This window comes from Poecilia mexicana, unplaced genomic scaffold, assembly GCF_051168715.1.
Source record: "Poecilia mexicana isolate PSO_F unplaced genomic scaffold, ASM5116871v1 scaffold_14, whole genome shotgun sequence".
Taxonomy (NCBI): domain Eukaryota; kingdom Metazoa; phylum Chordata; class Actinopteri; order Cyprinodontiformes; family Poeciliidae; genus Poecilia; species Poecilia mexicana.
In genome coordinates this window covers 22,410,551-22,554,729 of record NW_028263383.1, presented here as the reverse complement: position 1 = coordinate 22,554,729, position 144,179 = coordinate 22,410,551, and the positions used below count along the sequence as shown (strand labels likewise).

At 39.6% G+C, this 144,179-nt stretch overlaps 3 protein-coding genes and 1 pseudogene across 3 annotated transcripts in view; 2 read left to right on the top strand and 2 right to left on the bottom strand.

Annotated features, from left to right (window-relative positions):
• Window positions 1–54,775: 54,775 nt before the first annotated feature.
• LOC106909850 (hexokinase-2-like) lies at window positions 54,776–106,763 on the top strand. The gene is made up of 11 exons (XM_088012353.1): window positions 54,776–54,928; window positions 68,823–68,912; window positions 95,939–96,101; window positions 97,005–97,153; window positions 97,773–97,892; window positions 97,995–98,090; window positions 98,239–98,338; window positions 99,146–99,329; window positions 104,127–104,282; window positions 104,382–104,615; window positions 106,359–106,763. Exons 2-11 carry the CDS (start codon window positions 68,823–68,825, stop codon window positions 106,549–106,551), a joined length of 1,485 nt encoding a protein of 494 aa, XP_087868479.1. The 5' UTR covers window positions 54,776–54,928; the 3' UTR covers window positions 106,552–106,763.
• LOC148155549 (uncharacterized) lies at window positions 77,293–84,279 on the top strand (annotated as a pseudogene).
• Window positions 106,764–116,540: 9,777 nt separating the features above from the next.
• Window positions 116,541–117,749, bottom strand: LOC148155548 (uncharacterized). Its single transcript, XM_088012495.1, has one exon. It carries the CDS (start codon window positions 117,611–117,613, stop codon window positions 116,606–116,608), a length of 1,008 nt encoding a protein of 335 aa, XP_087868621.1. The 5' UTR covers window positions 117,614–117,749; the 3' UTR covers window positions 116,541–116,605.
• Window positions 117,750–139,778: 22,029 nt separating this feature from the next.
• The window catches only part of LOC148155547 (uncharacterized), a 10,927-nt gene continuing 6,526 nt past the window's right edge, over window positions 139,779–144,179 (bottom strand). Inside the window, exon 6 of the mRNA XM_088012352.1 lies at window positions 139,779–139,871. Coding sequence (XP_087868478.1) covers window positions 139,779–139,871 — 93 coding nt within the window. The remainder of the gene's footprint in view (window positions 139,872–144,179) is intronic.

The following is a 144,179-nucleotide window of genomic DNA, read 5'->3' as shown; positions in this document are numbered from 1 at the left end:
CAAAAACGCTTTATCTCAGCGAACGAAGTCAAAAATGGACTATTTGTGAATTTGCAGCTTTACATTCAATTTTCAGCCTTGTTATTTGTTGGACAGCTCCGAAATGCTGAGCAGCACTATAGCTGGCTGTATTAAATCTGAATTTGGTCTAATGCTTAAGTTACAAGCCAGAAGCCAAAAACGCTTTATCTCAGCGAAAGAAGTCAAAAATAGACTATTTGTGAATTTGCAGCTTAACATTCAATTTTCAGCCTTGTTAGTTTTTGGACAGCTCCGAAATGCTGAGGAGCACTAGATCTGGCTGTATTAAATTGGAATTTGGTCTAATGCTTAAGTTACAAGTGATCAGCAAGCCAGAAGCCAAAAACGCTTTATCTCAGCGAACGAAGTCAAAAATGGACTATTTGTGAATTTGCAGCTTTACATTCAATTTTCAGCCTTGTTAGTTGTTGGACAGCTCCGAAATGCTGAGCAGCACTAGATCTGGCTGTATTAAATTGGAATTTGGTCTAATGCTTAAGTTACAAGTGATCAGCAAGCCAGAAGCCAAAAACGCTTTATCTCAGCGAAAGAAGTCAAAAATGGACTATCTGTGAATTTGCAGCTTTACATTCAATTTTCAGCCTTGTTATTTGTTGGACAGCTCCGAAATGCTGAGCAGCACTATAGCTGGCTGTATTAAATCGGAATTTGGTCTAATGCTTAAGTTACAAGCCAGAAGACAAAAACGCTTTATCTCAGCGAAAGAAGTCAAAAATGGACTATTTGTGAATTTGCAGCTTAACATTCAATTTTCAGCCTTGTTAGTTTTTGGACAGCTCCGAAATGCTGAGGAGCACTAGATCTGGCTGTATTAAATTGGAATTTGGTCTAATGCTTAAGTTACAAGTGATCAGCAAGCCAGAAGCCAAAAACGCTTTATCTCAGCGAAAGAAGTAAAAAATGGACTATTTGTGAATTTGCAGCTTAACATTCAATTTTCAGCCTTGTTAGTTTTTGGACAGCTCCGAAATGCTGAGCAGCACTAGATCTGGCTGTATGAGACTGAAATTATGTGATTTGCTAATGTTCGAAATGATCAGCAAGCCAGAAGCCAAAAACGCTTTATCTCAGCGAAAGAAGTCAAAAATGGACTATTTGTGAATTTGCGGCTTAACATTCAATTCGCAGCCTTGGTAGTTGTTGGACAGCTCCGAAATGCTGAGGAGCACTAGATCTGGCTGTATTAAATTGGAATTTGGTCTAATGCTTTAGTTAGAAGTGATCAGCAAGCCAGAAGCCAAAAACGCTTTATCTCAGCGAAAGAAGTCAAAAATGGACTATCTGTGAATTTGCAGCTTTACATTCAATTTTCAGCCTTGTTATTTGTTGGACAGCTCCGAAATGCTGAGGAGCACTAGATCTGGCTGTATTAAATTGGAATTTGGTCTAATGCTTAAGTTACAAGTGATCAGCAAGCCAGAAGCCAAAAACGCTTTATCTCAGCGAAAGAAGTCAAAAATGTACTATCTGTGAATTTGCAGCTTTACATTCAATTTTCAGCCTTGTTATTTGTTGGACAGCTCCGAAATGCTGAGCAGCACTAGATCTGGCTGTATTAAATTGGAATTTGGTCTAATGCTTAAGTTACAAGTGATCAGCAAGCCAGAAGCCAAAAACGCTTTATCTCAGCGAAAGAAGTGAAAAATGGACTATCTGTGAATTTGCAGCTTTACATTCAATTTTCAGCCTTGTTATTTGTTGGACAGCTCCGAAATGCTGAGCAGCACTATAGCTGGCTGTATTAAATCGGAATTTGTTCTAATGCTTAAGTTACAAGCCAGAAGACAAAAACGCTTTATCTCAGCGAAAGAAGTCAAAAATGGACTATTTGTGAATTTGCAGCTTAACATTCAATTTTCAGCCTTGTTAGTTTTTGGACAGCTCCGAAATGCTGAGCAGAACTAGATCTGGCTGTATGAGACTGAAATTATGTGATTTGCTAATGTTCGAAATGATCAGCAAGCCAGAAGCCAAAAACGCTTTATCTCAGCGAAAGAAGTCAAACATTGACTATTTGTGAATTTGCAGCTTAACATTTAATTTTCAGCCTTGTTAGTTGTTGGACAGCTCCGAAATGCTGAGCAGCACTAGATCTGGCTGTATTAAATTGGAATTTGGTCTAATGCTTTAGTTAGAAGTGATCAGCAAGCCAGAAGCCAAAAACGGTTTATCTCAGCGAAAGAAGTCAAAAATGGACTATCTGTGAATTTGCAGCTTTACATTCAATTTTCAGCCTTGTTAATTGTTGGACAGCTCCGAAATGCTGAGCAGCACTATAGCTGGCTGTATTAAATCGGAATTTGGTCTAAAGCTTAAGTTACAAGCCAGAAGCCAAAAACGCTTTATCTCAGCGAAAGAAGTCAAAAATGGACTATCTGTGAATTTGCAGCTTTACATTCAATTTTCAGCCTTGTTAGTTGTTGGACAGCTCCGAAATGCTGAGGAGCACTAGATCTGGCTGTATTAAATTGGAATTTGGTCTAATGCTTAAGTTACAAGTGATCAGCAAGCCAGAAGCCAAAAACGCTTTATCTCAGCGAACGAAGTCAAAAATGGACTATTTGTGAATTTGCAGCTTTACATTCAATTTTCAGCCTTGTTATTTGTTGGACAGCTCCGAAATGCTGAGCAGCACTATAGCTGGCTGTATTAAATCTGAATTTGGTCTAATGCTTAAGTTACAAGCCAGAAGCCAAAAACGCTTTATCTCAGCGAAAGAAGTCAAAAATAGACTATTTGTGAATTTGCAGCTTAACATTAATTTTCAGCCTTGTTAGTTTTTGGACAGCTCCGAAATGCTGAGGAGCACTAGATCTGGCTGTATTAAATTGGAATTTGGTCTAATGCTTAAGTTACAAGTGATCAGCAAGCCAGAAGCCAAAAACGCTTTATCTCAGCGAACGAAGTCAAAAATGGACTATTTGTGAATTTGCAGCTTTACATTCAATTTTCAGCCTTGTTATTTGTTGGACAGCTCCGAAATGCTGAGCAGCACTATAGCTGGCTGTATTAAATCTGAATTTGGTCTAATGCTTAAGTTACAAGCCAGAAGCCAAAAACGCTTTATCTCAGCGAAAGAAGTCAAAAATAGACTATTTGTGAATTTGCAGCTTAACATTCAATTTTCAGCCTTGTTAGTTTTTGGACAGCTCCGAAATGCTGAGGAGCACTAGATCTGGCTGTATTAAATTGGAATTTGGTCTAATGCTTAAGTTACAAGTGATCAGCAAGCCAGAAGCCAAAAACGCTTTATCTCAGCGAACGAAGTCAAAAATGGACTATTTGTGAATTTGCAGCTTTACATTCAATTTTCAGCCTTGTTAGTTGTTGGACAGCTCCGAAATGCTGAGCAGCACTAGATCTGGCTGTATTAAATTGGAATTTGGTCTAATGCTTAAGTTACAAGTGATCAGCAAGCCAGAAGCCAAAAACGCTTTATCTCAGCGAAAGAAGTCAAAAATGGACTATCTGTGAATTTGCAGCTTTACATTCAATTTTCAGCCTTGTTATTTGTTGGACAGCTCCGAAATGCTGAGCAGCACTATAGCTGGCTGTATTAAATCGGAATTTGGTCTAATGCTTAAGTTACAAGCCAGAAGACAAAAACGCTTTATCTCAGCGAAAGAAGTCAAAAATGGACTATTTGTGAATTTGCAGCTTAACATTCAATTTTCAGCCTTGTTAGTTTTTGGACAGCTCCGAAATGCTGAGGAGCACTAGATCTGGCTGTATTAAATTGGAATTTGGTCTAATGCTTAAGTTACAAGTGATCAGCAAGCCAGAAGCCAAAAACGCTTTATCTCAGCGAAAGAAGTAAAAAATGGACTATTTGTGAATTTGCAGCTTAACATTCAATTTTCAGCCTTGTTAGTTTTTGGACAGCTCCGAAATGCTGAGCAGCACTAGATCTGGCTGTATGAGACTGAAATTATGTGATTTGCTAATGTTCGAAATGATCAGCAAGCCAGAAGCCAAAAACGCTTTATCTCAGCGAAAGAAGTCAAAAATGGACTATTTGTGAATTTGCGGCTTAACATTCAATTCGCAGCCTTGGTAGTTGTTGGACAGCTCCGAAATGCTGAGGAGCACTAGATCTGGCTGTATTAAATTGGAATTTGGTCTAATGCTTTAGTTAGAAGTGATCAGCAAGCCAGAAGCCAAAAACGCTTTATCTCAGCGAAAGAAGTCAAAAATGGACTATCTGTGAATTTGCAGCTTTACATTCAATTTTCAGCCTTGTTATTTGTTGGACAGCTCCGAAATGCTGAGGAGCACTAGATCTGGCTGTATTAAATTGGAATTTGGTCTAATGCTTAAGTTACAAGTGATCAGCAAGCCAGAAGCCAAAAACGCTTTATCTCAGCGAAAGAAGTCAAAAATGTACTATCTGTGAATTTGCAGCTTTACATTCAATTTTCAGCCTTGTTATTTGTTGGACAGCTCCGAAATGCTGAGCAGCACTAGATCTGGCTGTATTAAATTGGAATTTGGTCTAATGCTTAAGTTACAAGTGATCAGCAAGCCAGAAGCCAAAAACGCTTTATCTCAGCGAAAGAAGTGAAAAATGGACTATCTGTGAATTTGCAGCTTTACATTCAATTTTCAGCCTTGTTATTTGTTGGACAGCTCCGAAATGCTGAGCAGCACTATAGCTGGCTGTATTAAATCGGAATTTGTTCTAATGCTTAAGTTACAAGCCAGAAGACAAAAACGCTTTATCTCAGCGAAAGAAGTCAAAAATGGACTATTTGTGAATTTGCAGCTTAACATTCAATTTTCAGCCTTGTTAGTTTTTGGACAGCTCCGAAATGCTGAGCAGAACTAGATCTGGCTGTATGAGACTGAAATTATGTGATTTGCTAATGTTCGAAATGATCAGCAAGCCAGAAGCCAAAAACGCTTTATCTCAGCGAAAGAAGTCAAACATTGACTATTTGTGAATTTGCAGCTTAACATTTAATTTTCAGCCTTGTTAGTTGTTGGACAGCTCCGAAATGCTGAGCAGCACTAGATCTGGCTGTATTAAATTGGAATTTGGTCTAATGCTTTAGTTAGAAGTGATCAGCAAGCCAGAAGCCAAAAACGGTTTATCTCAGCGAAAGAAGTCAAAAATGGACTATCTGTGAATTTGCAGCTTTACATTCAATTTTCAGCCTTGTTAATTGTTGGACAGCTCCGAAATGCTGAGCAGCACTATAGCTGGCTGTATTAAATCGGAATTTGGTCTAAAGCTTAAGTTACAAGCCAGAAGCCAAAAACGCTTTATCTCAGCGAAAGAAGTCAAAAATGGACTATCTGTGAATTTGCAGCTTTACATTCAATTTTCAGCCTTGTTAGTTGTTGGACAGCTCCGAAATGCTGAGCAGCACTAGATTTGGCTGTATTAAATTGGAATTTGGTCTAATGCTTAAGTTACAAGTGATCAGCAAGCCAGAAGCCAAAAACGCTTTATCTCAGCGAACGAAGTCAAAAATGGACTATTTGTGAATTTGCAGCTTTACATTCAATTTTCAGCCTTGTTAGTTGTTGGACAGCTCCGAAATGCTGAGCAGCACTAGATCTGGCTGTATGAAATTGGAATTTGGTCTAATGCTTAAGTTACAAGTGATCAGCAAGCCAGAAGCCAAAAACGCTTTATCTCAGCGAAAGACGTCAAAAATGGACTATTTGTGAATTTGCAGCTTAACATTCAATTTTCAGCCTTGTTAGTTTTTGGACAGCTCCGAAATGCTGAGGAGCACTAGATCTGGCTGTATTAAATTGGAATTTGGTCTAATGCTTAAGTTACAAGTGATCAGCAAGCCAGAAGCCAAAAACGCTTTATCTCAGCGAAAGAAGTCAAAAATGGACTATTTGTGAATTTGCAGCTTAACATTCAATTTTCAGCCTTGTTAGTTTTTGGACAGCTCCGAAATGCTGAGCAGCACTAGATCTGGCTGTATGAGACTGAAATTATGTGATTTGCTAATGTTCGAAATGATCAGCAAGCCAGAAGCCAAAAACGCTTTATCTCAGCAAAAGAAGTCAAAAATGGACTATCTGTGAATTTGCAGCTTTACATTCAATTTTCAGCCTTGTTAGTTGTTGGACAGCTCCGAAATGCTGAGCAGCACTAGATCTGGCTGTATTAAATTGGAATTTGGTCTAATGCTTAAGTTACAAGTGATCAGCAAGCCAGAAGCCAAAAACGCTTTATCTCAGCGAAAGAAGTCAAAAATGGACTATTTGTGAATTTGCAGCTTAACATTCAATTTTCAGCCTTGTTAGTTGTTGGACAGCTCCGAAATGCTGAGGAGCACTAGATCTGGCTGTATTAAATTGGAATTTGGTCTAATGCTTAAGTTACAAGTGATCAGCAAGCCAGAAGCCAAAAAAGCTTTATCTCAGCGAAAGAAGTCAAAAATGGACTATCTGTGAATTTGCAGCTTTACATTCAATTTTCAGCCTTGTTAGTTGTTGGACAGCTCCGAAATGCTGAGCAGCACTATAGCTGGCTGTATTAAATCGGAATTTGGTCTAAAGCTTAAGTTACAAGCCAGAAGCCAAAAACGCTTTATCTCAGCGAAAGAAGTCAAAAATGGACTATCTGTGAATTTGCAGCTTTACATTCAATTTTCAGCCTTGTTAGTTGTTGGACAGCTCCGAAATGCTGAGCAGCACTAGATTTGGCTGTATTAAATTGGAATTTGGTCTAATGCTTAAGTTACAAGTGATCAGCAAGCCAGAAGCCAAAAACGCTTTATCTCAGCGAAAGAAGTCAAAAATGGACTATTTGTGAATTTGCAGATTAACATTCAATTTTCAGCCTTGTTAGTTTTTGGACAGCTCCGAAATGCTGAGCAGCACTAGATCTGGCTGTATGAGACTGAAATTAGGTGATTTGCTAATGTTCGAAATGATCAGCAAGCCAGAAGCCAAAAACGCTTTATCTCAGCGAAAGAAGTCAAAAATGGACTATTTGTGAATTTGCGGCTTAACATTCAATTCGCAGCCTTGGTAGTTGTTGGACAGCTCCGAAATGCTGAGGAGCACTAGATCTGGCTGTATTAAATTGGAATTTGGTCTAATGCTTTAGTTAGAAGTGATCAGCAAGCCAGAAGCCAAAAACGCTTTATCTCAGCGAAAGAAGTCAAAAATGGACTATCTGTGAATTTGCAGCTTTACATTCAATTTTCAGCCTTGTTATTTGTTGGACAGCTCCGAAATGCTGAGGAGCACTAGATCTGGCTGTATTAAATTGGAATTTGGTCTAATGCTTAAGTTACAAGTGATCAGCAAGCCAGAAGCCAAAAACGCTTTATCTCAGCGAAAGAAGTCAAAAATGTACTATCTGTGAATTTGCAGCTTTACATTCAATTTTCAGCCTTGTTATTTGTTGGACAGCTCCGAAATGCTGAGCAGCACTAGATCTGGCTGTATTAAATTGGAATTTGGTCTAATGCTTAAGTTACAAGTGATCAGCAAGCCAGAAGCCAAAAACGCTTTATCTCAGCGAAAGAAGTGAAAAATGGACTATCTGTGAATTTGCAGCTTTACATTCAATTTTCAGCCTTGTTATTTGTTGGACAGCTCCGAAATGCTGAGCAGCACTATAGCTGGCTGTATTAAATCGGAATTTGTTCTAATGCTTAAGTTACAAGCCAGAAGACAAAAACGCTTTATCTCAGCGAAAGAAGTCAAAAATGGACTATTTGTGAATTTGCAGCTTAACATTCAATTTTCAGCCTTGTTAGTTTTTGGACAGCTCCGAAATGCTGAGCAGAACTAGATCTGGCTGTATGAGACTGAAATTATGTGATTTGCTAATGTTCGAAATGATCAGCAAGCCAGAAGCCAAAAACGCTTTATCTCAGCGAAAGAAGTCAAACATTGACTATTTGTGAATTTGCAGCTTAACATTTAATTTTCAGCCTTGTTAGTTGTTGGACAGCTCCGAAATGCTGAGCAGCACTAGATCTGGCTGTATTAAATTGGAATTTGGTCTAATGCTTTAGTTAGAAGTGATCAGCAAGCCAGAAGCCAAAAACGGTTTATCTCAGCGAAAGAAGTCAAAAATGGACTATCTGTGAATTTGCAGCTTTACATTCAATTTTCAGCCTTGTTAGTTGTTGGACAGCTCCGAAATGCTGAGCAGCATTTCTCAGCGAAAGCTGGCTGTATTAAATCGGAATTTGGTCTAAAGCTTAAGTTACAAGCCAGAAGCCAAAAACGCTTTATCTCAGCGAAAGAAGTCAAAAATGGACTATCTGTGAATTTGCAGCTTTACATTCAATTTTCAGCCTTGTTAGTTGTTGGACAGCTCCGAAATGCTGAGCAGCACTAGATTTGGCTGTATTAAATTGGAATTTGGTCTAATGCTTAAGTTACAAGTGATCAGCAAGCCAGAAGCCAAAAACGCTTTATCTCAGCGAAAGAAGTCAAAAATGGACTATTTGTGAATTTGCAGATTAACATTCAATTTTCAGCCTTGTTAGTTTTTGGACAGCTCCGAAATGCTGAGCAGCACTAGATCTGGCTGTATGAGACTGAAATTAGGTGATTTGCTAATGTTCGAAATGATCAGCAAGCCAGAAGCCAAAAACGCTTTATCTCAGCGAAAGAAGTCAAAAATGGACTATTTGTGAATTTGCGGCTTAACATTCAATTCGCAGCCTTGGTAGTTGTTGGACAGCTCCGAAATGCTGAGGAGCACTAGATCTGGCTGTATTAAATTGGAATTTGGTCTAATGCTTTAGTTAGAAGTGATCAGCAAGCCAGAAGCCAAAAACGCTTTATCTCAGCGAAAGAAGTCAAAAATGGACTATCTGTGAATTTGCAGCTTTACATTCAATTTTCAGCCTTGTTATTTGTTGGACAGCTCCGAAATGCTGAGGAGCACTAGATCTGGCTGTATTAAATTGGAATTTGGTCTAATGCTTAAGTTACAAGTGATCAGCAAGCCAGAAGCCAAAAACGCTTTATCTCAGCGAAAGAAGTCAAAAATGTACTATCTGTGAATTTGCAGCTTTACATTCAATTTTCAGCCTTGTTATTTGTTGGACAGCTCCGAAATGCTGAGCAGCACTAGATCTGGCTGTATTAAATTGGAATTTGGTCTAATGCTTAAGTTACAAGTGATCAGCAAGCCAGAAGCCAAAAACGCTTTATCTCAGCGAAAGAAGTGAAAAATGGACTATCTGTGAATTTGCAGCTTTACATTCAATTTTCAGCCTTGTTATTTGTTGGACAGCTCCGAAATGCTGAGCAGCACTATAGCTGGCTGTATTAAATCGGAATTTGTTCTAATGCTTAAGTTACAAGCCAGAAGACAAAAACGCTTTATCTCAGCGAAAGAAGTCAAAAATGGACTATTTGTGAATTTGCAGCTTAACATTCAATTTTCAGCCTTGTTAGTTTTTGGACAGCTCCGAAATGCTGAGCAGAACTAGATCTGGCTGTATGAGACTGAAATTATGTGATTTGCTAATGTTCGAAATGATCAGCAAGCCAGAAGCCAAAAACGCTTTATCTCAGCGAAAGAAGTCAAACATTGACTATTTGTGAATTTGCAGCTTAACATTTAATTTTCAGCCTTGTTAGTTGTTGGACAGCTCCGAAATGCTGAGCAGCACTAGATCTGGCTGTATTAAATTGGAATTTGGTCTAATGCTTTAGTTAGAAGTGATCAGCAAGCCAGAAGCCAAAAACGGTTTATCTCAGCGAAAGAAGTCAAAAATGGACTATCTGTGAATTTGCAGCTTTACATTCAATTTTCAGCCTTGTTAATTGTTGGACAGCTCCGAAATGCTGAGCAGCACTATAGCTGGCTGTATTAAATCGGAATTTGGTCTAAAGCTTAAGTTACAAGCCAGAAGCCAAAAACGCTTTATCTCAGCGAAAGAAGTCAAAAATGGACTATCTGTGAATTTGCAGCTTTACATTCAATTTTCAGCCTTGTTAGTTGTTGGACAGCTCCGAAATGCTGAGCAGCACTAGATCTGGCTGTATGAAATTGGAATTTGGTCTAATGCTTAAGTTACAAGTGATCAGCAAGCCAGAAGCCAAAAACGCTTTATCTCAGCGAAAGACGTCAAAAATGGACTATTTGTGAATTTGCAGCTTAACATTCAATTTTCAGCCTTGTTAGTTTTTGGACAGCTCCGAAATGCTGAGGAGCACTAGATCTGGCTGTATTAAATTGGAATTTGGTCTAATGCTTAAGTTACAAGTGATCAGCAAGCCAGAAGCCAAAAACGCTTTATCTCAGCGAAAGAAGTCAAAAATGGACTATTTGTGAATTTGCAGCTTAACATTCAATTTTCAGCCTTGTTAGTTTTTGGACAGCTCCGAAATGCTGAGCAGCACTAGATCTGGCTGTATGAGACTGAAATTATGTGATTTGCTAATGTTCGAAATGATCAGCAAGCCAGAAGCCAAAAACGCTTTATCTCAGCGAAAGAAGTCAAAAATGGACTATCTGTGAATTTGCAGCTTTACATTCAATTTTCAGCCTTGTTAGTTGTTGGACAGCTCCGAAATGCTGAGCAGCACTAGATCTGGCTGTATTAAATTGGAATTTGGTCTAATGCTTAAGTTACAAGTGATCAGCAAGCCAGAAGCCAAAAACGCTTTATCTCAGCGAAAGAAGTCAAAAATGGACTATTTGTGAATTTGCAGCTTAACATTCAATTTTCAGCCTTGTTAGTTGTTGGACAGCTCCGAAATGCTGAGGAGCACTAGATCTGGCTGTATTAAATTGGAATTTGGTCTAATGCTTAAGTTACAAGTGATCAGCAAGCCAGAAGCCAAAAAAGCTTTATCTCAGCGAAAGAAGTCAAAAATGGACTATCTGTGAATTTGCAGCTTTACATTCAATTTTCAGCCTTGTTAGTTGTTGGACAGCTCCGAAATGCTGAGCAGCACTATAGCTGGCTGTATTAAATCGGAATTTGGTCTAAAGCTTAAGTTACAAGCCAGAAGCCAAAAACGCTTTATCTCAGCGAAAGAAGTCAAAAATGGACTATCTGTGAATTTGCAGCTTTACATTCAATTTTCAGCCTTGTTAGTTGTTGGACAGCTCCGAAATGCTGAGCAGCACTAGATTTGGCTGTATTAAATTGGAATTTGGTCTAATGCTTAAGTTACAAGTGATCAGCAAGCCAGAAGCCAAAAACGCTTTATCTCAGCGAAAGAAGTCAAAAATGGACTATTTGTGAATTTGCAGATTAACATTCAATTTTCAGCCTTGTTAGTTTTTGGACAGCTCCGAAATGCTGAGCAGCACTAGATCTGGCTGTATGAGACTGAAATTAGGTGATTTGCTAATGTTCGAAATGATCAGCAAGCCAGAAGCCAAAAACGCTTTATCTCAGCGAAAGAAGTCAAAAATGGACTATTTGTGAATTTGCGGCTTAACATTCAATTCTCAGCCTTGGTAGTTGTTGGACAGCTCCGAAATGCTGAGGAGCACTAGATCTGGCTGTATTAAATTGGAATTTGGTCTAATGCTTTAGTTAGAAGTGATCAGCAAGCCAGAAGCCAAAAACGCTTTATCTCAGCGAAAGAAGTCAAAAATGGACTATCTGTGAATTTGCAGCTTTACATTCAATTTTCAGCCTTGTTATTTGTTGGACAGCTCCGAAATGCTGAGGAGCACTAGATCTGGCTGTATTAAATTGGAATTTGGTCTAATGCTTAAGTTACAAGTGATCAGCAAGCCAGAAGCCAAAAACGCTTTATCTCAGCGAAAGAAGTCAAAAATGTACTATCTGTGAATTTGCAGCTTTACATTCAATTTTCAGCCTTGTTATTTGTTGGACAGCTCCGAAATGCTGAGCAGCACTATAGCTGGCTGTATTAAATCTGAATTTGGTCTAATGCTTAAGTTACAAGCCAGAAGCCAAAAACGCTTTATCTCAGCGAAAGAAGTCAAAAATAGACTATTTGTGAATTTGCAGCTTAACATTAAATTTTCAGCCTTGTTAGTTGTTGGACAGCTCCGAAATGCTGAGGGGCACTAGATCTGGCTGTATTAAATTGGAATTTGGTCTAATGCTTAAGTTACAAGTGATCAGCAAGCCAGAAGCCAAAAACGCTTTATCTCAGCGAACGAAGTCAAAAATGGACTATTTGTGAATTTGCAGCTTTACATTCAATTTTCAGCCTTGTTAGTTGTTGGACAGCTCCGAAATGCTGAGCAGCACTAGATCTGGCTGTATTAAATTGGAATTTGGTCTAATGCTTAAGTTACATGTGATCAGCAAAACGCTTTATCTCAGCGAAAGAAGTCAAAAATTGACTATCTGTGAATTTGCAGCTTTACATTCAATTTTCAGCCTTGTTATTTGTTGGACAGCTCCGAAATGCTGAGCAGCACTATAGCTGGCTGTATTATATCGGAATTTGGTCTAATGCTTAAGTTACAAGCCAGAAGCCAAAAACGCTTTATCTCAGCGAAAGAAGTCAAAAATGGACTATTTGTGAATTTGCAGCTTAACATTCAATTTTCAGCCTTGTTAGTTTTTGGACAGCTCCGAAATGCTGAGCAGCACTAGATCTGGCTGTATGAGACTGAAATTAGGTGATTTGCTAATGTTCGAAATGATCAGCAAGCCAGAAGCCAAAAACGCTTTATCTCAGCGAAAGAAGTCAAACATTGACTATTTTGTGAATTTGCAGCTTAACATTTAATTTTCAGCCTTGTTAGTTGTTGGACAGCTCCGAAATGCTGAGGAGCACTAGATCTGGCTGTATTAAATTGGAATTTGGTCTAATGCCTAAGTTACAAGTGATCAGTAAGCCAGAAACCAAAAACGCTTTATCTCAACGAAAGAAGACAAAAATGGACTATCTGTGAATTTTCAGCTTTACATTCAATTTTCAGCCTTGTTAGTTGTTGGACATCTCCGAAATGCTGAGCAGCACTATAGCTGGCTGTATTAAATTAGAATTTGGTCTAATGCTTAAGTTAGAAGTGATCAGCAAGCCATCAGCCAAAAACGCTTTATCTCAGCGAAAGAAGTCAAAAATGGACTATTTGTGAATTTGCAGATTTACATTCAATTTTCAGCCTTGTTAGTTGCTGGACAGCTCCGAAATGCTGAGGAGCACTAGATCTGGCTGTATTAAATTGGAATTTGGTCTAATGCTTAAGTTACAAGTGATCAGCAAGCCAGAAGCCAAAAACGCTTTATCTCAGCGAAAGAAGTCAAAAATGTACTATCTGTGAATTTGCAGCTTTACATTCAATTTTCAGCCTTGTTATTTGTTGGACAGCTCCGAAATACTGAGCAGCACTATAGCTGGCTGTATTAAATCTGAATTTGGTCTAATGCTTAAGTTACAAGCCAGAAGCCAAAAACGCTTTATCTCAGCGAAAGAAGTCAAAAATAGACTATTTGTGAATTTGCAGCTTAACATTAAATTTTCAGCCTTGTTAGTTGTTGGACAGCTCCGAAATGCTGAGGAGCACTAGATCTGGCTGTATTAAATTGGAATTTGGTCTAATGCTTAAGTTACAAGTGATCAGCAAGCCAGAAGCCAAAAACGCTTTATCTCAGCGAACGAAGTCAAAAATGGACTATTTGTGAATTTGCAGCTTTACATTCAATTTTCAGCCTTGTTAGTTGTTGGACAGCTCCGAAATGCTGAGCAGCACTAGATCTGACTGTATTAAATTGGAATTTGGTCTAATGCTTAAGTTACAAGTGATCAGCAAGCCAGAAGCCAAAAACGCTTTATCTCAGCGAAAGAAGTCAAAAATGGACTATCTGTGAATTTGCAGCTTTACATTCAATTTTCAGCCTTGTTATTTGTTGGACAGCTCCGAAATGCTGAGCAGCACTATAGCTGGCTGTATTAAATCGGAATTTGGTCTAATGCTTAAGTTACAAGCCAGAAGACAAAAACGCTTTATCTCAGCGAAAGAAGTCAAAAATGGACTATTTGTGAATTTGCAGCTTAACATTCAATTTTCAGCCTTGTTAGTTTTTGGACAGCTCCGAAATGCTGAGGAGCACTAGATCTGGCTGTATTAAATTGGAATTTGGTCTAATGCTTAAGTTACAAGTGATCAGCAAGCCAGAAGCCAAAAACGCTTTATCTCAGCGAAAGAAGTAAAAAATGGACTATTTGTGAATTTGCAGCTTAACATTCAATTTTCAGCCTTGTTAGTTTTTGGACAGCTCCGAAATGCTGAGCAGCACTAGATCTGGCTGTATGAGACTGAAATTATGTGATTTGCTAATGTTCGAAATGATCAGCAAGCCAGAAGCCAAAAACGCTTTATCTCAGCGAAAGAAGTCAAAAATAGACTATTTGTGAATTTGCAGCTTAACATTAAATTTTCAGCCTTGTTAGTTGTTGGACAGCTCCGAAATGCTGAGGAGCACTAGATCTGGCTGTATTAAATTGGAATTTGGTCTAATGCTTTAGTTAGAAGTGATCAGCAAGCCAGAAGCCAAAAACGCTTTATCTCAGCGAAAGAAGTCAAAAATGGACTATCTGTGAATTTGCAGCTTTACATTCAATTTTCAGCCTTGTTATTTGTTGGACAGCTCCGAAATGCTGAGGAGCACTAGATCTGGCTGTATTAAATTGGAATTTGGTCTAATGCTTAAGTTACAAGTGATCAGCAAGCCAGAAGCCAAAAACGCTTTATCTCAGCGAAAGAAGTCAAAAATGTACTATCTGTGAATTTGCAGCTTTACATTCAATTTTCAGCCTTGTTATTTGTTGGACAGCTCCGAAATACTGAGCAGCACTATAGCTGGCTGTATTAAATCGGAATTTGGTCTAATGCTTAAGTTACAAGCCAGAAGCCAAAAACGCTTTATCTCAGCGAAAGAAGTCAAAAATAGACTATTTGTGAATTTGCAGCTTAACATTAAATTTTCAGCCTTGTTAGTTGTTGGACAGCTCCGAAATGCTGAGGAGCACTAGATCTGGCTGTATTAAATTGGAATTTGGTCTAATGCTTAAGTTACAAGTGATCAGCAAGCCAGAAGCCAAAAACGCTTTATCTCAGCGAACGAAGTCAAAAATGGACTATTTGTGAATTTGCAGCTTTACATTCAATTTTCAGCCTTGTTAGTTGTTGGACAGCTCCGAAATGCTGAGCAGCACTAGATCTGGCTGTATTAAATTGGAATTTGGTCTAATGCTTAAGTTACAAGTGATCAGCAAGCCAGAAGCCAAAAACGCTTTATCTCAGCGAAAGAAGTCAAAAATGGACTATCTGTGAATTTGCAGCTTTACATTCAATTTTCAGCCTTGTTATTTGTTGGACAGCTCCGAAATGCTGAGCAGCACTATAGCTGGCTGTATTAAATCGGAATTTGGTCTAATGCTTAAGTTACAAGCCAGAAGACAAAAACGCTTTATCTCAGCGAAAGAAGTCAAAAATGGACTATTTGTGAATTTGCAGCTTAACATTCAATTTTCAGCCTTGTTAGTTTTTGGACAGCTCCGAAATGCTGAGCAGCACTAGATCTGGCTGTATGAGACTGAAATTAGGTGATTTGCTAATGTTCGAAATGATCAGCAAGCCAGAAGCCAAAAACGCTTTATCTCAGCGAAAGAAGTCAAAAATGGACTATCTGTGAATTTGCAGCTTTACATTCAATTTTCAGCCTTGTTATTTGTTGGACAGCTCCGAAATGCTGAGGAGCACTAGATCTGGCTGTATTAAATTGGAATTTGGTCTAATGCTTAAGTTACAAGTGATCAGCAAGCCAGAAGCCAAAAACGCTTTATCTCAGCGAAAGAAGTCAAAAATGTACTATCTGTGAATTTGCAGCTTTACATTCAATTTTCAGCCTTGTTATTTGTTGGACAGCTCCGAATTGCTGAGCAGCACTATAGCTGGCTGTATTAAATCTGAATTTGGTCTAATGCTTAAGTTACAAGCCAGAAGCCAAAAACGCTTTATCTCAGCGAAAGAAGTCAAAAATAGACTATTTGTGAATTTGCAGCTTAACATTAAATTTTCAGCCTTGTTAGTTGTTGGACAGCTCCGAAATGCTGAGGGGCACTAGATCTGGCTGTATTAAATCGGAATTTGGTCTAAAGCTTAAGTTACAAGCCAGAAGCCAAAAACGCTTTATCTCAGCGAAAGAAGTCAAAAATGGACTATCTGTGAATTTGCAGCTTTACATTCAATTTTCAGCCTTGTTAGTTGTTGGACAGCTCCGAAATGCTGAGCAGCACTAGATTTGGCTGTATTAAATTGGAATTTGGTCTAATGCTTAAGTTACAAGTGATCAGCAAGCCAGAAGCCAAAAACGCTTTATCTCAGCGAAAGAAGTCAAAAATGGACGATTTGTGAATTTGCAGATTAACATTCAATTTTCAGCCTTGTTAGTTTTTGGACAGCTCCGAAATGCTGAGCAGCACTAGATCTGGCTGTATGAGACTGAAATTAGGTGATTTGCTAATGTTCGAAATGATCAGCAAGCCAGAAGCCAAAAACGCTTTATCTCAGCGAAAGAAGTCAAAAATGGACTATTTGTGAATTTGCGGCTTAACATTCAATTCTCAGCCTTGGTAGTTGTTGGACAGCTCCGAAATGCTGAGGAGCACTAGATCTGGCTGTATTAAATTGGAATTTGGTCTAATGCTTTAGTTAGAAGTGATCAGCAAGCCAGAAGCCAAAAACGCTTTATCTCAGCGAAAGAAGTCAAAAATGGACTATCTGTGAATTTGCAGCTTTACATTCAATTTTCAGCCTTGTTATTTGTTGGACAGCTCCGAAATGCTGAGGAGCACTAGATCTGGCTGTATTAAATTGGAATTTGGTCTAATGCTTAAGTTACAAGTGATCAGCAAGCCAGAAGCCAAAAACGCTTTATCTCAGCGAAAGAAGTCAAAAATGTACTATCTGTGAATTTGCAGCTTTACATTCAATTTTCAGCCTTGTTATTTGTTGGACAGCTCCGAAATGCTGAGCAGCACTATAGCTGGCTGTATTAAATCTGAATTTGGTCTAATGCTTAAGTTACAAGCCAGAAGCCAAAAACGCTTTATCTCAGCGAAAGAAGTCAAAAATAGACTATTTGTGAATTTGCAGCTTAACATTAAATTTTCAGCCTTGTTAGTTGTTGGACAGCTCCGAAATGCTGAGCAGCACTAGATCTGGCTGTATGAGACTGAAATTAGGTGATTTGCTAATGTTCGAAATGATCAGCAAGCCAGAAGCCAAAAACGCTTTATCTCAGCGAAAGAAGTCAAACATTGACTATTTTGTGAATTTGCAGCTTAACATTTAATTTTCAGCCTTGTTAGTTGTTGGACAGCTCCGAAATGCTGAGGAGCACTAGATCTGGCTGTATTAAATTGGAATTTGGTCTAATGCCTAAGTTACAAGTGATCAGTAAGCCAGAAACCAAAAACGATTTATCTCAACGAAAGAAGATAAAAATGGACTATCTGTGAATTTTCAGCTTTACATTCAATTTTCAGCCTTGTTAGTTGTTGGACATCTCCGAAATGCTGAGCAGCACTAGATCTGGCTGTATTAAATTAGAATTTGGTCTAATGCTTAAGTTAGAAGTGATCAGCAATCCATCAGCCAAAAACGCTTTATCTCAGCGAAAGAAGTCAAAAATGGACTATTTGTGAATTTGCAGATTTACATTCAATTGTCAGCCTTGTTAGTTGCTGGACAGCTCCGAAATGCTGAGGAGCACTAGATCTGGCTGTATTAAATTGGAATTTGGTCTAATGCTTAAGTTACAAGTGATCAGCAAGCCAGAAGCCAAAAACGCTTTATCTCAGCGAAAGAAGTCAAAAATGTACTATCTGTGAATTTGCAGCTTTACATTCAATTTTCAGCCTTGTTATTTGTTGGACAGCTCAGAAATACTGAGCAGCACTATAGCTGGTTGTATTAAATCTGAATTTGGTCTAATGCTTAAGTTACAAGCCAGAAGCCAAAAACGCTTTATCTCAGCGAAAGAAGTCAAAAATAGACTATTTGTGAATTTGCAGCTTAACATTAAATTTTCAGCCTTGTTAGTTGTTGGACAGCTCCGAAATGCTGAGGGGCACTAGATCTGGCTGTATTAAATTGGAATTTGGTCTAATGCTTAAGTTACAAGTGATCAGCAAGCCAGAAGCCAAAAACGCTTTATCTCAGCGAACGAAGTCAAAAATGGACTATTTGTGAATTTGCAGCTTTACATTCAATTTTCAGCCTTGTTAGTTGTTGGACAGCTCCGAAATGCTGAGCAGCACTAGATCTGGCTGTATTAAATTGGAATTTGGTCTAATGCTTAAGTTACATGTGATCAGCAAAACGCTTTATCTTAGCGAAAGAAGTCAAAAATTGACTATCTGTGAATTTGCAGCTTTACATTCAATTTTCAGCCTTGTTATTTGTTGGACAGCTCCGAAATGCTGAGCAGCACTATAGCTGGCTGTATTATATCGGAATTTGGTCTAATGCTTAAGTTACAAGCCAGAAGCCAAAACCGCTTTATCTCAGCGAAAGAAGTCAAAAATGGACTATTTGTGAATTTGCAGCTTAACATTCAATTTTCAGCCTTGTTAGTTTTTGGACATCTCCGAAATGCTGAGCAGCACTAGATCTGGCTGTATGAGACTGAAATTAGGTGATTTGTTAATGTTCGAAATGATCAGCAAGCCAGAAGCCAAAAACGCTTTATCTCAGCGAAAGAAGTCAAAAATGTACTATCTGTGAATTTGCAGCTTTACATTCAATTTTCAGCCTTGTTATTTGTTGGACAGCTCCGAATTGCTGAGCAGCACTATAGCTGGCTGTATTAAATCTGAATTTGGTCTAATGCTTAAGTTACAAGCCAGAAGCCAAAAACGCTTTATCTCAGCGAAAGAAGTCAAAAATAGACTATTTGTGAATTTGCAGCTTAACATTAAATTTTCAGCCTTGTTAGTTGTTGGACAGCTCCGAAATGCTGAGGGGCACTAGATCTGGCTGTATTAAATCGGAATTTGGTCTAAAGCTTAAGTTACAAGGCAGAAGCCAAAAACGCTTTATCTCAGCGAAAGAACTCAAAAATGGACTATCTGTGAATTTGCAGCTTTACATTCAATTTTCAGCCTTGTTAGTTGTTGGACAGCTCCGAAATGCTGAGCAGCACTAGATTTGGCTGTATTAAATTGGAATTTGGTCTAATGCTTAAGTTACAAGTGATCAGCAAGCCAGAAGCCAAAAACGCTTTATCTCAGCGAAAGAAGTCAAAAATGGACTATTTGTGAATTTGCAGATTAACATTCAATTTTCAGCCTTGTTAGTTTTTGGACAGCTCCGAAATGCTGAGCAGCACTAGATCTGGCTGTATGAGACTGAAATTAGGTGATTTGCTAATGTTCGAAATGATCAGCAAGCCAGAAGCCAAAAACGCTTTATCTCAGCGAAAGAAGTCAAAAATGGACTATTTGTGAATTTGCGGCTTAACATTCAATTCTCAGCCTTGGTAGTTGTTGGACAGCTCCGAAATGCTGAGGAGCACTAGATCTGGCTGTATTAAATTGGAATTTGGTCTAATGCTTTAGTTAGAAGTGATCAGCAAGCCAGAAGCCAAAAACGCTTTATCTCAGCGAAAGAAGTCAAAAATGGACTATCTGTGAATTTGCAGCTTTACATTCAATTTTCAGCCTTGTTATTTGTTGGACAGCTCCGAAATGCTGAGGAGCACTAGATCTGGCTGTATTAAATTGGAATTTGGTCTAATGCTTAAGTTACAAGTGATCAGCAAGCCAGAAGCCAAAAACGCTTTATCTCAGCGAAAGAAGTCAAAAATGGACTATCAGTGAATTTGCAGCTTTACATTCAATTTTCAGCCTTGTTAGCTGTTGGACAGCTCCGAAATGCTGAGCAGCACTATAGCTGGCTGTATTAAATCTGAATTTGGTCTAATGCTTAAGTTACAAGCCAGAAGCCAAAAACGCTTTATCTCAGCGAAAGAAGTCAAAAATGGACTATTTGTGAATTTGCAGCTTTACATTCAATTTTCAGCCTTGTTATTTGTTGGACATCTCCGAAATGCTGAGCAGCACTAGATCTGGCTGTATGAGACTGAAATTAGGTGATTTGTTAATGTTCGAAATGATCAGCAAGCCAGAAGCCAAAAACGCTTTATCTCAGCGAAAGAAGTCAAAAATGTACTATCTGTGAATTTGCAGCTTTACATTCAATTTTCAGCCTTGTTATTTGTTGGACAGCTCCGAATTGCTGAGCAGCACTATAGCTGGCTGTATTAAATCTGAATTTGGTCTAATGCTTAAGTTACAAGCCAGAAGCCAAAAACGCTTTATCTCAGCGAAAGAAGTCAAAAATAGACTATTTGTGAATTTGCAGCTTAACATTAAATTTTCAGCCTTGTTAGTTGTTGGACAGCTCCGAAATGCTGAGGGGCACTAGATCTGGCTGTATTAAATCGGAATTTGGTCTAAAGCTTAAGTTACAAGGCAGAAGCCAAAAACGCTTTATCTCAGCGAAAGAAGTCAAAAATGGACTATCTGTGAATTTGCAGCTTTACATTCAATTTTCAGCCTTGTTAGTTGTTGGACAGCTCCGAAATGCTGAGCAGCACTAGATTTGGCTGTATTAAATTGGAATTTGGTCTAATGCTTAAGTGACAAGTGATCAGCAAGCCAGAAGCCAAAAACGCTTTATCTCAGCGAAAGAAGTCAAAAATGGACTATTTGTGAATTTGCAGATTAACATTCAATTTTCAGCCTTGTTAGTTTTTGGACAGCTCCGAAATGCTGAGCAGCACTAGATCTGGCTGTATGAGACTGAAATTAGGTGATTTGCTAATGTTCGAAATGATCAGCAAGCCAGAAGCCAAAAACGCTTTATCTCAGCGAAAGAAGTCAAAAATGGACTATTTGTGAATTTGCGGCTTAACATTCAATTCTCAGCCTTGGTAGTTGTTGGACAGCTCCGAAATGCTGAGGAGCACTAGATCTGGCTGTATTAAATTGGAATTTGGTCTAATGCTTTAGTTAGAAGTGATCAGCAAGCCAGAAGCCAAAAACGCTTTATCTCAGCGAAAGAAGTCAAAAATGGACTATCTGTGAATTTGCAGCTTTACATTCAATTTTCAGCCTTGTTATTTGTTGGACAGCTCCGAAATGCTGAGGAGCACTAGATCTGGCTGTATTAAATTGGAATTTGGTCTAATGCTTAAGTTACAAGTGATCAGCAAGCCAGAAGCCAAAAACGCTTTATCTCAGCGAAAGAAGTCAAAAATGTACTATCTGTGAATTTGCAGCTTTACATTCAATTTTCAGCCTTGTTATTTGTTGGACAGCTCCGAAATGCTGAGCAGCACTATAGCTGGCTGTATTAAATCTGAATTTGGTCTAATGCTTAAGTTACAAGCCAGAAGCCAAAAACGCTTTATCTCAGCGAAAGAAGTCAAAAATAGACTATTTGTGAATTTGCAGCTTAACATTAAATTTTCAGCCTTGTTAGTTGTTGGACAGCTCCGAAATGCTGAGGGGCACTAGATCTGGCTGTATTAAATTGGAATTTGGTCTAATGCTTAAGTTACAAGTGATCAGCAAGCCAGAAGCCAAAAACGCTTTATCTCAGCGAAAGAAGTCAAAAATGGACTATTTGTGAATTTGCAGCTTAACATTCAATTTTCAGCCTTGTTAGTTTTTGGACAGCTCCGAAATGCTGAGCAGCACTAGATCTGGCTGTATGAGACTGAAATTAGGTGATTTGCTAATGTTCGAAATGATCAGCAAGCCAGAAGCCAAAAACGCTTTATCTCAGCGAAAGAAGTCAAAAATGGACTATTTGTGAATTTGCGGCTTAACATTCAATTCTCAGCCTTGGTAGTTGTTGGACAGCTCCGAAATGCTGAGGAGCACTACATCTGGCTGTATTAAATTGGAATTTGGTCTAATGCTTTAGTTAGAAGTGATCAGCAAGCCAGAAGCCAAAAACGCTTTATCTCAGCGAAAGAAGTCAAAAATGGACTATCTGTGAATTTGCAGCTTTACATTCAATTTTCAGCCTTGTTATTTGTTGGACAGCTCCGAAATGCTGAGGAGCACTAGATCTGGCTGTATTAAATTGGAATTTGGTCTAATGCTTAAGTTACAAGTGATCAGCAAGCCAGAAGCCAAAAACGCTTTATCTCAGCGAAAGAAGTCAAAAATGGACTATCTGTGAATTTGCAGCTTTACATTCAATTTTCAGCCTTGTTATTTGTTGGACAGCTCCGAATTGCTGAGCAGCACTATAGCTGGCTGTATTAAATCTGAATTTGGTCTAATGCTTAAGTTACAAGCCAGAAGCCAAAAACGCTTTATCTCAGCGAAAGAAGTCAAAAATAGACTATTTGTGAATTTGCAGCTTAACATTAAATTTTCAGCCTTGTTAGTTGTTGGACAGCTCCGAAATGCTGAGGGACACTAGATCTGGCTGTATTAAATTGGAATTTGGTCTAATGCTTAAGTTACAAGTGATCAGCAAGCCAGAAGCCAAAAACGCTTTATCTCAGCGAACGAAGTCAAAAATGGACTATTTGTGAATTTGCAGCTTTACATTCAATTTTCAGCCTTGTTAGTTGTTGGACAGCTCCGAAATGCTGAGCAGCACTAGATCTGGCTGTATTAAATTGGAATTTGGTCTAATGCTTAAGTTACATGTGATCAGCAAAACGCTTTATCTCAGCGAAAGAAGTCAAAAATGGACTATCTGTGAATTTGCAGCTTTACATTCAATTTTCAGCCTTGTTATTTGTTGGACAGCTCCGAAATGCTGAGCAGCACTATAGCTGGCTGTATTATATCGGAATTTGGTCTAATGCTTAAGTTACAAGCCAGAAGCCAAAAACGCTTTATCTCAGCGAAAGAAGTCAAAAATGGACTATTTGTGAATTTGCAGCTTAACATTCAATTTTCAGCCTTGTTAGTTTTTGGACAGCTCCGAAATGCTGAGCAGCACTAGATCTGGCTGTATGAGACTGAAATTAGGTGATTTGCTAATGTTCGAAATGATCAGCAAGCCAGAAGCCAAAAACGCTTTATCTCAGCGAAAGAAGTCAAACATTGACTATTTTGTGAATTTGCAGCTTAACATTTAATTTTCAGCCTTGTTAGTTGTTGGACAGCTCCGAAATGCTGAGGAGCACTAGATCTGGCTGTATTAAATTGGAATTTGGTCTAATGCCTAAGTTACAAGTGATCAGTAAGCCAGAAACCAAAAACGCTTTATCTCAACGAAAGAAGACAAAAATGGACTATCTGTGAATTTTCAGCTTTACATTCAATTTTCAGCCTTGTTAGTTGTTGGACATCTCCGAAATGCTGAGCAGCACTATAGCTGGCTGTATTAAATTAGAATTTGGTCTAATGCTTAAGTTAGAAGTGATCAGCAAGCCATCAGCCAAAAACGCTTTATCTCAGCGAAAGAAGTCAAAAATGGACTATTTGTGAATTTGCAGATTTACATTCAATTTTCAGCCTTGTTAGTTGCTGGACAGCTCCGAAATGCTGAGGAGCACTAGATCTGGCTGTATTAAATTGGAATTTGGTCTAATGCTTAAGTTACAAGTGATCAGCAAGCCAGAAGCCAAAAACGCTTTATCTCAGCGAAAGAAGTCAAAAATGTACTATCTGTGAATTTACAGCTTTACATTCAATTTTCAGCCTTGTTATTTGTTGGACAGCTCCGAAATACTGAGCAGCACTATAGCTGGCTGTATTAAATCGGAATTTGGTCTAATGCTTAAGTTACAAGCCAGAAGACAAAAACGCTTTATCTCAGCGAAAGAAGTCAAAAATGGACTATTTGTGAATTTGCAGCTTAACATTCAATTTTCAGCCTTGTTAGTTTTTGGACAGCTCCGAAATGCTGAGGAGCACTAGATCTGGCTGTATTAAATTGGAATTTGGTCTAATGCTTAAGTTACAAGTGATCAGCAAGCCAGAAGCCAAAAACGCTTTATCTCAGCGAAAGAAGTCAAAAATGGACTATTTGTGAATTTGCAGCTTAACATTCAATTTTCAGCCTTGTTAGTTTTTGGACAGCTCCGAAATGCTGAGCAGCACTAGATCTGGCTGTATGAGACTGAAATTATGTGATTTGATAATGTTCGAAATGATCAGCAAGCCAGAAGCCAAAAACGCTTTATCTCAGCGAAAGAAGTCAAAAATGGACTATTTGTGAATTTGCGGCTTAACATTCAATTCGCAGCCTTGGTAGTTGTTGGACAGCTCCGAAATGCTGAGGAGCACTAGATCTGGCTGTATTAAATTGGAATTTGGTCTAATGCTTTAGTTAGAAGTGATCAGCAAGCCAGAAGCCAAAAACGCTTTATCTCAGCGAAAGAAGTCAAAAATGGACTATCTGTGAATTTGCAGCTTTACATTCAATTTTCAGCCTTGTTATTTGTTGGACAGCTCCGAAATGCTGAGGAGCACTAGATCTGGCTGTATTGAATTGGAATTTGGTCTAATGCTTAAGTTACAAGTGATCAGCAAGCCAGAAGCCAAAAACGCTTTATCTCAGCGAAAGAAGTCAAAAATGTACTATCTGTGAATTTGCAGCTTTACATTCAATTTTCAGCCTTGTTATTTGTTGGACAGCTCCGAAATACTGAGCAGCACTATAGCTGGCTGTATTAAATCGGAATTTGGTCTAATGCTTAAGTTACAAGCCAGAAGCCAAAAACGCTTTATCTCAGCGAAAGAAGTCAAAAATAGACTATTTGTGAATTTGCAGCTTAACATTAAATTTTCAGCCTTGTTAGTTGTTGGACAGCTCCGAAATGCTGAGGAGCACTAGATCTGGCTGTATTAAATTGGAATTTGGTCTAATGCTTAAGTTACAAGTGATCAGCAAGCCAGAAGCCAAAAACGCTTTATCTCAGCGAACGAAGTCAAAAATGGACTATTTGTGAATTTGCAGCTTTACATTCAATTTTCAGCCTTGTTAGTTGTTGGACAGCTCCGAAATGCTGAGCAGCACTAGATCTGGTTGTATTAAATTGGAATTTGGTCTAATGCTTAAGTTACAAGTGATCAGCAAGCCAGAAGCCAAAAACGCTTTATCTCAGCGAAAGAAGTCAAAAATGGACTATCTGTGAATTTGCAGCTCTACATTCAATTTTCAGACTTGTTATTTGTTGGACAGCTCCGAAATGCTGAGCAGCACTAGATCTGGCTGTATGAGACTGAAATTAGGTGATTTGCTAATGTTCGAAATGATCAGCAAGCCAGAAGCCAAAAACGCTTTATCTCAGCGAAAGAAGTCAAACATTGACTATTTGTGAATTTGCAGCTTAACATATAATTTTCAGCCTTGTTAGTTGTTGGACAGCTCCGAAATGCTGAGGAGCACTAGATCTGGCTGTATTAAATTGGAATTTGGTCTAATGCCTAAGTTACAAGTGATCAGTAAGCCAGAAACCAAAAACGCTTTATCTCAACGAAAGAAGACAAAAATGGACTATCTGTGAATTTGCAGCTTTACATTCAATTTTCAGCCTTGTTAGTTGTTGGACATCTCCGAAATGCTGAGCAGCACTATAGCTGGCTGTATTAAATTGGAATTTGGTCTAATGCTTAAGTTACAAGTGATCAGCAAGCCATCAGCCAAAAACGCTTTTTCTCAGCGAAAGAAGTCAAAAATGGACTATTTGTGAATTTGCAGATTTACATTCAATTTTCAGCCTTGTTAGTTGCTGGACAGCTCCGAAATGCTGAGCAGCACTATAGCTAGCTGTATTAAATCGGAATTTGGTCTAATGCTTAAGTTACAAGCCAGAAGCCAAAAACGCTTTATCTCAGCGAAAGAAGTCAAAAATAGACTATTTGTGAATTTGCAGCTTAACATTAAATTTTCAGCCTTGTTAGTTGTTGGACAGCTCCGAAATGCTGAGGAGCACTAGATCTGGCTGTATTAAATTGGAATTTGGTCTAATGCTTAAGTTACAAGTGATCAGCAAGCCAGAAGCCAAAAACGCTTTATCTCAGCGAACGAAGTCAAAAATGGACTATTTGTGAATTTGCAGCTTTACATTCAATTTTCAGCCTTGTTAGTTGTTGGACAGCTCCGAAATGCTGAGCAGCACTAGATCTGGTTGTATTAAATTGGAATTTGGTCTAATGCTTAAGTTACAAGTGATCAGCAAGCCAGAAGCCAAAAACGCTTTATCTCAGCGAAAGAAGTCAAAAATGGACTATCTGTGAATTTGCAGCTCTACATTCAATTTTCAGACTTGTTATTTGTTGGACAGCTCCGAAATGCTGAGCAGCACTAGATCTGGCTGTATGAGACTGAAATTAGGTGATTTGCTAATGTTCGAAATGATCAGCAAGCCAGAAGCCAAAAACGCTTTATCTCAGCGAAAGAAGTCAAACATTGACTATTTGTGAATTTGCAGATTTACATTCAATTTTCAGCCTTGTTAGTTGTTGGACATCTCCGAAATGCTGAGCAGCACTATAGCTGGCTGTATTAAATTGGAATTTGGTCTAATGCTTAAGTTACAAGTGATCAGCAAGCCATCAGCCAAAAACGCTTTTTCTCAGCGAAAGAAGTCAAAAATGGACTATTTGTGAATTTGCAGATTTACATTCAATTTTCAGCCTTGTTAGTTGCTGGACAGCTCCGAAATGCTGAGCAGCACTATAGCTGGCTGTATTAAATCGGAATTTGGTCTAAAGCTTAAGTTACAAGGCAGAAGCCAAAAACGCTTTATCTCAGCGAAAGAAGTCAAAAATGGACTATCTGTGAATTTGCAGCTTTACATTCAATTTTCAGCCTTGTTAGTTGTTGGACAGCTCCGAAATGCTGAGCAGCACTATAGCTGGCTGTATTAAATCGGAATTTGGTCTAATGCTTAAGTTACAAGCCAGAAGCCAAAAACGCTTTATCTCAGCGAAAGAAGTCAAAAATGGACTATTTGTGAATTTGCAGCTTTACATTCAATTTTCAGCCTTGTTAGTAGTTGGACAGCTCCGAAATGCTGAGCAGCACTAGATCTGGCTGTATTAAATTGGAATTTTATCTAATGCTTAAGTTACAAGTGATCAGCAAGCCAGAAGCCAAAAACGCTTTATCTCAGCGAAAGAAGTCAAAAATGTACTATCTGTGAATTTGCAGCTTTACATTCAATTTTCAGCCTTGTTATTTGTTGGACAGCTCCGAAATACTGAGCAGCACTATAGCTGGCTGTATTAAATCGGAATTTGGTCTAATGCTTAAGTTACAAGCCAGAAGCCAAAAACGCTTTATCTCAGCGAAAGAAGTCAAAAATAGACTATTTGTGAATTTGCAGCTTAACATTAAATTTTCAGCCTTGTTAGTTGTTGGACAGCTCCGAAATGCTGAGGAGCACTAGATCTGGCTGTATTAAATTGGAATTTGGTCTAATGCTTAAGTTACAAGTGATCAGCAAGCCAGAAGCCAAAAACGCTTTATCTCAGCGAACGAAGTCAAAAATGGACTATTTGTGAATTTGCAGCTTTACATTCAATTTTCAGCCTTGTTAGTTGTTGGACAGCTCCGAAATGCTGAGCAGCACTAGATCTGGTTGTATTAAATTGGAATTTGGTCTAATGCTTAAGTTACAAGTGATCAGCAAGCCAGAAGCCAAAAACGCTTTATCTCAGCGAAAGAAGTCAAAAATGGACTATCTGTGAATTTGCAGCTCTACATTCAATTTTCAGCCTTGTTATTTGTTGGACAGCTCCGAAATGCTGAGCAGCACTATAGCTGGCTGTATTAAATCGGAATTTGGTCTAATGCTTAAGTTACAAGCCAGAAGCCAAAAACGCTTTATCTCAGCGAAAGAAGTCAAAAATGGACTATCTGTGAATTTGCAGCTTTACATTCAATTTTCAGCCTTGTTAGTTGTTGGACAGCTCCGAAATGCTGAGCAGCACTAGATTTGGCTGTATTAAATTGGAATTTGGTCTAATGCTTAAGTTACAAGTGATCAGCAAGGCAGAAGCCAAAAACGCTTTATCTCAGCGAAAGAAGTCAAAAATGGACTATTTGTGAATTTGCAGCTTAACATTCAATTTTCAGCCTTGTTAGTTTTTGGACAGCTCCGAAATGCTGAGCAGCACTAGATCTGGCTGTATGAGACTGAAATTAGGTGATTTGCTAATGTTCGAAATGATCAGCAAGCCAGAAGCCAAAAACGCTTTATCTCAGCGAAAGAAGTCAAACATTGACTATTTGTGAATTTGCAGCTTAACATATAATTTTCAGCCTTGTTAGTTGTTGGACAGCTCCGAAATGCTGAGGAGCACTAGATCTGGCTGTATTAAATTGGAATTTGGTCTAATGCCTAAGTTACAAGTGATCAGTAAGCCAGAAACCAAAAACGCTTTATCTCAACGAAAGAAGACAAAAATGGACTATCTGTGAATTTGCAGCTTTACATTCAATTTTCAGCCTTGTTAGTTGTTGGACATCTCCGAAATGCTGAGCAGCACTATAGCTGGCTGTATTAAATTGGAATTTGGTCTAATGCTTAAGTTACAAGTGATCAGCAAGCCATCAGCCAAAAACGCTTTTTCTCAGCGAAAGAAGTCAAAAATGGACTATTTGTGAATTTGCAGATTTACATTCAATTTTCAGCCTTGTTAGTTGCTGGACAGCTCCGAAATGCTGAGCAGCACTATAGCTGGCTGTATTAAATCGGAATTTGGTCTAAAGCTTAAGTTACAAGCCAGAAGCCAAAAACGCTTTATCTCAGCGAAAGAAGTCAAAAATGGACTATCTGTGAATTTGCAGCTTTACATTCAATTTTCAGCCTTGTTAGTTGCTGGACAGCTCCGAAATGCTGAGCAGCACTATAGCTGGCTGTATTAAATCGGAATTTGGTCTAAAGCTTAAGTTACAAGCCAGAAGCCAAAAACGCTTTATCTCAGCGAAAGAAGTCAAAAATGGACTATCTGTGAATTTGCAGATTTACATTCAATTTTCAGCCTTGTTAGTTGCTGGACAGCTCCGAAATGCTGAGCAGCACTATAGCTGGCTGTATTAAATCGGAATTTGGTCTAAAGCTTAAGTTACAAGCCAGAAGCCAAAAACGCTTTATCTCAGCGAAAGAAGTCAAAAATGGACTATTTGTGAATTTGCAGATTTACATTCAATTTTCAGCCTTGTTAGTTGCTGGACAGCTCCGAAATGCTGAGGAGCACTAGATCTGGCTGTATTAAATTGGAATTTGGTCTAATGCTTAAGTTACAAGTGATCAGCAAGCCAGAAGCCAAAAACGCTTTATCTCAGCGAAAGAAGTCAAAAATGTACTATCTGTGAATTTGCAGCTTTACATTCAATTTTCAGCCTTGTTATTTGTTGGACAGCTCCGAAATACTGAGCAGCACTATAGCTGGCTGTATTAAATCGGAATTTGGTCTAATGCTTAAGTTACAAGCCAGAAGACAAAAACGCTTTATCTCAGCGAAAGAAGTCAAAAATGGACTATTTGTGAATTTGCAGCTTTACATTCAATTTTCAGCCTTGTTAGTTGCTGGACAGCTCCGAAATGCTGAGCAGCACTAGATCTGGCTGTATTAAATTGGAATTTAGTCTAATGCTTAAGTTACAAGTGATCAGCAAGCCAGAAGCCAAAAACGCTTTATCTCAGCGAAAGAAGTCAAAAATGGACTATCTGTGAATTTGCAGCTTTACATTCAATCTTCAGCCTTGTTAGTTGTTGGACAGCTCCGAAATGCTGAGCAGCACTATAGCTGGCTGTATTAAATCGGAATTTGGTCTAATGCTTAAGTTACAAGGCAGAAGCCAAAAACGCTTTATCTCAGCGAAAGAAGTCAAAAATGGACTATTTGTGAATTTGCAGCTTAACATTCAATTTTCAGCCTTGTTAGTAGTTGGACAGCTCCGAAATGCTGAGCAGCACTAGATCTGGCTGTATTAAATTGGAATTTTATCTAATGCTTAAGTTACAAGTGATCAGCAAGCCAGAAGCCAAAAACGCTTTATCTCAGCGAAAGAAGTCAAAAATGGACTATCTGTGAACTCGCAGCTTTACATTCAATTTTCAGCCTTATTAGATAATGGACAGCTCCGAAATGCTGAGGAGCTGTTGGTCTGGCTGTTTCAAACTTTAGTCAAGTCTAAATCTTATGTTTCAAGTGATTAGCAAGCGCAAAACGCTTTATTTCGGCGGAAGAGGTGACAAATGGCCTATATGTGAATTCGTAGCTCTACATCTTATTTTCAGCTTTATTAGGTCTAGAACATCTCAGAAACGGTTAGAAGAAGTGAAAAATGGACTATATGTGAATTCGCAGCTCTACGTCTTATTTTTAGCTGTATTAGATGTGGGACAGCTCCGAAATGCTGAGAAGCAGTAGATCTGGCTTTTTCAAACTGTAATCAGGGCTAAATCGTATATGCTTCAAGAGAGCAGCACACTGTAAAAAAAGTCAGTAAATTTACGGTAAAAAAAAAGGTAAAAAACCAACAGTTTTTGACCGTCGTATCCAAAAACATTGCATTACCGTAGAAATTACATGGAACTACCGTAATTCGAAACTGCAAAGAAAGTCAGTAAATTTACGGTAAGAAATGGTAAAAGACCAACAGTTTTTGACCGTCATATCCAAAAACATTTCATTACTGTAGAAGTTACATGGAACCACCGTAAGTCGAAACTGCAAAGAAAGTCAGTAAATTTACGGTAAAAAATAGTACAATACCAGCAGTTACTGACCGTAATATTCACAGCATTATACTGCCGTAGAAAATACATGGCATTATCATAACTGAATAAATATATATCCTAAGTAATTTTGACAGTCACGAATGTAGAAAATACAGAAATATAGTGTAAAAATATAAGTAATTGTAAAGTTCTTAAAAAAAATTGTAATATTGCCAGCAGTTAATTACCCTAAACTTAACAGTAGTAATCAGCCAAAATTACAAATTTAGCTGATATTTAGATCTACAATGTAAAAGCGTAAACAAGACTGCAAAAGAATTTTTTACAAAGAACAGAATGCTGGTGTGATATTTTGGTTTCTTTTTAAATAATGCCTTTAATACAGTGTTTTTCAACCTCTTTTGAGCCAAGGTACACTTTTTTAATTGAAAAAATCTCGAGGCACACCACCAACCAAAATTGTAAACAAAGATACTCTGTAGTCGCCTATATTACATATATAGTCATTCTTATCAAAGTGTCTTGAATAGGAATCAAATAAACACAAAAATGTATTTTTCTTACATTTTACATTTCTTATTTCAAATTGCACATAACATGTCCACTTCAAAAATACACCTGAACAGGGACACAACACTGTGGTGTTAAATTTAAAGAAGTTGTAGAAAACTTCAGTGTTTTACAAACTAACCCACAAGCATTATTTTAGCCAGAATACAGAAAATAATTCTTATTCTGAAAGAAGCAATAATATTTGGGAAAGATTTCACTGTTACAATATGAAGATTTGCATGTACAAAATGTTAATATCTGTATATTTTACCCATCTAGTGTGAAACCTGTGAATGTTTGGATGAAAACAGCTGATTTCCTGGCAGAAATTGAAGAAAGACAAAGCTCTTCCTCAACAGCTCTCAGTCTCTCTCTGGTTTCAGTTTTTATAGTATCCAGGCTTGAGAAGCTCACTTCACACAGACATGTTGTGGGAAATGGACCCATGTTCTTTCCAACTACTGTTGAGCTTCACCGTGTTTTCGTCACAGTCGTCACAGCTAGATACGACGCTCTCACCGCTACCTGTAACATTCATGCATCACTAATTCTCTTGTTTTAATGTAAAATGCTCTGTACCTACTGCCATCTAGTGGTAAGAAAATTACATCATTACGCCGCTAGTCACTACTACAGCAGACACTCGAAGATGGCATTATTTGCAGATAATTAATTCATTTTCAAAATATCTTTTTAAACCAATTACCGTATTTTGCAGACTATAGAGCTCACCATACTAACACCTTCAAATTTTTTTTTGAAAAAAAAAAAAAAAAAAAAACTGGAAGCTGCTCTCGGTTTTCCGTAAGGACTCAGCAGAGAACTGCGTCCTATGAAATCTGCTGGATATATTAAGGACGCAGCACTACGTCTCCAAAGTCGAACCATGGTTTCGTTCACACAAAGCTTAAGTGCAGCGGCTTTATTTCCCTCTGTAGTGCCAGATCGACAGTCCTCAACTTAAAAGCTGCATCATATGAGTTTGAAAACATTTCTCCGTCGTGCCTGCTGCTAGCATGTGGTTGTTCTAAATGAAAATCAACGAGTTCTTCTTTGATTTACATTTTTGACTTCTAATGATTCACTTCCTGCTAGAGAGCCCCCTGGTGGTTGAAGAAAAATACACAGAAAAGCTTCACCGGGCTACAATCCGCATAGTTCAAAGCTTAGGAAAAAAGTAGCGTCGTTAGACCGGAAAATACGGTACCGTAGGTGAAATTGAATAATTTCCACGGCTTTAAAATACACCAAAATGAAATCTCAACAGTAGACCAGGCATCGATCTGGCGATCCACCGATTGCAAAGCAAACTCCTACAGCCAATGCCACTATCATTCATGAGAGCGTTTGATCATTAACATTAAGAGAACTGTATGTTAGCCCCTCTTGCTTCATTGAAGCTGAAGTTGGTTTCCAATTGCTGCTTCCAATTTGGGAAATGGCTAAAGGGCAATTCCACCTAATTTTTCACTACAATCAGCATCTTTAATTTACTCTAGCTAAAAACTACAACACCTAGACTCTTCAAATCTGGACTAGATTATTCTCAACTCATATCAGAATATTTAAAACCAAGTGTGGGATTTGTAAAACCTTTATCTGATTTGTGAAACTTCAATAAAGAACAATTCTAGTGTTATCCAAAATCATACAAGTTGTAAAGTCACCCATCATTGAAGTTTCACAAATCCCACACTTGGTTTTAAATATTGTGCTATTAGTAGAGAATAGTCTAGAGCAGGGGTCCCCAAACTTTTTCCTGCGAGGGCCACATAGCTGTTCCTTTCTCTGCTCGGGGGCCGGTCTTAGTTTTTGGAGAAAGATACCTTAGAAAATTATTGTCGGCGGGGGGCGGGGGGGGTGCTGTTCTGTCTTTGAAACTGTCGACGGGGGGGGATTGCTGACTACGACACATTCGCGGTAGCTTTTAGATAGATTTTTACCCAGAATGGAAATGGAAAAAACCGTGAGTGAAACGGTGACTGGGACTGACTAGTATTATTTGAGGGAACGTTAGTTTAACATCTGCTCAAGAGCCCCCTGGTGGTTGAAGAAAAATCCACAAACCGGAAAATACAATATATGAAAAAATACACTGAATGCTCTCTGGTATGAGGAGGCGGGCCAGATCCGGCATTGCCAGACCAAATGACGCAGGCCGTAGTTTGGGGACCCCTGGTCTAGAGAGTTTTTCATTTTGTTATTGTGATAAATAGCAGGGTTTACAGTAAATGGAGACTGTTATTTGTCATGTAAACAAATAATTATCTAGTTTGCATTGCTGCTTGATCCTTCAGCATCAGCAGCAAGATTCTTTTAACTCTGTTCCTGTAGTGGTGTCCTGGACTCAACACAGTAAAGCCACTGTGCTAACTAAGGTTGCTAACTAGGGTGCTGAGAGCCCAGTAGGCCTGGTCCTTGTCAAATAGCAGAAATCAAATTTCTGCTATTTTTGCACGTTCAGGAGGAGAAGGGCAACACATCACAGGTGAATCCCTTTCACGGTTTTAACTGAAGTTAGCTAACTTTAACCAACTGACAAAGAAATGTGTAGTTTCTGAGCCATGCTGTTTATGTACATGCACTGCAGCTATATATTTTTACTATACGGAACATTTAATCTTCACAGATGCAACACTTCCATTAATGTTTCTGTAGGAACGGCTGCATAGATTATATTTCTGGTCTACTTTAGACTACATGTGCTTAAAGTTATTGTTAATGGCAGAAGCAACTTTTTCCAAGTTTGGTTCAATAATTAATTTGAATTACTTTGAGTGTGAAATGTTCATGCATGCAAGTTAAATCTCTGAAGAACATGTTAGCTTTTGTTTCAATACTTTGGTAATACTTAGAAGTATAAAGCTTGGCATCAGAGATATTATTTAATATTTTCCTTTGACCTCTTGACTCTCACCCCCAAAATACTTGCACTAAAGTCACTGGGTCCATGACAGTTGAAGGATTTTAAGATAAGAGAATTTAAATATTAATATTTTACAGCTTTTCTCAGTTTGGGTGCATCTCTCAGAACAGAATTGAAATTCCTAAAACTACCTGTTCAATCTTCAAATTACTGCGTCACTTCTGCACATCAAAAAAATTAGTTTTGCAAGTTTTGCTTTTGTACATCATGTAGCTGGTTATGTACACTTCTATGCTTTTATAATTGTAATTTGCTTTTATCGTCTTGATCATATTATGTTAACCCTCCTGTTGTCCTCGGGTCAAAATGACCCGCCACTGTGTTAACACCCCCCCCCCCAAAATCCCCTAAATATAATTTTTTTAACTTGAGATTTTAAGACTTTTCCTATATTGGCCCAGACAATAGAAAAAGTTCAGTGTTGCTTTTATTCTCATTTCCATGTAAGCTGTACAAAAAAAGGTACAAAGATGGTCTTCAGGTCAAAATGACCCGTGAGGCAAATGGAGTTGAAATCAAGGTCACAGAGTTATTTACAAACCATAAAATGTTACAAAGTTTTAGTTGTGTCTCAGATCAATCAGTAGCAGAAGTGAGCAGAGAGTGGAAGGCCAATTTTCCGAGCCACAATGCCACTCAAACTCTTTCACACCTACTCAAGACTGATGCGATTTGATGACCGTGAATCAAGACCAGCAAGATGTATGACAGACAAACTTGCAGTCATAAGAGAGGTATGGGACAAGTGGGTGGAGCGGTTGCCCTACCTTTACAATCCAGAACCTGATGTAACAGTGGATGAGCAACTGGTTCCATTTAGAGGTAATCTATTTTCATATTTGTAATAAAAGTGATTTTCACTATTGATTTCTTTGACTGTTTTCTGTGACACTGATACTAATCACTGATGCTAATGTCTTTTGTCCAAAGGTTGTTGTCCTTTCCGGAAGTATATGCCCGGCAAGCCAGCAAAATATGGGATCAAGTCATGGGTGGCTTCCGAATCAAGCTATGCTTGGAAAATGCAAGTCTATACTGGGAAGTCAACCAGTGGATGCCCAGAGAAGAACCAGGGGTTGCGAGTTGTGCTTGATGTGACAGAGGGACTGAGGGGTCACAATGTGACGTGACAATTTCTTCAACTCTTATGAACTCGGACAGCAGCTCCTGAAGAGGAAGATCACCATGGTTGGTACAGTTCGAAAGAACAAGCCTGAGCTCCCACCTGCACTGCTTGGGTCAAAGGAGAGAGAGGTCTTCTCCTCAAAGTTTGCCTTCACACCCACCACCACTCTAGTTTCCTACCTCCCAAAGAAAAACAAGAATGTAGTTCTTCTGAGCACACTGCACAAAGACGGCGACACTAGTGACCGTGAGGACAGGAAGCCAATCATCATCCTGGAATTCAACCGAAACAAAGGAGGTGTGGACAACCTAGATAAGGTGATTGGAGCATATAGCTGCAGAAGAATGACTGCCCGCTGGCCCCTGGTCATCTTCCACAACATCATTGATGTGTCCTCCTACAATGCCTTTGTGATTTGGATAGAGATCAACCCAACCTGGATGTCTCAAGCACAACAAGAGGAGGGTGTTCCTGGAGCAGCTAGGAAAGGCACTTGTAACTCCACTCATTGAAAGAAGGAAGCATGTCCCCCGCACAGAAGCCTCAGCAGCAGTTGTGAAAGCTATTCCGAGTGCAGCAGCTCCTGATCAACCTGAGGATCCATCTACCACAGCCACTTCCCCAGCTAAGCCAAGTAAGAGGAAGAGATGTCAGTTCTGCCCTCAGACTGTAAAACACATACTGTGTGCTGCAGGTGTAAGAAATATATCTGCAAAGGCTGTGCACTTGCATACTGCCCTACATGTGCCAATTAGTTGAATGGGTTATGTTATTTTTCATATTTTTGTATTGTACATCCTCTTGTTCACTGGAGAAAAGTAAAAGAAAATTAGTCACTGTGATGAATAAAAATGCATTCGAAACTCATTTTGCACATTTTTTTTCTTAAGCTATAGAAATTCAAATGGAGAGGGAAAACTCAAGTATTCACACATTTTGTGGTGAGTGACAATATACAAGATAGAATTTGGTGTTTAAAATTCAATTAAGCTGCTTATATTGGGGGTTTAGTGAAGACGGGTCATTTTGACCCGGAGGATAAAGGGTGTATACAGAAAATGAGGACAACAGGACAACAACGTGTCTGTGTTGAATTCTCAACTTCCAAAATAGCATCAGTTCATTGTGTAAGTCTTAACATGCATAAGTCTTAAAGTTGTCATAATGTGAATCATATATTAATTAATTTATATTCTATTATTTTCTAAATCTGTCCTGAATTGGTAAATTGCTCCCAAGTGAGTCCTGAGTTTCTCTAACAGGTCAGTGTATGAACCGTTAGCTCAACCAACGATCAACCAGTTTTCTGAAACAGATTGGAGGTGCATCTTGTGAACCATCAGTTGGCAACATTATGCTCTATATAGCCAGAACACAACACGTTACATGTCTGAGAACTGATGAACAAGTATCTGGACAGAGTGAACAGCCAGAGAGAAGAAGAGGAGTGAGTCTGAGGAGGAAATAGTTGGGAGGAAAGCAGAAGAAGAGTCAGAAGAGGCTGAGGACATCTGCCAGTTTCCATCAGTCCAACATCCAGGACATGGCTGCGACCCACAACATGATGCTGATGGAGGTCCTCCCACCCTACTGTTCATTCCTTAACTCCACTGAGGAAAAAAGATTCCTCAGTGGAGTTAAGGAACAAAGTGACTATGGAAATTAAAATGTAATGTAATTTCTACAGCACTGTACAGTTTTCCATGAGGAGATTGTCCTGTGGCTCCTTTTCTACTTTTTTTTGTTCTCTGCATTTCTGTCTTTTTCTTTCTGAATCACCATGGCATGGTCCATCAATAAATTATAGCAAAAGCGTAAATCAGTGTTTCTCAATCCTGGTCTTCAGCGCCACCCTGTCCTGCAGGTTTAGGTGTTTCCCTTCTGCCACACACCTGAATTGTATCTGATTAACAGGCTTCTGCAGTACTTGATTGTCATCCAATCATTTGAATCAGCTGTTCTGGAGTAGAGGCACATCTAAAACATGCAGAGCAGGGGGGCGGTGAGGACCAGGGTTGATAAACACTGGCGTAAATGATCCTTTTGTAGTCTCTTCCCATGACTAATCAATTTGACTGTCTTATCTGTACATAGAGAAACTATAACTTATTATTTTGAGTCACTGATATGTTAACAGACAGAATTTTAAGAGCTGAACTAAGGATTTTTAAAGCAAACAAATGCTATTTTTCCTGTTTCTACAAATTGTTTTGAGAAATGCACTTACTGTTTTGTAAATGCCAACAATGACTTGAGAAATGCACCAAAAGTGACTGAGGAAAACTAATGTAGCATAAATTGTCTCAGCTGTATCTATTTGTTTGCCTGTATGAAAAGTGTTCACATTTACAGCTTTGTTTCTGCTAGCTTGCAGGAAATGTAACTTACATAAATGGTTGAAGACAACCTATTGGCCTTCATGAGACTCAGATAAATGGTGAGTATCTATTTCATAAATTGCCTAAAACAGTTATATTTGTTTTTATTTGTTTTTTGTTTGTGTATTTTGTCTGGTTGCAGACCAGAGGATCACACCTGTTGACAACAAAGAAAGGTTTAACTACTGAATTTTCAGTCAGAAATGATCACACCACCTGGCTGAAGTACCTGTGTCCATATGAAAGTCAACAAAGGTGAAACAAACATTTAAGCGAATAAGATGTTCATGTAGTGCATCTTTCTAACTTTTTCTTTGTTTGTTTTCCAGCAGAGAGGAAACACCCGATTGACAACATGTGAGTCTCAATTTCAACCTGTGACTGGGAAGACTACAACCATCCTGAGCAAAGTCTGATCTCAGCGACTTGTGACTCTCAACCCAGAACAAGAATCCTTTTATCACCATTTTTTCTTCTACAATATGTTATTTCTTATGTGGACACATACTGTTTATTTTGTTTGTTTTGTTTTCCAGATCTCAGTAATACCGTGAGGAAACTGGACAGAAAATAGAATCAGTTCTTTTTTTAACTGACTTTTTAAATAGAAATTGTTTCTTTAAGTGGATTACTCGTAATCTGTATTTTTGTTTAATTTGAAATTATTTTCTTTATAACTTTCTGTATAGAAATGCTTGACAAGTTACACTTCCTTGTGTGTTGTGCTATAATTTGTATGGTAAAATTCTGGTAGGAACAGTGACCAGTAATTTACCATATGTTTTTATTTTTTTTGGGGGGGAGGGTTTACAATAAAATGTCAATATATCATACAGTCTGGATGTGTTTTTCACTCATGTAGATATTATGCCTCAGTCAGCATGACCGTATTTACTACGGCAAAACCACATTTTATTTTTTTAACATATTTTAGGAAGTTCGGTATTTTACCGTATTTTAAAAATACGGTAAAATCCTGCATTTACAAAATACGGTAAAAAACTGGCAGCTTTGGTTGCCAGAATTTTACCGTATTTTAAAAATACGGTCAAATCCTGCATTTAGCAAATACGGTAAAAATCTGGCAGCTTTGGTTGCCAGAATTTTACCGTATTTTAAAAATACGGTAAAATCCTGCATTTAGCAAATACGGTAAAAAACTGGCAGCTGTGGTTGCCAGAATTTTACCGTATTTTAAACATACGGTAAAATCCTGCATTTAGCAAATACGGTAAAAAACTGGCAGCTGTGGTTGCCAGGATTTTACCGTATTTTAAAAATACGGTAAAATCCTGCATTTACAAAATACGGTAAAAAACTGGCAGCTGTGGTTGCCAGAATTTTACCGTATTTTAAAAATACGGTCAAATCCTGCATTTAGCAAATACGGTAAAAATCTGGCAGCTTTGGTTGTCAGAATTTTACCGTATTTTAAAAATACGGTAAAATCCTGCATTTAGCAAATACGGTAAAAAACTGGCAGCTGTGGTTGCCAGAATTTTACCGTATTTTAGAAATACGGTAAAATCCTGCATTTACAAAATACGGTAAAAATCTGGCAGCTGTGGTTGCCAGAATTTTACCGTATTTTAAAAATACGGTCAAATCCTGCATTTCGCAAATACGGTAAAAATCTGGCAGCTTTGGTTGCCAGAATTTTACCGTATTTTAAAAATACGGTAAAATCCTGCATTTAGCAAATACGGTAAAAAACTGGCAGCTGTGGTTGCCAGAATTTTACCGTATTTTAAACATACGGTAAAATCCTGCATTTAGCAAATACGGTAAAAAACTGGCAGCTGTGGTTGCCAGGATTTGACCGTATTTTTAAAATACGGTAAAATCCTGCATTTACAAAATACGGTAAAAAACTGGCAGCTTTGGTTGCCAGAATTTTACCGTATTTTAAAAATACGGTAAAATCCTGCATTTACAAAATACGGTAAAAAACTGGCAGCTTTGGTTGCCAGAATTTTACCGTATTTTAGAAATACGGTAAAAAACTGGCAGCTTTGGTTGCCAGAATTTTACCGTATTTTAGAAATACGGTAAAAAACTGGCAGCTTTGGTTGCCAGAATTTTACCGTATTTTAGAAATACGGTAAAAAACTGGCAGCTTTGGTTGCCAGAATTTCACCGTATTTTAGAAATACAGTAAAAAACTGGCAGTTTTGGTTGCCAGAATTTTACCGTATAAAGACGATAAACTTCTGGCAACTCAGCTGCCAGTTTTTACCGTAAAATGAGGCCGTTTTTTTTTACAGTGTGGACACCTGCTCTAGTCTTTCTACTGTTCATAGTAACATTGATTAAACATGTTTCTGATCAACAGACAGATCTGTATAATTCACACCTGAAAAGAAACTCTGGCCCAGAACCATTCAGAGTCTTATTGTCTGTCAGTACACACAGGCAGCCAATGCAGAATTGAATGATTTGTCTGCATATTGTTTTGGCAGGAAACTGTTTATTCTAGCCACATTTTAATGATAGTTAAAGACTGAATGCTTCATTGAGTCTGGTAGAGACCTCTGACCCTGTCTTTTTTTGGAGAAGTGCTATGGCATCTGGATCTGCTGCATTAACCTGAAGGGGAATTTTCATCATTCCACTCTTTTGACATTATAGACAGGTTTGTGCAAATGTGAAATCGTGTGTAATCAGAATGGTGTTGCATGTTTTTGCATTGGAACTATATGGATAAAAATAGTATATTAGTATAATTCAATTAAAAAATATTTTGTTTATACCAAAGGTAAATTAAATGTTGTCACTCATTAATTCAAAATTCTTCAAAGAGTTATTGTAGACAGCGGACTCCTTATCCCATGTTGCTCGGGAACCTGTTTCCATGGTGATGATAATTCTTTTTCTAAAGCCGCCGCAGTTAGTTTGTATCTTAGCTGAGTTCCGACTCTCTGTCATGTTTGTATGTTTCGTTCATTCTTAATCCACTAAAGTTCATCTGAAAATCCAGCCGATTCCTTTTCGTCATTAAATCAGTAGGATATTCAACAGAGCTATCCTGCAGTGGTATGCATTAGAGCCACTTTAAAGGAGCCTCTGACTAAAGACACTCTGGTTTTCTAAGACAGTCTCATGAAGAAGTTGCCCATAACTTTATTGATCTTTTGTGTAAATAACTGCTTAATTGGACAATTCTCCTTGTTCATTGGTCCAACAGTGACTCCTAGTGGTTAATTTATGCTTTCATTTAAAGAACGGTAGATTTCTTCTTTGTTTATTCAGTGGTTACCTAGCAACACCCTGCGAGACGAAACAACATTAGATTATAAAGAAACCCGGAGAAAATCTTTAAAATAGCGCCCTCGGAAAGCAGAATGAGGTATAAATATATGTAATTGTGATTTGTAATAAGAAATGTTATAGGTTTATTTAAGAAACAGTAGAATGTCGTGGTTTATAAACGAAACTGTATATTAATGAGTTAAAGGACATAACGTATTTTTTATGTATAACTGAATATTGATATTTTGATTTTATACAAGAGCTGAGTATGTCCAACCGTTCTGTATTCTTTTGTTTTATGCTACAGTTTTCACGTTGTCAATGGAAAGAAAGGTTGAGATTAAATTGCACCCGTTTGAAACTCCCTGCGTCTGGCTGTTCAATCCGAGAGGCTTGAAAACTCATGGCAAGAGACCAGATCTTTCTGCGGTGAAGCTGACACCATCCCATCTGAAACGAAGCTGTCTCCTCTCGCACCAATGATCTCACACAGGCAAGATAAAGCATAAAGTTAAAACGGACAATCACAAGGACAAGCTCACAGCATAACTGAATTGGCGTAGTGTCAAGGGATAGTTAAAAGGTTTTCTGTGAACCCAAAGCAGTTAGAAAAACCAAGTAAAATGTCACTTCCAACAGAGAAAACAGAAAATCCTGTTGACATGCTGTCTAGTTCCAGAGAAAGAAAACTAACAGAAAAAGGCCAAGAGATGCTCATCCAAGAGAACAAAAAACGTGAGAAAGCGTTCAACAAAGTTTATGATTCTTGGAAGTGGGTAGCAAGAGAAACTAGGAAAAAACTAAAGGCCCTCTGTACATTAGAAGAACTCAATGATTTACAGGAAAGCATTCAAGCAAAGTATGATGCTGTAAGACTGCAGTACGAACCCATTCTACGTAACAGTAACACCACAGCAGAGATTGTCAAAAAGATGGAAGCCTGTGTTATACTCACAAAAGAAATCTGTGACCTCATAATCAATCATATAGACACTATTGATAAAGATTATCATAGTCATCTTGAGAAAGAAAGAGTAAGAGAAACATTAAACAAAGATGAATATGGATCCATCTTTGGTCACACTCAAACTGAAACCATAAACTCATCAAAGTCATCAGAGAGTTCAAGCAGACATTCCAGTTCATCTAGTTCTAATAACAGCAAGGCAGATGCACAAGCAGAGCTTGCTGCTAAGGTGGAGCAATCAAAGGCTACAAAGGAAATTCAAGCACAGCAAGCACGACTCCAAAAATTAGAAAATGAATGGAAACTTAAAAGAGTCAAAAATGCTGTCAGAAATGAAGCAAAGGGAAGTGGAAATGCAACAACTGGAAAAAGAAAGAGCAAAACTGAAACGGTTAAAAGAAGAAAAGGAAATAGCTGTAGCAGCGGCTTGTGTGAGAGCATATGAGGAATTTGAGCACTGTGAAAACAATGTTGAAGAAATTGAAGATATTAATTACAGAACTAACTCTGTCTTCTCTAGAGCTAAACCCTGCTTAAATCCAGATGCTGCATCATTCCAACCTTACCAATCATATCCTGAGGTGACAATAAATCCAGAAGCATCCAATCTAGCTGAAGCATTCGCCAGCTCATTAAGTATGAGTCGCTTGCCAGTCCCTGAGCCCACAGTATTTAGTGGAGATCCTTTGAGGTTTACTGATTGGAAGATGTAATTTATGACTCTTATTGACAGAAAGCCCATCCCAGCAAGTGAGAAGATGTTTTATCTCAGAAATTATCTTGCTGGAGAAGCACGCAAAGCTGTTGAAGGTTTCTTTTATCGAGACTCAAAAAGTGCATACATTGAAGCATGGAAAGTCTTACAAGACAGATATGGAAATGCGTTTATTATACAGAAAGCCTTTCGCGACAACCTTGTGTGGCAGGAAGAGGTGGAGACTGCACCTGCTGGCAGGGTGATTGCAAGTGGGCCAATGGCGCCAGAGGGCGCTCAGTATAAAAGCAGAGGTGAGCTCCAGTCTGACGTTGTTTGCTGTTGACACATCGCGCACCGCGCTTCCGGTTGAGCTGTCTGTGCGCCGAGTACAGGTGAGGTTGGCTACCTGCGTATTTACAGCTGCTTATACATCGTAGTCATGTAGAGCCTTTTATCAGCAGAAACGGACGGGCGTCTTTACCTCCACGTTGATTGTGGGTGAAGTGGTTCCTGTAAAAAGTGCCAACATTTGAGCGTTCCCATTTGGGTGCAAGTGTGGAGAGCTTGGCCTAATCGGTAGGTGGAATGAGTGACAAATCTTGTTTTTTTATTCCTTTATTTTAAACTGTTTTATCTAGGAATCTCGACTGATTGCCACACATAACGCTGCTGCTTTGCCTGCACCAAGTCACTGCTTATTTAGCGGTTGCGAGAGAGAGACCTTCCGAAATCGAAATAAGGAGCGGCTGATCGCATTCATTTCGGATTGGATTGGACTGGGTTGCTCATTTTGCTGTGCCATCGAGCACAGGGATTTTTATGGTTTTATTTAGACATTCTTATTTCTTTTATTGCCTGTATTTTTAACAAATTGTCTTTTCTTATTTTTATTTTCTAGACCACCAGTGGTGCGCTCGGGCCTGGATGCGGCGTCCCTTTTTGGTGTGACTGTGTAGTGATCAATACCAATAGGACGGAATTACAAGGAGTGAGTGACTTCACGGGTGTTTGTTTTGATTTATTTGCTTTGGAGCCTACCATCCAGGACCTGGCCGTATCCACCGGTAAGCCTAGTTGGATTTATTTTGTGAATTTTCTTTTTGTTCAGATACAGGTATTTTTACTCTGTCATAATAAATTATTGTCTTGAAGCCTGTCTCTCGCTTTTTGCAAAACCGGACCTGTGTCCTTTCATTAATTCCTGGGTGAAAACCCCAGGTGGCGTTGTTGGCAACAAACCACATTGTATAGTCCAAACCATTGAACGCCACACTTGCAAGATGGCCAAAGATCAACGCAAATGACTCACTTGCACTACGTGAGTTTTCTGACTTCCTCCAAGGCTGCAAAGAAGCAATTCCACATGTCAAGGGATTAGCTATCTTCAATGACTGTGAAGAGAACCATAAATTGCTCACAAAACTGCCTGAATGGATTGTTTGCAAATGGAGTCGAATAGTTGTAGAGAAACTTGATGGATCAGGTGATTATCCAAATTTTAAATGCTTCACAGAGTTGCAATCCCATCACCTCACCCCTGTTGGGAGGAAATGTCAAGTTTCCAGCTGACAGAAACCCAAAAAGAGCCAAAACGTTCAAAACAAATGCACAAAAAGGTTCCAGTCATGAGACACAAGATACAAATAGCTGTGAACCAATATCACCTTGCTATGTATGTAAAAGTGAAACCCATAACATCACCGGGTGTCCTACTTTCGCATCAAAAGGTGTTGAAGACAAAAGGACATTCATACATGAAAATCGGCTCTGCTTTGGGTGCCTGAGAAAAGGTCATGTGACAAAGAATTGTAAGAGACGACACACATGCAATATATGCAGACGTCATCATCCAACCTGCTTACATGAACAGAGGAAGGTAAGACCTGTGGAGACAATAAATAGCTCCACTTCCACAGAACATGCTAGTCAAGAAACAGAGTCGTGTCCCATACATCAACACAGCATGCTTCTGCCACCACCAGTATTGTACCAGTACTTGTGTCTTCATTACAAGAGCCGCACAAAGAAATACTAACATATGCAATGCTGGACACACAGAGTGACTCAACATTTGTGTTAGATGTCATTGACAGACTGTGGATTTCCATCCAACAAAGTTGAAACTCAGAACTATGACTGCTGTCGACACAATTATTTCCAGCAAGAGTGTTCTTGGTCTACAAGTTCGAGGACTTAACTCAGAGTTATATCCAACTACACCAAGCTTACAGCAGAGACTTCATCCCAATAGACAAGTCTTATATCCCAACAAAAGAAACTGCATTGATGTGGCCTCATCTCAGAAACTTGGCAGATAAGTTACCACCCATTCAAGACTGTGATGTAGGGCTTCTCATTGGATACGACTGTCCAGCTGCCCTAGCTCCACTAGAAGTCATAACAGGTGACAAAAACCAACCCTTTGCACAAAGATCAGAACTAGGATGGAGTATATGGGTGCGTTCACACTGCAGCCTGAAGTGACTCAATTCCGATTTTTTGGCAATTCTGATTTTTTTGCCGGGGCGTTCACACTGCCAGTAAATGCGACCTGTATGCGTTCTGCAGTGTAAACGGGCAAACGACCTGAAAGTGTCCCGCATGCGCAGTAGAGGGCGCAATAGCGTCAGCGTTCTAAGTGTTCTGCCAACTGCCATAAAAAGAAGAAGTGCTCAGTGTTTGCGGAAGTAAACATGGAGGCTAACGGTGGAGCTTAGCTTACATATTTCAAGTTGTTGTCCGGCCGGAGCAGCATATTAACAACTTAATCTTCATATAATCCGTCATGGTTGTTGTTTTTCTTCCCACTTGCGCGTATCAGGACGCATAATAGTGAGATTTGTTGAGAATCAGTGACGTTCAGTTCGGATGAATGCAACCTGGATGTTAGGTCGCATTTGAATCGGATACGTATCGGATATGGGTCAGATTCGAAAAAGAATCCGACCTGTGCTGTTCACACTGCCATGAAAAGATCGGATACAGGTCACATTACGTCAAAAAAATCGGAATTGTGACTCAATTCCGATTTTTTTGACGTAATGTGACCTGTATCCAGGCTGCAGTGTGAATGCACCCTAATAGGCTCATCAAACCCCCACCTAGACAGACAAGGAAGTCAAAGCTTTGTGCATCGGCTCACAGTAAAGGAGCTAGCAATCCCATCGACGACTGACATTTTAAAGGTCTTAGAATCAGATTTCATGGAGAGAAGCTATGAAGATAAATATGTGTCTCAAGATTATGTTAATTTTATACAGTTTCTCAGCAACAACATCACACAGAAAGATGATGGGCATTACGAAATGCCTCTCCCTTTCAAAGGCAGCAGTCTACCTACCCTACTAAACAACAAAAGACCAGCCCAAGTTCGCCTGCAGTGTCTGAAGAGGAAATTAAAGGCCAACAAACAATACTACGAGCAATACAAAACATTCATGGAAGAAACCATAAATAAGGGTGATGCAGAGCCTGCCCCTTCAACATCTGAGGGAGAAACAGAGTGGTACCTTCCACATCATGGCATCTACCATCCCAGGAAGCCAGATAAGCTGAGAGTCGTTTTTGACTGTTCAGCCAAATTCCATGGTGTTTCGCTTACTGACACACTGCTTACTGGGCCTGATTTAATCAATCCTTTGTTAGGAGTGCTATGTCGCTTCAAGGAAAGAAACCATAGCAATAATCTGTGACATAGAATGTTTTACCAATTTTCTGTCACTCCTGAATCCAGAAATTATCTTAAATTCCTCTGGTGGAAAGGAGGAGCTTTGGAGAAAGAACCACAGGAGTACAGGATGGCAGTTCATCTCTTTGGAGCTGCTTCCTCTCCAGGATGTGCCAATTTTGGGCTAAAGCATCTAGCACAAGACTAACTATCCTCAAGCAGCCACATTTATTGAGGAAAACTTTTATGTGGATGATGGTTAGTTAGTGTCCCATCAGTAGAGGAAGCCAAAAAACTGATCATTGAGTCACAAGAGTTGTGCAAAAAGGGAGGTGTGAGGGTTCTCACATTAACCACCCAGAGAGACGCTGAATGGAATTCAAAAAATAATCTTAATTTATTACAAAAAAGTTCAAAAATAATCAAACAATGAAGAATTGGGCCCAAAACTGAGGTCAACATAACAAACTACAACTCAGGTGTTAACACAAAGAACTCAAGCACAAAACTGACCTAACAAACAAGACATGAGGGGAACTTAAATAGTGGCTGATCAGACCACTGCTGACACACAAGGGGTAATTTAAACATACAAAAACTTAAACAAATACAATACCAAATCTTTAAATTAAACAAACATTAGACTGAAACTACCAAATAGAAGAAACATTAAAGAAATGGTCAAATTAAATTAAAGAAAACCAAATTTCCCCATCCCCTGGCAAACAAATGGAACGGCCCGCTGAGGAGGTTTGCCAGCCATATAAGGACATCAATTAGCTGGAGCTCTTCTGTGACCCTCCAGCAGCAGCTCCAAAGGAAACTGGTAACTCAAAACAAATAAATTAATTTGTTGCTTTTAACAAGAATATAAAGAACTGGCAAATAAAGTTAACTAAATGTGTGCACTGCAAATAGTTAACTAAAAGGTCAGACTAATGAAAATAATTTTTAATAAAAATCTAAACTATTCACTAATTAATATCTAAATTAATGTAAAGGATAAACAAACAAAATGATTACCATTCAGGTCTGTGTGACAGTAGAGTCAGCTGTCACAGGAGGCTTACGGCTTCACAAATTCAACTCAAACAAGGAAGCTGCTCTCGCCTGCTTGAGTCCCTCAGAAGTAGCAACAGCCATCGAGCCCCATGGTTTGGATCCAGCCTCATCGGAGCGTGCACTTGGCATTCAATGGTTGATAAAAAAATGACACCTTCATTTTTAACATCGGCTTAAAGGATCAACCTTCTACCCATCGCAGCTGCTTGTCAATCATTGCTTCACTTTATGATCCTCTCGGATTCATTGCTCCATTCACCCTTAGTGGAAAACTTATTCTTCAAGAGCTTTGTCACAGAGGGATAGGGTGGGACGATCCTCTCCCAGAAGATATAAAGCCACGGTGGGAGAAATGGATAAATGATCTGCAGAGACTGAAAGAGATCTCAATTCCGAGATGTTATCATCCCGCTGACTTCCACAATGTTGTCCGAGTAGAGCTGCACCATTTTTCAGACGCCAGTTGTGTAGGATATGGTGCATGTTCTTACCTGAGGTACATAAATGACAAGGGTGAAGTCCACTGCAGTCTTGTAATATCAAAGGCAAGAGTTGCTCCTTCAAAGATCACAAGTATCCCAAGATTAGAACTTGCAGCAGGAGTGGTTTCTACAAAAGTCAGTGTTATGCTAAGATGTGAACTTGATATGAAGATAGAACAAGAATTTTTCTGGACTGACTCACAAGTTGTACTAGGGTACATCAATAATGATGCTCGCAGGTTCCACATATTTGTTGCCAACCGTGTTCAACTGATTAGAGATAACAGTGATCCTAATCAGTGGCATTATGTTGAAACCTCAGAAAATCCAGCCGATTATGCATCCAGAGGTCTATGTGCTTCAGATATTCATTCAACAAACTGGTTGCAAGGACCAAGGTTTCTTTGGGAGCATGAGTTACACTTAACACTCAGCACTCCAACAGAATTGCTTGTCGGTGATCCTGAAGTGAAGACAATTCAGGTGCTTGTAAGTGAAGTCAAAAGCAGTAATGACATCCTCGAAGGCCTGAATCGGTTTTCCTCTTGGATAACACTTCTCAAGGTGATTGCAAGAAGCAAGAGACTAGGCTCAAAGCAACAACACAGCAAACATGTAACTGTTGAAGAAGTACAAAGAGCAGCTGAAACTGTGATTAAGATTGTTCAACAACAAAACTTCCCAATTGAGGTAATGATACTAGAAGGTGAAAAGAACATTCCAAACACCAGCACCCTTTTTACTCTTGATCCCATCTGGTCTGAAGGGCTTCTCCGCGTGGGTGGGAGATTGAAGCAGTCATCTCTCTGTTTTAAAGTCAAACACCCAGTAATACTACCCAACAACAGTCATATTACTAAGCTGATTGTGTCACAGTACCATGCTAAGACATACCATCAAGGTCGAGGCCAGACACAAATGGAGCTCAGGATCAATGGATTCTGGATCATTGGTGGGAGCAAGTTGGTAGCCAAGCTGATACGAGATTGTGTGTTTTGCAGAAAACTTAGGCGACCAATGGAAAAGCAGAGAATGGCCGACCTTCCTAAAGAACGTGTTGAATCCTCTGCACCCTTCACATATAATGGCATGGACTGTTTTGGCCCTTTCATTGTAAAGAAAGCCCGCAAAGAGTACAAAAGATATGGCCTAATTTTCACGTCTCTACTCTAGAGCTGTCCATATTGAAATGCTCGAAGATTTGTCATCTGACTCATTCATAAATGCACTGAGATGCTTTATTAGCATTAGAGGAGCTGTACAACAACTGCACTGTGATCAAGGCACTAATTTTGTTGGTGCCAGGAACGAGTTCACACAAGCACTGAAACAATGTGACACCAAGTTACTGGAAGTTTTCTTGGTGGACAAACAGTGAGAATTTGTTTTCAATTCCCCCTCTGCCAGTCATGCAGGTGGTGTATGGGAAAGGCAAATCAGAACCATCAGAAATGTATTGAATGCTACCTTCGCACAGTGTTCAGGCCGACTTGATGACGCATCCCTCAGGACATTGTTATATGAAGCCATGGCTATTGTCAATAGCCGCCCATTAACAGTGGATGGAATCAATGATCCTCAAGCATTGGAGCCCATAACACCAAACCATCTCATTATGATGAAATCTAATGTTGCTCTCCCTCCCACTGGAGTGTTTATCAAAGAGGACCTATATGCCACAAAGAGGTGGAGGAGAGTGCAGTATCTCATTGAACAATTCTGGAGTCGCTGGAAAAAGGAATATTTGATGAACATTTCCATGAGACAGAAATGGCACTCAGCTCAACGCAATCTCAAGAAGGAGGACATTGTCATTATCAAAGACGATAACCTTCCGAGAAATCAGTGGCAACTAGAACGAGTGGTTGACACTGTTCAAGGCAGTGATGGATTGGTCCGTCGAGCCAAAGTTCAAGTCGGTGAACGAAAGTCAAATTCTTCTTCTAAACTTTCAATTATTGAGAGGCCAATTCAGAATTTAGTTCTTCTTTGGAAAATTGATGAGAAAGGATGAACAACTTTAGTACAGTTTATTTATTTCATGGTAATTTTATGCAACCATATTTAATTTACATTATTTAGTAGAGTCAAAAATCCTGTTCAATTCATTTACTCTTTATGTATTACTTTGTTCATTCATTGTAACAGGATTTGGTGGGAGTGTAAATAACTGCTTAATTGGAAAATTCTCCTTGTTCATTGGTCCGACAGTGACTCCTAGTGGTTAATTTATGCTTTCATTTAAAGAACGGTAGATTTCTTATTTGTTTATTCCGTGGTTACCTAGCAACACCCTGCGAGACGAAACAACATTAGATTATAAAGAAACCCGGAGAAAATCTTTAAAATAGCGCCCTCGGAAAGCAGAATGAGGTATAAATATATGTAATTGTGATTTGTAATAAGAAATGTTATAGGTTTATTTAAGAAACAGTAGAATGTCGTGGTTTATAAACGAAATTGTATATTAATGAGCTAAAGGACATAACGTATTTTTTATGTATAACTGAATATTGATATTTTGATTTTATACAAGAGCTGAGTATGTCCAACCGTTCTGTATTCTTTTGTTTTATGCTACAGTTTTCACGGTGTCAATGGAAAGAAAGGTTGAGATTAAATTGCACCCGTTTGAAACTCCCTGCGTCTGGCTGTTCAATCCGAGAGGCCGCTACATTTTGTAAAGTCCTTCTTTGCATCACCATCTCCAGATCTTCCACAGTACGCCCCAGGATTGGAACCTTAATTTAAACCTTTGATTTCCCTCCTGTGTATTTCTAATCAATTTACAGAACTGACATAGCACACTGAAAATGAACCAGAAGTGTCAGTTTGCCTGTGGCCTGAGCAGGCTAGACTCAACTGAATGTAAACCTGTTGGTCAGTGCTATCTTTAGACACAGTAAGATTGTTAACATTGTTTATTGCTGTAACATTGCCACATAGTAATAGAAACTGGATGTTTTTAACAGTCATTGCCAAAAATCAGGGCTTGTTATTCAAACTGCATGGAAATTGACCTACTGAAAAAAAACCATGCAGCCATTTTTCTGTGTCCTGTTTCAACAGGAAGTCCCGGGTGCTCGGATTGTTTTGAGATGTAGAGGGCTAATTTAGTAAGATACTAAATGTGTTTGAGTTCAGTTCTCAGTCCATAACCACACCTGGGTCTTGTGTGGTTATGGACCCATTAGTTTCCATAACCTGAATTAATTAGATAATTGTATCTAATTAATTCAGTTAATTAGATACAATTAACTAAATTAAACTTGTATAAATTGTCACATCAGTTGAAAATGGTAGTATTTTCAGTACAGTATTAGTATTTGCAAGGTTTAGGGAACATAGCTGCTAATTATGCTAGCCTATAAATACTTCAGATCCTCTCTAAAATGTCCTTTTTCAATAGTTAAAACAACAAGAATACCTTAATATGCAATAATATACACAGTATTATTGCATATGACTGACTTCTCTTCTGTAGAAGTCAGTCAGTTTGCAAATGCCAGCTAGTAGCATATAATTGTAGGAAAAGTTTCACAGAATAATTTTGAGTTAAATTTGTCAGAAAGATCCACAAATATTCAAAGTCAAAAAGCAGAGGTCCACTGTCTCTGCATCTTATTCAGGTTGCTGTGACTGATTTTAAAGAAACATGCTCAAATTTGAGGAATTAAAACAACATGGTCAGTAGGTGATTTTTGTTTAGGTTTTATTGGCTCTAGTGGCCTTTATTTGAAAGTAGTTTGACAGGAAAGAGGGGGAAGACATGCAGCAAATGTCACCAGGCTGGGAATCAAGCCTGTGACCACCAGCATGAGGACTAAGGCCTCAATGCATGGGTTGTGCCTTGCTCCTGCGCCACCACAGCACCCCATCAATAGGTGATTTTTCATTTAAAGAAGCTGGCCTGTGTTTTTTTTTTTTAAAACAAATTTTAAGTTTTTAACTTTGAGCAACGTGAAATTAGTCTTGAGAATAAGACTTCTGGGTGTGCTGTGGTGGCACAGGTGTTAAGCACAACCCACAACCCTTACTTCTCAATGGAGCTGTCACAGGTTCAATTCCCAGCCTTCGTGACTTTTGCTGCATGTCTACTCCCTTCTCTGGCACTAGAGCCAAAAAAATCTAAAAAAAAAAAAAAGACTTCTGCGTTTAATGAACATAATTCAAACATAGGGCTGCTGTTCAGGGTAAAAATCAATTTTATTCTGCAAAATATCCCAGGGTCTGAAAAGGTGAGGAGACCTCAAACAAGCTGTGAAGATTACAGACACGATCCTCTTCTGAAAATGACCTTAACCCATCCAGCTTATTAAAAACAGGATGTGGAAGGAAATCACATTTACCTCCACTTTTAGGTGCTAAATTTTAAAGTGAAGGTCAGCAGTTTAATTTCACCCTTTCTCCGGGGAATGTACTGCAAAAACGTTTTTGCATTAGGGATGTTTTGTACATCCCTAATGCAAATAAGAATAGTTTGTTCTTTTTTTCTAACTTCTTAAAGAGAATATTGTGACTAGCACAAGGCAAACTGAATCTGGTGTGAATGATTTGTATTTTTAGTCCTTGGATGCAGCTCTTCAAGCTTCTGCAGCTCGCCTTTTGAATTTGTGCTCCTCCTTTTTATGTTTGTGTTTTTCATTCCCCTGAGGTTTGTCTTTCTGCTAAGACACTTCATAAAGTTAAAATGCTGTTTTGTAAGACTTGTGTCACAACAATCTGTTGCGCCAACCAGGCCAGAGTTAGGAACTAACTGTATCTTCATTCTGGTGAGGTGAGGAAATATTTGAAAGATACTTTGGCGTTCTGCTCTGACTTAAATATCTCTGAGTTAATAAGCCTTTAAGCCTTTTGATGCCAGAGTGATTCACAGGCAAGACTTATGAAATACTCTACAATGGTCAGGAAAGCAGGCAAAGATTAAAGAAAACACCTTCAGAAAACTTTGAGAATTTCAAAATCTCTAAGGGAGAATTAATATATATATATATCTCAATCATCATCCTGGAGCCACTGTCCAGGATGAAACATCCAAGATCCATAAATACATCAAGGACAAAGCCTCAACGGACGATGTGCTCAGCGAATGTCTCAGGCAATGGGGAACAGAGGACAAGGTGCTGGAGGAACCATCATGGGAGGACAAGCCCCTACATGGAATGTACCACCGACAAATAACTGAAGTGGCTGATATCAGGAAATCCTACCAATGGCTGGAGAAAGCTGGACTCAAGGACAGCACGGAGGCCCTCATCCTGGCCGCCCAGGAACAGGCCCTAAACACCAGGGCAATAGAAGCTCAGATCTACCACACCAGACAAGACCCAAGGTGTAGGTTGTGCAAGGAGGCCTCTGAGACAGTCCAGCACATAACAGCAGGGTGCAAGATGCTGGCAGGGAAAGCGTACATGGAACGACATAACCAAGTGGCGGGCATAGTGTACAGGAACATCTGTGCAGAATATGGACTGGAAGCCCCGAGGTCAAAGTGGGGGACACCCCCAAAGGTGGTGGAGAATGACCGAGCTAAGATCCTGTGGGACTTCCAGATCCAGACAGACAAGATGGTAATGGCGAACCAACCGGACATTGTGGTGGTGGATAAAGAACAGAGGAAAGCCGTTGTGGTGGATGTAGCAATACCAAGTGACCACAACATCAGGAAAAAGGAGCATGAGAAACTGGAGAAATACCAGGGCCTCAGAGAGGAACTGGAGAAGGCCTGGAAGGTGAAGACCACAGTGGTGCCTGTGGTCATCGGGGCCCTCGGGGCAGTCACCCCCAAACTGGAGCAGTGGCTCAAACAGATCCCAGGAACAACATCAGACATCTCAGTCCAGAAATGTGCAGTTATAGGCACAGCCAAGATACTGCGCAGAACCCTCAAGCTCCCAGGCCTCTGGTAGAGGACCCGAGCTCAGAGGATGAAAGAGACCACCCACGGAGGGTCAGAGGGAATTTTTATATATATATATATATATATATATATATATATATATATATATATATATATATGTGTGTGTGTGTGTGTGTGTGTGTGTGTGTGTGTGTGTGTGTGGTGAATTCAGCACTTTCTTTACAAGTAGATGGACTAATTTAAAATCACTAATAATGCGGTTGAAGTTGCTCAAGAAGCCCGATTTGCGTCAGCTTGCTTCAGCTCATCTGCATGGTTCACATCTCATCTTCCTATTGATACTTCATAAGTTTTCTATGGGGTTTATGTAAGGCCCCAGGTAGCAAGCAAATATTTGCATGACATCCCTGAACGTAGTCTGAAAGTCAAACGTCGAATGTTTGGACCTGACGTTCAGCAAACGTTGTCTTAAAATTTACTCTGAACATTCGTTCCCAATTATTATTATTATTATTTATTTATTTTTGCTGTCATTTCAGTGAAGGTCTGCTGGTGCAGTAACACCAGGCTTGTTAAAGCAGATTCTGGTTCCTCAGGCAGTGTGGGCAGCTACCAAGTCCTACTGGAAAAGTAAACCTTGTCAATAAACCTTCATAAACCTTGTCAATAGAGAAACCATTAACTCTAAAATTGCTTTGACTTTGGACTTCATAAAATACATAGACCAACAGTAGCAGATGACATGCCTCTCCAAATCATCACTGATCGTGGAAAATAACTTGACACCAAGCAGATTGGGAGGGGATCATTGCTTTTTTGGAAAAAAAAATTACGGGGGATTTATGATGACACATCCTGCATGAAGTATTACTCTGACTCACCAGAAGTGGCGCAATAACTGAAGATAATTTATTTCCCTAAATTCCTTGAATCTTGACGCGTTTTTACACGCAAGTGTACAAAGTTCTGCAAATAAACTGCGGAAGTTGGTACATACTCAATTTCATCCCCACAATAACCAGATCCCAGTGGTTATTTTTCTTTCAGCTTTCAAGTCTTTAGATCTGTATTCTAGAATAAATCAGCCGTTTGAATCCTGGGCGCGGCGTCTCCATCGGCTCCCTGCCCTGCTGCGCCTCATTGCGCGACTCTTCAATCCAGTTGCGACATGAGCTGCTAATAGTGGTGATGAGGTGGGTGTAACACTGTCCTGCACTTGGCTCTTACCTCAGCCTTTCATTCACCGAGGAAGTCAGATCGTCAGAGTTGGAGCGGCGCAGCATAAAACGCAAAGGTGAGTTTCTCTTTCTTCGCTGGTCTCTTTCCTTTAGAAAAATCGTTTGGCACATCAGACTGAGCGGTGTAGGTGGATGATGGGCTTAGTTTTTTTTATTATTTCAATCATTTTAAAAAGGGGTTGTTTTAAAGTGTTAACTACAACAGAAATAGTTAAATGTGTCCTTAATGATGATAAGAAATCTGAAACACATTTAAAACTGCGTTTTCTGAATGTTGGTGAATGTTTTGGACTATCTTATGTCAGTTGTTCACCCCACTGGTTTAGTATGTCTTGATCCGGGTGACATTTATGTAAAAAGCTTGAGCTGGAGCTTTACTTTTCACGTGAGATTGATGGTGTTTTTCCGGGTTAATAATTGGAGCTAGAAATAGTTCTAATCATAGACATTAATACATAGACGCCTCATGGAGCGGGTCAGCCCGTTGATGCAATACGTAACAGCGTCCGCCATATTGAATGTGGATTATGTGCCAGTAAGCCAAGTAAATTGACCGAACTTCACAAAGTGCCGTTCTACAAAGTATTTTAAGTTAATACCTTTCTGTCATTGACACATTTTCTCACACACCAATATATTTGGTAATCAAAGAAATGACTAAAGACAGTGTTTCTAACTTTTGATGTCATTATTTAATTGTTTGGGGCATTTCTGAATAAAGAGCACAATGTTTTTGTTTAATAGAAATTATTCTGATAATTTTTATATTGACATTGATGAACAGACACACTTTTACAGTGTTTTATTAAAAATATATTTACATAATTCCATAATTTAATGTACATTTAACATTTCAAGACAAGGAACAAGTAATTTTCTTGTATTTATTTTTTATACATTATTGAGAAATTACTTTTGATTTATAAATCAGTCATTGTCAAACATTAAACTGCATATTTTTCTTACTTTTTTCCAGATAAAAAAATATTTATTACAGTATACATCAACTCTGCTATTGACAGCAAAGAGTGAAAATAATTCTAACAGAGTAAATTATTTTTATTTCATTACATAAGCTGTATTAATACACCAATACTTCAGATTGAGATATTTAAAAATACACAAAAAGTGAACGAATAAAACATTTATTTATTATACTGGGAACACTGGCCACAGGCAGGACTTTAGTCTGCTGGTCACAGTGGGAGAACTCCAATGACTTCTGAGACGTCCTGCTCACAGGCGAAACCCAAGGTTAAAAGAGAAATTATCCAAAAGTGAAATAGAAAATACATATGCGTTTCCTTCACATTCAGAAAAAGACATTTTCAGCATGTTGGGCTCTGACTCGTAGCATCTTTATAGCTAAATACTGACATGGGAAAGCTAAGCTGTGAAACAGAGACTGAAGAACAGCAGCTCCAGCTCTGATCCTGACTGATCTTTCCTCACAAAATCCCCTGGTCTTTAATGAATTTCTCCTGTAACTGCGGTTTCTCATCAGCTCTCTCTCATTAGAAAACAGTATGAAAGCATTAGCTGCTACGCTAACAATCAGCGGTTATTTCGGGCCAATTTAGCTACATAGGAAATATTTTTCGGTTGTTTAGAAGCGAATTTCTGGCTGCAAAGTCAAGTAATTCTGATTTTTCATCCTTACCTGTGAAAGGTAATGCCAATGAATCCAGTTTGTTAAGTAAAACGGTTGAAAGAAGTCCACACAGCACAGGACTTAAGGAGCTCCGATTGCTCTGCTGCCACATAGAAGATGGCGGCGACGTAATGTACGAATCAGCGCTCTATGAGGCATCTATGTATACCTATGGTTCCACTCATCAAGTAGAACCAGAAAGACTGTCGAACAAGATGTGCTTTGGCTGAATGAAAAGTGGGCGGTTCAGGTGTTGGTGGGTGGAGCATGCATCTCCCCTCACTCATCAGTGAACGCACCATCAGCCGTTATTCAGGAATGTCCCAGAAGAATTTGTTAAAGTCTGTCAAACATCAGATTTTGCTGACCTGTCAAATTCTAGCAGAACAGCAAAAAATTATATTTTTAACAGAATTTCAGAAAGTCTGATATGTTTTCAGAAATCCCTCTGGAATATCTACACCCCCTCCCCCCTTCAGATTTACAAGAAGGTAGAAAACAAATTATTCAGTCTTAAGGAGTCTCATATAAATAAATAGTACAAAATCCTCAAAGTCAGGCAAAAACTCAGAAAAGTCAAAAAGAAAATTAGCAAGAAAAACAGTAAAACAGTTATGGATTTACAGGTAACTTTCTCATCGGTTCCAAAAACATGGAGGTTTATAACTGCGATGAAGAAGAAACAGGTCAGAGGTCACTTGAATAAGGAATTGCAACTCGCACATGCTTTTGGAAAAATCACAAGCAGAATAATTTTGCATTAGCAGAAGACATTTTATGTTCTGCACTAAATAATTTGTCAGGTTACAACCTCAAGAATCAAAGTACTTTTTTGGGCTGTTATGTCAGATCAAAAACGGAGCCCATAATTGTGAAGTGGATGTGAGGTTGTGAAAAGATTTTTACTCATTTCACAACTGAAATTTCAGAAATGTGGTGTGCATTTCTACACCTCATTGTGAAGCAATGTATTCTAAATATCAGCTTTATTGCACATGTACAGTTTGAAAATCTTGTCCATTCCTCTTTGCAAAATAGCTCAAGTTCAGTCAGGATGAAGAGCTTCTATGAAGATCTTCAGATATTTTGCAGCTCCTCACAAGTTCACTTCCAGGATTGTCCTGTTGTTATGCTCCGTCCGTCTCCCTGTCAACTCTGACCAGCTTCCCTACTGTTGGGAATAAATAATTTTGTGTATACCTCTCTCTCTCTCTTCTAGCTATTTGCATACACACACATAAACACGTGCGCGCACACGCAAACACACACACACATACACACACACACAAAGCACATGCTTTGTGTGTGTGTGTATGTCTTGTGTGTGTACGTTAGGCAACACCCTCTTTAGGGCGTTGCTTTGATAGAGGCCAACAAAAGGAATTAGAAACTATTTTTGCCATTTTGCTATGTGAGCCCGTAAGGATAGCATGACAAATGGACAAATGGATTTGAGTCTTAATAGATGGAATTCATGAATACAACTCACTGACTCTTCTTCAAACTCATACTTCAAGAACCTAAATGGAGAAAGGATCATTCTCCACACTAGCATCATCATGTATTCAGGATAAGGTTCATTAGGGATTTCTGTCTGCCACATACAGTATCTTGCATGTAAGCCAGAAATTCTTGTTTTGATTTCACTCGCATAAACTGTCTTCATCTACATATCTACAGTGTCTCTTACATGACAAACATAAAACTGGAATTCTTATAACTTTCCTTCAACTGTTTTCCACAAAGATAAGCTTTTTGGAGTTCAGAGTATTGACTCTGAACTTAATACTATGAACTTTATGTATACACACACATAAACACGAACACACACACAGAATCTGTGAACAGGTTCTGTTCACAGATTCTCTCAACTGAGTTGCAGATCTCTGTAGCTCCTCCAGAGTAAAACAACAAAACTATATTTTGATAAAGGAAGAGAATAAAGATTCTATACTTGTAGTCACTCTGTCAGACTTTCCTGAATAGCATAACATAGCTATTCCCATTCTGATAAACCTAAAATATGTATTAATTACAATGAACATATTTATTACAGACTTTAAATTGCTATAACTTGCTGCACATTTCCTCTGTTTCTGAGTCAAATGTAGAAACTTTCACAGTAAACTCCATCCTAAGCTTCTTCTTTGATGTTAAAGTTTGGGATTTTTAACTCCATTCTCTGGAGCTATTTTCAATTTTGATAGATTGTTTAAGTCAAACGAACCTTTGTGTTAAGTCTGTGATACTGATAGATTGATTAGTGTCTAAATTACATTCATTACACTCATCACACCTGAAATGGTTCTGACTTTTTACAGACTTTTGTGTTTTTACTTCGCTATTTTTACTGTCCGGTCTTTCACAACATGCTAATGCTGTGTTCACAGACTCTTTTGTAGTCAGTTAAATAGGGATGTTTTAATACAACATGGGGAGCAGTTGACAAATGATAGATTGTTGAAGCAGTAACCTATGTTACTGTTAACAAATATATAATAACAAAAACTATGTTTTGTAACATTGTTTATTTTGTACTTCAAGTAAAAATAAAGTTATGGTTTTATTTCTAAACCTGACCTTAGAAATGCTATAAATTCCTGTAGTTTAAACTTTAATACTTAAAAAAGATCAGAGGTTCAGATGAAAAATGGTCCGCTTTGTCTCTGTTGGATTTTAATAGATTTCTTTTTGTTGCTGAAAATAATTCTGTCCTATTGTAAAAATTTTATATAAACTCTCAAGCCATCTGTTTGCATAATTTATCCTTGTTTAAGTTTTTTGCTATTTGACAAGTGCTCAGCTCTCCTGGTCTTCAACTAAATGCAACATCCAGAGATTTCAGTGAAATTACAATTTGTTCCTAATTTTAAAAAACTACTTGAGTTGTTATTTTTTTGGACACCAAGAGTTCTTAACTTGAAATTTTATACGACAACCAACATTTGATAGTTTTTAGGATAATGGAGTGACAGATGAAGTCAAATATTAGCATAAGCAGCTAATATTTGACACAGTAATTATGCAACTGCGCACTATTTCCTTCTCTGTGTACTGTTGTGCATCCCTAAATATTTTTTTTTCTCATATATACTTTTTATTTCCAATTTTTTTCTCTATTTCATTTTTTGCTTGTTTTATACCCTCTTAACTTTTGTTCTTGGTTGTAATAAACCTAATTCTAATCTAGACCTTAACCCAAAACCTCTTCACACACAGTTTCTTGCAACTAAATTATGGTGGATGTACCAACAGTTCAGATATTATGTTATGAGAATCTTGTTTTCCAAATTTGCTATACTCTTCGGAAAAAAAATAAATAAATAACAGACGGTTATTTTTAATCATTGGGAACCTTGTCAATAGGTCATGGTTCCAGTGATCCGTGTAGGTAAAAGTTTTCTGCCAACCAACTCCAATTGATCTGCAGATGTGCAGATTGTTTTTCAAAAAGAAAAGGTTTTACTGTCTCTATCAGCCTTTATTTGAGAGCGGTTAGACAGGAAAGTGGGTAACAAAGGGGAAGACATGCACAAAGGTCATTAGGCCGGGATTCAAACCTGTAACATCCGTGTCGAGGACTGAGATCTCCATATGTGGGTTGTGCTTTGCCCCTGTGCCACCACAGCACCCCACAGATCATCAACCTTAAATTCAGAATTTATAGTAATTCTAGATGCCAAATGACCTTCTCTACTATCAGGATTCAGTAGAGAATAATGGCATGAGTTGATATTTTCACAATCCCTGTTAGAGTTTAACTGGTATCCATGCCCATGTTCCAAGAACTGTCACATGGGCATGGATTATTGCCCTTTAAATATTTTACTGTGACTTTAAAGCAATTAAATCACACCACATTTAGTTAATTTAGCTTTAACATTGTTTCCAAATGTTGGATATGAACTGAGATTAAGACAAGGGAAATCATAGCTGAATTCAATAGTTAAAAAAGAAGTGTTATATTCAATTGCTCCTTTATATTAGTGTTCTTTTCTTTGCATGTCCAATCAATGGGAATGATTGGATCAGTACTTTAGGTTTTGCTGTGCACAACAGATGTTTTATGATGCTAAAGTTGGTATTGACTCCTTAGCTAATTATTCACTAAATTAAACAACTTTCAATAAAACCTGCAATGACTTTGTACTTCTTTAGTTCAAAATGTTATACAGATCAGACCTCAACTAGATTATTCTTCAATAAACAGTGAGGAAGGGTTCATTTAAAGCACAGTTTGATAAAAAGGCAGCTTTCTGTTTCGGAAAACACAACAAGGAGCTTTTTGTGCTTCATTCTTAGCTTCTCAGATCAAGATAAGACTGAAAACTATCTATATAAAACTGTTAATAGAAGAGTATTTAGTTCATTTTTTTCTAATAAGTTAAATTGTAAAACATTGTGTTGGAGTAGGGACTTTGTTGGGAAGTGATTGTATGTGAGGCAGCAGATGTTGGATTTTACCCAGGACGCAGTTGACAGTGGACCTGCAATTATTCACAGTCTAGGAATCCTGGATTTTTTGTTGAACTCAACTGCAAGTTATTCAGTATTTTTTTTTCATAGAGCATATCTAAAAAAATCAAAACAAAATGCAGTTTAGGTGCCTGAGCTAACTAGACACAGTGCTAATTTATAAATTATTGGCTGGTGTTTGGAAAGCAGCCAAGAACCTACTGAACAAGTTCATCTATATAATTTGTGGTGACATGTTTTGTGTAGAAACATGTCTACACAAAACTAACATTCTTTCTAGGAGATGGTTTTGAGTTATTGCATCCAGATAAAATTAATAAATGTTTTTTGTGCTTCTAATACAGTGATATCACGTGTGATGAATTGTGGTCACTTTTTGTAATTTTGCCTGTATTTTGTATTTTCAATTTGTTGAAAAATAATTACTTTTTAATTAGTTGACTGTCATGCAAAGTTCAGGTGAATAATTGGAGTTTATTAAAATAAATTCAAAACTATTAACAAATCGGGAAGGATCATAGTTAAACCAAGTAACTTGAACCAAGCTGAAGTAACAAGCAGGAAATTAATAAACAGGGAGCAGGTTAAATACTAGACCAGCGGACCCCAAACTACGGCCCGCGGGCCAGATCCGGCCCGCCTCCACATTTGGTCCAGCCCCCTGAACAATGCCAGAGAGCATTTAGATTTTTTTTCTTATACCGTAGTTTTCTAGACTATAGCCGCTACTTTTTTCCTAAGCTTTGAACCTTGCTGCTTATAGCCCAGTGCGGCTGGACACAGTGCCGCACTGGTGGTTGAAGATTTTTCTTCAACCACCAGGGGGCTCTTTAGCAGGAAGTGAATCATTGGAAGTCAAAATTGGAAATAAAAGAAGAAAGCACCCATTAAAATGGAATTGGGTCTTAATAGGGAATTGAAATTTGAGAATGTTGTTGATCAGTTAAATAGCATTGAGGGGAAAAAGAAGATTTTTCATATTTTTAAATAATACTGGGATCATTATGAGAATTTGAGGCATAGATATTAGGATCCAATAGATGGCAGTAGCGCAACAATAATGGATGCAAGCTGTCGTTGAAATCTAAAGGAGAAGAATGTCAAATTTATGTCAATGTCAAATTTATTTATATAGCACTTTAAAACAGGTATAAAACTGCACCAAAGTGCTGTACAAGAACGACAACACAAATGACAAAACAGAGCACAAAACAATACAGCAATTAAATGCCAAAGAGTAAAAATGAGTTTTAAGAAGTGATTTAAAATGATCCAGGCTGTGGGCAGATCTAATCTGGAAAGGTAAGTTATTCCATAAAACAGGAGCAGCAACAGAAAAGCTCGATCTCCTTTCTCTCTTAAGTCGAGTCCGAGTAACTGTCAGTAATAATTGATTATTTGATCGTAAAGTCCTGGACACAGACCGGAAATTTAAAAGGTCCTGAAGATAACGGGACCTTTTACCCATTTACTTTATAAGTTAACAAAAGAATCTTAAAATATATTTGACAAAAGACGGGCAGCCAGTGTAAAGATGCCAGAGTTGGCATCTTTACACTGGCTTATATGGTCATGCTTCCTTGGTTCCTGTAAGAAGCCGTAGTGCTGCGTTCTGGATCATTTGAAGTCGCTGAATCTGTGATTTATCCATCCCTCTATATAAAGAGTTGTATAAAGAAGAAGAAGAAGAAGGCGCCCATTTTCATTTAGCTCATGTTAGTAGCAGACATGAAGGATCAGCACTTTTACTGTTACAGTTACCATTTGGAAACTACCGTAATCAGTTCAGTTAAATCTAAGCTTGGCAACTTTTTCTTTTTCAAACGTAAAAAATGTGATATTCTACGGAAGCGCATTGCTATCACGGAGGAAAAAAAAAATTTCGAGCGCTATCACGTTATAACGTGATACGTATCTCGTTAAAACGTGATAGTATCTCGTTAAAACGTGATACGTATGTCGTTAAAACGTGATACGTATGTCGTTAAAACGTGATACGTATGTCGTTAAAACGTGATAGTTATCTCGTTAAAACGTGATATGTATGTCGTTAAAACGTGATACGTATGTCGTTAAAACGTGATAGTTATCTCGTTAAAACGTGATACGTATGTCGTTAAAACGTGATATGTATGTCGTTAAAACGTGATAGTTATCTCGTTAAAACGTGATACGTATGTCGTTAAAACGTGATAGTTATCTCGTTAAAACGTGATAGTTATCTCGTTAAAACGTGATATTTATCTTGTTAAAACATGATAATTTTAGGTCCAGGAAGTGGCGGTATTATGCTAGGCTAGTACAGTGGCTAACATGAATTGGTCAGGTTTCCTTTCATGTTTGGTCTACAACATGTAGAGATACGGATGCTGCTTTGCACTGTGGTTAAAACCATTAATAGCATGCGTACTCTGAGCAGGATCCTAAACAGAACGGGACTGCACCGAAGGAAACGTCAGTCCGGTCCTCTAGCTGTAGCGGCGTTCCTGACTGGATCGAAGCTCAAGTTGGCTTCCGATTGTAGCTTCTGATTTGGGAAATGGCTAAAGGGAGATTATAACGGAGGCTCAGACGTATTTGCTTTACAGTTTCTGTTCAGATTTGTTTTAACAGTACACTTGCTGAACAACGGCAACGGCTGTTCGTAACCAAGCAACCGAAATCAACAGAAGGCTCGATAGTGGCAAAAGACAAAACTAGATCCTGTTAAGCATTCTTCAAAATAAAAGACTTCCTCTCTCCAAAATAAATCATACATAAAGCTTTGAATTTAATTATTTTTCACGTCACCTTTTGGAATTGTGTACAATCAAGTTAAATTCGGTGAATAATAATAATCATGTAAATTATACTTAACATATGACTTGACATATGACTGTAAATAAGTAACTAATCATGGAAATTATATTTAACATATAAATGTTAAGAAATCATTTGTTCTGCTTTAAAAACGAACATACATCGACACTTCAAATCTGGAGTAGATTATTCTAATCTACGCTAATGGCAGAATATTTCAAACCTAGTTTGTGATTTGTGAAATCTTTATCTGATTTGAAACCTCAGCAATGAGAGATTTAAAAATATGTTTGCATCTGGAATGCATTAGAAATAAACTCCTATCACATTTACAATATTTGTTATTATTTTAACCTTCTGTTTTCTTTCACTTTTTTGTCCTAGAGCACCTGCCTTTTTGTGTGGCTTACAAGGATCCATCAGCTGGGATAATAATGCCAACAACTTTTCAGATTCCGATTTATAGTGATGCAACGTAGCATCAGAGATGAATAATCTATTCCAGATCAGAAGTGTCTAAGTATGTTAGCTTTAAAAGTTTAATAGTTAAAGATGCTACTCATCTCCTTAATTGGTCACATCAATATTATAAAAATTACAATATTGCCAAAATTCTTATATGTTTTCCAATCAGTTTCAATTTCCTCACTCCCCTTCTTCTTTAAGGAGCTAAATATAACTTTTTCCAACTTCACTTAAATGGTAAACGCCCGAGAATGAAACTGTCTGTCTTATATCAGCCATATGACAGAGGGTGTTAACAATTATCAAACCTATTATGTTATTTCAACCCAGATCAGGGCAGCAATGTTTTACTTTACTACCAGACAGCCCCCAGCATGGGTTACTATTGTGTCCCACTGGATCTCTATTGCTATAGACTTGTACATGTACTCATCAGGCAGGAAAAGGTCAATTAAGCAAACAAAATACCCATTTCTGAAAAATACAATGATGATCTGGCAAAAAACACTTGATTATTTGGGAGAAATGCAACAACTATCCGATGTAATGTTCATCCATGTAGAGCAGGATTTAAACTGCTAAGAATATAACTAAAGTGTCTGATCTTTTTTCAGGGAAGGTATTTATGTAACTTGAAGAAATTAAAAACAAACATGATATTCCTACAAAATATTTCTATAACTACGTTCAAGTTCAGAGTTTTATTTTATCAAAGCAACACAATAATCTTTATCTACCCTCTTTGTCTCCATTAGAAAACATTATTTTAAGTCACCTATATGGTAAAGGAGAGGTGTCTCTTCTTTGCTCCTTGTTTGTCGACAAATATTAAAAATTGTTGACCAATATTTGACAAATATTATTATTTTATTTTTTTATTTTATTTATTTTATTTTATCAGGTAAACCCTGTTGAGATACACATCTTATCTTATTTTCAAGAGGGACCTGGGTAGAAGTCTGCAACACACAGCAACCTGGTTACAAAATAAAATTAATTAATGCATATGCAGAAGTGTAAAACATTAGAAAAGCATTTAAAAACAGTGACACTGTTTAATAGAATCTCGTCTGTTTTTAAGAATCGCTCGAAATAAGTCCAGTGAAACCAGCTTTGACATCTTTATTTCAGACTGGAGCTGATTCCAGGCTGTAGGAGCCATCACACTAAAAGCTTGCTTCCCTTTTTCAGTTCAGAAAAGTGAAACATGTAAAAGAAAAATATTGTTAAAACGTAAAGAATGGGAATTAACAGACCTATGTAAAAGAAAGTTTAAGGATGCTGGAGCCAAGCCGAGTAGAGATTTATGAATCACGATCATTAGGTGATTGTTTCTCAGGACGTTTAAAGGAGGCCATTCAGCTTTTGCTGATTTATGATTTATTTTGGAGAGAGGAAGTCTTTTATTTTGAAGAATGCTTAACAGGATCTAGTTTTGTCTTTTGCCACTGAGCCTTCTGTTGATTTCGGTTGCTTGGTTACGAACAGCCGTTGCCGTTGTTCAGCAAGTGTACTGTTAAAACAAATCTGAACAGAAACTGTTCAGCAAATACGTCTGAGCCTCCGTTATAATCTCCCTTTAGCCATTTCCCAAATCAGAAGCTACAATCGGAAGCCAACTTGAGCTTCGATCCAGTCAGGAACGCCGCTACAGCTAGAGGACCGGACTGACGTTTCCTTCGGTGCAGTCCCGTTCTGTTTAGGATCCTGCTCAGAGTACGCATGCTATTAATGGTTTTAACCACAGTGCAAAGCAGCATCCGTATCTCTACATGTTGTAGACCAAACATGAAAGGAAACCTGACCAATTCATGTTAGCCACTGTACTAGCCTAGCATAATACCGCCACTTCCTGGACCTAAAATTATCATGTTTTAACAAGATAAATATCACGTTTTAACGAGATAACTATCACGTTTTAACGAGATAACTATCACGTTTTAACGACATACGTATCACGTTTTAACGAGATAACTATCACGTTTTAACGAGATAACTATCACGTTTTAACGACATACGTATCACGTTTTAACGAGATAACTATCACGTTTTAACGACATACGTATCACGTTTTAACGAGATAACTATCACGTTTTAACGAGATACGTATCACGTTTTAACGAGATACGTATCACGTTTTAACGACATACGTATCACGTTTTAACGAGATACTATCACGTTTTAACGAGATACGTATCACGTTATAACGTGATAGCGCTCGAAATTTTTTTTTTCCTGCGTGATAGCAATGCGCTTCCGTAGATATTCAATTGATCTGCTATGACTCAAATTGTGGATGTCCGCCCCCCTCTGCTGCGTGCTGCTGCATCATTGTGGAAAACCTAGAGCGGCAGAGATATCTGCGGCTTATAGCCCGGTGCGGCTTATATGTGTATGTTTACTGTTTTTTTTTTTTTTTTTTTTTTAAATTTGGGGGTGCGGCTTATAGTCCAGAAAATACAGTATTTATTTCATAAATAGTGTTATTTCCTGGATTTTTCTGTGAAGAACCCAGAGAGAGTTATTTGATTGTGCGTTCTGGAAAACAATAAATTTTTACATTTAGACACTCCTGCAATCGTCACACTTTTTCTGTTACAAACTGACTCCGGCCCCGCACCAGAGAAGGGAAAAGTTATGTGGCCCTCACAGGAAAAAGTTTGGGGACCCCTGTGCTAGACAATGGGCTGGTGCTAATTAGAAATAGGATGCAGCTGTGGGGAGAGAGCATGAGGTAGGCAGAGAGATAGAGAGAGATGGCAGAGTGGAGCAAGGAGAAGTAAACAAACTGAGAAACAGGTACAACATGAATCTAAATTAATAAAGAATAACCGAATACATGATCTATCCTAAATAACTAAGAACAGAGTGATCTAACATAAGAAAGAGGCAAAAGTTCATCTAAATTAAAACAAGGAGAGAGAAAATAAATAGTAACTGAGGCCAAACAGTGACTACAAATCATCAAAAGTACAAACACAGAAAAACCTCTATGTTTTTCATTGTTACGTCATTTACAAACATTTACTATTTTTCTAATGACTTTGTAATTCAGTCTGGTTCTGGGGGGAAAAAATTCTAAACATTAATAAAGTTTGCTACTTTGCCTCAGAATACAGGTGTTTTCTAAAAAAAACACCTGTACCCAAAAGTTTCCAGAATGACGCTGCTGCATGCGCAGTTTTCGTACACGATTCTGCCGCTAGTTCAACCATGCCTTCTCAATCAGTGTGCCAAGCGGCGATGTGGAAGGATTCGTCTACCCGCAGTGAATTTTCTTGGAAGAGCTGTTTTGTCCAGCCGTCGTTTTTCTTCATGGAGAAGTTTTATGAGCAGCGCACGGCTGTTAAGTTTTTCTTCCTGCTTGGGAAAAAAAGCGGTTGATCATCAATTGACATTTCACCATTTTTAAAGCGGGTGAACCACGAGTAAACTTGAGCTTGACACATAACGTCATCTTTGTAAGCAGTCTTCAACATTTGAACGGTTTCCGATGCTTTTTTCCAGCGTCATTCTGGAAACTTTTGGGTACCCCCTCCTACTCTCATCAAAACTCTGATTATTACCTCAGGTGTTCAGGTTATAACTTGTCATATGTGAAATGTGTTTTATTGACACACCTCATCCAGTAGCATTCAGCTTGTTTAAATTCACTCCACATTGCTATGTTTATGTTTCAACTGGTTTTATTAGTTTTTATTATAATGCTTCGACTGAAGTTCATGCTTGTTATGTAAAGCTGTGTCTTCCTTAATTTAGAAGTAGAATTTAACACTCAGATTCACGTTAGTAACAAAAAATTATTTGTGATATTTCACTTCAGCACGACTCACAGAATCCTCTTATTTTACATTTTTGTTTTAAATAGAGGCCTATCTCCATTTTATTGATCAGTTTAAGCTCTAAGTGAACAAAAACCTTTTCTGCTAGTTTATTGTCATTACTTTTAAAGGCAGCTACATGTTGAAACAAATATGATCACAGACATTTAATCTTGTTGTTTTTCACAAGAGCTGAATAAAAATGCTAACAAAACCAAAATGCCTCAAAGGACTGCTAGATATACACTTTCATATTCATCAGTTAATAATATACTAAACGATATTGTGGACTAGATAGAGGTTTAAAGCACTTGTATGGCTGTAAGACTGCAATAGTAAAGCAAATACTGGACCAGTTCCATCATCCACCTGAAGACAAACCATGTGGTTAAGATGTAACTCAGGATCAGACATCACTTTTGATAACTGGATCATCTAAACATTTTCTTTAAAACAAATGGGATAACACTGTGTTGAAAATAAGAAAATGTAAAAACAGAGTAGGTATTAATACCTCACACTTTAAAGTAATAATCAAAAGTAAAACTTTCATGAAAAACAAATTTCTGTGACAAATTTCACCACAATCCATCCATTAACTTTGTGATTCTTTTACTCTTTGCTGCTACAATTAGGTACTCTAGCTAACCCCAATAACAAAACACTGGAATAAATAACCACAATATGATTTTACATGCAACTAACTCTTCTCAAATAACTTTAATTTTCTCTGTCCAGATGAGCAACACTGAAACAAATATGAATGGCATCAGCAGTGACACTGCTACTCTTCATCTGGATGACATCTCTCCAGACAGGCTCAATGAGGTATGTGTTGCTTGAAAAAGGAAATTATCATCAGTTAGAAACAAATAATTAATGTGACAAACACTTATTGCTAAAAATAACACTGTTCACCATGAGGCCCTTCTATTAGCATGTTAGTATGCTAACAATCTGTATTTTTGCATAAACTGCAAAAATTTTTTTAGGTACTCTAGCTAACCCCAATAACAAAACACTGGAATAAATAACCACAATATGATTTTACATGCAACTAACTCCTCTTGTTTATGGGGATTTGCTAATATTTGCAAACACCTTTGGAGTACCAACACCAAAGCTGAAGGATTCCTAAGCACCAAAACCTCCTAATATGATAAAGCTGTGTTTAGAATGTAATAGATTACTATTGTCATTTAAATACTTCACTAAAAGTATTTTTAGTGAAGTATTTAAATGACAATAGTAATCTATTACACTAAAAGTATTTTTAGTGAAGTAAAATACTTTTACTTCTTTTTACTTTTACTTATCTGATCATATGATTTGATCAGATAAAAATAAAACATATTTTTATCTGATCAAATCATATGATTCAATCTTTGGTTGTGAATGCTTTCCTGCAAAGTTTGAAACTATATATTACAGATACAGACAAATTAATTAGATTATTTTTGCTAAGATTAGTTAGCTCTTTCAGAGAACACGATAAGTTCTATTTCGCATAGGCTTCACCCTTTAAGGCTATCGCTAGTGGGTTTATCCCTTGCGTGCAGCGCAGCACTGATAAAAGCTTAGTCCACGCCCACCTATCCACCTTATTCCTACGACCCATGATGCTTTGCGTGAATTATGGGTGCGACTTCCTCCGCTAACCGGAAACCCCATTTGTTTACATGTTAGCAACTCGCTAACTGGCTTTTGTGAGAGCCTTTGGGCTATAAATATGTGGGAACATCAACTATCAGAGCTTACATGTGAGAATATTGGTTTACTGCAACCTACAGCTATTGCGGGGAGGGATGACAACTTGAAGAAATGGCCGCATTTCTTCAAGTCGCAATAGCATATGTAGCTGCCCGCACTAGCATATGTAGCTACTTAACTCACTCAGTTGCTTCAGATGCAGATGCGGGTTTTCTTCCGTTGGCTTTTTGTCCACTCAATGAAACGAACACACATAAAGCATTTTGGGTTCTCTCTTCAAGTTTAGAATTTTTAGCCAATTTTTTTTGTGTGCTTATCTGTTGGTAGGCAATGAAAACTACCACTTTTGTTTTGGGAGCACGTTCAAAACACACTTGCATGAACAGCACAACAGTTACACGAGCTCCACAAGGGCATCTTACGACACTTTCCAGTGGAAAGTTGCTCTCTATAACAGGTTAATGTGTGATTTGGTTCGGTTCTAGTCCAGTGGGGAGATTCTCCGTATGACGGTCTGGAGCGCAGTAGCTCTGGTTATTTCTCCGCTGATTTGCAGCGACACTCAACAACGGAGAACCTTGAGGTTCTGGTTGTGATGGACTAAATAATCCCAGATTTCTGATTTTGTCTTATAAATAAATTTTCCTGGCCCAATCACAATGATAAATACTCAGATCATGAACTTTATTATTTTCTAAATTCAAACGAAAAATAAAATTCTCATCACACCAAGCTAATATTGTGTAGTTCTGGTGTTTTATACTGTCGGCACAAACCTGCAGCTCAGATCTCTGACCAGCTTCTCTGCTTTTCTCTTTATTACTGTCAGTTCTTCAGAGGAACGAGCTGTTAGCAGTGCTGCTAATTCACGGTCATTCTGTTACAAAACTTAACTATCGTGTTCCTGTCACTCCCCATAATTAAACTCACAATTACGATCGTCTGTACTGAGCAGCTCTCTGATAGCAGACGGTGTGTCCGTAAACAAGTTTTACTAAATATTGTATTATAACCGAAAAGAGAGCAGTAACTTCTATTATGAATATAGACTAGCAAAATAAACTGGAAATTACAGTGAAATACTACCACTTCCGGTGGGCGCCTGAAGTAAGACTCATCATAATCTTTTCCCCAGTAAGTCTCCAAGGAATAAGGTGGATAGGGTGGGCCCCATCCCGGTCTGTATAAATAACGGTCAGACCGGACAAACGGCTCCCTCTTTTTCTTCAGCATAAGATAGCACTGTGTTAAGAGCGAATGTTCGTTTGCGCCCGTCTTGTTAGACAGGGTACATCATGTCCTTGACGAGTTCTGGATCTGCGAGGGATGCCTGGGCCCCCAGCACACCAACGTCTTGCAGCTCCTGTGCTCATATTCAGCATCCAGCATTATTCATGCAATTTTTTTAGAACATATTCCGTGCAGTTTTCTAAAGAAATATTAAAAAGGTAGATTAGCTATAGGGACAAAATATCCTGCAAGAGGCCAAATTTGTAGTCAAACAGTATTTGTAGTAATAGTGACAGTAAACGGGACTAATGTCTTGTTTACAGTATGGTAACAATATTGGAAACAGCAAAAGTCATTTATGTTAATATGTTTGATTAACATAGCAGCTTAATTAAATAAAATTTACTGTACACGTCTGAGAAACATAACACACAGGTATGACGAATTTATAAGAAATCTGCTGAGTAAGCAGTATGTGACGTAACATTGATGTGCGCATGCGCATTACCATAAAGTATGCTGGATTAATGACAGACAATCAGAACACCTGGCCTCGCTGACGTGTTTGGGGCCAGGACGTCAGAATTAGTCCAGCGGCCTGTGCCCCCTTCTAAGCACAATCAGCTGATTTCCAGGTTCTCTGACTGGGCCCACCAGTGCACCTAAGCTGATAGGTGCACTGGCGGCCAATAATGCCGCTTTGTTGGCATACGGCATCTCCAAGAGGGTGGAGGAAGCTGTGCTGCCAGAGGAGCTAAAGGGCTCTCTCTGTAAGATGGTTGATGCCATACTCAATCTGTGCGGCACCTCAGTGGAGGACCACCTGGCCCCGCCTCTTGTCATCTATTTTCGAAAAGCTCCAGAAGGACCTGCTGGATGGCCCCATCACCCCTGATGGGGTGCCAATTTCCAGTCTCCTATCGGAGTCTGAAAAGACACAGGAGGTTTCGGAGTCCGTCCTCCGCCTGGTGGGGCCGCAAACGGTCTCCCACACCTCCGGCTGCTGGAGGGACCGACATGGATGCCGTCAAAACCAGAGACTGTAGCTTCTTCCTGTTCCACTCCGCCACCCTCCTCCACCTCTCGGTAGTTCTTCCCGGTGTGACAGCCTGTGACCTAGCGTCTCCCTAGAGGACGTCAGCCCGAACCATCCGAGAACGGCCAGCGGCAATGACCACAGAGAAGGCAAGCTAAAAAATGTCTAGCAGGGGGGAATGTGTGTGATAATGTTTTGAAATAAAATACAAACATTGCTGAGAGCAAAATCCATGCATGTTGCAGCTCTGTCAGATCAGCTGATCTCACAGCAGCTTCCTCGCACACATTCCCCACACACAGCGAGCCGGCGTCTTAAGCACCCTGACCCTGTTCACCCTCAGGAAGCACGCGGGTTCGCCCTCGGCCTGACATGGACACGGTCGGATCATGTGGCATTGGAGGCTAACAACCACCCCTTTTTGGCCGAGCCCCCTATGGGTCCCCACCGGAGAATCTCCGAGGCAGGGGATGGCGGTAGGGGCTCTGACTTGGCTGGAGTTCATGAGAACCACAGCACCTCACATGAATGCACGCCTTCTTTCAAAACATTATTCAGAGTGGCAGCGCACATGTCCCCTGGAGACACTTCTACCATCTCCGGAGCAGAACGCCGCTCTCATGTCAGAGCTGCAGAAACTTGTGATCCTGCAGCTCTGACACTGATGATGTCGGACTGATGATCGCATATGCTGGACAGCTGCAAATAGTCAAATTATCACAATGACCAGTGACACAATGGTGCTTTTGGTTTGTGCATCGCAACCCAAAGTTTTTATGAATGGATCCTGTTTAGTTACTGTTAAATTCTGCACTGCCACCTGCTGCTCCTCCACCCCAATGCGCAAAAGAACGCTCTGCTGACCCCTCTTCTGCGGGATGAACCAACATGCAGACAGACTGTGGCAGAGATCGCCTCTATCAGATCCTCAGATTGAAGCTTTAACTTCGTTTCCAGATGTTGTCAAATTGTATTTTTATAAGAGCGTAAAGCTGCCAGGTTAGAAGCTTCACCAGCAAAGTGGCGCTAATCAATTGGATGGAGGAAAAGCCCGACATCATACCAAATTGTTGCACATTACTCCAGTAGTATTTTTCTTTAAAATAAGGTTTTCAGCACTATTTGCCTTTATGACAACAATCCAACAGAAAAGTTGCAGAGAGAAGGGTCAGGAGAGAGAGACAAGAGAACAGAGGACGAGAGTCAGATTCTGAACTACGGCGGTCTAAAGGGGCACCGCGCTGTGCTAACTACTGCGCCACGCAACGCCCCTATTCCAGTAGCCTTTGCAGAACTTTGCAGTTTCCCTTTGATGAATTATTAAAATTTTTACACAATTCGAACTGTCTCAGGAACTCACCTAGTTCATCTTCTTTAATTTTCTTGCAAAAGTTAGTTTGGACAAAATGTATGCTTTACACGCAGATCCGTTGCCATAACAAATGAGTAACAACAAATCCAATAGCTGACAGAATAGGCACTGCGTTAAGAATCAGGATTCAGCGCCAAAAACGCAAACATTTCCCACACAAAGAACAGAACATTCAGTCCGTAACAGTTTTTTTTTCTGGCTTGATGTGTATTTTGTGATTACTACAAGTAAACTCAGAAGAGTTCATTAGCTAACTTAAAAACCTGCTTGACTGATGCTGTCACAGAGTTGGTGTGAGGGTCACCTTATAAATTGAACCAAACACACTGAACTGAAAAGCACAATATGTTAAGGTTGTTGAAGTCAAGGGAACATAACTGACCTACTTCCAACTCACTCGATATTTTTTAGGCCCGAGCAGCTAAGCGCTGCGAAGGCCTAGCGCTGCGAAGGCCTATTGTAATCGCGCTGTTTATTATTATTTTTCTGCCACCCTCTTTGGAGGGCTTTTTGGGGGCTTTATCATATTCAAAAACTCACCAAACGTGGCGGGGGCATAGAGCCCGGTGAAAAATTACGTATTTTATGGTCCCCGGAAAAATCGCAAAAGAAACGGCTCAAGGGCGCCACCTAGCAACTTTCAAAAGACCCTTTCCTATTCACTTACTTTATCGTAGAGACTTGAAATTTGGTACACTTGTAGAGCTCCCCAAAACACTCTGAATTTACAATTAATGTCATAGTACAAGTATCACAGATTGTCGGCCATTTTGGATTGAAGTTCCGATTTTGACCCGATTTTGGCCGTTCACAGGGTTCGCATTTTTTCGAACTTGTCCTAGGGATTTCGATTGATCGGCTTCAAACTTGGTCAGATCGTTCATAAGGCATGGCCGATCCAAAGTTATCAAAGGTTTGCGTTTTCGACCTTCCTGAAGGGGGGTTACCTGGGGTCAAAGTTCACCTAGTCGCCATGAAAAATAAAACGGTTATAACTTTTACAAAAAAACTCACAGCAGCACCAAACTTTCAGTGATTGATCATCATCGGGTCCCCTACAATACCCAATGGTCAAATGATGACATCACTTAGGCCACGCCCCCTGAGAACAGGAAGTGTCATGTTTTACTCTAAACTGTCGCTATCTGACCCCTTTGACCTAATCAACATGAAACTGTGTCCAGAGACAGAAGACATGTGAGTGTGTATTGGAATACAACCCCATCTGGCTAGGATGTAGCAGGTGGGCGTGGCTGCGTGGCGAAGTGACCTGTAACGCCGTGTCCATACGTTTGGCTGCAGATTCCACAATTTTGAGCCCAGAGCTCACCAAACTTGACATGAGTGATCCTGGTGGGATGCCTGACGATCCTATGTCGTCATAGTCTGACGTCATCTAAGCCCCGCCCCCTCAGAACAGGAAGTGCCTTTTTTTTACTTGTACAGCTCCATCTATGGCTCTCTCCACCTAATCAAGATGATTCTGTGTTGGATGACAGATAACATGTTGGTCTCACTTGCTTTAAAGCGCCAAGTGATTTCAGTAGAGGGCGTGGCCGTGGCAGCGCGGCGAAGCAGAGGGAACGCCGCCGCCATACGTTTGGCTCTAGATTCCACATCGTTCAGCCCAGCTGCACCAAACTCACTAGGATGCATCCGTATTCATCCCCGAACAGGGATCCATAACAGTCGTTGATGGGCGTGGCCTAATTTCTCTACAGCGCCCTCTAGAAGTTTTTAAATAATCAGCCCCAAGCCATGCTTTAACCTAGAATTATGAAACTTGGTACACATGTGTATAATGTCAGGACCTACAAAAACGTCTCTTGGAGCCATGGTGCAAACCCAACAGGAAGTCGGCCATTTTGGATTAAAATCCGCCATTTCCTCCTTTTCATAGACGTCACATCTGATCTATCTCCTCCTACAGCTTTTGAGATACAGACTTCAAACTTAGTGAGCAGAGAGTTGAGACATTAAAGGTCAGAAGTTATCACAGGAATTTTTGTGTGTCAAAGCATGTGGGCGTGGCTACGTCCCAAACTTTGACTATTCACCATTAAGCATCAAAGTGACATAACATGCACATATAAGGTCACAGCTGCATCAGACTTTCTATATCTCATTATAGACCAGCCCTCATCACGGTTAGGTGGTCGATTGATGACATCAACTTAGCCCCGCCCACTTCCGAGAGGAAGTCACCTGTTTTTTCTACTGTATGTCTTACTTTTACACTCTAAAACATGTTGGTGTGTCATGGATTCCAACCCTGTGCAGACTGACATAAAATGAGATGATGATGATCTCTGTAAATGCCTACTGACCCGTGGGGGCGTGGCAAAATGGCTGTCCCTCGCCATATGCATACGATCGTCCCAAACTTTGACTATTCCCCATAAATCATGAAAGTCTGATAACATGCACATGCGAGGTCACAGCTGCATCAGACCTTCTATGTCTCATTATAGACCAGCCTTCATCACAGTTAGGTGGTGGATTGATGACATCACCTTAGCCCCGCCCACTTCCGACAGGAAGTCACCTGTTTTTTCTACTGTATGTCTTACTTTTACACTCTAAAACATGTTGGTGTGTCATGGATTCCAACACTGTGCAGACTGACATAAAATGAGATGATGATGATCTCTGTAAATGCCTACTGGCCCGTGGGGGCGTGGCAACATGGCTGTCCCTCGCCATATGCATACGATCATCTCTTATTCACAGACATATCATCCGATTTACACCAGACTTTTTATGAGTGACACTTGTGAACCTCTAAGGAGCCCAATGGAGTTTAATTGCAATTTGACTCCACTGCGCCCCCTATGTTAATCAAACAGCTGTATCTCCTTGCCACATGGCTCAATCTGCTCCAGATTTTGGGTGCATCGCCAGGGAATGCTGCCGAAGGCATCAAAGCGGATCGCATGGAGGACGGCGCGCGAGCGTTGGCGGTGGCTGGTGGGAGGTGGTGCTGAGGGGACAGGGTTGATGGGGGGAGGTGGTGCTGAAGGGAGGCGGTGCTGGAACATCCGCGGTGGCTAGGCCTGAGCGGCGCTTGGCTGCGAGGGCCGCTTGAGGCTCCGCGGAGCTTTAATTTTTCATTAAAACCTTTTACTGACCTGTGAAACTTTGGGGCTTGTTTTGTAGCTGTAGTGTTAACAAAACATTGTGTTCCTTTCGTGCACATTTAAGATTTAGACAACTTGGCAGATAAAGTCGCCATCATTGGCAAGCAGGTTGGCTAGTAGGGAGCGGGATCTTGCTCGCGTTAGGCTCGTTTGAATACTGAATGCTGATTGGCTGTTTACTAGCGGCTGAGGGGTTTCAGCTGCAGCCTGACCGCAGACAGGCAGGAGAAGACCACAGCCTGCTCAGCACGGTGCGCAGCAGAACCTCAGATAAAGAAAATGTTTCGTTATTTGTGGCAAGTTTCATTTGAGGGGGCAAGACGTTTGTTTGAGAGGGCACTGCCCCCTTTTGCCCAGCGTATCTATTTAGTGCAGGTGTCCACAGTGGCGCAAAAAGGGGGGTATGCAGCGCATGCAACGCATAGGGGCGCAGCACCAGAGGGGCCGTCAAAACCCCGTCTGGAGGGGGCAGCGCACGATTATGTTTTCCCATACACTTCAGCGCGCCTTACGCTCCTTCACCTCGCGCACGTGACGAGGTAAATGTAGCGAGTTTTACCCTTCACGTAACTTCGTGGGGGGGGCAGGAGGGGGGAGGGGGTGGAGCGAGCGTATGTTTTCCACGCTCCTTCAACCTTCCTTCGGGGGAGAGGGGGATGGGGGGGCGCCGATTTATGTTTTCCCATCCACCTGAATAATGTGTAGTTGCGCCCCTTGCCGGCCCCGGGAGTGAGACTCTTTCTCGATCTGTTCCTGTTCAACAGCTCGATCGTGGAGAGGCCATTCCACATGCTAACAATGAGACAAGTGCTGGAAAACGTTCACCAGGATGTCTGGTTCAACCTCCATAAATTTAAAAGATGCATACTTCCACATCCCCATCATCCTGACACACTGGAAGTATCTGCGGCTGCTGGGAATGTCAGCAGCTCAGCGTCTGTATTGGTACAACTGTCTTCGTTCGGATATTCTCTCGCCCCAAGCACATTTTTCCAAATGTGTGGAAACAGCGCTGCAGCCACTGCACATGGCAGGGATGAGAGTCCTCTTCTATCTGGACGACCTACTTTTACTGGCTCGGTCCAGAGAGAAAGCCGTCATTCAGACCCAGAAGCAACTGGGATAAGAGTTTGGTTATACCATCTCAGATTATCTTTTATCGGAGTGGAGCTGAACTTGGTTATGATGAGAACACTGATTGGCATGGCCAAGAATCGAGGCTCTGTCAGCGCAGCTCTGCCATGTCAGGCCTCGCAGTGTAGTGACCGCTCTGTCAGTCATGTGGCTGCTGGGAATGTCAGCAGCTCACGTTGTAGTTCCACTGGATTTGTTACACATGAGACGCCTTCAGAGATGGATCACTCACCTGCGCATAGATCCTGTGCACCAGAAGAGGCGCATGATCTCTGTTCCTCCTTCAGTGGGAGCCAATCTGAATCACTGGGGGAGCCCAAGCATTCTGGCACAGGGGGTTTCCCTCAGCAGACCCACGTCATATGTATCTGTGTTCACAAAGGCATCCCTGTCAGGATGGAGAGGAACGTGTCTGTGTCAGGTGATTGGAGCACAGTGGCCAGACCACATCTTCTCTTCATGCTGGAGCTCTTCACGGTGCTGAAGGTGACTCAGCACTTTGTTCCTCTGCTGTGCAGGTGTTCTGATCCACACGGACAGCTGTTAAACATCGCCAGACAGCTGCTGTGCTGGGTGCGCGTAAACCTGTTCTGGATCAAAGAGGTGTACATCCCCGCCGTCTTCAACAGAGGAGCAGACATCATGTCCAGGGGCAGTCCTCGCCATAGGGACTGCAGTCTCCATCCTGAGCTGGTCGCTCAAATATGGAGCAGAGCGGTAGTAGACCTGTTCACCATGCAGGAGAACATGCAGTGCTAGCTGTGGTTCTCACTGAGCCCACGGGAGAACCCACCATTAGGAGTGGACGCCTTTGCTCACAGCCCATGGCTAAAAATGCTCCTTTATGCGTTTCCCCCAGTTCCATTGATTCCACGGCTCCAGGACCGAGTAGGGGTGGAACAGCTGTCGGTAATTGGTAATGCACCCGAGCGCAAGAACGCAGCCTGGTTTCCCAGTCTGCAGCAACTGTCAGGTCGACCGTGGAAGCTTCTATGGCGTGAAGGTGCGCTCCTCCAGGCCGGGGGAGCGTTCAGGAGCCACACAGAAATAGGCCAGCATCTCTGCGTCTGGCAGCTGAATGGGAGCTCCGAGAGAGGCTCGGCCTCCCTCAGGACATGGTGCACACCATTCAGGGTGCACAAGCCGCTTCTACCACAGCATTATATGCTTCGAAGTGGTCAGCCTTTCAACACTGGTGCTCGGGAGAGAGCGTGGAGCCCATTTCATGTCCTTTAGGCTGCATGCTGTCATTTCTCCAGCAGCTGATCGACAGAAATTTAGCTTTCAACACCATTAAAACATATGCTGCAGCTATTTCCTCCTGCCATGAGGGTTTTGGTGACAGAACGGTCTTCAACCTTCCACTGATGAAATGGTTTCTGAGAATTGTGTGCAGAAGCAGACCTGTGTCACGCCCACTTGCTCCTCCTCCGTTTGTGGGATTAGATCCTGTTAGTTTTATACATTAACTCTTCTGTTTTTAACATGCCAGTTCAATTTCTTTTCATAGATCCAGTTGCATATTCTGCAGAGCCACTAAAAAAGTTTTTTGACTTAGCCAGACTCTTCTTTTTCATATTTGTATACATTCACTATTAACTATGAACAAAGTAAAAAATGTGAGAACGTCTGTTTTAAGCACAAATTAAATACTCAGAAGGAGATAACGTAATCAAACAGAAACTTCTGTAGCACAATTCTTTCCTAACTGATTTAAACATGCTCACATGGAAAATATTAAACTGAAAGTACTGAAGCATGTAAAACAAACTAATAATAAAGCTCAACAGTTTCTCTCTCTTTCCAAGTGATTTTCTTGGTCACTTATGAAATCATCTTTTAATAGTGGAAGCCAGTGGCTCTAGGGTTAACCTCACCTTACCTTGTGTCCTTTGGATTTAAATTTGAATCCAGCATGTAGAGACATGTTCTGATAAAACACACCTCTGGAAAATTACCAGAGCTCACACAGGTCAACGCAAAGACAGAGTTCAAAACATGAGACTCCTTAAAGTTGTATGCTGTTTGAATATCATGAATGTGTTTATTTATAAGGCTCCAGTTTAGGCCTCTACAAATATTTCACAACCTGACTTTAAACTTAATGTTGCTGCCAGCTGTAGTTTTCTCCTTTTGTTGTCATGACAATACATTCTTTCTTCATGCATGTTATAATTTGTCCTCAGCTTTATTCTTGCCAGTATGCTGCTGCATAGCTGTTGAAACTTGTCTTGTGGGGGAAAAGCATATGATGTCAGGGCTTCAGATGCCAACTAAAACACTTACCTTTATAAATTCACATGAGACGTGGTCTCTGTGTTGAAACCTGTTAAGTTTGTTTCATAACATGACTCAGGTTGGGTTTGGAGCTGTGCCTCACTGAGGATACAAAATCATTTCTGCTGTTTAAACCTCAAAGTTTGACGCTTTTAACAACAACAACTGAGACCTGGAGCATTTACATTTACACCTACATTTAAAATACAAACGTATTGCCCAATTTCCCCTTGAAATATTTGGTCACATTACACTTGTAAACTTCAGTGTGTTTTATTGAGATTTCAAGGAGAGCGTCATTTTCAAATGGAAGAAAAAGGAGAACATTAAGGAACAAACAGCATCATGGAGACCAAGGAACACAACACACTGAGCTCTGGTGACATTTCTGGTGAATTAGGTTTCAAAACAATATCAAACCTTCAAAGACCTCAGGTCATTTTGGACTGACAGGTCCGGAACGAACAACATTAATGAGAAAAGCAACCAAAAGGTCCATGCTAACTCTGCAGGAGCTGCACAGATCTCAGTAAACTTGAAAAAAGACTAAACTAATTTACAAATTACTTCTAACCAAGATATAGGACCTATACACAGAAATAAGGGAAATCATTACTCCCTGCAGTGACACAAGGCGACTTATAGATGCATGCAAAGCAGTCACCAATGACATTATCAGAGTTGCATATGAAAGACTCTCAGGCATAGATGCCTATGACAGTGGGAAAATGAAGGCATAGTCTGGATCAGGTGAACTTCTTGATCCAGACTATGCTCAATCCATTTACAGTTCTTCCATCACACACTCAAGTAAACGCTCAGCTGCCAGTAATTCAAACTCTACAAGGTCAGTAGTAGCTGTAAAGAGAGCAGAGGCTGCAGCAGAGTTAGCGGCCAAGGAGGCAGAGTATGAAGTGTTCTTAGAAGAAGAAAAGCAAAGAGAAAAGATCCAACTTTTGGAGGAATGACAGAGAAAGGAGTTAGAATCTCAAAAACGTGAGTTAAGAGAGATTAAAGGCTGCACTCATTGATAAAAAAGAACATATCACGTGCAGACAAGCTACACAACTTAAGGAAATATGTAGGGATCTCAGTACACTTGAAAAAAGACTAAACTAATTTACAAATTACTTCTAACCAAGATATAGTACCTTGTTTTAGGTTAATAACGCCTTAATATTAAAGATAAAGAACTAGTTCCACTGGCAGGTTATTTCACTTAATACATGGGAAGAATGTATTGTTTTAGTGAAGTTATATAATTTGCCAGTGGAAGTAGTACCTTTTCATCAATATTAATGTATTATTGACTTTAAAACAGAGTAATATATTTTGCTGAGTTATTGTTTAGTCTCATTTTAAATGCAAGATATTTGTGTTTTTATATTGGATAAATCATTAACTGACTTATAAATCATTAAGATAGAAAACGGTTCCATTATCTGTCCAATTCATCTATGGGACACCTGTGGAGTCTGACAGCAGCAGAAGCAGATGATGATCATAAGTAAGCTTCTGGTATCTTGTTTTACCCTAGTCCCATCTTCATCTATGCTTTTACTGCTGATAAAATGCTTTTTTTTCGCAAACAGACTAGTTTAATAGAACTGTGCCATATAATTTTCCAGCTCTGATGGATATGATAAAAACAGGAAGAGAAGACTGCATTGTTGCTGCCATCTCCAGAGGATCGTTACCTCACTGAACCAGCCTGGCCTTCTTCCTGCATACGCCATCTCTTAAGTATTTCACAAAAAGCTCAGACATTTGAACAGCAGGGAAACAAACTGTTCCAAATGGACATAAAACATAACACAAAAAGTTCTCCAAAAAATACACAAGTTGCATAGCATGTACTAATATAGCTGCAAAATTAACCAATACAAATAAAAAAAAAGTAAGAACGTCACATAATTTATAAAGAAAAAAGTTCCTGTTCCACCACATGCAAAGGTTCCCTGATGGCTTGAAATCTGGAGATGCAGAGGCACTGGAGATGACGTGGTGCATTATCCTGAGGGAAATAGCCATTAGAAAATGGTTCTATGGTTCTTATTATGGGAATTACATGATCACCAGTTTGTGATAAAGGATTGGTACAGCATTCAGTGCCTTTACTTAACATAAAACTAAAAAATTTTCATTGTTTTTTCTGGTCTTGTTCTTTTGTATCACTCTACTTTAAAACAAGCAAAAATCTCAAAGTATAGTGTTTGCTAATCTGTGTAAAAATCTAAATATTTTCTAGTTTATGTCATGATGACTTCTTCATGCATTTCTGTACAGCAGTGTGCCAGTTACTGCTCTCTGTTTTCAGAAGATAAAAGCTGTATGTCTGCATGTGAGGTTTGAAACATTCTGTTTTAAACACTCTGCTCAGAGAGGGCCACAACTGTAGCCTGGTAAATCCAGCCCCTTGAACTACACCTCGCTTTGTACAGAGTCTGGGCTCTTGCCACAAACCAGAAGTTGGACTAGAATTCATTTCAATGTCATTTTTCAATGTCAGCTTCTCATTTTCAACAGTGGAGCTTTAAAAGTTGAAAAAGGTTATTATTTTGGAGAGAGTTTAATCACATTAATACTTCCACTAAATAAATAGCATGTTTGATACAGGAAAAACCTCTCAGACTCAAAGCAAGATGCCAGAGTGCACAAAACTTAAAAAAAAAAAAAATAGACAATTTAATTTCACATAATTATCACGGTAGAAGCCATTTATTTGTTACTTAATGAAATATACTCGCAGACAAACGAGGTAGTTAGTCCAAGTTTGTCATTTATTGAACGTTCAGAAACTACAGCGGCTGTGATCCGTCACAGCAAAGGTAAACAAAGGTAAAATAACCTCTCCCTCTCCTACCCTTTTACTCCCCCGTCTCTCTTTGTCGTTTAAGCAAACCTGTTGCTGTGGCAATCGCCTGCGCCCCACAAACCCAGCAGAGACTAGTTAAAAACACAACATTCATTCCGTTAAGATATTAGGTTTTCAGGCTTCATATTTATTTCTCGGTTAACAAGCATCTCCTCTCATGAACACAGCGGTGGTTGATTAGCCAATTTAAACTTCTGCTCTGCTCGACAGTCGGTCTTTGAGTCCCTTTTTATTTTCGTAATGGAACAGAAATGCACAGAAAGGCCCAACACCTTGTTGAAACAATAATTACTGAGATTATTAATTTTGTTGGGCCATTAATTTGAACATGTTTTGTTGATTTTTTCCTTAAAAAAATTTTTCTTAAAAATGTTTTCCTCTGATCCTTGGATCAGAGGACGTGCTGGTCTCAACATCCTGGCGGTGTTCAGTTTGTCACCTACTGCCGAGATCAACTCAAAACCTTCCGCGACCGTAACTGAGCACCCCTATTGATTAAATATGACTGTAGTTGGAAAACAAACATCAGCGTTAGCTTACTGTGCAACGTATGGGCAACCGGAGGACTCCTGGACAAACAGCAGCGGTGCATGTCTGAAAGATGGCCTCCAATGCAGATCTCTAAGGCTTGCCACTCTCATCCTCTCAGCTCAACAAAAACAACTCTTTCTTCGATGCTCCATAGAGCTGCCTCTGGATATTGCAGTTGTTGAAAAATATTTTAGGTTATAATATTTCTTAAGAAAACTCTTTGGCTCGATCTTCTATCCCAGGTTCTCCCGGCGGACGGCGTGTAGCCACACAAAAAAACGAGTGCAGACATCACAGAATTACAGAGTTTAATCCAATAGAAGACAATGCATAAAATCACAATCGAAACTGCAGAACAACGAGACATACATTCATTTACCTGAGACAAATGGAAAAGAAGAAGGAAGAAAGAAAGGAAAGCAAAAACGTGCAAAGACGTCTTTGGAGAATTGCGAGAGCAAATCTGATTTGTTACTCCTGTGTAGAAAGTTTTATAGTAAAGGTGTATTCTTGTCTTTAATTTATTCAAATAAGGCGTACCTTTGCTCATCCAACCAGAAGCTATCTCTGACCCTTCTTAAAATTCCTGCAAGTCACGGTCTAAGGCCATCTGTCCCCTTTTGTTTAAACGAAGTGAGAGCAGAGACTCTCCTGAACTCCTGCTGTTTTATGGCTTTTCACAAATGAAAAGGGGAAATTGAAAAATAGATAATATGAAAAATAAATAAATAAAAATTGGGCTAATGAAAAAAGGAAATTGAAAAGTGGTTAAATGAAAATAGAATAATGAAAAATGGGTAAATGGATAAAGGGATAAATGAAAAACATAAATGAAAATGGGAAATGGAAAATTTGATAATATGAAAAACAAAAAAAATTGGGTTAATGAAAAAGGGAAATTGAAAAGTGGTTAAATGAAAAATAGAGTAATGAAAAATGGGTAAATGCATAAAGGGATAAATGAAAAATAGGTAAAGAAGAAAGGGAAAACTTAATATTGGACAAATGAAAATGGGAACATAAAAATGGTTAAATTAATCTGGGAATAAATAAATGTATAAATGAACAAATATAAATGGGAATAAAAATGACAATTATTTATTTAACTCATTTTTTATTTATTTCACTCATTTTTTTTCATTTATTGATTTATTTTACTCATTTGTTTATTTTTTTCACCCATTTATTTATTTATTTAATTTTGGCTAAAATGGCTCTCCATACAAACCAGACCCTAAACATACTTAAAGTCTGGATTGAGTTTTTCCCCCTTCATTAATGACACGCTTTTATTACATACATTATATCTATCATGGTAGTTCAGGCTGAGTTATTTCTAATTCTAAATGAATATCCTTGTTGGACTTTTATTTAAGTGCTATTTTCCTTCAAGATACATTTACGTAACGCTAGAATAAATGCAATGTACATTACGCACCAAAGGAAATTAGAATATCGGATATCAAGTCTACTCCACTTTATTCACCAAAAACTTTTTTTTTTAATTCACCAAAAACTGTTCTGTAATCTGGAATGTTTGCTACGTTAAGCTCTGCAGTTAGCCACCTTATCTCACTGTGCGAGAGGCAATTGCGTCATGCGTCACGGACAAAAGGTCAAAGGTAACAAGGTGACCAGGGGGCTTATTATGTTGTTTTTCTTGACAAATACAAAAAAGAACCCCAACAAAAACCAAATAATTTTTCTACATGTTATTATGTGTCAGAAGAGGGCTTAGGAAATAATAGCAAAAAAAAAAAAAAAAAAAAAAAAAATTGTACCAAAAGGGCACTTGGGGGCAAGGAGCAAAAGGGGCAGGTGCTCAAGCTCCCTTGGCCCCCCCTCTGCACGTGCCTGCCTGACAGATATATGTATATCAAGGGGTAACTTTGTGTTGCAAGTTGGTGGGGACAAGGAGGGGACACGGGGGTCAATGAGGGGGCGCTGATGCACCCACAGTAACTGGTAGACCTTTTCTTTTTTAGTGCTAAGAATAAAGCCAAAACTTAAATGCGAATGCCATACAGTCTTATTCAATAAATTAGGATATACATCCTGATTAGGCTTGTCAGATTAATAGTACCTTTCGCAAATAACCTTTTAGCAGGTATTAAACATACATGAAATATAAATATCTTAAAACATCTAATTAATAATGTCTTTCACTTGGTGATGGAACTACTAACAAAGGAATTTTTCAGTCAAATTCTAATTTATGGAATTAGTCTGTATTTGCTGAGTATATTTGCTTTAATATAGCAAATATTAAAGATGCAAAAACCTTTTTGGGGCTGGTTGGGGCATTTGGTGAGCAGAGTGACCATTGATATTATTGGATTCTATAAAATGTTGCTTAAAGCTGAGATGCTGATGTTTGGACATGTAGAATAATTCCCCTCTCACCCTCCGTGGGTGGTCTCTTTCATCCTCTGAGCTCGGGTCCTCTACCAGAGGCCTGGGAGCTTGAGGGTTCTGCGCAGTATCTTGGCTGTGCCTAGAACTGCACATTTCTGGACTGAGATGTCTGATGTTGTTCCTGGGATCTGTTGTAGCCACTGCTCCAGTTTGGGGGTGACTGCCACGAGGGCCCCGATGACCACAGGCACCACTGTGGTCTTCACCTTCCAGGCCTTCTCCAGTTCCTCTCTTAGGCCCTGGTATTTCTCCAGTTTCTCATGCTCCTTTTTCCTGATGTTGTGGTCACTTGGTATTGCTACATCCACCACAACGGCTTTCCTCTGTTCTTTGTCCACCACCACAATGTCCGGTTGGTTCGCCATTACCATCTTGTCTGTCTGGATCTGGAAGTCCCACAGGATCTTAGCTCGGTCATTCTCCACCACCTTTGGGGGTGTCCCCCACTTTGACCTCGGGGCTTCCAGTCCATATTCTGCACAGATGTTCCTGTACACTATGCCCGCCACTTGGTTATGTCGTTCCATGTACGCTTTCCCTGCCAGCATCTTGCACCCTGCTGTTATGTGCTGGACTGTCTCAGAGGCCTCCTTGCACAACCTACACCTTGGGTCTTGTCTGGTGTGGTAGATCTGAGCCTCTATTGCTCTGGTGTTTAGGGCCTGTTCCTGGGCGGCCAGGATGAGGGCCTCCGTGCTGTCCTTGAGTCCAGCTTTCTCCAGCCATTGGTAGGATTTCCTGATATCAGCCACTTCAGTTATTTGTCGGTGGTACATCCCATGTAGGGGCTTGTCCTCCCATGATGGTTCCTCCAGCACCTTGTCCTCTGTTCCCCATTGCCTGAGACATTCGTTGAGCACATCGTCCGTTGAGGCTTTGTCCTTGATGTATTTATGGATCTTGGATGTTTCATCCTGGACAGTGGCTCTCACACTCACTAGTCCTCTGCCTATAGGAGGTGACTGATTGTGGCCCCATTCTTGAGTCTTGAGTCTATGAGTCTATATATACGTATACGTATACATATATATATATATATATATATATATATATTGAATACTTTGTTCTGTACAAAGTTGAATGTGCTGACAACAAAATCACACAAAAATCATCAATGGAAATCAATGGAAATCAAATTTATCAACCAATGGAGGCCTGGATTTGGAGCCACACACAAAATTAAAGTGAAATGTTCCCTTTATTTTTTTTGAGTAGTATATATATATATATATTATTCACTATTAATCATTATTTATTTGTGCCATTATTAATCTTTATTTATTAGTGTTTGTATAGTTATATAAATATATATTGATATACACTAAATAAGGTGATCTACACACATTTTCTGATATATAATAAGGAGTGCAGGTGTTTAAGTTAGCTAATCAACCACCGCAAGTGTTCAGGCAAACCACTTTGGTGTTTATACGTACTCTTTTGTGTGGGAAACGTTTTGTGGCGTTTTAGTGTTAATTCCTGATCCACTTGAACGTAATCTTTGCTCTGCACTCCCGGGGCTGTTGTTGTTGGTTGCCATGGCAAGGTGTCTACGTGAAGTTAGGCTGGCAGACTGGGAAAAATAATACAATCACCCGTTTTTCTGCATTTTTCCCTGGACTAATTGCATGATTGGACGTGGCAATATTCAGATGAATTATCAAATAGGATGAAATATCTCATAAAGCATATAGGAGCCAAAATTTGTTAAATTTTAAACCATGGCTCCTACAGCGACAATTAAGTACAATTAAATTATTGGTCAATATAAAAGAGAAATTTGCATTGTTCTCTCTTGTATCTTTACAGAACTGACAGAAACCAAACTATTTATAGATTTATACGGAGAGAGGACATATATATATATATAACAAGGAGGGAAGTGAGCCAGCTGTCAGAGCTCCTAAGGGGTGCAATGAAAAGACCAGTACCCAAGAAGTACAGCCAGATGCCCATACCTGAAGCACTCGAAACTGCCAAACAAAGACTCCAAGCCTTGGCCAGCCGCCTAAAGAGATACACAAGAGAGAATGAAGCCAGGAGGATTAACCGGCTCTTCTCCACCCAACCAGCTCAACTGAACCAGCTGCTACAAAATGGGACTCACCCTGAATGGTTAACTGAAGGGCATACAATCCTGATCCATATACCAAGGAGATGCTCTTACAAAGAGAGGGAAGGTCGTCCGCACAGAAGGGGTCTCACTCCCAGAAGGAACAATAGCAGACATAGAGCACAGTTACAAGTACCTGGGAATACCACAAGCAAATGGCAACCTCGATGAGGTCACAAGGAAAGGAGCCACAGCCAAATACCTCCAACGAATAAGGCAAGTCCTGAGAAGCCAGCTCAATGGCAAGAACAAGATCCGTGCAATAAACAGCTATGCCTTACCAGTAATCAGATACCCTGCCGGAATAATTAGCTGGCCAATGGAAGACATAAAGGCCACGGACATTAAGACTCGGAAGCTACTAACCATGCATGGAGGGTTCCACCCCAAATCCAGCACCCTGAGACTGTACACAAGCCGTAAGGAAGGAGGCAGAGGACTAGTGAGTGTGAGAGCCACTGTCCAGGATGAAACATCCAAGATCCATAAATACATCAAGGACAAAGCCTCAACGGACGATGTGCTCAGCGAATGTCTCAGGCAATGGGGAACAGAGGACGAGGTGCTGGAGGAACCATCATGGGAAGACAAACCCCTACATGGGATGTACCACCGACAAATAACTGAAGTGGCTGATATCAGGAAATCCTACCAATGGCTGGAGAAAGCCCTCATCCTGGCCTCTGAGACAGTCCAGCACATAACAGCAGGGTGCAAGATGCTGGCAGGGAAAGCGTACATGGAACGACATAACCAAGTGGTGGGCATAGTGTACAGGAACATCTGTGCCGAATATGGACTGGAAGCCCCGAGGTCAAAGTGGGGAACACCCCCAAAGGTGGTGGAGAATGACCGAGTTAAGATTATAAGTTTTATAATATGTGCTATATTGTTTCATTTCTAATATAGGCCCTTGTGTCAGATAATTTAAGTCAATGTTAGAGAATAATTAATTTTTTTAGATTTACGGAATCTCAGTTAGCCTTCATAGCGGGGCTGAACCCGTATTACACCAAGCACTGTAGCTAATATTAGCTGGTATCTCGCCGGTGGACATAAATACAGTAAAGTAATATTCTAATCACAATATATACACAATAATATGTCCATCTTACTTGTGAAATGTTGTCTGTGGAGCCCTCACATCAATAATCCATAGATCCGAACAACAATATCCCTCAGTGCTGAGGCATCTTCTGCTGTTTTGATTGAGCAAAGTAGGGTATACCGCTCCAAGATGGCTGCCGTATTTCCTGCGCCGGAGCAGCCAATGAGGGGTCTACTCTTATATTATGTCTATGCTTCGAACCATAGACATCATATACGTAGACACCTCATGGAGCGCTGAGTCCTACGTAACATCGTCCGCCATCTTCTATGTGGCAGCAGATCGATTGGAGCTCCTTAAGTCCTGTGCTGTGTGAACTTGTTTCAACTGTTTTACGAAACAAACTGGATTAATTGGCATTACCTTTCACAGGTAAGGATGAAAGATCAGAATTACTTGACTTTGCAGCTAGAAATTCACTTCTAAACAACCGAGAAATATTTCCTATGTAGCTTAATTGGCCCGAAGTAACCGCTGATTGTTAGCGTAGCAGCTAACGTTTTCACACTGAGTTTTCTAATGAGAGAGAGCTGATGAGCTCCTCTGTTAGAGGAGAAGTTCATTAAAAACCAGAGGACTTAGTGAGGAAAGATCAGTCAGCATCAGAGCTGGAGCTGCTGTTCTTCAGTCTCTGTTTCACAGCTTAGCTTTCCCATGTCAGTATTTAGCTATAAAGATGCTACGAGTCAGAGCCCAACATGCTGAAAATGTCTTTTTCTGAATGTGAAGGAAATATATATGTATTTTCTATTTCACTTTTGGATAATTTCTCTTTTATCCTTGGCTTTAGCCTGTGAACCAGGACGTCTCAGAAGTCATTGGAGTTCTCCCAGTGTGACCAGAAGACAGAAGCCCTGCCTGTGACCAGTGTTCCCAGTATAATAAATAAATGTTTTATTCTTTCACTTTTGTGTATTTTTAAATATTTCAATCTGAAGTATTAGTGTATTAATACAGCTTATGTAATGAAATAAAAATAATTTACTCTGTTAGAATTATTTTCACTCTTTGCTGTCAATAGCAGAGTTGACATTCTGTAATAAATATTTTTCTCTGGAAAAAAAGTAAGAAAAATATGTAGTTTATTGTTTGACAATGACTGATTTATAAATAAAAAGTCACTTCTCAATAATGTATAAAAAATAAATACAAGAAAATAATTTGTTTCTTGTTAAATGTACATTAAATTATGGAATTATGTAAATGTCATTTAATTAAACACTGTAAAAGTGTCTGTTCATCAATGTCAATATAAAAATTATCAGAATAACTTTTATCAAATAAAAACATTGTGCTCCTGATTCAGAAATGCCCCAAAACAATTAAATAATCACATCAAAAGTTAGAAACCCTGTCTTTAGTCATTTCTTTGATTACCAAATATATTAATGTGTGTGAGAAAATGTGTCAATGACAGGTATCAATTTAAAATACTTTGTAGAACGGCACTTTGTGAAGTTCGGTCCATTAACTTGTATTAGCTTACAGGTACATATTCCACATTCAATATGGCGGACGCTGTTACATATTGCAGCAACGGGCCGACCCGCCCCATGAGGGGTCTACGTATTTATGTCTATGCTTCGAACAGCCGCACGCACAAGATATTCACATGCGCGACAGCTCTAGACATTATGGTACACCCATTTACGTGCTGCTTTCACAATAAAAGCGCACATCCGGTCCATGTTTGATATAATGCAAGTAGATTTCCAGTCACTGTAGTTGCAAAAAAGAAATAATATATCAGAAATAACTGGGGACATTATGCAATGCTGAAAAACTCTCTGTTTCCAGTGATTTCTCTTATGTCTGGGTGGAAGAGGGTGTTGAGGAAAAATTATTATTTTTAGTAGGGATGTGCCGATCAGGTTTTTTCCTCCCGATACCGATACCGATCACCCATGATGGCCGATACACCGATACCGATCACCGATACCGATCACATAATTATTATTTATTTATTTATTTTTTATCATAAACACTACCGGTTACATTATGTGGAAAAAGGAACCATGAATTCACCTTAATTTAGACAAAAACTTGTTTTTAATAACTTTTTCCAAGAAGGAAACTAAACAAAACAGGCATTGTGCAAATTGTACTGCTATTGATAATACTATCTTTAACAGACTGAAAACATATGAAGGCTCTGAAGAGGCTAAATAATGCAAAGAGTCAAAATAAAACCTCTCAACATTGCCAAAAAGTTCAAGTATAAAACTTAACATTCAAAGGCAAAAACAGGTTCCATTACAATAAACAATCCAGAGTTACTGAATGAAAACTTCCTGTTAGCATGGCGGCTAGCTGATTACTGCTAGTTCTGATTGGCTGTTTCTGACTGAGCGGAGTAATTATGCAGATCAGGGAGGAGATCGATTATTTTTTCAGAGATTATTTGTCTCATGTTAGGACAGCGGAAGTTTTAATACGTAGGTAAAATGTATTTTTTTTTAAGTTAGATGCTGCAGCTTTAAGCAGGTTCGGTGTGAGAGTCACCACCAGGTGGAGCAGAAGCGAAGCTCCGTCTGTCAAATATAGCGTAGCAGCTGTAGCGTAGCAGCGGTTCAACAGGAGAGCAGAACCAGCGTCTTACATCGCAGCTCGAAGACTTAAATAATTTTGCGGGTTATTTGTTTAGCTTTCTGACCGTCATGCTAATTCGGGTGAGTGTTTGTAGCTGTGCGCTGCTTTACCTGCTATCTGATCCTCCGTATGTCTTTTTTACTGCAGTGAGCCTCGATGTAGCCAAACTCCGTCAAGTATGGCATTGTTTTTATGTCGTATTAGCTTCGTTGTGTTGATGCATTTTGACGTGCTTCAATTTTCCGCCGCAACACGCAAACTTCCCCATTCACTCAGTGCGTTATAGTTGCACATCGCTTAGGATTTGTTGTTGCGCGTTTGCACAGAGTGAAGGAAAGAGGAGACCAGCTGCACAGGCAGGCTGGGAAATGAGAAGCAGGTGATTGGTATCGGTAAAAGAGACAATGATCGCCGATCACCGATCATGCACTTTTTCACGAAAATCGGCCGATTATGATCGGTGACCGATCGATCGGCACACCTCTAATTTTTAGTGTTTGATACAGTTAATCTTACGGCATGTGTAAAAGGTATATTGAGCATGGTCATTTTGAACAAATTTCTTAATTTAGAACAGTTTTAAAAGGAATGGTTTAAAACTAAAAACTATTGCTGGTATTATTCAAAGTACAAAAGGAAAATAGAGATCAAACGGGAACTCTCACTGAGGCTCCTGTTGTGTTATCAGAGAGGACAGGAGGCCATAAAATTAGCATCTGCAGGAAGGCAGTATCACTTGGGTGACTGTGGGAGAGAGAAGTTTGCTCGGTTCACGGAAAATCAAAAGTCTTCCAAAACTAACATCTGGGACGGTGTAAAACTGAATACAACATAGAATGTTTAAAACCACTAACATTTTATTTGTAAGACATTTTTCTCAGTTACTAATAGCATGCTTTTAATGAAAATTGTATTATCTAGTTTTAGAATTACTAATCTAGTAATTGAATGTATTTGAAAATTGTATTATCTGTGACTAGATCAGATTCAAATGGAAATGGTGTGAAGGAATAGGATTTGTTTAGTATTAGAAAATTGCTCAGGTTTATGGTGAATGGGGTTTTGGAAAATGATTGTGTTAACTTTTATACTTAGGATTGAATGTTATATTTGATAGGTTAAAAAAAGGAATTTTACTCCATTCTATTCTGTTGATTGTATGTACCACTTTTTGGTTTAAGGCAGGACTCAATCTTTTGAGGTGCTGAGTGCAGAAGAGCAAAATTGGGTTTGTGAAGATAACCTTTCCCTGAACTAAATTGCCGAATTTAAGTTTGTTCCTGAGAATCTATGTAAGGAGAGGTAGCGGGAGAGACTTCCAATTTCACAGCCATCTGTGAAATACTTTTTTCTGTTCTTCTTTCCCCAGATGGCCGTAGAACCGCAGGAGGCCAGAGCAAGCTCTCCGCTCCTTTTGTTTAAACGAAAGGGGCAAATAGCCTTTGATCTGAGCAGTAAAAAAGGGGAAGTTTTAAGTTTCTCAGAGTGTCCAAGATAGCTTCCAGTTGGTCAAGCAGAGGTACGCCTCATTTGAATATGAGAGAAAAAACACGCCTCATTATAAAAGTTAGTTCGGAGCAAAACTAATTCAGAAAAAGCTTTTATTTGCTCTTTTTGCACCAGCTCTTTCTCCAAAGACGCGTCTTTGCCTCTTTTTCCTATCCCCTTTGTCTCAGGTAAATTAATGTATGTCTCTGTTGTTCTGTTGTAATTTTATGTGTTGTCTTCTTTGGATTAAACGCTGTAATTCTGTGACATCAACACGCATTGTTTTTCTCTGTGGCTACACGTGGCCCGTTGCGAGAGGACCTGGGATCATAAAGGAAGAGAGAGAGCCAAACTTTCCAAAATTAACTAATTCAGAGAAATCTTCCTTAACAATTGACACCTTTGAAACAAAACCAGCAAATATCAACACGATCTGATGTTTAATTCCAAAATAAAAGCCTATTAAAAAGCATGTTTTTACTTTGCCGTGCTTATTGATTGAAACCTCTATGTTTCCAGTGACTTCTCTCACTTCTGGGTGACAGAGGGAGACCTCTAGAACACAACCAGCAAACGTCAACCAGATCTGATGTATAATTTGAAAATAAAAACCTATTAAAAAAACACATTTTAACCCACCCTTCCCCCCTAAGTTGCCATGCTTATTGCTTAAAACTCTGTTTCCAGTGACTTCTCTCACTTCTGAGTGTCAGAGGGACACCTCTGGAACACAACCAGAAAATATCAACCACATCTGATGTATAATTTCAAAATAAAAGCCTTTTAAAATAAGATGTTTTAAGTCTCATTTTGCAATTATACATCAGATGCGGTTGATATTTTCTAGTTGTCTTCTAGAGGTCTCCCTCTGTCACCCAGAAGTAAGAGAAGTCACTGAAAACAGGGAGTTTTTCAGCAATGGGCACCTCTAGAACTTAGGGGACAAAAGTAAAAGTGTCATATTTTAAAATGCTTTTATTTTGGAATTATACATCAGACAGGGTTGACATTTGTTGGTTGTGTTCTAGAGGTGTCCCTCTGTTACCCAGAAGTGAGAGAAGTCACTGGAAACAGAGAGTTTTTCAGCAATGGGCATGGCAACTTAGAGGGAAATTTTTTTTTTCTTATTCTAATAAAAATGCTTTTATTTTGGAATCATACATCAGGTCTGGTTGATATTTTCTGGTTATGTTCTAGAGGTGTCCCTCTGTCACCCAGAAGTAAGAGAAGTCACTGAAAACAGAGAGTTTTTCAGCATTGCATAATGTCCCCAATTATTTACGATACATTATTTCTTTTTGCAACTGCAGCGGCTGGAAATCTATTTGCAGTATATCAAACATGGACCGGATTTGCGCATTTATTGTGAAAGCAGCACGTAAATGGGTGTACCATAATGTCTTGAGCTGTCGCGCACAGCTCAAGACAGCTGCTCAAGATTGCACGTGAATATCTTGTGCGGGCCGGCTGTTCGAAGAGCCGGTTAGCTTTACCGCAGTCGATAACCGCGACTCAATGCAAAGCAACAGCGCAGTAAGTCACGTGATGTCCAGTCCACTAGATCACTGAGCAGACTTGCCATTTACGTTTTACAAAAGAATTTTAAAAATCATAAACTAACTGTTAATGTTTTGAATACAGCGTGCAGCTGCTGCCGAGTTACTGTCCGCACATGGTGCAGGCACATTAAGAAAAAGAAAGGAGCAGGAAATATTGGTGGGGACTGTCCCGTAAGGCCAAAGTTGGTGGGGACATGTCCACAGAAGTTACGCCTATGATGTATATAATTATCAATTTGATTTTGGTCTAGATTTGGATTTGAGATATAGACCAAAACATTCTAACATATGAATGTGCAAGAATCTAGTAGCTAGATTGAAACCAAGCATTGGTTGCTCTGGATGTGTGTTTGAGGCTACTGTCCAGATTAAATTTTAACCTAATGCTCTCCAAGTTCATTTCAGCCTCTGGCAGGTTTTTTTGCAGACCTGTCCTGCTTGTAGCTCCTTCCATCTTCTCAGAAACTGTGGTTAGCTTCCCATATCATAATATTACCACCACCATGTGTCACTGTGGGGAAGGTGTGTTCAAGTTACTAGTTTTCCACACAACAGCCAAAAAGTTCAGATTTGCTGTCATCTGATCAGAGCACCGTCTTTCAGATGTTTACTGTGTCCCATCATTATTTTCAGGGGAAACAGCCTTCTTCTCAGTTACCAAGAGCATCATGGCTGCCTCTCTGAATAATGCTGTATTTGGTGATGCTGTTTGTTCTCTTATGTTCTTTATCAAACATATGAGGCCTTCACAGAAGAGCTGAAACTAATATGCAAATGACAAATCTGGAGGCAATTGGTCTGGATTTTCTTAAAGTGTATCAAATTAAGACTCCCTCCTGAGACAAGTCACTGACTGAGCCCTTCTTTATTTGACATATTAAAATGTTAAAGAACATTTGTGTTTGTCCCTCTTTTTTGGTGTACTAGTTACGGAAGAGGATTAGGGTCACTGGAAAAAAGAAAAACAATTCTGACTTTAATAAGAATTCTGAGATTAAAGTCAGACCTGTTTTGTTTTTTCCAGTGACGCTAATCCTCTTCCGTAACTAGTTCATGGCAGCCTTAACGTGAATAAATTATCGCCAACTCGCCATGCTGGGCTAATCTCTAAAGCAGTGCTTTGCTGCCATCTGGTGGAGAAATGAGCACTTGATCTGAACACCAACTTATTGTTGCGCTTGCGCTATATTCGCATTTATATTTCCTCACTGCTTGTGAAGTTATACATTTAGTAAAGTGTGTAAAATAGCATCTGATAGTTTGTTTGTATCTCTATGCAGGTAATGAAATACTTGGAGCCTTTCCTTCTTTCCCTGGAGAAGCTGAATGAAGTTTCTGCTCGACTCCGGAAAGACATGATCCGAGGTCTGGAGAAACACGCGCATCACAGAGCGGCCGTCAAGATGTTGCCCACCTTCGTAAGGGCAACACCGGACGGGACTGGTACGAGTTTTACTTTCAGTCAGAGCCAATTGATTTCTCAGTTTATTACTGTATATTACTGTTTATTATTATTACTGTATTTAAGATACAAACATTCGCTGTGACTTTATGGTAAATTTCCTCACAGCGGATCGACTTTACATGTAAACTGTCGGCAAAGGAAGGAAGAAAGGAAAAGAGGAAGGAAAACAGGAAGGAAGGAAGATTGTAGATAGGAAGGACAGAAAGAAAAAGGAAAGAATAAAAGAAAGACAATGTTTAACATAAGGAAGGATTGAGGAAAATGGGGAGTTGGGATACTAGAAAAGAAAGAAAAACACTAGAAAGGAAAGACAAAATAACAAAAGTAAAGGAAGGAGACACTGAAGGAAAAAAGAAAGAAGGAAGGGAAAATTTGAAGTTAGGACACTAGGAAGAAAAGAAGGATGGAATGATAAAAAGAGTAAAGAACACAAGGAACGTGGAACAGGAAAAAAGAATGGAAAGAAAATGGGGAGTTAGCACACTCGGAAGGAAAGATAGAAGGACACTAGGAAAGGTTGGAGGCAAGACAACAGAAAACAACATAGAGAAGTAGGACACAGGAAAGAAAGGATGACAGGATGAAGATAGAACAAAAGGAATGAAGGACCAAAGAAAAAAATACAACAATGAATGGAAGTCAGAGCACAAAGAAGACAGAAAAACATTGAGAACAAAAGAAGGAAGGGCACAAAATTTTAACAAACAACAACGGAACAAAACCTGAAATGCAGATATCTTTCAATCCTTTTATTTTCTTTTTCCGCAGTTATCCAGACCTGGAAAACCCTGGAATCAAATTCCATAACATTTGAATCTACATAGGGAGTGTGGTATAGTTTAAAGCTTAACCATCACCAGTACTTTGTTTTCTGCATGCAGAGAAAGGAGACTTCCTGGCACTAGATTTGGGTGGAACAAATTTTCGGGTGCTTCACGTCAGAGTGATGGAGGAGGAGCAGAAAATGCTGAAGATGGACAGTCAGATCTGTGCCATCCCTCAAGAAATCATGTTGGGAACCGGAGAACAGGTAATTCACATATCCATCTTTATTAATATCTGACTTTTTGAATGCAACTAAAAGGGAAAGTGTGGAGTAAGGCAAAACCAAGACTTATAAACAAACAAAAAGAAATTGCAATGGTAATATGGTTAATTTGGGACTCAAAATTCAACTACAGCCATAACAAAACTGCAAAGGGAGAAGGTGATGAAAAACTAGTGATCAGAGACAAATGTGCATCTTGACAGACATGCTTGTGAAGCGGAGCTCGACCGTTGAGTTTTTTTGCATGTCGTGAGAAAAAATTCGTACTGAAATATGAACTTTACAGGGGTACTCTGTGATGTAAGGTAATGTCTCTCTTGTGACAATCCTGTGAGCCAGGCAGCAGTCAGAAACATTGGGTTTTATGGACAAATAAAACTGGGTGTTATCAGTAAAGCAATATAAAATTAAGCTTCCTATCATCTAATGTGAAAGGAATATAAAACAGGAACTAGGCTGGAACACTGTGGAACACCATAAGTAGCTATAAGAACAGAATGTCATTTTTTCTTGCAGCACTAGAAGAACAAACACATTTCTCTGTTTTGTGGGTATGAATTGGCTTTAAGCAAAATGTTTGTGTGTGCTTATGTCCTTCCAGCTGTTTGATCACATCGCAGCCTGTCTTAGTGAGTTCCTCGACTCTCAGAACCTAAAAGGACAGACTCTTCCACTGGGTTTCACCTTCTCTTTTCCCTGTGAACAGAAAGAAATCGACAAGGTCTATAATCTCAGACTCCCAAAACTTGTTGGTTTGTCACTTCTCAGAGTTGAAGACTGGTTCCACTGATAATGTATGATATTTTTGTGTTTATGTGAGCAGAGCATCCTGATCCGCTGGACTAAAGGCTTCAACTGCTCCGGGGTGGAAGGAGAGGATGTGGTGAAGCTACTGAAAGAGGCCATCCATAGGAGAGGGGTCAGCGCATAATGCTTACTAGTCTGTAAATATTCTGACTTTCTTCAAAATAATTTTGCTGCTTTTGTCCTCTTTTTGATGCGATTTAAAAACTTTTCCTCATGAGACAGATCCCAGTCTAATACAATATATGTCATTTTCTATACAGGACTATGACATCAGTTCAGTTGCCATGGTGAACGACACAGTGGGTACGATGATGAGTTGCGGATACCGGGATCAGACCTGCGAGATTGGGATGATCATTGGTAAAGAAATCATCTGTCCTCAAATAAACACTGATCAGTGAAGAAAATAAAACTGAAACCAAAAGAAAATAAACACTAAATTAGAAAAACTATAATAGTAAAAATATGAAATAACAATAAACAGGAAAAAATGTGGTCAATAAAAACAAGAAAGTGCATAATTGTGAAATGGAGGGGGAACTTTTCATCCATCCATCCATTTTCTGTACACCCAGCAACACTCCCGACCCTACTGGGGTCGGGAGTGTTGCTGGTGCCTATCTCCAGCTAACGTTTCGGTCGAGAGCCGGGGTACACCCTGGACAGGTTGCCAGTCTGTCACGGGGGGAACTTTTTACAGTTTTTATTTTTTTATAAATAAAAAAAATTATAAAAATTTTGTGCTTGTGTTTGTCTTCAGCCTCTTTGTGGTTCTACTTTGTATAGCCAACGTTTTCAAATCACTTCACTTCAAAAGTTACTCAAATAAATGTAACTAAGTAAATGTTAATTACTACCAACCTATTGGTATTGTAAACTCTTAACCTAGGGGGAACAAAAAATGTAACAATTCTCAACACATTAAGGGAATTTACTGGTCTAATCTAAAGTAACTTTAGATTAAGCCAGTAATCTAAAACTGGCCTCTTCAGTTTTATCAATGAACTGAAGATGCCATGCTGCAGATACATCTTTGCAAAAAGACCTAAAAATGACATATTGATCACAAATTATAAAATAATGACTACAGGCAAAAATTAAACAAGCCTAAATGAATTTATTAACTTTAGGTGCTGTGTCCTGTGCATGACTTCTCTTCCTCAACAGGAACGGGAACCAACGCCTGCTACATGGAGGAGATGAAGAATGTGAAGCGTGTGGAGGGAGAGGATGGAAGGATGTGCATCAACACAGAGTGGGGCGGCTTCGGAGATGATGGCTCCCTTGAAGACATCCTGACGGAGTTTGACAAGGTGGTGGACAGGACTTCAATCAACCCCGGAGTCCACACGTAGGTTTTAGCTATTATATTTCAGTCAAAAGGTAAGGTAAGGTAAGGTAAGGTAAGGTAAGGTAAGGTAAAGTAAGGTAAGGTAATTTTATTTATATAGCATATTTTCAGCAACAAGGCAATTCAAAGTATAATTTTTTTTTACCCTAGTGACAGTCTTTTTCTTCTTCACCTTCTTACAAAATAGCTGTAAACATGTGGAAAGCTTATTGAACACTGAGGTTTGAGTAGTAAAACAAGATTTTTTCTTTTGCTCTTCTCAAAAATGTCCCAATGCATTTCTCATGTAACACCAAGGCAGCATGTTTAGTAGCTGGGAGGAGATTCTAAAGATGCACAGAAACAGTTTTATTTTTCATTGTTCATTATCAACAACAGAGAGACTTGGTCCTATCAAAGAGGAGCTGCCAGAAATCTTGGGCCCCCTGACAAAAAATCTGTTTGGGCCCCCCTGCGCAGCTGCTGTTACAATTTTTTGAGTCTATTTGACCCATAAAAAGCAACACCATTTTAAATGCTTGCATCTGCCTTGCTTTCTTACAATTTTTTGAGTCTATTTGACCCATAAAAAGCAACACCATTTTAAATGCTTGCATCTGCCTTGCTTTCTTTGGTTCAATACTGATAATTAGCACAATATTTACTGTTCATGAATTTAACATCCAACAGTCCACATCCAGTATGCAAGTAGGTTGTTTAATTTTTTCTATTAGTTTTAGATTACTGAAATGTCTCTCCCCATGAGCAACAGTCAATAGCATCGTGCAAAATACACATAAAGCAATCCAGACTTCTCAAAAATGCTATGTAGTTGCATTTTATTCAAGCTGCAGTACATAACTTTAATAAAAAATATGTTTCTCCATATTTGTTAAAGCCAGTGGTCCCCAAGCCGGATCCGGCCCGCCTCCACATTTGGTCCAGCCCCCTGAACAATGTCAGAGAGCATTTAGATTTTTTCTTTCTTATACCATATTTTTCTTGACTATAAGCCGCTACTTTTTTCCTAAGCTTTGAACCTTGCGGTTTATAGCCCAGTGCGGCTTATATGAAGATATTTCTTCAACCACCAGGGGGATCTTTAGCAGGAAGAGAATCATTGGAAGTCAAAATTGGAAATAAAAGAAAGCACCCATTAAAATGGAATTAGGTTTTAATAGGGAATTGAAATTTGAGAATGTTGTTGATCAGTTAAATAGCATTGAGGAGAAAAAGAAGATTTTTCGTATTTTTAAATAATACTGGGATCATTATGACAATTTGAGGCATAGATATTAGGATCCAATAGATGGCAGTAGTGCAACAATAATGGATGCAAGCTGCCGTTGAAATCTAAAGAAGAAGGCGCCCATTTTCATTTAGCACATGCTAGTAGCAGACATGAAGGATCAGCACTTTTACTGTTACAGTTACCGTTCGGAAACTACCGTAATCAGTTCAGTTAAATCTAAGCTTGGCAACTTTTTCTTTTTCAACCGTAATAAATGAGATATTCAATTGACCTGTTATGACTCAAATTTTGAATGTCCGCCCCCCTCTGCTGCGTGCTGCTGCATCATTGTGGAAAACCTAGAGCGGCAGAGATATCTGCGACTTATAGCCCGGTGCGGCTTATGTGTTATGTTTACCGTGCTTTTTTTTTTTTTTTCTTTTTTTTTTTTTTTTTTAACTTTGGGGGTGCGGCTTATAGTCCAGAAAATACAGTATTTATTTCATAAATAGTGTTATTTCCTGGATTTTTTCTGTGAAGAACCCAGAGAGGGTTATGGTTATTTGACTGTGCTTTCTGGAAAACAATACATTTTTACATTTAGACACTCCTGCAATTGTCACACTTTTTCTGTTACAAACTGACTCCGGCCCCCCAGTAGAGAAGGGAAAAGTTATGTGGCCCAGTTAGCAGTTTGTTATGAGACAGATAATCTGTGAAAACAATCAATCTCCTCCATCTCCTTCCTGAACTACTATTACTGGTTAAAGTAATGCACCGTTCTGACCAAAACAACCAATCAGAACTAGTAGGACGCTCTTAGCCAGGGGTGCCCAAAGTTGGTCCTTGAGGGCCGGCATCCTGCATGTTGTAGTTCTCTCCCTGGTTTTACACACCTGCATCAAATGATGGCTCATTAGAAGGCCTAAGGAGAACATTGACTTGCTGAGGAGATTGTTGCTACCACTAGGGAGAGAACTAAAACATGCAGGATGCCGGCCCTCAAGAACCGACTTTGGACACCCCTGCTCTTAGCGCTGTGAATTAGCCCCATTCACTCACTGCTAAATGTGCTAATGGTGGAGAAACACCTTATCATTACAAGAAACCGTTTATCTGCCGTCATTGGTAGCTATTCTAACTAAACTGAGCATTTACAGTTCAAATCTGCACAGCTCTGTGCTATGCAAGTTGCAGCACGGCACAAATCAAGGGGGAGGAACGATGAGCAGCACCACATGAGATTGTGATTGACAGCACTAAAACTCTCCTGCCACTGACTAGTTGTTTCTAGCACTGGAAGAAGGCAGAGGAAATAGATTTTTCACAGATTACCTCTCATACCATACTATCACAACAACAATTTATATAAAAGTGGCATACTGCAGCTTTAATTTCACTAGGGAGAGGACGGGTCAAGAGGGGCGTGGATTAGAGCTTCTGCTCACTCACTCATCTGTTGAGTGGTAAAAGGCACTGGGAATAAGTTAAATATATGAATATGTTGGTCATTTTTTTCCTTAATTCATTAAATGCTAGTGAAATGGAGACGAGCAGTAGTTTGTAGCTAAGCTAACTATGCTAAATAGTTGATAATCTCACACAGTCTGCCCACCTCTCGGAGAAAAACTGGGTTATAAATTAACACTCTTGCCTTTTTCTCTCTCTCCTTCTCTCCATTTTGTTTTTGAAAACCTGATTTTATAACTTTTCTTAGCAGCACAGTAACTGCCACAGTCGACGCTGTATTCAGCTGCAGCTTCTACTATCTGTAGCAGCATACGTCATGGTGAAGTGCTCCAAGTAGGAACGAACCATTTAACGCAGATAGGGGGGTTCAGGGCATAAACGGATGTGTGTTTTTTGGTCTGGGAGGGGTAACATTAAATTTTTACTACTAAAAATAATCTTTGAATCTTTGAATATGATTAATTTTATATTTGACAGGACCCCGATTTTTTTTACTTTATGTCTGTGAACAAAATATAAATAATTAAATTGTGGAGCACCTCCTGTTGGTCAGGGCTCCTAGAATCGTCATCACCCCTTTACCGCGCCCCTGCCTATCAACAACTAGACTGATCAAACTATCAGAAGATTCCTTGCATGGGCCAAGCAGGAGATCGCAAACAAAGGAGGAGGAGATAAATACTTTTAAATACAAGTACATTCAAATCTGGTGGTTAAAAAATTAAAAGTTTATGGTATTGTGAAAATAGACCCTCTAATTGCATAGCCACTTACTTCCGGACTTTGCAAATGGCCTGGACAGATCCTATGGAGGATGCAGCCCCTAAACATGAGCATAAATTTCAAGTTTTCCATGTAACACAATTCTTGCAAATAAGAGTAGCTAACTTGTACATCATGAAAACAAATTCTAAAATGAAAAACAAAAAAAACAAAAAAAATTAACATTATTTTCTGTTGGTATAGCACACTGATTAATAGGCATTGTTGGTTATTTATCTTACGCAGAAATCAGAATTGTCAAGTTTTAAGTAGCAAAGCTTATCTAACATTACCAATATCAAAACAAAGCATCCAGCTTGGAACTGAAGTTAAGTTGAATTAAATTTAACTGAAGGACAATTAAGTTGAATTCAAAATCATTTCCACATACAAACTTCAACTTTGCTAAATGGAACACTATTACTTGTTCCTGGTTCAGTCATCCAGTATCACAACTGTTTGTATATATCCTTAAAATAAAGTACTGCATTTTCCAGACTATAAGTAGTACTTTTTAGTAGCTTGACTGCTCCTCTGATTTATATTCAGGCGTGTCTTAAATATTTTTTTCTCTTCATGATGCATTTTTTGACTGAAGCAACCAATACTATGAAGTGACTTTTAATCCCAAAAATACAGTAATACTTCTGAGCATCACTAATGGCATCCCGACTCATACCATAGTTCGAGAATGATGTAAAACATAAAGTTTCAGTATAAATTGCTTAACCATCAGAGGGCAGCAAATCACAAAAACTGGGTACCGTATTTCCCGTACTATAAGGTGCTCCGGATTATAAGGCGTACCTTCAATAAATGGCCTATTTTAAAACTTTTTTCATATATAAGGCACACCGCATTATAAGGCGCATAGAATAGACGCTACAGTAGAGGCTGGAGTTATGTTATGCATCCCCTAGATGAAGCTGCACTAAACGGAATGTCAACAAAACAGTCCGACTCCGGTTGGCAAGGAGAGCCTTCCGCGACTGGGCCGGGGCGTGGCTAGATGATGGTCACCGTTCTCTGTTCACGCTCAGCATGTTTGTGGTACTAAATGACCTGCAGATGACCTGATTCTAGACGGTCGGTAGGTAGATAGGTCAGTCAAACTTTATTAATGGATTACAAACCATCGTTCTGACAACTATCCCAGCATGCAACATGCGCTTCTTCTTCTACCGGCGAAAATGAAGTCGGCGGCTGCTTACCGTAGTTGCTAGACCTATTGTGGCTCAATATATAAGGCGCACTGTCGGCTTTTGAGGAAATTGAAGGTTTTTAGGTGCGCCTTATAGTGTGGAAAATACGGTAATCTGTTTTTGTCACTGTCCTGATGATGTGTTGTCCTGCAGCTTTGAGAAGATGATCAGTGGGATGTATTTGGGGGAAATCGTTCGGCTAGTGCTGATGAAGCTGACGGAGAAGAAGCTGCTGTTTAAAGGGGAAGCGTCTGAGGCCCTGCGTACTCCAGGAACGTTTGAGACAAAGTTCATCTCTATGATTGAGGAGTAAGTGTGAGTAAAAATATATTCAGAATCCTTATTAACCAGACAAGTTGACTACTATAACTTATTTGTGTTTTTTTTCTTTGTGTGTCATTGGTTCAGGCCGGACAGTGGTCTGGAAAATGCCAAAAAGATTCTGACTGAATTGGGTCTGAGGTGGGATTTGGTTGACGCCCGTGTGGTTCGACTTGTCTGCGAGACCATCTCCTCACGTTCTGCTCGTCTCTGTGCCGCTGCCTTGGCAACCATCGCCAACCGTATTCTTGCCAACCGAGGGCTGCCTCATCTGAAGACGACAGTGGGAGTGGATGGGACCGTCTACAAAAAACATCCCAAGTAAGACACAAGACGAAGTGCTTGATCTATCTTAACCTCTCAAAATGATGATCAACAGCTCTCCTGGCCCTTTGAAAGTCTTTCAATTTCAGTTTTTAAAATTTCCTACCTGGTTATTTGGCATATCATAGAACAGAAGTCACCAACAAGGTGGCCCCAAAGACCATATGTGTTGCTCATGGAGTTGTTCCAAAAATAGGAATTCATTAATCATCAAATTATGTAATTAAAAGTCAAATTATGTTTCAAACTAGTAGTCCTTCATTTATTTGATTTCCTGTTTTCCAACTGACAAATAGGTGTTAGCAATGACAGGGTTTCCTTCTTTTAAGCAATGCTATGTTTCTGCTCAGAAAAAATATCAGAAACTGATCAAATTTATCAGAAACAGAAAATTATTTTTATATTTCACAAATGTATTAGTAATTATCATGCAATATCAGAAAACACCATAAAATACTCGGAATTGTTAAGACACTTTGCTTATTTTATGTCCTAAATAGCTAAATAACTAATGGTTCCAGTGCTTAGACCAGTCAAAATGCTTGTGTTAATGCCAGCCAATCAGTGACAATCTCTTATTCATCAACGATCTCTTATGCATCACTGACTAAAAATCTTGCGCCAATTGTCAACAAACAAAAGTTTTGTGTTTTTAAGCATTGTTTTTTTAAGTCAGCATATTTGTAGTTAGAGGAGAAGGTTGGTCAAATGTTCTATTTTAAAGTTTGTGTCAGACAATTCTGAAATCCTGAAGTTTTTCCACAAAACACTGATTCTTATTAAGGTAAATGTCTTGCAGTGGACCAAAAAAAAAGTAATGACAATTTTCCAATACAGTACATCAGCTTAAAATTTTAACAGAAAACTCCATTAGTGTTGTTTTCTTTTTATTTTCCCAAACATACGTTAGCTGACTTGTGTAAGGATAAGGCAGCTTCACGAGTTGAGGGATTGTTGTATGTGTGTGTGTGACCATCTGATCCGACCCAGTGTTGTGACAACATATGTCAAACATAGCCACTTTTCAGATTAATATTTTGCCATTTTAGCTGCTTCTCTGGTTTGATCAGATAGTGAAGAATTCTTAACAAGTGAAACCAGATGCTTACAAACATTGAATGAAGACATCTTTTTTTCCTTACAGTTTGATGTTAAATCAGATCAAACCTCTCTTGTTTAGGGTCAGTTATAATTACCAAAATTATTTCTATTTGCTAAGTTCCACAATATGAGAGAAACAATATGTCAGAGACTCCATCCATCCATGGGTTCTCAAGGGGTGCTGGTGCCTATCTCCAGCGGGCGATGGCCGAGAGGCGGGGTCATCCGCCTCGTCTCCCCGTCCCGTCCGCCCCAGGGCAACACAGAGACACACAGGGCAAATAACACACACTCACACCTAAAGACATTTATTGATTAAAAAGACATAACTTTAGTGTATGTAAACTTTTGGTTTACATACACTAAAGTTAAACACCTGATCAGGTGTTTAACTGATCAGTTAAACACCTGATTAACTGATCAGTTAAACACCTGGATCAGGTGTTTAACTGATAAATTCCAGAGCGAGATATAAGTCCACATCCTTTTCTGATCTAACTACCTAAAATGTGTCTCAACATAGTGACTTTCTGTGTTTATAAAATGTTATGTTCAGAAAAAAGTTGTTTATTTCATAAGTTTTTTGCTCTGTCAACATCTCTAAAAGATGCAGCTCTGTTTACTCTCTAAATATCTCAGTTACAGTGACAAGCTCCAGAAAGTATTGCACCTCCTTGCCCCCAATTGCGACATCAAGTTTCTCGTCTCTGAGGACGGCAGTGGGAAAGGTGCTGCCATGGTTACCGCTGTGGCTCAGCGGCTAGCTCTCCAATCACGGCTGTTGGAGGAGAGCGATGGTGAGGAAGATGAAGAGGAAAAAATGGGAAGCTAACTGTGCACAATTTAAGACATTTTCATTAACACATTTGAGAACTTATAAAAACCCTGCTGTACTTTAATCAACTTGTGTTATATAAAAACTGATACATCAGTAAGAAATTAACAGGTTGATTTATTTTTGCTTCAAATTTTATGTCGAAAATAAAGATGCACATTAACTATACTAATAAATGTTGATCCAATAATGTGTTTGGAAGATGGAAATCTGCGCTTGAAATTGTTGGACTTCTTTTGCCCACAAGGCGTCATTACAATTTCTACTTTAACCTTTAAAACTTGAGTTCCGTTTTGCTCTGGTTTCCTCCACTTCAAGACTTTGGAGATCCCCCCCCAAAAAAACCTTCCTAGAGAATCCACCAAGAACTGTGTAAAGAATAAGAAATGAAAAGGTCTCAGACTGATTAGTCTGTTTAGTCCAAAATGAAAGTTATGAGTACATGTACATTGAATTTACAGAATAATTTTACTTTGAGTCACTTGGGAAAATGTTATATGATCTTCCAATCCATTGAGGTGAACCTTGGTAATCCAGTTTCAGATATTCCCCAAGGCTAAAAGAAAAAAAAACTGAATTGTTTTTGTCACAATCTGTTAAAAAAAGTATCATGTTGAGGAATCTTGTCAACCCTTCTACAGTTCAGAAAGACTCAATAGACTGTGACTAATGGCTTCAACAAAGGGTAGAAAAGTGTAGTTTTAAATACTTTGTCTTTAGTAATACCAGACCACACAGAAACTACAACAGTGTTCATGTCAGTTAAGTAAGGGTGTGACACCTCTGTAGGCTCTGGATCAAGAACACACAGTGACCTAGCATTAAGAGCATTAATAATGGCCTGGAGCATCTTCCTAAGATAGGTGTGAAATTGATACACTGTCCCAGATATACCTTGTAATCGAAATTGATTGAGTTTCCTTAAGTGGTCCAACAGGATTTATTTTCAGCCTGCAAATGACTGATCGCATTACACAAAACATAACTAAAACCAAACAGATTACTAAATAACCAAAACCAAAATTGTCACACAAAATTGGGAAACCGTGATGACTCGTTAACCTTTTTCCAACTTCAACGCAACATAAGTCCATATAGATATATAAGAGAGTAAAGTATGAAAAATAGCCACACCCATAGTGTGCACATTCTTAAACTTATACCTTGCTGAACCATCTTTCATTTGAATTTCAGCAATAAACCGTCTTTGATCAAGTCTATCCACATCTTGATTATATTTGCAATGCTTGACCTTACAAATGTAAGGTCAAGCATCAGATTGGGAGGACACCACTTGTCCACAGCCATGTTGAGTCATATCTGAAGGTTTCCTGTCTGATATAGTACTGGACTCTATTGTTTTGTTGACTTTAAGGAACCTTTTGACTCACTGTGATGCTAAAAAAATAGAATCCTCTTTCACCTCCAGGTTTCAAGCAAACTGCTGATAGTTTATGGATTAAACTACCAGATATTTGGAACTTTTCATATATTTATCCACTTTTGAAAAAGCTTCTGTTCAATCTGAAGAAAATCTGCTGAAAAAAAAACATGTTTTTATCTAAAACCATTGCATTGTTGTTCTTGCTATATTCTTTTGGTCAGGAATGTTTGAAATTTAGCTCCATTCATCTTCTATCAGTTGTAATCCAGTGTCCTGTCCATGCTGAAGACAAACATTCCCACTGCATGATGATGCCACTATGTTTCACAGTGGGGACTGACTGTTCAGCTTTAAGTGTAGCACTAGAGGTTTGTCACTGTCAAAAAGCTACATTTTGTTCTCATCTGACTAAACAACCTCCATCCACATGCTAACTCTGTTCGCAAGCAGAAATGAAATTGTAATCCTAATTCTCCTTGCTGTGGATATATGTGGTTTACAGTCCGATCATGTCAGACTTCAGACCTCTGATATCCAGCAACTTCTGGATGGATTTTCTCCAGGTTTTAGCAGGATACTTGGTAAGGAGGAAATTCTCCAATTTAATTTAGATGATCCAGAGCAATTAGTGTCTGAAATGGGGTGAGAAGTTCAAAGCCTGGGATATGGTTTCATAATCTAAACCTGATTTAGATTTCTCTACAACTTTCTTCCTAACCTGACATGGAGGGTTTTGGATTGATTTGAATCAGATTTGTGGACTTCTTTGATGAGTCATGGATTAGCTTTTGTTGTGACTTGGCTTTGAAAATAAACTCAGTTGCGAAGCTTAGGTGTGCTTTGCGTGAACATTTAGGTTTGTCATAGTTGCCAATGACACCAGTAACTACTGTTGCCACAGAAAGCAATGTGACCAGGCTTAGGACCATCTACAATTTGAAAAATTGTTCATAATCCTGCTTCTGTTTTCATTAAAATATTGAAATTGTGTTATTTGTTACATATTTTATTTGTTAGAAGTTGTAGTTGGTTCACTTGAGGACATGACAAGGACTAAATTCTTTACATAACTGCATTTACCTGATCAGCAGCCACACCTGGTGATGCAGAATGTTTTAATGTACATAGATCACACAACATTTCAATAGTTGCAGAGAAATTAGAATTATGTGCAAAACAACATAAAATATCAGAGATATTAAGTACACCCTTCATCTCAATCAAAGCGACAGGTGGGCGGGACTTCCGGTATTTGAGGCGGGACTTCCGGTTTTAGGATAGGAGGGGGTTTAAAATGGGGTGGGGATAGGGGCGGGGGGTCTATATGTTATATGTATGGAGATCAACACATTCATCCTCTTACTGAGGGTCAAAGACCACCGCTCGTATATTAAATCCCAATATCTGTGTACCCGGAACCGGATCTTGTTCCTTCCTTGGGCAGCGAGCAGTCGTCCCGGGGTATCATCACGCAGCCCTCCGTTGATTCTGCATCTCCGTTTGCTTGTCCAACATTTTAATATCCTTCATTACTGACTTGTCACCAGCTGATGGATACAGAACATGTCCTGAAGAGTCCACTAAATTAGATGCTGTTTATAAAATCATGCCTTTATGATTTTTGTATAAATGCATGTCATTAAACAAAATCATACCTGAATATCGCATTAAAAAATTATTTTGACAAGTACTCAAATTTTATTTTACTTATTTCTTTTTAATAAAGACATTGACAGACAAAGTGAACTGCATTCAATTGACCAAGGATAAGAAATTGTTCCACCAGTACACACTTTGTGCATTCTTTGGATTAAGAAATAAGTCAGAGGTGCACATATTAATAAAAAGAGCAAATAAAAGTAGAAGATCCAAAAAGATGTCTTGACTATGTTAGTTACTACAGAATCACTGGGACTGCTTAACGTAGTGTTGTAGCCATTTTTAACTGACTGTATAGCACAGTGGGTAAGACACCAGTCTACCACCTGGGAGACCGGGGTTCGAATCCAGGCTGGGGCAAGTTACAACAGTGCAATTGAGCTATGCAGTGTGGGTCCTTAGGCAAGACCCTTGGAGCTATATAGCCTACCTCATACCATGAGAGACATTGATATGCATAACATGCCGGCTCAGACGTCGCCCGGCCAAACAAGGTCTGCGTCAGGTGCTGGGGAACCAGAGCAACTTGATGAAAAATGGGCTACTGGAACAAGACGGAAATGGGCGAGAGACGAAAACATGGATCTGTTGGAATGCTACTACTCAAGTAACCCTAGTCAGAGGGGCTACATGCAAAGACTGAGGGTGGAATGGTTACTTCGACACCCAAAGTCTACAATGACTGCCAAACAACTAGTAGCTCAGTGTTCCAACATCTGCAAACGGCAACTGCTATCACAACTTGAGATTGACGAGATACAACACAAATGCTATGGCAAGAAGGAGGAGCCCGGATGTAAGGTCGAGGGGGGAGTTAACTACAACTCCCCACCCCGAGACTGGAATGACATTAAAATAAATGCATTTGACAAAATACATGACACAATTAGTTTCCAATTCAAAAGTTGAAATTCTCAAAAAGAAATGTGTACAATACCATGTTTAAAGTTTTTAAGTTTTTAAGATATTTACTATATTTACAAAATCTACAAACAATTCTGTTTTAAATTTCAAGACTTAATACAGGCACAATACCTTTAACAGAACTTGACAAAAATGTGTAAGTAAACAGCCCAACATAAGCTTACATAACTACTATATTACAACCATCACATTCATTTCAGTGAATGGCCAAAAACAATATTACACAGAAAACATCATAAAATGGTCAAACTGCAGTAAAAAAAAAAAGAAATTAATACTTTGTAACAGAAAAAAGAAAAAGTAGTGTAACAGTTATGGGCTAGGCAGCTAACTGTGATATCAGAAACCGGTTCTTTGAGGAGCCTGAAGTGTGAATGAAAACACAAGGAAACTGTTTTAGTTAGTGTTTCGTGCCAATGTATTGAATTTTTTTTTTTTTGGAACAGGGAAAAACATAAGGGGAGAAAAAAACAAACAAACAAAACAATTACAAATGCACAGTGAGAGACAATTCAAAATAAATGCAAAGATCATAGAGTTCTTTTCCTTTAGCTCGCCATCCTTTGGTTCAGAAGAGGATCTGATCCATCATATAAAAAAACCCGACCTTAAAGTAGGGAGTGGGGCGCACCCAACAGCGATCAGCTGTGACAGCCCAGGTACAATGGCAACTGTTCAAGAGTGCAAATCAATAGTTTCAGAGATTTGGGTTGAATTTCCAGGGTGAAATCAGCAGGACGCCAACAGCCAGCCACAATCACAGTGAACAGGTGATGTTGTTTAACCTGGCTGGAGGCGGGGCTTTAAATAAGTTGAGGAGTTTGGGGAAAACAGGAAGTGGGCCCGCAAAAATAAAAGTCTTAATTGACTAACTACGGGTTACAGGTTCCGCCCCTAAACTCATGTGCATCCTCGCACATGCAAGCGGCTGGTGACACACCACACTGTCACATGATGCAGAAGTCACGGAGGTCTCATCCAGTTCCAGAGCAGATGTAAAGGCTGTGCTGAGTCCTTGAAACAGGTACTGGATGCTTTGCAGAAGTGGATGCCCAAGTTTCGAATACTGCAGACGAGATGGTGGCTGACGTGTTCGAGTCGAGCATCGGACAGGTGGTTCAGGATCTGGACTGGAGAGTTTTGACGCAGTAGAATCACTTAACATGCTGGTTTATTCTGGAGAGGATGCAGCTTCTGGGTGAGGAGAGACGGGTCCTGATTGAGGGAAAGCGTTTTCCTCGAGAAGCTCCGAGTCGGCAGAATCTGCTTCATCTTCAGCCATTTGCTCCATGTCCAGTTCAGCAGTAGGTTCAGGTCCAGACTCCACTCCCTGTTCCTCACCAACAGTTCCTTCCATGGAGCCCTGTGAGCGCTGGCCAGGCGGATCCACAGGCACAGGAGCGGCAGTAGATGGAGGAGCAGGTAAGTCAACCTCAGTTGTAATTCTGGTGAGATAAGATCTGGAGTAATCAGACAAATCAGGTAAGAATACTTCTTCATTTTCAGGATCTGGAAGATCTACATTTTCTGAAGTCACGGGTGCAGTCACTGTTGTTGGCTTTATTTGTTCTGGTTTGTAGGCTGGAGACGGTAGCCACACGGCAACAGCAGGTCACGGTGGAGGGTTCTGATGGGACGATCTTTGCCCTCTGGTTTAACTGTGTATACTGGAAGAGTGCCGGCTTTCTTCTGAATAATATACACATCCGACTCCCACCGGTCTGCGAGCTTGTGCTTGCCTCGTAATTTGACATTCCTAACCAGAACTCTATCTCCAACTGAGAGTTCTGCAGCTGTGACTTGCTTGTCGAATCTGAGTTTGTTCTTCCACATGACTTTCTCAGAATTTTCAGTTGCAATCTTGTAACTTTCTTTGAGGTGTGACTTGAGCTTTTCAACATACTGTGAATGAGATGTAGATGTTTTTTCAGACACAGGCAGTCCAAAAGCTAAGTCAACAGGAACTCGGGGTTGTCGACCAAACATCAGTTCATATGGGGAATATCCAGTGACGTCATTTCTGGTACAGTTGTAAGCGTGTACCAACGGCTTCACAAAATCTTTCCAATGAGTTTTATCTTCTTCTTGCAGCGTGCCCAACATGTTTAAGAGTGTTCGATTGAATCGCTCCACAGGATTGCCACGAGGGTGATAAGGTGTAGTCCTAATCTTTTGGATTCCTGTGATCTGACAGAGCTCTTTAATAGTGTGAGATTCAAAATCAGTCCCTTGGTCGCTATGGAGACGCTCTGGCATTCCATAATGGACAAGGAAGTTCTCCCATAGCACTTTTGCTACAGTTCTTGCTCTTTGATTTGGGGTTGGGACTGCAACAGCGTATTTTGTGAAATGATCAGTTATCACTAGAACATTTTTGGTGTTGCTTTGGTCTGGTTCTATTGAGAGAAAGTCCATGCAGACAAGTTCGAGTGGTCTTGTGGTTTTAATGTTAACAAGGGGTGCAGCTTTCTCAGGTTGTGCTTTTCTTCGAATGCATCTCTCACAGTTCTTAAGCTTGTTACAGACATCAACTGCCATACGTGGCCAGTAGAACCGTGATCTCACGAGGTCCAGAGTCCTCTCTGTACCCAAATGGCCCATCTGGTCATGAAGCTGGTTGAGGACCTCAGACCGCCATTCCTCTGGAAGTACAAGTTGGTAAGTAAGCTCACCTCCAATGTTCCTTCTCCTGACGAGAACGTTATTATGGAGCTCCAACCGTGTAAGCTCTCGCAGGAGTAATGGCAGATCGGGGAGCTGTTCCCTCAGAGATGGCGGTGGGTTTTCCCCTCGTTCCAACTGAGCGATGACGTGCTGAATGACTGGATCAGCAATTTCACCTTCAGAAAAAGATGGCACAACAGGTGAAGAGAACTGCAGATCATTAACAAAACTGTCTGGTAAACTGTCAGTGTTAATGGAGAGAGTTTGCACAAGAGCAGCAACCTGGTCCAGGTTGGGTGAGCTGTATACCAGTTGTCTATCACATATTGCTTGGACTGAGTGCTGGTCAATGGAAATACAGGATGGATGTTCCAGATGTTGTTCAGTAAACTTCAATATTCTCTCTTTCTCCTTCAGAGATAAAGGATCAGCCACCTGTTCAGCATGAGGTCGCCGAGAGAGACCATCAGCATCCGCATTTAACCTGCCAGCCCGATAAATGATCTTAAAAGTAAAAGTTGAAAGAGCTGAAAGCCACCTGTAGCTTGTAGCATCCAATTTAGCAGAAGTGAACAGATATGTCAGTGGGTTGCTATCTGTAACTACAGTGAAATCAGAGCCATACAGGTAGTCATAGAATTTTTCTGTAACTGCCCATTTGAGAGCCAGAAACTCAAGTTTATGGGCAGGATATCGACTTTCACTGCGGGACAGACCTCTGCTGGCATATGCAATCACCTTGTTTCGCCCATCATGTTCTTGGTACAAAACTGCACCAAGGCCAGTAGAGCTAGCATCAGTGTGCAAGATGTAAGGTTTACCTGGGTCTGCAAATGTAAGAACTGGTGCTGTACTCAGCTTCTGGATAACCTCTTCAAAGGCCTGCTGGCAAGCAGTCGTCCAGCGCGCAGCAAAAGGTTCTTTGGGGTCAAGATAATGTTGCATCTTCATTTGTTTTGATTTTTTCTGACAGGGTGGATATCCAGCTGTTAACTCATTGAGAGGTTTAACCACTGATGAGAACCCTTCCACAAAGCGGCGGTAATATCCTGCAAAACCAAGGAATGATCTGAGCTCTTTAAGGTTCTGAGGAACCGGCCAAGATGTTAACGTGGAAATCTTGTCTGGATCCGTCTCCACTCCATCACTTGAGACTACATGTCCAAGGTAGCGAACAGATGTCTGAAAGAAAACACACTTTTCAACTGACAACTTCAACCCAAATTCTTTCAGACGTTGAAGAACTTTCTTCAGCCGGAGTTCATGCTCCTCTAGAGTTGGTGCAAACACTATTAAGTCATCAATGAAAACAAGCACTTCTTTTAAATTCATGTCTCCCATGCACCGCTCCATGAGACGTTGGAAGGTGCTAGGAGCATTAGTTACTCCTTGAGGCATGCGGTTAAATTCATAAAATCCAAGTGGACAGACAAATGCAGTTTTATTCTTGTCTGATTCATTCATCTCAATCTGGTAGTAACCTGATTTCAAATCCAAGGTGGAGAACCATTTCGAGCCAGACAGTGCTGAAAATGTATCCTCCAGTTTTGGCAAAGCGTATGCATCTCTGATGGTCTGGGCATTCAACTTTCTGTAATCAATACAGAGCCGTACTGCACCATTTTTCTTCCGCACTACAACTATAGGAGAAGCAAAAGGTGAGTTAGATTCACGTATTACACCAGACTGCAACAGTTCTTGAATGTGTTTACGCACAGCATCCACATCTTGGGGGTGGATGGGTCTTGGTCGCTGTTTAAAAACAGTGGGATCTGACAGCTTGATCTCATGCTTAACCTTATCTGTGCAACCAAAATCAAGATCATGCTTTGAAAAAACATCTGACATACTGTTGAGCATGGTTGTTATGCGTTGTTTCCACTCAGCTGAGAGCGGAGAGTCTCCAAAGTTGTACTTTAACTTGGTTGGATTTAACTCTGCACTCTGGGAAGGTTGATGCACACTCTGCTCTTTGTGAAGAATGGTCTGGATGGTACTGACTTCAGCGATGGCTGCTCTAGCTGGAATCACAATGTCATGGTCAGATTCATTAGTGATAACCACAGGCAGAGAAGCAGGCTGTACAGGAGGTAGATCCATAAGGCTAGATTTTACTATCAAACCTCCAGGTAGGGAGAATGAGGTTGGATGCTGAATAATTACTTCTCTTTCTCCTTGCAGTAATGGACATATCAGGAGAGCATCCAACACAGCAGTCTTTTGAGCAGGAACAACCTGTGGGCTGGATGACTGCATTTTTAAAATGCCATGATAGTCATCAGTTGTTAGTTTATGCCTCATCTCCAAAATTTTATGCACTGCTCTATATCCAAAAGGCACAGGATGGAACTCAGACTGTGACTGACAGCACTGGTCATAAACAACATCCAAAGTGTTGGTGCCAATCAGAACAGGAGGTTGTGATGACCGCAGATCTGGAACAACCAAGGCCAAGGTGTTGATGTCCATCTCTTCTCCTGTAAACTCAGAGGGAAATGTCAGACAGAGTTCCACATATCCAATATAAGGCACCCTCTGACCATTTGCACCTTCTATCGCCAAAAGATCATTTAATGGTTTTATCTTATGATCTGACAGATGGGTGTTATAGAATGAATGCGAGAGCGTGGTGACTTGGGAACCTGTGTCAAAGAGGCAATGAAAATTGATCCCTTTAATCTTCACCTCACCCGTACTTCTTGTGCCCACTAATCCTTTAGGTAATGGGAAATATGAAGATGAGTCTTTGGTGTGGGGACATTCACTAGTTGCAGCTCCCACTTGTCCCTCAGTAGGAACTGCTTCTAGTTTAACGGTTTACTTTTCTCCGAGGACTGCTGTTTTTGTTTCAGCTGTCGACGTTTTTCTTCAACCAGGCTGGAATTTGGCTGACTGGAACAGTTAGGAGCAATGCGACCATCCTGTCCGCACTTAAAGCAGAACCAGGGCTTTGGCCTACTACTGGTTTGGCCAGATTTTGGTTTCTGTTTTTTCAGCTGATTTTCTGGTTTAGCAGAATTGGAGTCCTTGGACAACAGGGCTGACATTTGACTCTGCAGCTTTAGCATTTGCTTCCGCAAGTCTTCAATAGCACCCGAGTCTGACAGATGGCCACATGAGCATGCACTGGTGGTATGAGCTTGTACATTAACACGGTGCTTGACTGCTGGAATATGTTTTTTCATCAACATCTCTTTTGCCAACTGTCTGTCTTCTTCTGTTCTAAGTGTTAATAAAAACTCTGAAAAGGGAGGTGGTTGGTCTTTTTTCTTTTCTAGCTGAAGTTTGTTTATCAAGCTGTTATCCCAGCAATCCCTACAAAATTGTTTTAACAAATATTTGTCCATTTCAGTTGCTGGAATCCCACTACAGCAACACTGTACTGAGCGCTAACTGGAGTCTCTGCAGATAAGAAGATGGTCATTCCCCATGGTCCTGAAGCGTGTTTAAAAATTTTGCAAACAGCTCTTCTCCGTCCTCAACAGTAGCATATGCAGAATCAAGTACTTGCAAAAATTCTGCAGGCAGGGCATTGGGCCCCAAACCTCTCACTAGGTCAGCAGCTGGAGGTAGTAAACCTTCCAAAATGCGCCTTGTAACATGTAGAGGTGCAAGACTTGGATCTGCATTTAAAAGTTCTATTTGAGACCTCCAGGATTCATAATCTGCCTCATGCTGAGGTTTTGGAAGTTTCCCTGAGAAGGTACGTAGTCTAAAGGAAGACAGAGGTTGAAGATTTACATCATCTCTGCGCACAATGTGTTCAACTACAACCCTTTGGACCCCAGGAGGGTTTAGATCATTCCCTGAGAGAGAAATTCTCGGCCCCACATTTGTAGCTGGATTTGTGTGAGTTTGTGGTCTTTGTTGGTAGGTGGTGGACTGATCTGATTGGGTTGAGGGGAGAGTAAATGGCTGAGTCTGACTGGATACTCTGTCAGTCGCAAGTATTTCAACTGCGGTCTCTTCATCATCAGCCTCATCAGGCTCCCCTCCGGTAGCCGCTATTCCTAAATGAGCACTTATTTGTTCAAAAACTCCTCTCAGAACATCATCAAATGATTGTCCACTCTGCTGGGAAATGCGTTTTAGTTCATAAAGGTAATCAGGGGCTTGGGTTGTGTCCACTGTGGTTGTGGCAAGGCACTCTCTTGAAAGTAGTTTAACAACAAATATAACATCATCTGTAGCCTCAGATTGGTAAATATATGGTAAAAGCGATTTTAGCTTTTCCAAATCTGCAGGGTTAACAAATTCAACGGCCAGGTTTTTATAAAATGGACTCTCACGTGCAGTAACAGTGAAAACCTTAACATCACCATAGCTGCGTAAATAATTAATGATCTCATCATCTGCTTGAGTGTTCGTTACACCACTAACGATAACAGAATGAGCAACATTGATACCAATTCCTTCAAACAAATCCATGTTTCAACCCAAAAACAAAATACATTCACCAAAACATTCAGAGCATCAGGCTCCTGGCTAGCTCGCCACAAAATGTAACAGTTATGGGCTAGGCAGCTAACTGCGATATCAGAAACCGGTTCTTTGAGGAGCCTGAAGTGTGAATGAAAACACAAGGAAACTGTTTTAGTTAGTGTTTCGTGCCAATGTATTGAATTTTTTTTTTTTTTTTTTGGAACAGGGAAAAACATAGGGGGAGAAAAAAACAAACAAACAAAACAATTACAAATGCACAGTGAGAGACAATTCAAAATAAATGCAAAGATCATAGAGTTCTTTTCCTTTAGCTCACCATCCTTTGGTTCAGAAGAGGATCTGATCCATCATATAAAAAAACCCGACCTTAAAGTAGGGAGTGGGGCGCACCCAACAGCGATCAGCTGTGACAGCCCAGGTACAACGGCAACTGTTCAAGAGTGCAAATCAATAGTTTCAGAGAGTTGGGTTGAATTTCCAGGGTGAAATCAGCAGGACGCCAACAGCCAGCCACAATCACAGTGAACAGGTGATGTTGTTTAACCTGGCTGGAGGCGGGGCTTTAAATAAGTTGAGGAGTTTGGGGAAAACAGGAAGTGGGCCCGCAAAAATAAAAGTCTTAATTGACTAACTGCGGGTTACAGTAGCATTATGGAAGGACTTGTTTGCTGTCTGAAGTAAGTGGCACTTGGTGGACAGCAACATGAGAGGATTTACTTGCAGGTCCCCAGGTATAATTTCGGATTTTTCCGCTAGAAAAGAACAATAATATCAGGATGTGGACTTTTTGTGCTGTAAGGTTCACAAATCTCTCTTTCTAAGATGTATACCTGACTTTAAGAGGAGGTAATGTAGCTAAAGTATGTTCTCTGCCTACATCCACCCAAATGCCAACTAGTACTTACATCTTGTTTTGTCCCAAATATACAATATTATCTCAACTTATTAAGTGTTAAATGATAAACTGACTCCAGTCATTTTTACCACTACACAAACAATGAAAATCTCTTGTAGCGCTTCAGTTTCTTAGAAAAGTCTAAAAATCAAAACAGAAAAAAAGTGACAGTTTCAGATTAAATGTGTGGCTTATATGAATTATAAAAGGCACAGTGTTAAATAATAAGTGTTGAATCACCTTTAAAAAGTCCAAATATCAAAATCAGCACTCCTTTGCTGATAAACGGCCTAATTACGATATTTGGAGTTCTATCTCTATATTTCTAAGTTTCTGTGCACATGCTGACTTTATGTGAATTTGTTTCACCTAAAGATGTTGTGACTTATGTGGTATAAGTACTACTGATTCCTGTTGTGATGCCCATTTTTGTCCTCATAAAAAATAAAGACAAACCTACCAGACAAAGAAAGGAGTCTGGTAGGTCAGTAATTAAAGCCACAAAGTTTATAAGTAAACAACTGTGGTTATTTTTTGCAGACCACTGCCTCCCTTATCACCGCTGCCCCCATCTACTCATCTTCACACGTGGCAATGTCTCTCAGTGTACCTTGGCATGTTTGACTGGTGGGGATGTACTGTCACAGGATGGATTAGTTAAACTTTTAGACTTACCGCATTAGTTCTACGCCCAGGGATTGATTTTGTGTACTACATTTCCACCAACCTAAATAACAAGAAAAGGAAAAAACAATTTTAAAAACAAAAGAAGAAATGAAGTCAAAGCGTGTACACTTGAAAACTGAAAACTAGTGTGGTGACTGTCATATTTTATAATCCTTCTAAACTTTACTCTTCTTTACATGGATTTACACATTTTCTCAAATTAGTTTAACATTGATTTTAACCACTTTACAATGGCCACATAAATGGAAACTAAGCCCAAAACAAGTTGTCTTTGCTTATAAATGGTCTCTATAGGTTTTCTGTTTCTGTGAGAATTTTGACATTTTAGGGCTGGACTCCTTAAGTCACCACCCTGACTTAAGGAGACAGCATGGTCAGCAGGTGACATGAATGCAGATGTGGCTGATCTATGGGTGAGACAGATGATGGAATGGGAGGAGAGGCAGCTGGAGAGGTGCTTCTGGGTCTTTTCTTCTTCTGAAAAGACTGAGAGGATGGGACAACAGGAGGAGAAACAGGAACAAGATCAAGCACTATCACAGTCTCTTCCTGGTTCTCTGGTGTCATCATTGGATGCTCCTCAGTAAGCATCCCAGGCTGCTCCTGACTTATGTTCTCTGTCTGTTCAAAGAACAGGTTCTCAGCTCTTTACTTCTCTTCATCTGGCTTGCAACAGCAATAAATAACATAGACAGGAGGAAAGAAATATGCCTGTACTGACGCAAGTTCATTTTTAATTCAAGTAAATGACCTAGCTGCAATGAGTGTATTAAAACAGGGTTCATAAACGAAACTTTAAAGATCATCTAGGGGCACTGATGTTTTTAGGAACCCTCCAATTGTACAAAGTGGCAACAACAAGCATGACTATAAATACTATTATGTGACTTTATCACGGCTAATTAAACGTATTAAGCACAGGTACAATTAGCCTCCAAGAGGCTAATTTAGCTATCTTCCACGTATATTCCCCGGCAAAAAAAGTGTTACAAACGTGTCTTCAACCATTTGCATCACTGTCCTACTGCCATTAAGTCCTAAAACTACAATCAGTAACTTTATAACGTGACACTTTGGAGTTATTTTTGGTTTTAGAGTACAAAAACATTTTGACAGGTGCTCACCAGAGTGTAAGTGTCGCATAGGATGACGTCAGCTTATTCTTCTTCTTGGGTTTTTGTGGGATTCGTCCTTATTTTTATTATTTCAACACTTACACTCACCAGAGTGTAAGTGTCGCATAGGATGACGTCAGCTTATTCTTCTTCTTGGGTTTTTGTGGGATTCGTCCTTATTTTTATTATTTCAATCAAAAATATTAAACGTTTACAGAACAGTTTGCAAAAAGAAAATGCATCTTAATTTTTCTTAAATTTATTTGGTGTAAATCATTGATATCATACTCAAAAATAGTTGGTAAATTAAAAAAGGCTTTTAAATCAAGTTACAACCACAACAAAAACCCTCCGGTTTTATAGTTTACTGAGTTATTTTTAAATACCGAATTAAAGTCCTTTAACCGATACGTCTGACATGTATTTGTAGTAATTATTCTTAATATCCTGTTCAAACTAGCACATATAGTGTAAATAAAGGTTTAAAAAAAAAAAAAAAAAAAAATAGAATAGATCCTAGATCGTTCCTAGGTCATCAGTATTGGACGCTTAGGGAGAGGTACAGCATTCAATGACAGAACCCTTCTCGTCAATTATTGACGCGAAGGGGGTACCCTCTGCCCTCTGCGTCAATATGTGACGAGTTGGGAGTGAGGATGTGTTGGTTCTGATCTGGATAAAATTCTCTTCAAGTTTATATGAAAAAATAAAGCCCATAAAATAAAACAATCTGTTCTTTCAAACTCTTTAGCTTTAGAGGTTTAAATGTTTTGACTTTTACTGTCTTTAATCAAATGTTAAAAATTAATTGGATTAACAGATTTCTAAAAAATCAAAATTCAATGTTTAATATTTTCCCATATCATCTGTTCATTAAACTGGGGGGTCTACATTTTTTATTGCGTTGTCCTTTCTCAGTTGGAAAAGTTCCAGTCAAATTAGTTAAATTTCATCAGCAGGTTCTGCTATGTTGGCATCTTCTATATAAACACAACTACTCTCCTCATTACTGCATCTTATGGAACAATGCTTATATAATATATAAAAACAAATCATTATTTCTTCATAAGTGGGTTGACAATAATATTAATTTGATAAATCAGTTACTTGACAGCAATGGTGAGTGGTATACTTATGAGCATTTTATGAACAACAATTATTATTATTTAATTATTATTAAAGCTGTTCCTCATAGTTTGCTCTGTTTAGCACAAACCAAACATCCAAACAATTTAAACCTTCATGACTCAATTTCAATTGAAGGAACTAATATAATGAATAAGAAATTTACAAACTGGTTTATCAGAACTCACTTGCAAACTTTCTCCACTCCCATAAGTAAACATAGATGGGATTATCTGAGCAAAAGATTGTGGAGTGTGTATGTGTACCGTGTTTTTTTTTTTGTTTTTTTTAAACTTTGGGGGTGCGGCTTATAGTCCAGAAAATACAGTATTTATTTCATAAATAGTGTTATTTCCTGGATTTTTTCTGGGAAGAACCCAGAGACGGTTACTTGATTGTACTTTCTGGAAAACAATACATTTTTACATTTAGACACTCCTGCAATTATCACACTTTTTCTGTTACAAACTGACTCCAGCCCCCCACTAGAGAAGGGAAAAGTTATGTGGCCCTCACAAGAAAAAGTTTAAGCATTAAATATTAAAATCATGAAAAACATCGGTTTGGTGCTTCTTGGGCTAAATAACACCAAATGTAGTCAGATTTCAGTGTATTTAGGTGAGTTTTGACGCATTGTGGTTTGATATTGTCCACAGAAAAAGTTTGCGTGGCTGCTGCACATTTTCACAGCAGCAACAAAGTGTGTGTATATTTACGTAAACCTTGACGCAATGTTAATTTTTATTCATGCCGCTTAAAATATGGGTCCGCACATGTTTTGTGCACATGCACGCTTTGTGCATGAGGCCCCTGGACCTTCACCAGCAAAGATAACACTTGTTGTATTTTCTTCAGGTGAAAGTAAAAGAAAAAAGCCATTTTATTTCTTGAAAGAAAAATATGATTATTTGACAATGAAACATGTTCACATGCGTTAACAGCAAAAAAGAAAAATTTGAGAAATTGAAATGTGTGAGCATAAAAACAATTCTGGTATGGAATTTTTTCTTCTTCTAATAACTACTGTGGTCCTGGAGTGTCTCTACTGGGAAGGGTGAAAGTTGTTCAATTCCAAAGAACAAGACATGTGGCTTGGAAATTATGTGTAAAGGGTAAAAATTGCCCTTTGTTGAAGTTTCACAAATCAGATAAACGTTTCACAAATCCCAAACATGGTTCTAAATATTCTGCTAGTAGACCAGATAATCCAGTCCAGTTTTGAAGAGTCTAGGTGTTATATTTTAGGAATTGGAGCAGGTCTAGTATAATCCAGATGCAAAAAAGTGGTAAGATGAACCTTTATTGAAATTTCACAAATCAGAAAAAGGTTTCACAAATCACAAACATGGTTTTAAATATTCTGCTTTTAGAACAGAATACTCCAGACCAAGTTGGAAGTGTCTAGGTGTTGTAGTTTTTGGAGATGGAGCAGTTCTAGTGCAACCCAGATGCAGAAAAGCGGTAAAATAAACCTTTATTGAAGTTTCACAAATCAGATAAAAGTTTCACAAATCACAAACATGGTTCTAAATATTCTGCTATTAGAGCAGAATAATCCAGTCTAGGTTTGAAGAGTCCAGGTGTTGTAGTTTTTAAACTAGAGTTGATTAAAGATGCGAAAGGTAGTGAAAAATTTGGTGGAATCGCCCTTTAGTCATTTCCAGAATAGGAAGCTGGAATCGGAATCCAACTTCAGCTTTGTCTGCAATTCATGTTTCTATATATGACTGGAAATAAATAATCCTGTTTTTAAAGGTTAATTTCAATAGTAAATTGACAGCAACAACTATGATTATGTAATACATTTCAATATGCTCCCACTCTACAGTTAGTTAAAATAGGGAGCAACATTTTGTGGAAGATTATCTAAGCTGCTATGCCCTCTATAGCAGGTTTCCTACCATCATGGAAAAGAAAACATCCCCCAGCATCCACTACCCTCAGCCATACTTACCCCTGTGCGTGTGAGGACTGAGGCAAACGTAGAGGACTGGTGTGTTCTTGTCATATTGACCCATTTTTATGAAAAATGAGTACTTGATGGTGAATCTTAACCTTTGTTTCATCTGACAGGTAAAATCCCTTTACACTCATAGTGCTAAACAAGTCTCTATTTTGTGTTTTCAATGATTGGACAGAAAAGGTATATTCTTGGGATCATTGCCTGGGATCAAGCATTTATATGAAATATAAGTGGTTGGTGCACTTTTTTTGTGAGATCCATCTTTTTATTGTGGGTGATAGATAGACTTTCTGTCCATGCCTAATGCCCCCTCTTCAGACCTAAGTCTGAAGAGTGGTGAGGAGCACAATATAAAATTTTCCATTACAGCTTCAGAAAGCTTAATTTGGTCTTCACTATCAAAACATATCTGTGGTTGGCAGAGAATACTCGAGCAAAATGAGTGTCTGGAAGAGGAATCAAAATAGAAGACTAAAGTGATTGAGTCTTCTATTTTGTTTCTGTCTGTGTACCATAACACCTTTCACTTTTTTAACAGCATATCACACTTATTATCCTTGGTTTTGCTGTTCTTCAGTTTTGTGTTGGACCACTAGATATCCAGCATATGAATACAGAATTCTGGTGATGTGAGGATATGGTTTTCTGTGTGTTCTGCGGTTTCCTATGTTGTCGCGTCTACCCTTTGATTGTTTCCAGTAGGGATGCACCGATTTATTGGCTAGCTGATTTATTGGCCAGCTGATTTATTGGCCAGCTGATTTATTGGCGCCGATGTCCCTAATTTTGGGAAATTGATAATCAGTCGATTTTTACGTATGAACTCATCTACCTCGGCAAAGGTATTTAAATCAACTGTTACCTTCTTCTGCTCTGCTGTGAGAGAGGTTGGACTAGCAGACCAGCCCATCAGATCAGGTCTATATGTTTTGCAACAATAGTCATTTCACTGTTGGTAATTCATCAACTTTCTTGCTACACTTAGCAAGATTTTAGATTTAAAAAAAATTGTATTGGCCAAAATCAGAATCAGCAAGTCAGGAATTTTAATAGACCAGTAATCGGCCAGAAAACTGCAATCGGTTCCAGCTGTCCCTCATTTTCCCTGGATTACACTCTATGTATTTAACCCCACCTGTCACCTGCTCCTCATCGAATCCTTGTTGTGTCTTGTCATTTTGTTGTGTTTCAGTCTAGTGTTACCAATGCTACAAGTGTCTGAGTACCTTGCTTCATTTCTCACCTGAGCTGCCTGGACTTCTGTACTTTTTATGATTTATCATTAAAACCATCATTTGCTCTTTAACCTGGGTCCATCGAGTCTATCCTCACCACCAATTCATGACAGAAGGATCCAGCCAAAATAACATTGAGGTTTGTGCCGTCTGATGTGGAACCAGGTTCTATGGACAAATCTGACCAGAGTTGGAGTTGGCACGAGACTTGTACATGGATATTGAGATCTAGCCTTCTCCACTGCTGCTGGAAGAACTGGGACAGCAGTCTGATTATAATTAGATGAAGACAGAGTTTCTCGCCCCTCATCTCCTTTAGTGTATCTGCATAGTCTAATCATGAGATTGATCAAGAAACCTCTGCAGTGTCATAACAGCAGGGGAGAGCTCTATGATCCTGGAGACTATCTAAGTGTTACTTCCCCAACGTAGAACTTATCTGCCCTCTTTAGCATAAAAGAACAACCCCCTATCCTTAACAATAGACAAATGGCCAGACCATCTGTGTTGGGCTCCACAGAATTCTTGGTACATAACAATCAGGGATACACATCTAGTCCAATCAAGTCTCTCTTCTCTGGCCAGAATCTATAAAAGGAAGCCAGATACACTGTCCACATCCACTGTTGGTCAGAGCAGACTGACAGACTCCTTTGACTCTGTATTTCTGTTCTCACCTTGCAAGGTTTTAATAAATTTCTTATTTTCTTCTCATCCAGACTCTTGTTAAAGTAATTTTTTCTACAACAAAGCTTGCATTCGAATTAATTACACAACAGTGGACCTTTACAATTTGTGGCTTCTTGTCAAGTCCCTGGGACATCTGATTAGTAATTCTTAAATAACTAAACAGAATTCCCCAACTTCATCCATAACTACTCCAGATTCTTCTGAGTTTGGTTCACCATAATCTCCAGCCCACGACACAATTGGTGTCTTATGTAACAAATTCCCTTGTAACTTTAGCTTTGGGTCGTGTTGTTACTTTTGGTGACCACTATGTGGAGCTAGAGTCCTTGTGAAGTATTCCAGATGATGTGTTTTTTGACGTTTGACTGGCGAGTAAAGCCAGGTAAGTACAGAATTTAATATCATACTCTATCAATCACTGAAGGTGTTGGACAACATTAAAGGTATGGCTGTGAAGATTACCAGAATCACCTGGCATTTTTTCCTTCTTGTTGTTCTCTGCATGCTCAAAAACAAAAGACATTTTCCTTCAGCCAGAATAAATAACAGTAAAAACATTCTCTATTTCTGTACTGTGTATTCAGCCCCAAACCTTCCAGAATATATTGCCATTGCTTTTCACAGTTTATTCTTTGGGTTTTACAATGAAATTTCAAAAAATCAAATGAAAGATACATTGTTTTCCAAGGAAAATAATAATAACTAAAGAAAACAATTACAAAAAATGTTGAAAACAAGCCAAAAAGTTATACTAATATAATTGCAGTCATGTTTGTTAAATAAGATTTTTGTCTCATTTGATTAACAGTTCTAAAAATGTAAAGATTAGTAACATGTTAAAAGTGCAAACCTGTGGAAAACAGAAAAAGAAAACCTTACCATGTACTCCTTTATGAGGGTTTCTGGGTCTTCACTGAAATGAACAATTATAACTTTTAATACACAAACACTTTTAGTTTCTATGGGGTCATTCAAAGAAAAAGGACAAGATTATAATTGTTGCATTGTGCAGTAAAACATGGGGTAGAACATGAACAAAGGAAGAAATAAAAAGTAATCACAGAAAAGTCCACAATAGTTGACATTTTAGGAGTTCCATAGTTCCATAGTACAGCTGAGAGCTTTTCCAAACAACTTAAATGGTAAAATATCTGGTAAGAAAATACGGAATTCAGAATAAGCATTAAGATGAATTACAAGCTCTGTTCTCAATGTTGTCAAGAAGATCAAAAAGCAACAATTGACAATACTGCTGTCCAGCTTGAATGTGTCACATGGCAATAAAACTTTTTACTGATAAATCTGATGAACATAATTTTATTTTTAGATTTTTTTTAAATGAGTTCTTATTTCATTTGACATGGAGAGCTTTTTGACTGCTTGTTGCTAGTTATACTTTACTCCCATAAAACTTCATAATAAACTATTTTTAGTTAAAGAAAAACAGCAACAGCTATATAAAAAGAAACTAAAAAGATTATGTTTAACATATGAAATCCATATCTAGTTCTTATGGTGATACTGGTGATACATCAGTGCCCCCAGAATTAAATATTTGTAATTCAGAAGATTATATTATATTGAACTGCTTCAATTACTGAGATAGTTTAGTGACTATTCATGTGTGGAACTGCATCATCTGTTATGTCACTATTTATTCTGGCTGCAATACCTGTTGACATTTTTGTACTATGATGTAATTTCTTTCAGTCAAGTGAAGAAAAGGTTTCTCCCTAAGAGGAAATAAATTATCTAATCTCTCATTCTCTTTAAGAAAGATACTCTTAAATGCAGAGTTTCTTCTTTCATTCTAGACAATTCAAAATATAGGAAAAAATAGGAATAAAGGGTAATGAAAATAAAAGTCCCCTTAAATATTTTACTTTGTTTTAATGTCTCAATAAAGACACAAAATGTTTGTATAGCTCACATTACCTACTAAAACAGTTTTTGAATTAAAACAGTTGTAAAATGTCTTTAAAATGGAATATATGCTCATATATGGATTGTTTTTCTTAATGTAACAATTATCTGTTTCTTCCAAATTACTGTTTGAAGCCAAAATGTTTTAGATTTGAAGCCATACTTGGTGGCCCAGCCTAGAGGAAACATGCAAACAAACAGCTGGTCGGCAATTTCAGAGGAATACTGATTCATGGATCACTGAGAAGGAAATACATATTTTTAATATTTAAATCTACCAGACATAATTAGAATTAAAAAATTACCAGATTGGTTCCATGTTTCTTGACTTGTCAAACAACAAGGGCAACACCACATCTAGAACAATGAAGACAAAGACACAAAATATTTAGGACTTATTTAAGGACTTTAAGGATTTTATCTATCTATAAATTGTTATTTAGAGATACCAATAGATAGATAGATAGATAGATAGATAGATAGATAGATAGATAGATAGATAGATAGATAGATAGATAGATAGATAGATAGATAGATAGATAGATAGATAGATAGATAGATAGATAGATAGATAGATAGATAGATAGATAGATAGATAGAATGTCGTGACTATGATGTAACACTGTGGATCTGTGGATCCGTTTTCTTTGCTTGGGTGAACAAACTCCTGCCTAAGATCAGTAGCTGTTAGCGATCAGTAGAACTGCTTTCACAATCCTGCGTTCAGACTGAAAATATGTGCTCTCAAATTATGGCAGAAAAATTCCCCCATTTAAAAGAATCTGAAAATCTGACCAGGGCTGAACAGGGCCATCCACAGTGCTGGCCCATCAGCAAATGACTAAATTATTTGAAACACCTGTTTGTGTCATATGAGCAATTTAAATAGTTTGAATATTTCCATCACATTAAGTCATTGTCTGTCTTAAAGAAGTTGTTAGGGTGTGTTAAAATTGTTGTCAGCATGAGTGTTCACAAACAAAAACAAGACGCAGGTTTTTATTTCTGACTGTGAAAACATGGCAACACACCCAGTTATTCCGGTTACCTGTGCAGTGTATGAAAATTAAAATGAACTCTCTCTATTGTATTGCGTTTGTAACAGGATAATTATCTTTTTTATGACAACTGCATTTTTTAATACTTTTTGATTTGATTGTAGGTAGAGCCCTAAAATGCTTCACTTGCTCAGGTGACGCATGTCAAGTACAGCATCAAATCCCTGCCACATAGGGATGATGTGTGTGTTATTATCTGGTATTCGTTTCCAGATGTCAAACATCACTAAATAAAAAAATATATATACAATTTATAGACTATGACATTCTAAATGTTTTCAATCAACAATAACAAAGAAGAACACACAATGACTGCAACTCTAACTTCGCCTTGTAAGTTTCGTCATAAGTTATTACAAGATTCTGATCTGGTGTTTTTCTTGGCTGGTTACATATGTTCCTCATCCATTGTGCTGCCTTTCTTTTAACTTTCATTCCTCAGTTTTATGCTTGATAATGACCGGCCTTGAGAATGTAGCTTGTAATATTTCCACATAACATTATATGTAGAGGAGAGCAGCTATGCAGCTGCTTTACAGCAACTTGGAAATTTTCACTTCAAACTGACCCAAGATTTAATTCATTGGGTCAGTTTCTCAGATGTGACTTTAGAATTGATTTTATATTTAACATTGTTTAGTAAAACTGGTATCCTCAATCATCATTGTTAAACAAGTGTTGAATAGAACAATATTCCTGAATTTGTTGATTCTGTTTACTGTCTTCCAGAAGAAATTAGATAAAATGATAGACAGTGATATAAAAGTGTGTAAATGTCTGTTTTGAGATAATACTTTCAGGTGAAACTACAACAACTCCAGCCCTGGGTTAAGTGACTTCAAATACAAGTCTAGTTGATAGCACACTTGGTTTTCATCCATGAACACTTTTGATTTTATATAGGGCTAGGGTCAGCCAGAACCCAAAATGCAGCCAAGACAAGTGCTCAGTACACAAAAAGTTTATTACAAAATAAGGGTGAAGAAGGGGCTCCACAGGGTGTGGTCACACTGGTGAGTCAGGAATGGGGAAACCACAGGGGTCGGGAAGCCAGCCTGGGGAGGGGAGGGTGAATGGGAAGTGCGGGGCTTCAGGGGCTCAGGGGACAACCAGAAGACAAGGACAAAATCCACAAACCAGAGACTTAGTTGTTGACACAATCCAGGGTCATGCATGGGAGCTTCTCAGGCAATGTAAATCCAATAGACAGAAAACTGGAGGCAGGGTCAGAGCCAGGTAGGGTTCAGCAACAGGAGGTCAGAAATCTTCTTACAGCAGAGGGAAAAGGCAAAAATCTGTGGTCAAAAACGGGCAGGATCAGAAAACCAGGAGACTCATTAGAACATGGAACAAGGCTTGAAAGCTGTGACTGTGGCAACAGACGATCTCTCACTGAGCTGGTGACGAGCAGCTGTTTAAATAGGGAGCAGCACAGTGCAGGTGAGGGTAATGAGTAATCAGGACAGTCAAGGTAGAGCTGAAGGGCTGAAATCATGACATCACCTCCCCCTCAAAGGACGGCTCTTGATGCCCCTCTGGGCTGGTCCGGATCCCAGCGGTGGAAGTTGCGGATGAGGTCCTTGTCCAGGACCAGGCGAGAAGGTATCCAGGACCTTTCCTCAGGACCATAGCCCTTCCAGTCCACAAGATATTGGATGCCACGGCCCCAACGTCAGGAACGTAGCAAGCGCCTCACAGTAAAGGCAGGGGCTCCATAAATGAGTCAGGGGGGTGAAGGGGGTTTGGCTGGAGGGCAAAACCTGGACGACATCAATGGTTTGACCTTGGAGACATGGAAGGTGGGGTGTACACGCAATGAAGAAGGCAGTTTGAGACGCACAGCTACTAGGTTAACAACCTTGGCAACAGGAAATGGGCCCACAAAACAGGGTGCCAACTTGCGGTTCTCTACCTTGATGGGCAGATCCTTAGTGGATAACCACACCTTCTGACCGACCAGATATCTTGGGGCTTGGGATCTGTGGCGATTGGCATTATGGACATAAACAGCAGAGGTCTTGCAGAGAGTAGCTCTGGCCCTTCTCCAGACTCCGAGACAGTGACGCACTGATAAATGGGCAGCAGGAACCTGGGTGGCTCCCTCCTAAACAGAGAGAATTGGCGGCTGATAGCCATAAACAATATGAAATGGTGACAGACCCGTGTCACTTGATGGTAATCCATTGATAGCATACTCTACCCAAGATAAGTTCTGGGACCAGCTACTAGTCAACAGAGTTTTGAGGCTATTAAAACCAAGCTCACATCTGCTCCAGTCCTTGCTTATGCAGATTTTTCCCTCCCTTTCATTCTAGAGGTGGATGCAAGCCATAGTGGTTTGGGAGCAGTCTTGTCCCAAGAACAAGAGGGGAAGATAAGACCCATTGCTTTTGCTAGCCGTGGGTTAAGACCTAGCGAGCGAAACATGTCAAATTACAGCTCAATGAAACTGGAGCTGTTGGGCCTGAAATGGGCAATGACAGACAAATTTAGAGATTACCTCTTGGGCCACAGGTGTATTGTTTATACAGACAATAATCCTCTGAGCCACTTGGATTCGGCTAAGCTTGGAGCAGTGGAGCAGCGCTGGGCAGCCCAGCTTGCTTCTTTTAACTTTGAGTTAAAGTATCGACCTGCTAAGTCCAATCAAAATGCTGATGCTTTGTCTCGTCGACCTTGGCCGGCTCCATCGGAAGTGACTTCTTTGGTTTCAGGTACTCTTGTGCTACGTTAAGAAATTATATTTAATCCTCAGTGCTACATGAAGCTCATTTTGAAACAATGCAAGTTAAAAACTATATTTTGCAACAAGTAAATCAAGTAAATTAAGTCTAATGTTAGGTCTGTGTAAGCCAAATGTGAGAGTGAGACATATTAGATAGATAGATACATACATAGATACATAAATACTGGCATATGCTGCCACTAGAGCTGTGCCTATCAGGTTTTTTCCTCCCGATACCGATACCGATCACCCATGAGGGCCGATCACCGATACCGATCACATAATTATTATTATTATATTTTTTTATCTTAAACACTACCGGTTACATTATGTGGAAAAAGGAACCATGAACTCACCTTAATTTAGACAAAAACTTGTTTTTAATAACTTTTTTCAAGAAGAATACTAAACAAAACAGGCATTGTGCAAATTGTACTGCTATTGATAATACTATCTTTAACAGACTGATAACATATGCAGGCTCTGAAGAGGCTAAATAATGCAAAGAGCCCAAATAAAACCTCAACATTGCCAAATAAATTCAAGTATAAAACTTAACATTCAAAGGCAAAAACAGGTTCCATTACAATAAACAATCCAGAGTTACTGAATGAAAACTTCCTGATAGCATGGCAGCTAGCTGATTACTGCTAGTTCTGAGTGGCTGTTTCTGATTGAGAGGAGTAATTATGCAGAACAGGGAGGAGATCGATTATTTTTTTAGAGATTATCTGTCTCATGTTAGGACAGCGAAAGTTTTAATACGTAGTTTTAATACTGCAAAATGTATCGGCACACACACAGTCAGTGTGTTGAGACCTAAACACAGACGCCACACATAGTGCTTTGTTCACAAAGATATATCATCCCATTGCACACTCAACGCACACCTCTAAATGCACAGCTATATTTGCAGTTCACTTTGAGCTTTGTTAGCAGAGCAAAAGTGGTGACTTTTAAACTTGGCTCATACCTTGATAGATTCTCCAAGAAACAGTCCTCACTGGGGGTTGATATAAATGTTCATACAGATGAGCCAGTTTGAGTGAAAGGAGGCCCCACTGAGCGCCTTGTGCGCGATCTGTGCCGAGGTAAACTTCAGAGATCAAGCAGAGGTGCCAGTGGTGTGATTGGTGCTCGTTCCCTGATCAGTGCTTTACAGGAAAACCCTGTAAAGCTTAAGATATATCTTGTGTTAAAGTTGACTATTAAGTTGTTTGACACATCGAAACAGCACATAAATGTATACATGTAGTTCCTTAGCACTAAAAAAAAGTCTAAGCAGATGATATAATCAATTTTAACTAATTCTTCTCTGCAAGCTCTGTCAGATCAGATAGAAAGCATCTACAAACAGCAATTTTTAAGTATTTCTGCAAATGGGCTTTGACTAGACCACATCAGTGCATCAAAATACTTTGATGAAACTCATTTCATTGCATTATCCTGCAGGAAGTTGAGACCCAATCCTTGTCTCAAGTCTTTCAGCCATCACCGTGTTTTTCTACTCCCTTATTTTGCATATAGGATATGAACATAACATTTTTTTACTCTACTTTTGTCTTCTGAAAGTAATTTGCATAAATATCTCAGCATATTTTCTGCTGAATAATTTCCGTATCTTTCAGTTTTTCTACTCCTGTACAAGCAGAAAATGCTCGCTCATGCATCAGTCAGGTATTGCGTAAAAGTTGACACAAAAGTCAAGTTGTTCCAAAAGGAGCTCAGTTCTTTGGAAAGAGATTTGGCTCGACGTCTCACTAGATTTTGAAAACATTGTTGGTGAAAATGAACAAACTTGAGCATTACATGACTTTCTTCATGGTGTTTGGTAAATAAAGGCTTTGTGTGATTTGAGGATTACTCCTATCTCCAGTTCTTCCCAGTAAGGCGGTGGCCTGTCATTGCTCAGCTACTCAATTGCTGAGAAAAAGCTGGAGCTAATGTGTCTGTGTGAGGTGCTCTGTAGCTCTCTGACCTAGTTCCTTTGGTTACTTTGTCCCGCCACTCGGATGATAATGGGGAGCATAAAGACACCCCGCTATTCACCCCTAAGAGGGCCAGAAGAAACTGTCACCTACTCTCCCACACCGCCCCATTATGCCATGCGAGTCTGGAAATGGCAGTTGAATTGCTAGAATAAGGAGATATATAAATGTTATATGGGATAGCCTTTCAAGTGATTTGTGATATTGCACACACTCATGTTGTCATGACGATTGTGCAACTCAAATTGCTCAGTTAGACACCATTAGAGGCAAACTGATAATGCTGTCATTAGCTAAATGTTTTCCTTGTAAAACGCAATAAAGCCACGGCCTGTTGCAACGTTGCTGCTCTGCTCCGAGTGGAAGAAGGCAAGCGTGGACCTGATTAGCTGTGTTAAACAGATGCACTGTAAGGGGTGAAGCATGGTTTTAGTTCAAAATATTCAAGTAAGTCTCTAGTCTTTGCTTCGTCCAACAGAAAGGCTCTACTGGAGGTATCCGTTGACCAGGAGTGGTAAACTTGTGTCCTCAAGCCTTTCTGTCAGATGTAAATCATCATCATCATTTGTGAATGTGAAGCAGAGTAGTTTCAAGCATGAGCATCTAGAGGCAGTGTGGCACAAAAAGAGGGTTTCTGCTCTGTCGACACACAACCAAGAGCACTAAAGAGAAATTCCCAACTGAAGCAGAAAAAAGACATCCGAGTGGAAAATGAACTCTACACTGATGCTGAAGAAAAGGATTAAAAGGTGCATCAGCACCTCATTCTGATGACCGGCGGGTGCTTTTTGGTACTTTTAACAGAATACCAATGCCCCTTTTCCACCGGCTCTATTTCAACAACCAGGCTCGGCTGTTTCGGAGTGACCGCGTTTCCACCGGCCCACTTGGCTCTGTTGCAGGGTACCGCCTCCTGGTGGCGGGGGGGTGTAGCGCCCCGCCTCCAGGAGCTACCTGCTGTGCTTTGTTACATGGGACCTAATGTGAGTTGATATTTTTCTGATACAAAAGAAGAAGAGAGCTGAGCTATTTTTTTTATAGCCCGATTGCGATTTTTCTGAGACTTCAAGAAAATGTGACAGGAAAGCAGCGATGTGGTGAGGAGGAGCTGATCTCCGCCTTGCAGCGGCAGGAAAGCAGGTGGCTCAGACGGTTCAGGTAAGCTAACGATGATTTTTGTATTAAACTATGATAAAACTTGTAATAGTGCCGAATATACATGAGCTAATGTCAGTCAGGGTGTTGCAAATAACTTACTAATATCAGAATTAATTCATAATATATTTCAATGTGTTTTCATGTTGGTAAACTGCCGCCGCAGACCATCGTGGTTTTTCGTGCAGCCTTTTGGCTGTAGGATCTCATCAGTGTCCGTCTTCCTGACTGCTGGTCGGTGTTTACCTTCAGGATGTCCAGAGACCTTCACCTTTCTGGAGCAGGAATCACATGAGCTCAATATGCTGATGAAACATTTCTGATAAAAAAATGTGTCTGTTCTTACAGAGTTGAAGTGCATTAACAATCTGTTGTTTTTAACTTTAATTATGATTCACCTGATGTCCAAGGTATACTGAGAACAAATAAAACCATATTCCTTCCAATCTGACTGGTTCTAGTTCCATGTTTTCACATTTTGGCCTGTGCAGATGAGTTGTGTGACGTGACCGAGCACATCTTTAATCTCAGTTTGAGGTTAGGGAAAGTACAACAGCTGTGGAAGACATCCTGCGTGGTACCAGTGCCAAAGACCGCACACCCAAAAGACCTCAACAGCTACAGGCCGGTTGCATTGACGTCTCATCTGATGAAGACCTTGGAGAGACTGCTTCTTGCCCACCTCCGCCCCCTGGTGAGTCCATTTATGGACCCACTTCAGTTTGCATATCAACCTGGCATTGGAGTGGAGGATGCCATCATTCACCTTCTACATACCTCTCTTTCTCACCTGGAGAATACTGGTAGCACAGTGAGAATCATGTTTTTTGATTTCTCAAGTGCTTTCAACACCATCCAACCCCTGATACTGAAGGACAAACTGGAGTACACGGGTCTGGACAACCACCTCATTACCTGGATCCTAGATTATCTTATAGAACGGCCACAATATGTGAGGACCCAGGGCTGTCAGTCAGACAAGGTTGTCTGCAGCACTGGGGCTCCACAAGGAACAGTCCTTGCCCCCTTCCTCTTCACTCTCTACACTGCTGACTTCAGGTACAGCTCTGCCAGCTGTCACCTGCAGAAGTTCTCGGATGACTCTGCCATTGTCGGTCTCATCAAGGATGATGACGATGAGGAGTACAGAGAACTGACTCAGAACTTTGTGGAATGGTGCCAGAGGAACTGTCTGCAGATCAACACAGGAAAAACAAAAGAACTGGTGGTGGACTTCTGCAGGTCCAAACACTTTCCTGCTGTGCCAGTGAATATTCAGGGAATGGACATTGAAATCGTGAGGTCCTACAAGTACCTGGGTGTTCACCTTAACAACAAGCTGGACTGGACTGACCACACAGCTGCCCTCTACAAGAAAGGACTGAGCAGACTACATCTCCTGAGGAGACTCAGGTCCTTCGGCGTGCGGGGGGCTCTTCTCAGGACCTTTTTTGATGCTGTGGTGGCATCAGCCATCTTCTACGGAGTGGTCTGTTGGGGCAGCAGTATCTCCACTGCTGACAGGAAGAGACTGAACAAGATCCTCAGGAAATCCAGCTCTGTCCTGGGGTGTCCTGTTGACCCAGTGGAGGTGGTGGCAGAGAGGAGAATGAGGACTAAGCTCCAGCGCATGCTGGCATACCCTTCCCACCCCATGCACCTCTCTCTGACAGCACTGAGCAGCTCCTTCAGCGCCCGGCTGCGGCACCCTAAGTGCGTGAAGGAAAGATACCGCAGGTCTTTCCTTCCAGCCGCCGTCAGACTGTACAATACCCACTGCTCTAAGTAGTTCACCATTCTCTACTACAGGCAATAAACCTGGAAATTGTTTATTTATTTATATTTCGAATAATACTGTTTTTTAGTATTTCTATATTCACTTGATTTTACTGTGTATATATAGTTTTTCATATTGGTTTTGCTTTTTATACTGCTGTAACAATGTAAATGTCCCCACTGCGGGATTAATAAAGGAATATCTTATCTTATCTTATCTAAGAATTAAAAGTTTAAACTCAGTCTTATTTATCACTAATTAAGGTTACAGGTTTTGGACACATTTTCTCCCTTTCTTGCATTGAAGATTCTGCAGGAAGACAGATAAACAGTGAGTGGATAGAATGATGATGCTTATAGCATATAAATGTAGATAAATAACAGTTACTAATGTGGAAGTTACATACACATAAGGAATTATTTAAAACAGACATGTTACTTTATATATACATGCAAACACTTTTTTTTTTACCATCCAACCATACAGAATTATAAATAACTGGAATAGTATAAATTAAAGACAAAATGTAATTACTTGTAAGTTTTAGACCTATGCATGCATACAGCCATGGATAAAAAACCACTCGTTTTCTTCAGGTTTATTGCTCATTCTACAATTGATAATTCATAACAATTTGATTAGAGAACTGATATCTAGCCATTTTACAATAATAGGATGTCATATAATATGTTTTATTATCTCGCAACAGGGGAAACTCAGATGCAACAGCAAAATGAGAAACAATCGAAGCACGTAGATTCACGCAAAGATAAGAAACAAGCGAAGGTAAAATGCTGTACAAAGGGGCATCAATTGAATTACTTATCAACTGAAGCACTTCAATTAAGTTGGTTCAACTATTTTCCTTTTTCAGTGTACATGATCTTTGTTATGTTAAAAGATAAATTTAAAATAATTTAAATTCTAGCTGTACTTTAAGTACAGTGTGAGTGATAATGTAATTTTGGATTTTTTAGTTTGGAACAACCTGGGGTTTGCGCTAGAGGGGATCCTCAAACTTAAGTTTCATTCCCGTTTAATCCCACCGGCAACAATTGTTGCCAGACATTTTTTCTAACTTCTGGAACCTCTAAAAGAATTGTTTTGACTTTTAGCAACTAATTGAAGTTTTTAAATAAAATAATAGAGTGTCTACTCTAAGCAATATGTGAAAGGTCACATGACCAGACCTCTTTACTTCCTGCCTATGACGCTGGAGGTAAATGTCTGTCACAGACTTGAACAAGAGGAAGCCAGTAAAATATTTAATTAAATAAACAAATATAAATAAAATATTTTGTACATATCAAGCATCTTCCACTGATAAATAAAGAAAATTGTATCCATTCATTCATCTTTTAATCATAGGAAGAGTGAATGTAAGTGTGGCAACAATTGTTGCTGCTAGCATAATACATAGACAGCACTATGCTATTGTCCATAGGTTTGCTGTTTATTCTATATGCCTTGCTGTTCCCACATAGTTTAAAAATATCAGATGTTTTAGATCTTCTAAACCTGAAAAAACCTCAAAATGATGTCTTCTACATCCCACAGTTAAACCCCCTCTCCCTCCATCTCACCCCCCTCCCCAAATGCCAAAGTATGGCCTATGCACTGAATGACAACTACAAGATGATGCCACGCCTGAAACTAGTTTAGGACAAGGCAAAGGTCTTGAACAGGGAAAATGCCCTCTCAGATGCAGATTTGTTCATACTAACATTTTTACCTGATTTTGCCTCTTTGAAGAAATGACTAAATGAGGTCAAAGGTCACTTTTGGCACATTGAGACAATGAGATCTGCTGGATGTAGCATTGAATCTTTATGTATTTAAAATATTTCTGAACACTCTTGTAACCATTCTTTGTTTAAATAGGTTACAAATGTCATGATTTTTCTTAGTTTTTATATGTATAAATAGGTCAGATTTGTGTAATTTAGACTATGCAGTTTCCTACTGTCAACAATTGTTGCCGAGCATAAAACCTGTATTTTCACTAACATAACCAACATAAAATGTAATAATTCATAAATATCATGTGTTAGGGAGGTCCAAGGATTGAAATGCATGCACTTATTTTGCAGGAAAAAATTTGGGATTAAACAGGCTAAAGATCTTAACAAAGTTTATTAAAGAACAGTTGTCCAAGCTGTTCCTTCTTTAAAATAATGTTCAGTTTTGAAGACTCTTTTTAAATACTTTATAAGGTGCAACACAGTTAGTATCATGTACTTATTCAAATCAATTTGTCAAGTATTGCTTGCTTCAATATCTAACAATATGACTTTAATTTCAGCCATTCAAATGAAATGGCTGATATTAATGCAATTTCAGCCATTAAATCAACTGAAATAATTAATTTTCATTAAACTCTTCTTTTGAACAAAATATGTAGCTGATAGCGAAAATTCAACCTGGAAGACTCCATCACCTCCGTTCGCCCATCGGCATTATGCTCATCTCCGACCTCAGCTCTGGACCTAACCCAGCGTGTCCAATCATCAATCAAGCTCTGCATAAAAGGATCCACACCGAAGCCGTCAGCCGCTTCCCAGCTGCGTCCAACCCACCACCGCCCCTTCTCCACCCACATCCTTCGGCTCTCCAGGATGGCACCCTTTCCAGACCTCCACCACCAGCTTCGGGCCCTGGGGGAGAGCATCCCTAATCGGTTATCGGAATGTTCATCGAGTTCACATCAAATCTCAGCTCAGATCAGCTGCCGGGGCCCGAGCGCCAAAGAACTGTTATTCATTGCTGTCATTAAATCTTTAATTGTTCCTTTTTCTTCGTCTGAGTCTTTCCAGATTGAAATGCAGTTTTCTAATATGTAATGCTTAGAGTCAAAAAAATAAAGGGAACATTTCACTTTAATTTTGTGTGTGGCTCCAAATCCAGGCCTCCATTGGTTAATACATTTGATTTCCATTGATGATTTTTGTGTGATTTTGTTGTCAGCACATTCAACTTTGTACAGAACAAAGTACTCAATGAGAATATTTCATTCATTCAGATCTAGGATGTGTTATTTGAGTGTTCCCTTTATTTTTTGAGCAGTGTATTTAATTTACACTATTTCAAAAATGAATCCAAAATTTCTGTGTGGCCTAAAAAGTAACAAATTCCAGCAGAAGACCATTATGCTGGACTTTACCGACAGAATACCGGGAGAGACTTATACTGGTTACCTGCAATTCTGATGACTTAAATCAAGAACTAACATTATATTTTGACTTTGCAAGTTTATCAGTTTGTTATGTTGACCTCAATTTTGGGCCCCAATGATAATTTTTGAAATATTTTTGGACTTTGTTTTAATAAATTAAGAATATTTTTTGGAATCCATTCAGCGTCTCTGGCTGGTCTGTAAAACCCTCACACAAGACAAATTAATTGGATGAGTTGTTTCTTGGTGATAATTACATTTGAAAACAAGGTTTACAATAAACGTTGACAAAAAACTTTTTTAAGAGTCACAAAAAGGCACAAATTATATATTTTGTAAGCAGAGATTTATCACTCGGAATCTTAAGCATGTTTAAATAAAAGAATAGTAATCAGTATCAAACAGTGACATAAGCATGTATTTAAATAAGGCATAGCTGCCACTAAAATTACTTTGCAGCAAATACAGACAAAAAGATTAATAAGTAGAAATATTTTAATTTATATTTACCGTAAATAATGTTAAATGATTAACAACAAAGAGAATCCATGAATGCTTGTTTCTAGATGATTAATTTCCAGATGAAGAGTTACTTTGACAAGCTCTTAAATTGTTGCGATATTTCTGATTTATGATATTTTTTTAAACAATGACAACAAACAGTAAACTCATGACATGAATTATGCCCATTCTAATACTAGAAGCACTACTGGTAGTTGATGTAGTGGTGCCTGACTGTGCTGTTGTGGCAGCAACTGCAGTTGTCGTTGTTGTTGATGTGGTTGAGGTTGTTGTGGCACTTGCTGCTGCACCTGTGGCTGGTTGTGCTGCTGACGGTGTGGATGTGGATGTGGTTGCAGCTGTTGTTGTCGTTATTGATGTAGCTGGGGTGGTTGTGGTTGCACTTGTTGCTGCATCTGTGGAAGATTGTGCTGCTGATATTGATGTAGCAACAGCTGCAGTTGTCATTGTTGGTGTGGTTGAAGTTATTGTTGTGGGACTTGTTGCTGCACCTGTGGCTGACTGCACTGTTGAGGTTCTTGTGGCTCCAGCTGCAGTTGTCATTGTCATTGATGTGGTTGGGTTGGATGTTGTTGCACTTGTGCCTGGCTGTTGTGTTGAGGTTGTTGTATCTGCAGTTGTGGTAGTTTGTGCTGCATTTGCTGTGATAGGTGCTGTGGCTGTTGGTGCTGCAGTATTTATGGTTTTTGCAGCAGTTCTGGTGGTTTGTGGAGCAGTGCTGTTGTTTTGTGCTGCAGAGGTTATTGGTGACATGGTTGTGGTGGTTGGAGTTGCAATTGTGGTTTTTGGTCCTGCAGTATTGGTGGTTGCTCTTGCAGTTGGGGTTGGTATTGCAGTAGCGGTTGATACTGCCATTGTGGTCATTGATGCAGAAGTTGTTGCAGTTGTTGCAGCAGTAGTGATTGTTGGTGCTGCTGTCATAGAGGTTGATGCTGCAGTTGTGGATGGAGATGCAATTGCAGTGGTTGATGCTGTGGTAACGGTGGTTGGTAGTGTGGTTGGAGCTGCTGTTGTGGTTTTTGGTGTTGCAGTTTTGAAGGTTGGAGCTGGAGCTGTGGTTGGTACTACAGTTGTGGTGGTTGGTGCTGCAGTTGTGGTGGTTGGAGCTGCTCTTGTGGTTGGAGCTGCTGTTGTAGTTGGTGCTGCAGTTGTGGTGGTTGGATATACTGTTGTGGTGATTGATGCTGCAGTTGTTGTGGTTGGTGATGCAGTTGTGGTGGTTGGTGATGCAGTTGTGGTGGTTGGAACTGCTGTTGTGGTTGGTGCTGTTGTAGTTGGAGCTACAGTTGTGGTGGTTGGATATACTGTTGTGGTGATTGATGCTGCAGTTGTGGTGGTTGGTGCTGCAGTTGTGGTGGTTGGTGATGCAGTTGTGGTGGTTGGTGCTTCAGTTGTTAGTGCAGCAGTTGTGGTGGTTGGAGCTGCTCTTGTGGTTGGTGTTGCAGTTGTGAAGGATGGAGCTGGAGTGGTGGTTAGTACTGCAGTTGTGGTGGTTGGTGCTACAGTTGTGGTGGTTGGAACTGCTGTTGTGGTTGGTGCTGCTGTTGTAGTTGGAGCTACAGTTGTGGTGGTTGGTGCTTCAGTTGCTGGTGCAGCAGTTGTGGTGTTTGGAGCTGCTGTTGTGGTTGGTGTTGCAGTTGTGAAGGATGGAGCTGGAGTGGTGGTTAGTACTGCAGTTGCGGTGGTAGGTGCTTCATTTGTGGTTGTTGGTGGTGCGGGTGTGGGGGTTGGTGCTGCAGATATGGTGGTTGGTGCTGCGGTTGTTGTGGTTGGTGTTGCAGTTGTGGTTGTTGGTGCTGTGTTTGTGGTGGTTGGTGCTGCTGTGGTTGTTGGTGCTGTGGTTGTAGTGGTTGGTGCTGCAGTGGTGGTTGGTGCTATTGTTTTAGTTGGTGCTGCAGTTGTGGTTGGTGCTGTGGTAGTGGTCGTTGGAGCTGCTCTTGTGGTTGTTGCTGCCATTGTTGTTGGTGCTGCTGTTGTGGTTGGTGCTGCACTTGTGGTGGTTGGAACTACCATTGTGGTCGATGCTGGAGTTGTGGTGGTTCGTGCTGTAGTGGTTGTTGTTGGTGTAGCTGTTGTGGTGGTTGGTGCTGCAGTTGTGGTTGTTGTTCCTCCAGTTGTGGTTGGTGCAGCAGTTGTTGTGGTTGTTGCTGCAGTTGTGGTGGGTGGTGCTGCATGAGTGGTTGTTGATGCTGAAGTGGTAGTTGTTGGTGTAGCTGTTGTTGTGGTTGGTGCTGCAGTTGTGGTTGGTGCTGCTGCTGTTGTGGTGGTTGGTGTTGCATATGTGGTGGTTGGTGGTGTGGGTGTGGTGGTTGGTTCTTCATTTGTTGGACCTGTGGTTCTGGGAGATGGAGAAGCTGTTGTGGATGGTGCTGCAGTTGTTGCAGTTGGTCCTGCACTGGTGGTGATTGGAGCTACCATTGTGGTTGATGCAGCAGTTGTAGTGGTTGATGGTGTAGCGGTTGTTGTTGGTGTAGCTGTTGTGGTGGTGGTTGGTGCTGCAGTTGTGGTTATTGATGCTGCAATAGTTGTGGTTGGTGCTGCAGTTGTGGTTATTGATGCTGCAATAGTTGAGGTTGGTGCTGCTGTTGTGGTGGTTGGTGTTGCAGGTGTGGTGGTTGTTGCTGCAGTTGTGGTGGTTGGTGCTGTAGCGGTTGTTGTTGGTGTAGCTGTTGTGGTGGTTGGTGATGCAGTTGTTGCTGCAGTTGTGGTTGGAGCTGCTGTTGTGGTTGGTGCTGCAGTTGTGGTTGTTGGTGCTTCAGTTGTGGTTATTGGTACTGCAGTTGTGGTGGTTGGTGCTGCTATTGTGGTTGGTGCTCTAGTTGTGGATATTGGTGCTGCAGTTGAGGTTATTGGTGCTGCTGTTGTGGTGGTTGGTGTTGCAGCTGTGGTGGTTGGTGCTGCAGTTGTCGTGGTTGGTTCAGGGGTTGTTGTTGTTGCTCGGGTTGTGGTCTCTGCTGTGGTTGTTGTGGTTTGTGCTGTGGTTATTGGTGCTGCTGTTGTGGTTGGATCTGCTGTTGTGGTTGGTTCAGGGGTTGTGGTGATTGGAGCTACCATTATGGTTGATGCTGCAGCTGTGGTGGTTGGTGCTGTTGTGGTTGTTGGTGTAGCTGTTGTGGTGCTTGGTGACGCAGTTTTGGTTGGTGCTGCAGTTGTTGTGGTTGGATCTGCTGTTGAGGTTGGTGCTGCAGTTGTGGTTATTGGCATTGCGGTAGTGGTGGTTGTTGCTGCAGTTGTGGTTGGTGCTGCAGTTGTGGTTGTTGGAGCTGCTGTTGTGGTGGTTGGTGCTGTAGTGGTTGTTGTTGCTGCAGTTGTTGTGGTTGGTGACGCTGTTGTCGTTGGTGCTGCAGTTGTGGTTATTGGTGCTGCAGTTGAGGTTATTGGTGCTGCAGTTGTGGTGGTTGGTGTTACAGTTGTGGTGGTTGGTGCTGCAGTTGTGGTGGTTGGCACAGGGGTTGTTGTTGTTGTTGTTGGGGCTGTGGTCTGTGCTGTGGTTGTTGTGGTTGGTGCTGCAGTTGTGGTGGTTGGTGCAGGGGTTGTGGTGACTGGAGCTACTATTGTGGTTGATGCTGCAGTTGTGGTGGTTGGTGCTGTAGTGGTTGTTGTTGGTGTAGCTGTTGTGCTGCTTGGTGATGCAGTTGTGGTTGTTGCTGCAGTTGTAGTTGTTGGTGCTGCAGTTGTGGTTATTGGCATTGCAGTTGTGGTGGTTGTTGCTGCAGTTGTGGTTGGTGCTGCAGTTGTGGTTGTTGGAGCTGCTGTTGTGGTGGTTGGTGCTGTAGTGGTTGTTGTTGCTGCAGTTGTGGTTGGGGCTGCAGTTGTGGTTGTTGGAGCTGCTGTTGTGGTGGTTGGTGCTGTAGTGGTTGTTGTTGCTGCTGCAGTTGCTGTGGTTGGTGACGCAGTTTTGGTTGGTGCTGCAGTTGCAGTTGTTGGTGCTGCAGTTGTGGTTATTGGCGTTGCAGTTGTGGTGGTTGTTGCCGCAGTTGTGGTTGGTGCTGCAGTTGTGGTTGTTGGAGCTGCTGTTGTGGTGGTTGGTACTGTAGTGGTTGTTGTTGCTGCAGTTGTTGTAGTTGGAGCTGCTGTTGTGGTAGGTGCTGCAGTTGTGGTTGTTGGTGCTGCAATTGTGGTTATTGGTGCTGCCGTTGTGGTGGTTGGTGATGCTATTGTGGTTGGTGCTCCAGTTGTGGTTGTTGGATCTGCTGTTTTGGTTGTTGGTGTTGCAATTGTGGTGGTTGGACCTGCTGCTGTTGTGGTTGGTGCCGTCGTTGTGGTGGTTGGTGCAGGGGTTGTGGTGGTCAGTGCTGTGGTTGTTGGTGCTGCAGTTGTGGTTGTTGGAGCTGCTTTTGTGGATTGTGCTGCAGTGGTGGTGGTTGGTGCTGCAGTTGTGGTTATTGATGCTGCAATAGTTGTGGTTGGTGCTGCAGTTGTGGTTATTGATGCTGCAATAGTTGTGGTTGGTGCTGCTGTTGTGGTGGTTGGTGTTGCAGGTGTGGTGGTTGTTGCTGCAGTTGTGGTGGTTGGTGCTGT

Bases quoted from the DNA above. Each gene is read 5' to 3' on its own strand.
- LOC106909850 (XM_088012353.1), top strand. From the start codon at position 68,823: ATGAGCAACACTGAAACAAATATGAATGGCATCAGCAGTGACACTGCT. The intron at 96,102-97,004 runs GTACGAGTTTTA...TTCTGCATGCAG, and splicing joins GGCAACACCGGACGGGACTG to AGAAAGGAGACTTCCTGGCA. The intron at 98,091-98,238 runs GTCAGCGCATAA...TTTTCTATACAG, and splicing joins AGGCCATCCATAGGAGAGGG to GACTATGACATCAGTTCAGT.
- LOC148155548 (XM_088012495.1), bottom strand. From the start codon at position 117,613: ATGGATTTGTTTGAAGGAATTGGTATCAATGTTGCTCATTCTGTTATC.